Source organism: Zootoca vivipara, chromosome 3, assembly GCF_965207765.1.
Source record: "Zootoca vivipara chromosome 3, rZooViv2.hap1.1, whole genome shotgun sequence".
Lineage (NCBI taxonomy): Eukaryota > Metazoa > Chordata > Lepidosauria > Squamata > Lacertidae > Zootoca > Zootoca vivipara.
In genome coordinates, this window is record NC_142586.1 from 58968904 (window position 1) to 59112379 (window position 143476).

Below are 143476 nucleotides of genomic sequence, written 5' to 3' on the forward strand. Positions count from 1 at the left end.
TGATAGCCATGCCAACTTACCCTCCAAGCTGGGTGGGTGAGCTGGGTGGACCAGATCGGACCCTGCTCCACTCACCTGGGTACTCTGCAATACCAGCACAGGTTGGAGAGGTGGAGGTGGGGGACAGGGGTGCAATCGTCCATAGGGATTCCATGTCTCACACCATAAAATCAATTCATCTGGAAGCTAGGTGTGAAGGTATGAACCTGATGTTGGACCAGAGAGACGGAATGGGGATTTTTGGGTGTTCGGTATTTCCTATAGCCAGTCTAGCAATTTTGTGGGAAATTCTTCATTGCAGAACCAGGAGTGGCAGCTTTGAGAACATGAACTTTCTTCTTGAAATAATAAGCAGCATTTGGTGTGGTATTTCAATAGCTGACTAGCTGCTGACACAGAACCTGTTTCTCAAAGAATCTTTTGTCTTCTACAGTATATATATATATATATATATATGAAGTCTCTGCCCTGCCCTCCTTCCCTGGCAATTTTTCAACAGAACACCCTTTCAATATCCTCTATTCTTCTGCAGCCACAGGCACCATCCAAACACAAGAGGGAGCAATCAGCCAGCTTGGGAGAACTGTGAAGTGTACAAAGTGCAAAACAAAACTTTGGGCGAGGGGACCAATATGCCCAGTGAGGATAGAGAATGCCCAGTGACCATGGAATATGTAGCAATTATTGCTGAGAGAGAAAGAAACAGACACCCAGGGTAGAGGGTTAATGGAACGCAGTGTTCTAGAACAGGGCAAGGTTCCAGCCAGCCTTGAATAGTGCAAGCACGCCACATGGCAATATTTTGATGTAGTCCCCACCTGTTCATATAGTTTCCAATTAAAAAATAATAGAATAGAATAGAGAAAGATTATCAGTGTGGCATCACAAAAAGAGAGGAAATATGAAGAACATTTTAAAATACTGGAGTTTCATTATTGCACGTGTTATATTCTTCCATGAGGGTGTGGACGAGTGCACAACTGTATGTCATTCTGGTCTGGTGCAAAAGTAGTGAGACATAGTTGCTGAAATAAATGATGTTATTTCTGCAAGGCAATTTATGTTTGGTTGTCATCCACTGTTATTTTATTTTATTTTTTAAACTTAGGTAAAGGTAAAGGGGCCCCTGACCATCAGGTCCAGTCGTGTCTGACTCTGGGGTTGCGGCGCTCATCTCGCTCTATAGGCCGAGGGAGCCGGCGTTTGTCCGCAGACAGCTTCCGGGTGATGTGGCCAGCATGACAAAGCTGCTTCTGGCGAACCAGAGCAGCACACAGAAACGGCGTTTACCTTCCTGCTGGAGCGCTCCCTATTTATCTACTTGCATTTTGACGTGCTTTCGAACTGCTAGGTGGGCAGGAGCTGGGACCGAGCAACGGGAGCTCACCCCGTTGCAGGGATTCGAACCGCCGACCTTCTGATCAGCAAGCCCTAGACTCTGTGATTTAACCCACAGCGCCACCTGGGTCCCTTTTTAAACTTATCTAGCTGTAAAAACTTACAAAATTCTCTCAGATGCAGAACATTCCTGTTTTGGGTGTGAGAGAGACGAGGAGTTTGTGTCACAGGAACCATCACTGCCTTGATCCTGCCAGGTTTGTACCCCCAGAGCAGAAGTGGGCTTGTGTTGTTCCCCTTTTATTCCCCTTCATTTTGCTTTAAAAACAAAACAAAACCCTCCTGTTGTTTCGGGGGGAGGGGGGCGGGAATTACTACACCAGCTCCAGGGCTGGCATAGTTTTTCTCCCTTGTCTGGGATAAGTTGAGGGAACAGGAGGGCTTTGGATCTTATAGACTATTTTGATGGGGAAGCAGAGGAAGAGTAAAACACCCTCTTCCCCTATCTGCATTCCAAAGAAATGGGCAGTCATCCACAGATATTTTTTTGGGGGGGGGGGAGAAATACTTCACAGATCTTCTGTCTATAGTTCATCTCTCAATGTCCCAGTGGATGCCCATGGAAGACATTCAATTAAAGGCAATATGATTTTCCCTCTGCTATGTTTGATGTGTGTTCATGAGCATGCAAACCCTCACTTGTTCTAACAGTCATTTAATGATGAGCTTGTATGTATGAGTGAACTTATCTTCCAAATGGATATGTGCAAAACTTCCCTCTGTGCAAGAGAATGGGGGACATGCTGCAGCTCCCCGTGGTGTATGCAAGCCCATGCGGAGCTTTTTCTGAGGCTCATGGCAGGGGTATTGTTCTTGGCACGACAGTGTTAAATCTGGCAGGTCCCTGGCAGCCCCCTGCCCCGGTCAGCTTAGCCCTCCAAGGTCCAGGGCAAGTGTACCTGGCTCCCTGCCCTGGGCCTGGGTGTACATGAGAGAGAGAGAAAGGAGAGGGTGTGTGTGCACATCTATGTATATGTGCTTATTGTTTATTCTATAAGGTAAGGTAAAGGTAAAGGACCCCTGGACAGTTAAGTCCAGTCAAAGGCGACTATGGCGTGTGGCACTCATCTCAGTTTCAAGCCAAGGGAGCCAGCGTTTGTCCACAGACAGCTTTCTGGGACATGTGGCCAGCAGGACTAAACCGCTTCTGGAACAACGGAACACCGCGACAGAAGCCAGAGCGCATGGAAACGCCATTTACCTTCCCGACGCAGTGGTACCTATTTATCTACTTGCACTGGCATGCTTTTGAACTGCTAGGTTGGAAGGAGCTGGGACAGAGCAACGGGAGCTCACCCCGTCGCGGGGATTCAAACCACCAACCTTCTGATCGGCAAGTCCAAGAGGCTCAGTGGTTTAGACCACAGCGCCACCTGTGTCCCTATTTATTCTATATCTGATTCATTTTCAGATAATCAACTCTTTAGCTCCTGTGTTTAGTATAGCACAAAAAGGCACCTTAAAGATAGGAGTCAAAGAGATGATTATCTGAAAAGAACTGCCGCCTGACCTATGTTTTGCTGTGATAACAACAATGGTGTGGGACCTCAAAAGCACCCTATATCATCCAAGGACTGTGCAGATATTCATTAGCAAATTACCTGTGAGCATTCCCAGTTTTCTTCTTCTTTTTCTTGGGTGGCTTTCGCTTTCCTTTCTCCCACACCTTGCATTTCAATTGAAAAATATAATATAGGATAATTGTGCCTTTTGTTCAGCTATGTGAAGCCAAAAAGGGGGGAAGGGGTATAATTCAAAAGCTGTCTTCCCCTAAAGATTTGGATTGCTGCAGCTGCATATCCAATCTGCCCTGGGTATCTATGAAATATTCACATGGAATGGAAGGTAAGAATCTCCACGCCTTGCCTTTGAATCTCTAAGTGAATTAGACAGATAGCAAACAGAGAGAATAAGGGAAGGGCCAGACAAATTACAGAACATAATTTGCAAGTTGAAACAGAAATGGTCCTTTAGCAGCCAGCAGAAAGTGTTTGATGAACAGAAGCTAAGCCGAGAAACTCTACTTAGCAGCAGAACTATGTGCAGAACTGCAGCTACAGCAGTTCAACCATAATAAAAAATAGTGAGCCATATTGTTAACTCTACACAAACTAGCCGGACCTGATATACATGTCCCCTGACTATCCCCGTATGTGTAGTGCATTCAAAGGATTTCACAGCTAGATGTGTGGGGAAAGGAATCAAATGACTGCTTCTTTATCTTGTGGCCACATCCATTTTCAACACCATTTTTTTTTAAAAAAGCATGGGTGTGTTTTAAATACCACAGCCATTGTTGTCGCATTCTGAAAAGCAGGCTGACTTTCAGATAGGCCAATCAGATGTTTTCTTTGCTTTGCAGGCAGCTGTAATTAACATGTTCTGAATTTGCTCCAAGTTCAGGAGGAAAGCATGCAAATCAGCCCTGCTGGGTCAGACCAAAAGCTTGTCTACTCCAGAATTCACTGGCCAGAATTCACTAGGAATCCCACAAGCAGGACATAAGCACAGCAGCACTTTCCTGCTTATGATCCACCTCAGAGGTATACAGTTTCTTCAATAATAAAAATAATAAATAAATAAATAATAAATAAATAAATTTATACCATGCCCATCTGGCTGAGTTTCCCCAGCCACTCCGGGCGGCTCCCAATCGAGTGTTAAAAAAATACAGCATTAAATATTAAAAACTTCCCTAAGATTTCCCTAAAAACTTCTAAAGGGAGTATAACATTCAAGAGTAGTTGCCACTGGTAGCCTTATTTATTTGTTGCGTTTAAATCCTACCCCTTTCTCCACGTAACTGAATGTGATGTACGTAGTTCTCCCATTCCGCATTTAATCCCCAAAACAACCCTATGACGTAGGCTGAGAAGCAGTTACTGGCCCAAAGTGACCCAGTGAGTTTCATGGCTAAGTGGGGTTTTGAACAAGGATCTCATTCCTAAGCATTGTAAAAAGCGTGTGGAAATATGTCCCCCCCCCTTTTTTTTTTTTAGATTCACATTCACAAATGCTGTGTGCCTTACATTCCTCCAGATGACAGAACTTCTGGGAATGTCCCCATTCTGTAACCCAGAAGAGCCACTGCCAATTAGTGTAGACAGTACTGGGCCAGACAGACCAATGGTCTGACTCGGTATAAGGCAATTTCTGTGCTCAGATGTTCTCTGCATTCACAGTGTACTCCGAGACCTTTGTTTATGTAACGCAGTCTTTCTTGTTGTATGACTTTCCTTTTTGGTTCCGCCTGTCTTGCAGGTCCTAAGGCAACACCCAGCGCCTTGCCCTGCGTGACTGTGGTGCTCATTCATCAAAGCAAAAGCATCTCTCCTTCTCAGCTCTAGATCTGTTTCATATCACAGGAGCTGCCAGTCAACAGCCAACCACAGTCTGTGCTGTGCGACTTGAGGAAAGATGCTGTTTCTTTGCCACTGTATATAAATTGCTGAACTTTCCACCCCATCCTCCATTAAGTGAAGTGGGATGACTCTATGCAGCCAAAAGCTCGATTTCTCCCCACCCCGTTTTCTTACTGTTACTACAAACTAGCACAGTTTCTCTTCTTCCTCTTTTGCAATTTCCTGTTCGGTGCCATTGTGGGCATCATCTTTACCATGCTAGCATTTCTTTGGACTCTTGTTGGCAGTTGCCAAGAGGGAGGTGGGTGGTTCTTAATAAGGCGATCTGATGGCATCTGGGAAACCATCTGCCTCCATCCTCTTTGGTGACCAGCTACAATTTAATGCTACCCTGTTTGCATCTTCAAAGCACTTTAAAGGTATTATGATTCACAGTTTTTCTAGGTTACAGTATGCAAAGTCATCCTTGGCAAATGGCTGTCTCAGTTTTGTGCACACAGAGCATATGAGGTTTCCCAGCAGCTAAGCAATGTATCCCTGAAGTCTTGGCTTCTTGGGTCCTTAGTTGACATTCTGAGCTCAGCAGCCTTACACCTGCCTTCTGCCTTCTCTGTGCTCCGAAAGAGCACGTCTCAGTGCATGTGGGGGCATGCCTGCAATACTAATAGTCCCTGTATCATCTGCACTGGCTTCAAGATTGAGAGCTGAAGCAGGTGGACCTGTACTGCCATATGCAATGTGGTTTGGGCCAGTGTCTACTTGAGGTCCTATTCCTCTGCACCACACCTCTCCTAGTCATTGCACTTCTAACCAAGAGAAGACAGGTCTTTTAAATTTCAGTTGGGCTATTGTATATTAACCGAATGCATAATTTCATAATTATTTTATATTATCAAGGGAATTGCTGTAAGGTTAGAATATAATCACACCCAACCCTCAGGAAGTCGTCCACCTAAGCATCTACAAGTGGCATCTGACTGTCAGGGTCAAGTTGGGGCTGTAGGAAGCCATATGCCACCTAGATGTTGAGACAATGTTGTCCCTAAGGGTCAGTTGCTGGACAAGGAACACGGCGATGGAGATGGTGGCTGGAACTGGGCTTTAGAGCAGAGGTAGTCAATGCTGTACCCTCAAGATGTTGTTAGGCTCTAAGGTGCAACAACCCCAGCCTGCATGACTCATGGTCAAAGATGATGGGAGTTGTATTCCACAACATCTAGAGAGTGTCACATTGGCTACCCCTGCTCTAGAGCAAGTACATCAACTGTAGCAGTACTCTCGAATGAGAGCTTCTTCACAACCAATGTGCATAATGTGTTTTACTCTAGCCACAGTAGTGTAATGCATGGCATTGGAAATGGGCATTGAAATGTGCCAAGCAGCCATGGTGGACTCTGCAGCTGAGGTCCCTGAGTGCTTGGGGATGCCTGTCAAGTCGATCCCTCCATGTCCCCCCACATCATATCTTGATTAAATTTAAAGTAAAATTAGGTAGATACATTGAAAAGGACACCAAGTCTCTTTATAATGCATTTCAGCCTATTGAGTTCCACAAAATGGAAGTCTTTGACTCTCTTGAAATGTTTGCGACACGGGTTTGTCAAAACCAGTTGGGAAAGTCTGCCTGGCAAATGAAAACCAGGGCAAGAAGGTGGAGTTCCTAAATGCAATTATGAGGCTTCAAAACGCCACTGCAGCTCTGCCATGGGAAATAGCCACGTAACTTTGATTTCCAAGCTGGAATGGCTTCCCTAGCATTTGTCTAAATGCCCTCCAGCGATTTCAGGAGAACAGCTTCTTGGTGTACAATACAAAGGCATGGTTTATTGGGAGTCTCATCCAGTGAGGTGTGGCTTCATCCAGCCCCCGCTCAAGGCAAAGGCGCTAAACAAGTTTCAACGGAGATCTGAAATTGTCATGGGGAAGATTTCTGCTGATTCAGGTTCTCAGTGTTCAGCCCTCATCTTGCAGTATTTGTCAAAGCCTTTTTAAAAGAAGGAACAGAACACCCTGGCTTCCTCAAAGTCTGGAACCTTTCCTAAGAAAACACTAAATTCTAAAATATGTGTGCATGAATACAAGTCAGTTGGATAGTGACACTATTTCTAATATTTGACAACATGCTACAATACAAATGGTAGACAACTTGGGCTAAATATTATCCATGGTGAGCTGCTCCCTTATCCTCTAAACACCAGTCCACCAACCTTATGTTTCTTTCTCTTTTCATAACATTCCACCACCCCAACTCTTTCTATCTCTATCTCTTTCTATTTTCTTTTCTCATTATTTTGTTGCTGATGCTACAAAGTCCAGCTTTTTAGCCATAGCCAACCAGGTCTGTTTCTGATATAGGGTTGAGATGACAGAAAGCTCAGGACACATGAACCTGCCATATTTGTCTCCAGTGCCATCTCCCCCACCAGTGCTATCTGTCTCCTGCCAAATACACTGAATCTGTCACAAAACAGTTAACCTGTGGTATGAGTACAGAATGTTTGTGTTTCATTTGGCTCAGGTTTTGGATGAGTAAGAGACACACCTGGGGAGTGTCTGTGGGAGAGAAGAAACACAAGTCTAGGCATATTATCACATCATTTCCATTTTCATCTGCTCACATTAAAAACCCTATCCAAGATAGCAGCCTGGTCCCTTTTTAATTTATATTATCATCATCATCATCACCACCACCACCACCACATAATCAAAAGGTCTACTCTTTCAACAACAACAAAAACTTCAGCTGCAGAACAGATGTATTCTGCCTCATGGGGCCTTTTCAGCTTCTGCCATCTTTCTTGGTTATGAAACATTTTAATTTTGCAGAGGTCCCATAAGCAAAGAACTGCCCCCTCAGGCCCAGTGTGAATTTGGACAAAGTCACTCTGTCACACCCAAATCGGTTTCAGATACTGTTGTGAAGATAAATGAAATAAACACAAAAAGCTGCCATAAAACTTGTGTGTGTGTGTGTGTGTGTGTGTGTGTGTGTATGTGTGTGTTTGGGTATGTAATGCAAGAAACGGGAACTGTATTTTATAGACAGGTAGGTAGCCATGTTGGTCTGCCATTTTCGAAACAAAATTTAAAAAATCCTTCTAGTAGCACCTTAGAGACCAACTAAGTTTGTCATTGGTATGATGGTATCTGAAGAAGTGTGCATGCACACGAAAGCTCATATCAATAACAAACTTAGTTGGTCTCTAACGTGCTTGTTGTTGTTTAGTCGTTTAGTCGTGTACAACTCTTCGTGACCCCATGAACCAGAGCACGCCAGGCACTCCTGTCTTCCACTGCCTCCCGCAGCTTGGTCAAACTCATGTTTGTAGCTTTGAGAACACTGTCCAAGGAGTTACTGGAAGGAATTTTTGTATTTTATATCTGTCTCCAAGCCCAGGAATATTTAATGTAGGCTGCGGTGCAGAGTGAGCTGCTCATCAGAACTACTAATGGCTCTGGGACAGTCTTTCATGACAGGTAGAGGTTACCATACCATAGGGAGACAGTCACCACAGGTGATATAGAGTTGGCACAGTTGGGCTGGTCAGAGCTGGGAGGAAACTCCCAGCCCAGCCCAGACGCTTGTGAGTCAGAGGGGAGGTGCTTTGGACAGGGAGAGAACAAAGCACTGTGGAATCCTTTTACAGGCCATTTCTCCTACCACCAATATGCTTGCAAGTACCGTAATGGGCCACACAGGTATGGAGACCCAGAATAGCCACACCTTTACCTCACACCATGGAAGTGGAGGGAAATGACCATTAGGGTGAAAAATTGAGAGATTGTAATTATTGTTATTTGTTACATTTATCTATCATCCTCCATCCAAAGATCACAGGATTGTTTACATCATAAATATTCCCCACTCATTGTATCACCCTGGCATAGCTGCCAAGTTATCCTCTTTTTTTAAGGGATTTTCCCTTATGCTGAATAGGCTTCCTTGCGAGAAAAGGGAAAACTTGGCAGCTATGCACCCTGGAGACATTTTCTTCATAGCTACAGCCACCACACCACCATAACACAGCAAGAGGGATTGACTTTGAGAGCTGGGATTGGCCCTACCTCTTGCAAGTCAAGTGGCTGTGGAATTTGAAGGCAGGAGGAGAGAGACGCTGAGATAGGAGATAAACCATTAAATTACTTGGCAGACTGAAATAAGACGCCACATCCCCAGTCAGCCAGTTTTGGAAGGCAATATTTTAGTAATTAGTAATAGACAGAATGCTACATTTTAAAATGGGTATCTCTGCTTTCTATGATTGTTTTTCTTTGCAGGTCTAAAGGTTTTCCCAAACAATCAAACTCCAGATTCATTTTAGCCTTTGCTGGATACTCCAGAAAGCTCCACGACTGACTATGATGTCCTACCAGTGCATGTTGACGAGTGAAAATTGTCGTGCCTCTGAAGTTTCTGGCCAAATACCCTTTTGAATTTCACTTCATCTTAGCCTACAGGGAAACAGGGATTGAGGAACTAGTTATGAATACTGCTTCTAGTCTTTACTCACTAGCGGACAAGACAAAGATTACTACTCCATGAATGGGACTAAATCCAGCCAAGAGACAAATCAAATCCATTCCCAGCCACATACAGAGAGGTGTAAGACACTGTGATGGGGATCTACTGAGCAAAAGAGCAAGTCCAAAAATTCAGCCTCCTTGGGGCCCTCCTTGAAATAAGGTTTCCAATCCCATGCTTCTAAAACCATGGCAGACATCATCATCTTTTTGTGTTTTGTGTCCTTGTTGTGTTTAAGCACAGTGAATTAACTGTGTGCTGTTCCCTTGACTACAGCCAGCTGAAAGTCCCCTCACCACTTCCTGACTTCCCTCCCATGATAGTCAACATGGTACCCTCCAGATGTTGTTGAATTACAGCTCCCATCAGCCCCACCCCCCCACCCGCATGAACAAGGTCAAGAATGAATGGGAGTTGTATTCCAGAAACATCTGGAGGGCATCACACTCTGCTTCCTTAGGAGAAACTTTGTGGAGCTCTGTTAGAAAGGTGTATAGAATCCTAAGATATAAAGCTCTCACCTTACCAGAACTTGTGTGCAGTCCAAATCCATTCTGCATGCCAAAACATCCCCTGAATTTTCAGCATCACTTTATCCGTTCTGTGGCAAGGATGCACAGACTTTGAAAGCTGAAGGTAATTTGTCACCTCATTACAACTAGTTGTGCTCAAATTATGGTTTTGAACCATTATGTATTTGGACTAAAATCATGAGGGAATGAACATTCCAGTGCTGTCACTAAAAGCATGCTGAAGGGCAAAGAAAACTGTGAATGTGTCCTTGCATTTAAGCACAAACAAACAAACAAAACCTTCTGTACTCATAGAAAAGAGCCAAGTATTAATTTGCAAAGCCCTGAACAATTTGGATCAGAGATAACTTGGGGACCATCTGAACCCTGATATCCCAGTTTGATCACTGAAACATCTTTGGTTTTCCTCCGATTTAGTGAAGCTTTCTGGTGCTGACATGAAACTGGGGCCTTCAGTCCAGGGGCATACTTTGGTTATATGGTGCCCTGTGTGAGGCCAAAATGGATCTTTTCAGTTATGGATCTTCTCAATTTTGTGCCCCATCAGCTCAACACCCTGTAAAGGGGAACTGTCCACAAAGCCCTATATCTGGAGCTGCTTCAGTGCTATTAGTGCAGACTTGTGGACTGCCCTTCCAATAGAGATTCAGCAGAAATATTCAGTATTAATTTTTAAATGTTTGCTGATAACATTTCTATGCTGCCAGGCTAACTTAGATAATTAAATACATTTATTTCCTTTATAGTTAGTGGGTGATCTGCAGGTCTTGGGGTGGGGGAGGGACTCCTGCTGCGCAAGCAGAAATCCTAATACAGTGGTACCTCGGTTTAAGTACACAATTGGTTCTGGAAGTCTGTACTTAACCTGAAGCGAACTTTCCCATTGAAAGTAATGGAAAGTGGATTAATCCGTTCCAGATGGGTCCACGGTGTACTTCAACTGAAAGTACTCAAACCGAAGCGTACTTAAACCGAGGTATGACTGTAATGAGTTACTTAGCACTACATTGGATGCAGCCTTAAGTATATATATATATATATATATATATATATATATATATATATATAAATAAGAAGCATAGTATTGAAGGACATCTTGACATACAAGTTCATACTATTATCTGTTGTTTCCATGTGTTTCCGGTTTTAAATTGTGAACCCTTGGGATAAGGACCTCCTATATCTCTTCTTTGTAAAGTGCCATGCATATTGATGAAACTATACACACCTTTCTGCATGTAGGGCAGGAGCTTCTTAGGTGGGGAATCAGCCCAATGTCAAGACCCCACCTGCCTTTTGAAGTGAGAGAAGTTGTGTTGTGTAATGCTTTTCATAGTGTGCTTGGCGATCCAGATACGAAATCCATGTGGGTGCCAATGGGCCGCTAATTTTTTCATGGACCTGCTGCTTCATGTTAATGGAACTGGGAGGGATAGATTCCAAACCTGCATTTCTGATCTAGCAGAACTCCAAAGCAAATATTTAAATGAATGTGCCATTTCATGCGCTTGAAAGGCAACATTTCCACATGCCTAAGCTGTTGTGGGTCTCTGGGCCCTTAAGCATTTCCATATCAATCCAACACATTTTTTAACCATACAGTGGCAGACAGCAACATTTTATTAATTGACTTTAAATATACAATATAATCTTTAACATGTAGTTAAATTATGTCAGAACAGTGTGTGCTTGGGTTGGAATTCAACTATTCAAACCACAATTACAGTTGGTTTAACACTTAACTAACACATTATACTGTATAATATACAAAACACAGCAGTGACATAGTTCCTACCAGTGAGGCTTACAATATCTAAGGCTACAATTCTATACATGCTTAATAAGCATAGCATTGGCCTGTAAGATGGTCAGGATAAATGATGGGGGAAAGGAAAAACAGCAGTAACAATGCATCAACAGGTGGGTGGCTTTTATTTTTTACACACACACACACACACCCTCCCCCCCAAAAAAAGAATTCCTGCAGGCATCCATGATATAAAGGAACTAGCTATCAAACGGTCTGTTCCTTGTGAGGCAGTTTCCAGTTCAATACCTACTAGTCTTTTCCTCCCTGCAGCATCGGTTATATAATAAAGAGGGATTGTGCTGCTTCTCACCAATCGTTGTGCAGAATTACAAATATATTACAAAATAATTACCTCAGTGAAAATATCATAATAAGGACTTTTGCCACTTTCTCCCCACCCCAAAGCACTGACCACTGAGGATAGCTATGTGATTATAAAGCAAATGTATAAAGAAAAAGAGATTAATACAAAAGCACAGTAGGAATATTAGCAAATGGTTACCTTGCATAGCTTTGCTTCTGTCTTATGAGAGAGCATGAGTTGACTCCTGCCATTTTGTCTGCAGCCATTTCTCCCATTGTGGCTTAAACAACGTATTCTCAACACACAAGTAGGCAGGTAAAATTCCAGAAATGGAGCTCAATGAATTTAAATATATTTTCATGTGCTAAAAATTTCATTTCTGGTGGTATGAGTAGCAAACACCAGCAGAATTTGGATACCTCATGAGGGAATGTTCTTTTTCTGCAATATAGGAACACCTGAAAGATGTAAGGACTGTAGATGCCAGAGAATCAACTGATAAAACATTATAGTAAAGTAACTCATCCAGTTTCAATTAACGTATTAAGCAACTAAAAAAACATTTCAGTATTTCAGTGCTAAGTACTATTCTTAGGATTTTCATTAAGTTGCCAGGTTACCTTGACTAAATAATGCTACCACTGACAATTTCTTCTCCCACAAATTATTAAAAATCCACTGGCTAAAACAAAAGGATGTATGTGGACTGTTCTCAACCACAATGGGAACCAAATTCCCTTTCAATAGGAACAGATCAGATTCATTTAAGTATGCACAATTTAATATGTAAGTCTTCGATCACACCAATTGATTAGTGAATGGTTGATTGGTCTACTCTGCCACAGAAAGGCAATTACATTGTAACCTGCCCATTAAACAGGAAAGGTAAAAATTTCCGGTTCTTCCTAGGAACCAAAAAGGTTTATTTAAAAAAATCTAACTATTCTACATCAAACCAAAAAGGGAAATGGGAATAACGTATTGTTTTTAACACCTTAGCTTATATTTCAATGTGTTTTTAAAAGCTGTTAAGCCGCTCTACTGCTTCAATGTTTGGCTGAGGTGGTGGTGGAGACTGAGGGATATTTTAGTCTGCACATAACCGGCATGCAAATGTTTAGGAAATCAATAACATGACTCTGTTGCTCTTCCTAGAAGTTATGCGTAATAAGGTTTGACATTTCCCAAAATATGATCTTCATACAGGGGGAGGCAGCAAAAGAAGAATCCGAGACCTATACCCATAAGGCACATGGTCCACCCAAAGCCATAGGACCAGCCGAGCTGATTCCTTATAACTCCTGGGTAAGTTTCACGTAAATATTTTGAGACCATTACAGCGTAGATGACAAGGCCCATTAGAGAGAATACAGCTGCGAGAAAGAAAGAAAAAACACTTTAAGTAAAAATGAGTGGTGGTGAAAACAGAAACAATATAATTCCTTCTCGTCATGGATTAAGATTAGGTTAGTGCAATGCACTCTACACAAGGTTGCCCTTAAAGAGTGTTCAAAACTGCAGCTGGTACAAGAGACAGCATCCAAGAAATTTCCGCATTCGTTCTGCATTCAGACCGTATTATGCTGTTCTTATATCAACTGCACTTGCTTTCAATCCGTTTCCAGGTTCAGTCCAAGATGCTGGTTCTTTTCTATAAAGCCCTCAAAGTTTTGCAACCAGTATCCTCCCATGGGAACCTCCCATAAGAACCTCCGCCTTTTCTAAGATTTGGTTGGTGGCAATGCAAGAAAGGGGCTTCCCTAAATGGCTTCAGCCCAATATACCTGAAGGAGCGTCTCCACCCCCATCATTCAGTCTGGACACTGAGGTCCAGCGCCAAGGGCCTTCTGGCGGTTCCCTCACTGCGAGAAGTGAAGTTACAGGGAGGGCCTTCTCGGTAGTGGCACCCGCCCTGTGGAACACCCTCTCATCAAGGAAATAAACAACCACCTGACTTTCAGAAGACATCTGAAGGCAGCCCTGTTTAGGGAAGCTTTTTAATATTTGATGAATTATTGTCTTTTAATATTTTGCTGAAAGTCGCCCAGAGTGGCTGGGGAAACTCAGCCAGATGGGTGAGGTATAAATAAGTTGTTGTTGTTGTTGTTGTTGTTGTTACTTGTGGCAGCATCCCACGTTTGGAATTCCCATCCAAAAGAATGGCTAGTTACGGCTCATAGGAACTGGAGTTTAAATGGATAGTTCCAGGTTCCCCATCCTTACTCTTATATGGCGGTTAAATATTTTGTCATGTGATGGTAACATTCTGTAATTATTACTGAGCAGGCTTCTGAATCTTTGAGAATTCATGCTACTCTGCACCACCACACCCACTGCAACTATGCAAAAGGACATTCCTGATTCATGGTGCACTTTAAGAAGGTCTGTTGATCTTCCCTACAGCTAAAGAAGCAACTACTCTCTCCAAACCAAAGCCAGGCACCCACCCTTTGCACTGAAAACGCAGCCTTACCCGCAACAAAACACAAGCCTCCGATGCCTCTGATGAAGTTGAAGCGAAGTGTCGGGATGGCAAACGCAATGATGGCCAGGGCAAAACAGATCACTATGATTACAAATCCAACAAAGAAAGTGGCCGCTGCAGCCTTACCCCAGGCTGAAAATAAAAATAAAAGTTAGCTGCATTTTACTCTCTGTTATTCTAAGACAGCCGTACAAGTATATGCAGTGCTTTTTTTTCTTAAAATGTTGTTAAAGGGTATTCTCATTTTCCTACTCATATTGAAATACTGCCCCACAATGAGGCTAAATTCACAAAATGTTTAGGGGTATGCGTACCCCTGCGTTTCCCCCCCCCCCCCCCGAAAAAAGCACTGAGTATATGTAACAGTTAAAGAGGATGAACTGGGCTTTTAACATAAGTCTGGTGGTAGATATTAGGGGTTTTTTTATTCCAGAAGGAGACATCTCTGCTCTTAGCATATCCACTCATTCTACTTTTCCCTCTGTTAAGCTGGATTGCCAGGTTATGGTATTGTTTCAAAAACTTATTTGTCCAGAGGTGACTGTCGAACAAAAGACATATGCGTACACACAATGGCGAGCTTGGCACAAATGACTCTTGGTTGTCTTACGAACTGTTGTTGTATGTCTTTAGCCATAAGACTATACAGTACTGTCACATTAACACACATTAACACACTGTGTGTAGAAGCTGAAGTGGGGAGGCAGGAATAACCCGAAAGTGTCAGGGAGACAGCAATCCCAGAGTACACATCTGCCTCTGGTCTTCGGGTGTCAATCAGGAATGAATAAATAGATGAATGAATGAATAAATAAATAAATAAATAAATAAATAAATGATTTTAAAGAGTTGGCCTTGGGATTTTCATATACAGTACCTTCATGTAGGCGAAATCAATACTAAATCAGTCAGGATCTTAAAAACCTGAAACTCAATGTGTAATGTTGCAGAGCATCTGCTACTGAAATGAGTATTTAAAACTCTCTCTCTCTCTCTCTCTCTCTCTCTCTCACACACACACACAGAGAGAGATTTTAATTCAGGTATTTAAAGTTTTTGAGGCATTATGTGCCTGAGCATATAGAATAGGTGGGTAAATTACTGCTGTTTAATGATCCCACTGGCTTTTTAAATTGAACACAGTCAACTGGAATTGACTCTCTCTGTCTCTCTCTATGGAAATTGTTGCTGTCCCAACAAGCATAATCTTACAAGAGGCATTCCCCATTCTCTAGCACATGAGAGGGAATGTCTTTTTTAAAAATGGGTGTTGCAATTTGCAGTTTTGCTAAGACACACAAACAAAATAGAAATATGTAAAATATACCAGCCAATTGATCAGGGGCACCTTTTTAGTTTGTCAAAATGGTTTTAGTCTATTAATCTAACCAATTTAATTGACTAAATACTATTGAAGTCTTACTATGTCATACATGTGCATTTGCATAGCTTGATTAAAATGCTGGTGTTATTTTGGAACAAAATAATGAAAAAATAAACAATATAGAAATTATTTCTAACATATTTGAAAACTTTAGGGCTGCAAACCATCTCTAGTTCTGCAAGGTTTTTCCCATATTGTCACCCAGCCAATGCTCTACTGCTGGTTAATTGTTCTAAGAAGAATGGGGGAAAGGCAGTCTTTTGGGGGAGAAAAGCCTAAGGAGACAAGATGCAGCCCAGAGTTCTTTATCTAACTCTCCATTCATTTTTATGGCATGGTGGGGAACATAGCTGCCAAGTTTTCCCTTTTCTCGCAAGGAAGCCTATTCAGCATAAGGGAAAATCCCTTTTAAAAAGGGATAACTTGGCAGCTATGGTGGGGAACCTGTGGTACTGCATTGCTGGACTACCTTGCTCATCATGCTTGACCATTGGCCATGTTGGCTGGGGATGATGCAAGTCCAACAACATCTAACACGGCCACAGGCTCCCCACCGATGTATTATGGCATTTGGCTCAAAGCCAAAGAAAAACATAGAAGAATCTGTATCAGACTAATGTACACACTATGCCTTTAAAGCACATTCAAAGCCCATTCTTTCCCTCAAAGAATTCTGGGCACTGTAGTTTACCAATCACAGGTTTGCAATGCACTGTCGTTTACCAACAACAAAATGCAGTGCTCAGAATTCCTCAGGGAAAAGAATGCATTTTAAAACATAAAACATAATTCTAAATTTTACTTTCAGGTAAGTATGTATAGGGATTACGGCCTTAAAGTAACGTAGCCATATACTATCTATACAGAGATACACATGAGTCAAAATGCATCTTTTATTGTAGCGCAGATGGCCACTATCTATAGCCTGTTCTCCACACAGTCAACTGAAATTGTTTTGTTCTGCAATCTCCCCATCTTTTACCACCTAGCATAGAGAGTTTCACATTTATTTAATGCTTAAGAACGGCTGGAACATTACATACAAACCTCAAAAGAAGACTTATAAAGCCAAATTAACATTTCTTATTTAAAGGGTGAGAAAGAAACAGAAGTATTTTGATCATTGACTCCTAAAATCAGTTCCCAAACTTGATAGGAGAGCACTAAGAATTAACATATCCACCAGGGAGGGAAGGTGCTGTTTATCAATTGACCAAAACGGTGAGCGCTTACTTTTTACTAGTGGGTTTGCATTTTTTACATATTATGACCAGCTCATAAATTGACCCAGCCCACAACCCAGATTTTCTCCTGCTGTTAATCCTATTTTAACATTTTTTTCATCCTGACAATTATTGCAATTGCTAATTAACCAACATAATCTCTTGTGAATCACAAGAGGAAGCAGAAGGAAGTCATATGGATTTCAAAACTGATGTTATATGGGAAACAGGGAGTCCGCATTAAGAAGATGCTTCATTCCTGGGCATATCTTAAGAAAGAAGTCAGATATGAGGAATGACATCTTAAAGTAGACCAAAGTTATTCTACTGCAGATATAGATTTGCTAAACAGAAAATTACCCAAAGTGACAGTTTGGATATACATTACACCATTTGTCCAAATAAATTTCCATCCTATTCATTAATATTATGCTTTTCCCACATAGTTCAACACAGGCTCTATCACATGATTCATCTGAATATGCAAAGCTCAGTTCCACACAACAGTTCTTTACAGTATGCTTTCGTTTAAAGATTCTCTGCCTGATGTCATCTCCATGTCTACCCCAAACTATTTCTTGTCATGGTGGAAAATGCAGGGGAGATAAAAAGGAAGCTGTTAACCAAACTCTGCTTATACTTTCAGCACGTGTTCTACTGTCATGGATATAAAACTGCTCCTTGAAAACTTGAGGGAAGATTACTCCTTTATGTAACTGGATTTTGCCTCATTCTAGCATTTCAAGATCACTCCTTGTCATAATTACTAAAATTCATTCTTAAAAATAATTTCTGAACATTTCTATTTTGAAGAAATTTTAGGAGATATTGGTCAAAGTGAGCAGATGCACTCAAGTCCAGAATAAGAAAAAAACATTACACATATTTACCAATGAAAGGTAGTTTCTTTCTTCTTTAAGCTCTCCTTTCAAATAGGAGATGATAGACAGATGAGATAGATAGATACCATAGATAGGTGATGATAGATAGATAGATAGATAGATAGATGATAGATAGATAGATAGATAGATAGATAGATGATAGATAGATAGATATAGATGATAGATAGATGATATAAAGCTTGAGTAGACTAATCACTATCATTGGATCATAGTCTTTACCACTGTGATTCTTACCAAAATCCATGAGCGATATGCATTCCCATTCTTCTTGTTCAGTACATAATCTCCATAACGAGCCTTGTTGCATAAACGGTCGGGTTTCTGAGTATACCCAGCCCCAACCAACCAGTGCAATGATACCAAAGATCATTGCTAAGCCCAGAAGAAGAGGCAAGATCCATCTGCAGCGTGTATAGTCCAGACCATACTGAACCATCTTGTTTGGGTCTTCTCTAGTGGTTTGACCGATAAGCAAAAAAGTCTTCCTACTATTTGCTTCAGCAGCCTGGGGAAAACAGTAGTTTAATAAAGGTTTATGAAGTGTGTGTGTGTGTGTGTGTGTGTGTGTGTAAAAGAGAAAGGAAGAAAGACAAAGACAGCGAGCAGCTTTGTGATCCAGACAGGCGCTGAAGGAAAAAGCTCCACCTACATTTCACTGAACAAGTAGCTGCAACAACCTGTTGAGCTGGAAAGAAAATTCAGGCTGTGCACACCTTGAAACCCGCCCTCCCTTTTCTTTTTCTTTTTGCTACTAATTAAATGATTATTATGACCCATTGCCATTAGCATTTTACCCTTTCCTGGCTTTAAGATTTCGCAGTGTGATGTATTGGCGGGAAGAGAGAAAAGAAAGATAGTGAACAGCAAAAGTAGCCCCTGGTTTACCTCTATGAAGGATGAACAGAAGGTCGTGCCAATGCAACTTGAGGGTGATACTGATAGGCTATATTATCCATACTTTCAAACAAACATCGTTTAATTTTATCTTACTGTAACAGTGACGGCTTCCACTAAAGATACTTAGGAGTTGTTCCTTTGGCAAAAAGGCTTAAAATTCTCTTCGAGAAATTGTGGATTCACAAAAATCTGCCAATGGAAAGGAGGCAGTGCCAGCTATGCTGTCAGCCATGTTTGGAGGCTATTTGAGGGGAGTGTGTTTGCTTGAGAGCTTTATGAAATGAATTTTGATTTGCTGAATCCAAATCTGACTTTATCTCAGTCTCCAGTTTAGCATTGACCAGACTCTCCAACATTTCTCCAATGAAAATAGGGACATCCTAAGGAAAAGTGGGACATTTGGGGATCAAATCAGAAACTGGGACAGCTTCTCTAAATCAGGGACATCCCTGGAAAAGGGGGGCACTTGGAGGGTCTGCGTTGACCCTAAAACCACAGCTAGCAGCCAAGTCAGCTAATGCCAGCTCCTCACCAGCACAAACATGTTCTTGCATATTCACCATTCAACCAATTTAGATGGGGTTTTGAGGTCAACCTAGACCTAACTCTTATCTCAAACCATTTCAGAAGCCTGAGCGAAAATTTTAAAAAATGGCGGCCGACTGGAATTTATTTTGGGCAACAACACAAGATCTGCACAAAATATGTCATGAAACCAATCTTGTTAGTTGTGTAGCAGATTGAATGAGAAATAAGAGACTGCGAGGGACCCTCAGGCAAGATGCCCTTAGTCAGTCCTTTTAAAATGGAAAGGGTGGGATCATAGACTCCATGCCTCAGCAGCTGTTGCTGTGGGAGTTACTTCTCCTCATGATCCAAAGACAGACAGCAGTTGGCTGGGGGGCAAGGAGGAGCTTCTCATGGTATCAACAACTGACTCATGTCCAAAACCGCAGCAGTTTTGCTGAGCTGCTCTTTGAGTAAGGCTGCATTTGTAAGCAGACCACAATAATAATTTCCGTTCTGTTGTTTATTTATTTGAATGGATACCTCCCATTCTTTCCCCCTAGTGCTTAAGACTTTTGAAATGTAAGAACATGAATCTTATAATGCAATCTGCACAAACCTAGTGCCCTTCAAATGTTTTGGACTACAACCGCAGAACATTTGAAGGGCACAAGATTGGTCAAGGCTGCCATAATGGATCTGCTTGTTGGATTTCTAGAACAACAGCAGAGATTTCACTTGCTATCTGTATGGGTAGTTAGGGGGGAATTTAAGGCACTCTTAATGTACGTTTGCATACTAAATATGTTTTTAAAAGCTGCCCTAATGGCAAAATAGGGGGGGGAATAAGGATGGTGATTTAGGGGCTGTTCTTCCGCTTCACCGTTTAGTGATCTACAGTATCACTTGTCCTTTTCTCCAAGCTGTTAAGTTTAATCAGGGAATTGAATAAACTGGTACTTTAAGATAGGATGCGTACAATACTTTCCACATCCTGAATATGAGGAGATTGAAGGCCTGCTACTGATATGTTCATGATCATTTCCCCCGTTGGTCATTCATGTGGCCAGAGATGCACAGTGCAAGGGGTGCAAGGGGTGTGTGTGGAATGATGGCTGGCATGTATATCGGTGGTGGTGGTGGTGGTGGTAGGGTCCCACCCTGCCCCTTGTGCATTGGGTGAAACACGTTAAGGATATCCCCAACATCAGACTCTCAAGATGTTGCTGAACTACAACTCCCATCAATCCCAGCAAGCATGTCCAATGACCAGGGTGATGGTAGCTGTAGTACAGCAAGTTCTTGAGGGCCAAGGGGTCCCCCACACCTGCCCTATATGAATGTCAGTGGTGGGACTAGGGCAAGACATGTAACTTCTGTGGCAAATATAAAGCCGTTCTGTGGGAATGAAAGGCTAGATATATCCAGTGGCAGCAGTTTGTAAAATGTGATGAACAAGTGGTCTGAAAATTGAATGGAGGGTAGGTTTATCATCAACTGTTAATGTGGACTGCTACTATTTAATTACACCAGCCAGCCAGGAGGCACCATTCCATTCCCCCCTCCCCCCCTATTTCCCATTTCTCCCACCAATCAGCATTCCTGGCTACTGAGCACACTCAGTTCTCATTGGGTTGCTGGGGGTGAACTAAGAGGACCAAAAAGAGTCCTTAAGGTCAGAACTAGTCACATGATTATCATCATTTTGATTTGGCTCTTCTGTTGCCAATCTAGAAGTGTGTAGCTGCTTTGGAAAAGGCACATCATCATCATCATCAAACTTTTTATTGGCATCACATACAAACATCCATAAGAAATCAATACAGAATTACCACCTCCCCAGCGGCACAAAACATTTGCTAAAAGAAAAGAGGCAAAGCAGTCTATCGTCACATCTCTAGGTCTCCAGGGAGATCAGACGTCTACAATGTGTTTCGATGACAAAAAACCAAATAAAGATATTTAGCCACTAACTTGGTGGGCTCCTGATCATTCCCCAGTAATAGAAAATGTATGACCTCCAACTCTGGTTTCCATTTGGGGGTGCAGAGTTGATCTAGGAATTGCTGGCGGAGATCAGCATATAGTTTACATTTAAGAACCATATGTGTAAGAGTTTCCACCAGGTGGTCTTCACATGGGCAAATTCTTTCTCCTTCCACCCTGCCCAAGAACCTTCCCCAAAGGAGGTTTGGTGGATTTGAATTAAACCTGGCCAGTGAAAATGCCCTTCTTTCTTGAGGGTTAAGCAAAAATTCAAGATAATTGTGGTTAATTTCATGTGCCCAAGAAAGTTGAAAGAGGGGAACATGTTTTCTCTGCTGCTACTGTTAGTTCCTGGCGTTCAATATCCCACAACCTAGTTTTTATTATAGCCTTGGCAGTTGGTAGGGACATCGATCACAAAAGTTCCACTGACAGCCCGAGTTGCTTTGATCTGTTGTAAGGCAGATGTTTAACTAGCTCATAGAAGAAATCTCGCCCAGGCGACAGTCACTACCTTGTGTTGACCTCCCTCTAGACCAGGGGTCCCCAGACTTACCGTGCGGCGGGCCAGAGGGCAGGGGAGTGCGCGCGCAGCGGGCCGGAGGGCGGGGGAGTGCGCGCCCGTGCGCATGCGCACACGCACACGGGCGGGGGGAAATCGCCGAAAATTGCTTGTGCGCATGCATATGGGCCTCCCCCAACCCGGAAGTGCACCAGAAATGACCTCTTCCGGGTCGGGAGAGGCCCATACGCATGCGCACAAAGGATTTTCGGCGATTTATTGCCGATTATTTAGATCGTCGCTGCGCCGCGCGCCGTGAGAGCGGGCGGTGGCAGCGGGCGGCGGGGGTCGTCGCGGGCCGGATTGGAAGGCCGATTGGGCCGCATCCGGCCCGGGGGCCGTAGTTTGGGGACCCCTGCTCTAGACTCAAGGCTGCATAACGTACACAGTGTGGAACAGCAAAAATCTTTAAAAGGAAAGCTGCCTGCACTCGTTCTACCAGCTGGGTAAACCCTAGCAGCCAGAATGGAATTCCATAGACCTTAAGGGCAGAGGGGATATGCGAATTACCTCTTGTTATGAAGAAACGCATTATGGCCTGCATAGACATCTTACTGTCATTCACCGCCATTGCATGGTGCGAGGACCAAAAAGCCTATGATGGAATGTAATTCCCAGATAGACTAATTTGAATACCTGCTGGATAGGTTTTCTACCAAATTTCCAGCTATAGCTCTTGTGTGAATTCCCAAAAACCATTATTTTGCTTTTATCAAAGTTCATGCACAATTTCATTCTGGGCAGATAGTCAATACAGGAATTTAGCAAACGTGTTTAGCCAATTCTTGTCTGTGAAAGCAAAATCTTATCAACTGTGTATAGGAGGGTGGGAATGCTTGATGCATTGAGTTTTGGGCTATGGGCGTCCACCAGTTTTAGTGAAGAAGTGAAGTTGTTAAGAAAAAGGTTAAAAAGAGAGGGAGAGAGTACACAGCCTTGCTTTACTCCTCGGTTTATAATGACAGGATCTGTCATTTCATTCCCTGGAGTTGTTCTTATACAACAGGTGTTCTTTGTATAAAGCTTTTTGATCAAGTAAAGTACCGAAATCTAGGTTCGGAACGCATTAAATTCGTAAGTAGAGGTAACACTGTAACACCATGCAGTTGCATAAAGTGGATTCCCCTGGCCTGCTCTGGATCTATGATGTTATTCTCATCAATCCAAGTACTGTAGTTAGTTTATTTAACAGATTTAGTTTAGCGTACAATTTACCGATGTTTGACAATAGACTTATTGGCCGATAGTTGGATGGCAGCTTTTTGTCACCCTTTTTAAAGACTGGGATAATTATAGATTGCTGCCATGATTTAGGCATAATTCCAGATCTATCACAGTGAAGAGTTCCGCTAGTATCGGAGCCCACCACTCTGACTTGGCTTTGATCACTTCAGATGGAATAGCATCAGGGCCAGCAGCCTGAAAAGGCACTTGCTGGCAGTGCCTTTTGTAAGATTCGGGGTGCTGTGACTCACCTCAAAGCACATGCCTCTGTAAAAGTAGTATATGCCATTGTGGCTTGGAATAAAGCCAACCTCTGCTGGTTCCAGCATGCCACTGGGTGATTTGCAATGGCATGTAAAAAATAATGTCTCCACAATTGCATCAGGCTTTACTCAGTTGTCCTGGGTGCAAACTGACTTTTGCTTGAAGTCACCACACCCTCTGTGATGGTGAGAACAGGCCATCTGTAATCCACAGCCACTGCCTGTGTTCTAATTATCTTGTCAATAACACCAACCCTCTGTTTTGTTTTTTTTAAAAAAATTAAAAACATTTCCCAGTTTTATTAGCGTAATATAACTTTAATAATTTTTAAACGCTTCATTTATTTACAAATGCATACTGAAATTATTCTTTAAGAAGTCAAAAGCTATTTTATTTATTTTAAATTATGTTAACCTTTCCCTGCATAACCAATCCAAGGCATGCATGTCATTTTCTAATGAAACACTCCCATTTTAATGTATCAAAACTGTTTATTTAACTGACGTCCGTATGATACAAAAACCTGATCATTTAGTACAAGCAATTAGTAAAAACAGACTTTCTACTCTATAACATCTGAACATAAGCCATTAAGCAAAATAGCAAATTATGTGTCCCAAAAAATATCCCTAGTCTATACAAACCAAAAGCATCCCTCCCCCTCCACATTTAAGACACATTTTGTTGAATTTAAAACATTTGTTCCTACTGGGGGTAGGTTGTGGGGCATGAAGACTGGGCTCCACAAAACAGAGGACAATAACTGCTGTAGGAACTGAGGGGTACAAAAAGGAGCTATTTAAATCTTGCTATCCCATGGCAAATGGAAGGCTGACTCTACTTAATAAAATAAGTCTTATAATGAAAAACAATAAAAGAGTTTGCAAGTGTAAGGCATGCACTAATACTAAACTCCCTCTTCATTTCATTGATCATGTTAGGAGGTGCTCCAGATACAATTTTATCAAACAACTTCAGCACAGCTTCCAAGGCAGGTGAATGTATTGGACTCAAAACATCAATTTAAGAATGTGTCTGAGAAGGGGGAAAGCCCATGGCATGCTTAAGCGCCATTTCAACTGGTGACATAATGGCACTGCTATGTACATAAACACCCATCGGCTGATTATCAGCCTGGATTTATCTTTGGAGATGCCTTCGCTAACCAATACTCAAGGAAATGTCATGTTCTAGACCAATCCTCCAGATGCTCTTGGACTGTAACCCCCCCTCAGCAGCCACCAGCATGGCCAAGGGACAAGAATTTTGGGAATTGGGAGTCCAAAACATCCAGAAGGCACCAGGATGAGAAAGACTGTACCAAAAGATGGGTTTGGTCTTTGGAAGTGTATTCAGTGCTTTGACTTACCATGGGCGGAAGCAGGTGAAAATTCAAAGGAGCCAGTCTTTGTCATCACCTATCAAATTCCAAAATGACTGTGCAAGTTCTTAAAAGTGACGAGCAGTATCCAGTGCTGCAGTTCCACTGCTGCAATGTACTTCTGTAATGCAATGGAATTTCCTCCTCTGTCCCCTCCAGAAGAGGACACTCCAGAAAAGATTTTGGGAACACACAGGGGAAGGAGCCAGCAGAACTATGCATGCAGAGCACTGAATACAACTTATTGTTGACAGACTTCTGCATGAGTTACTCAAAAAAAATATTACGTGAACAGTCAAATGGTAACAGTCATGCTGAGTCTTACCTTCCTTAAGCTCTCTCCCTTCAAAAATAAAATACAAACCCACTCATTTTGTCTATTTTGATGTTTTGCAATGTTTGACAATAAGTACAACCATTTATTTAAAAAACAGCAAATATTTCAAACTTTAAACTTTTGTATATTTTGGTTGTGTGTTGCTATGTTTTGCGATTTACTGGTAACATACGTATGGTGAGGCAGCAATCACATTTCAGAGTGCATTAGTTTTTTCTTGAGAACTTATTTTTCTTTTTTATTAAGCAAATTATTCAACAGTGGATGGATTCGTTTGGACAATGAGAATTACAAAATACATCAAACAGCCATGTCTGAAGTTATAAATTGCAATATACATCTCTGCAAATACAAAAACCCCTGTAAAAAGGTATAAAACTGATATTCCAAACTCTTCTTAGTAATATACTTTAAAGCATGATGGCTGTCATGGTAAACATAGGTTTTATACATTTACAAAACATTTTAAGTATATGAAAGTGTACACATATTCCAATCAAGGTTTCCAGTCATAATAATCTTTTTTTAATAAAAAAAATATATATTGTGTTCAAAATAGTACCACTTTAATCCTGTCCTGCATACAGCATTTAAAATCTGGACACTTTGAAAACCTAAAAATATTTGTCATCATCCAAGTTACAGAACCCAAATTGAAACACTTTTAAGTCGCACTAATTTTAGTTTGGGAACCCCAGGTTGCAATTCTATTGTCAGTAACTCAATGGGCTTACTTCAGAGTAAAGAGTTATAGGATTGTACTGCTAAGAGCATGCTTAACTCTCCTAGATGTGATCGAATATGGAGGAGCATCACCATAGATTTAAAAACCTGCAATATACTATCTCACTGCTTGATAATTGCCCATCTTATCTCTTATCATGCGATTATGGCTAGCTTTGTAAATCCAGCTTTTAGACATCTCTGGGAAAGCTACAGTTCTCATTTCATGGATATGGTATCCCTGTTGTGATTTTTCTGCCATAGGGCCTTTGGAGGGTAAGACTGGAAGCTGGCACACATTTTTTATTACTACTACCATTACTTCTGCTAGAGCACGTTAGTTTATGCAATTTATTTGTATCAAAATGGTATTTCAAAACTCTTATATAAATATTTACGGGGAGGTCCCATTTAGCATGGATAAAATTATATTAGATATTGGGGGTAGGGATAGAAATGCAGCTCTAAAGCTTTCTTTCACCCTTAATTCACAACTGAGAAATGTAAAACATACAAAATATTTTACAGTGTTTGGAGATTGATTGACATGGGGTGGGAGGAGATTGATGCAATTAATTTGAAAACCTACAGAATGCCAGCATGCATTATACTTGTGCATACAAAATGTTGCAATCCTTGCACTTGAATTTACTGTGGAGTAAGTAGTAACTATGTGAGCTCAGTAGTCATACTGGCTGAAACTCTTAAGCACTCCTTCTGGTGCAAGACTCACTGAAACTTTGCTTAGCTTAAAAGATTGTGTGCTAAATGTATAAATACTTATTCTGCACTTTTCCAAAGCATTCTCATAAGACACTATCTTGCTGTTAGTTTTTTTCTTCTAAAATCCACATCAGCCTGACATTACTGGATAAGGATCCTGCAAACCTCGATTCTAAGGGCTATGCTGGTCTTAAAGTGTAAAAAGAATTTACTCAGTGAAATATCAAAACATAGAAACAAACCACACAGAGACACATCTTACTTTCTTATGAGGTTATTAAAAGGAAACTTGTATTAACCATCAAAATGCAATTTATTCTTTATTCCTTGTAAAAACAGCAGCTGCCAGATCTCAAAATGGATACAAGACTAAAAACGAACTGTGAAATTTGGCTTAATTATTAGACAAAGCTAGGAATTCTATGTCAAATGAAAACAGGGTGATATAAGCATGCTCCTTCCCACAAGCCAGAAACGATATACTGTAGTTTTCTTTACTGAAAGCAATCTTTCCTACTAACTCTGTATCAAACGCGTTCGCCACTGCTGTAGATGGGGTAGGGTTTGATGTTGCCCAGGACTTCATCTTCCCAGTTGGGGAGGCAGCAGAAAAAGAAGGCACAGCCTATCACAATCACCGTGCTTGCCCAACCAAAGCCATAAGCCCAGCTGAACATGTTGCTTCCCGTCAATTGAATGTCCTCCACAAACATCACTGGATAGATGACCAGACCTATAATTTGGAAAGCAGCTGAATGGAAATAAAGTGAAGAAAAACGAATTAGGAGTTGAATTAATAACCTTTTGTACTAAGGAACTTATTTGGAGCTAACTGTATTCCTGTTAAATGTTTCATCAGTTACTCCTACAATTACAGACTGGTTGCAGCACCCTCACGCTGGGCATTCCAGAATCATTAACTATGTGTTATTTCTGAGCAGATGAAATAAAGAATGTTCAACTCAGTAATTGTCTTGCAAACTGGACACAATTAGCTTATCAACACCACAGACTCAAAATGGTTTTAACAGTCATTCCCCCTTCCAAGAGAACCTGGGGAAATGTTTGGGTTCTGTAATAGAGCATTCTTAGCACCTCAATACTACAGTTGCCAGGATTCTTTCTAGGATACTAGGAACTGGTATGGGTTTGCAGCGTCAATAAGTTTCCACAGTAGTGCCTGAAGTTCCTAGCAGTCGTGGAAATTCTTCACATAACTGTGAATTTATCCACACACAAACCCCCTATATGTTGCAATATAAAAAGGAAGAAGGAATAATGGGGGTGTACAAAAACAGGAAAATATGTCAGCTGCCTCCACTTGAGGGTGCTGCATCTCAAGCAATGTCATGTAATGTACATGCATTTCCTGCTTTAGGAACACAATTCATTCCCTGAAAATTGTTTGTTAAGCGAGCATTCATATAATGTGTCCATGATTTCCATTCGCATAGCGAGTCAGCAATGTGCATTGATTACTATGGGGACATTTCTAATGCATTTCTGACCCCAGGAATCTGTGGTGCACATAGCAAGGTTTGGGTACTAATTCCTTGTGTTCAGATAAGTGAATTTTGCATAGCAAGCATTCCTAAAGCAGGACCTGTGTTTAAGGGTGCTAGCAGCGGCTTCAGCCTGGCATGCAAGTCATCCTGTGAACACGCATGTCTTGAGTCACCTCAACGCTAATACCTTAAAACACATATAAGACGTATCTGCCACTGAAAATCAAGATAATTTAGTTCCTAGAAACAACGACATTTGACTGCTAAAGTACATAATGATCCAGTTTGGCTGTAACAGTAAGCAATGGTTTATTAAGGCATGCATGAGCCTGGGGTTTATCTATTCACCCTCCTTGCTTGCTCCTCCAGGCCAAAGACCAAAAACTTTTACTTTCAGTTTCAAGTACATTTGCATCCAAGGCATTTAGTTAAAGCAGCCACTATGTTTTGCAGGCAGGTGCCTTTTCTGTAACTAGACCTAGGCAGCGTGTGAATCTGCAGTGAAAACAAGTTACAAAAATTATCTCTGCTGCTACTTCTGCAATTGCAACAATCACAGAAACTGTAGCATTATGTACTTGTGTAGCAGTTGTTCACAGTCTTTATTGGCGGCTGGTCAAGATGGATTTGGTGCGGGGGAAAGTAGTCCCTATTTCACCCAACATGGAAAATGGTTCTCCTACAGAGGAGCTCTATAGGTCAGAATCTGAGACTAACAGAGGTTGTAATCAAAATTAACCTAAATGCTGATGGGAGTTTGGTGCCTTAAAACGTGTGTGTGTGTGTGTGTGTGTGTGTGTGTGATGTTACAAATCTCAAATATGCATCCCTATATATTACAACCTTGATTACTTCTAGACTAACACAAACATAGTCACTACTGATTAGTTTTTGAAATGAGAACAAATTTTTCTCCAGGACCAAGGAGATTCTGGAAAATAAATCTAAGGAAAGTCACAATGTATTGAGTGTAAGCTCAGCATTTAAAATTGGTTTCTCTTAGATGCAGTCTTACCAACGACGAAGAGCAAACCTCCAATGCCTCGAACAAAGTTGAACCGTAGTATATCAATGGAAAAGGCTATGACTGCTAGGCAGAAACAGATGCAGAGGATGACAAAGCCAACAAGATATGTAGCAGCAGAAGCTCTTCCCCAACCTATGATTTAAAATAAAGAGGGGGAGAAAAAGAGAGGCTATTATACACACACACATATATATGAATTTAGAGCTTAGTGATGCATGCAGAGCACATATTTCACATTTTCTTCTGGTCTTTCCCCCTTTCCTGTTTACTAAGACCCTGTCCTTAAAGCTGACTTGAATTTTGCAAAATTTGAATGCAGCTCCAAGGTAACACAACTGTGAATAGAATGCACAACATCATTATTATTATTTTTTAGAGAAGGAAGGAGGACACGAATCCTGTTGGATTTATATACAAGCAGCAACCATTTTGTGTGGGGGTTTCATTCTTGACCCCCATGTGCATCGGCAGAGCATGCAAAAGCCTGCCCCAGCCCGTGGATCAGCAGCAATGAGTGTGTGTGTGACCATACATCAATCAGACACCTGTAAAATGGTTGCTGCCTGTCTATACTGATATATAGCCCAGAATCCTGTTTCTTCACATCGACCAACCTATGGAAAGGCCGCAAGCAGGACATAATGGCAACAGCCCTCTTGCACCAACGCCCTCCTGCAGCAACTGGTATTCAGATTCACTTTGATCACACTGCCTCCGATCAAAGAGATAACATGCAGTCATCATTACTCATAGCCTTATCCTCCATCAGCATCATATCATTATTGTACATTATGTTGCTTCTCTGGGCCCTGCTTAACTATCTAGGTCCATCCAGTGTTGCATATACCCTGTCTAAGACAGCCAGAAATTGAGAAAAAAGGATGACTTAGCTGTGCTTTAAGCTGGTAACGTGAACACAGCCTAAGCATGTGAGACAATGGATTTACATGACACTGGAGGCCAGTGGTAATAACATTCTATCATTTTATCAAAAGGTATTAAGAGAAGGAATGTATGGATTCAGTAATAATGTAGCAGCCAAAAAAACCTTAATTGCATTGAAAGTCCCAGATTTGAAGCTGTTCAGTTTTAATGAGACAGAAAATGCACATGTCAAGAAATGAGTCTAGATCCAGCCGGCTTCCTTAAATTAGAGCTGCAAGCTTTAATACAGGCCTGCATGTACATTTCTGTGCCCATGGACTTAGAAGCAAGTTCCACAGATAAAGGTACGTTCCCACCATAGGAACTATTCCTCCCCTAACACCACATACACCCTATCTAAATGTAGAGGGCACAAAAAAGGTCGTATAATGCCCAGCTTATACATAAGGCTACACCACAGTTTAGCATTATGTCTGAACCCTAAAGTGTGGTTAATCTGACATGCATTTAATAAGGACAAGCCAACTTCATAAGCAACGGTTTGAAGTTGGCTTGTTTCCACTAATCACAGTTAAAATTAACTGCAGTTTGTCCAGGTTTGGGTATCAGAACAAGCTGCAGTTAGCCCAAACTGGAAGTGACAGCTTCTAAAACCCTCACAAAGGTGTGCCAGAGGAAGAGAAGGTAGTGTTCAAGCCCAAGACTCAATCCTATTATGCTAAACCAAGTATTATTATTACATATGGATTATCATTGTTATCTATATACTGCTTAATGCCAAAATAGGCTTCTAAGCAATTGGATGGCATAGGAGAGCACCTCTTAGCTTGTGTTGCACATTTCTGTTCACACATCTTTAAAGGCATACCGCTTAATTGCATTTGTTCCAAATTGTCTCTAAGGATGATATAACCCTTAACCATTGTTAAATCTGGAAGGGAAAGATATAAACTAAAAAGAGGTGGAGAGAGGAAGTGACTGATCCCACAGCTTGCCTCGAGTTTCAGTGCTTTAACCATGGCCATCAGCTTGAGCAGTCCTTAAATAATCCTGCGTTCTTCCTGCTGTGTCTCAGAATTAAATCAGACGCAAGGGTTAGTAACAGGCAATTATTTAATAAATAAGAGGAGGACAAAGTAGGTTCGGCTATGTAGGTCTATGATGAATCCACTGATTAGAACAGTTTATAGCTATAAAGATGCTTCACACACAATAATTCAGGAAACTCTTAATTATAAAGCTTCTTTGTACCTCAAATGATTGTGAATGCTGTGTCTGTATGTTTGTGGTCCTGGGGAGATTGGAAAAGCTAATATGAAAACACCCAAGTAGTTGGGCTTGTTAAACTTTGATCCTGATCATAATTGTTACAGTGATGGCGCAACAGTAATAATAGACATAATTATTATCATTCCAGCAAGCAAGCCACTCCTAAAATCTCTATGTCTATTCAGGGCTCAGTCATTTATTTTTATATGATCACATGCCTTTGCCTCTGTACATTTTCCCTACCTTTCCTTGGCTTGAATAACCCTCTTCAGGAAGCATCATGCTTCACTGGAAACTCAATATGTCAGACAGGAGTGGGGCTGTGCTGAATTGCCCCATGCCACATCATGTCACCTACAAACTCCCCTGCCTGTGCCTCACATACGCTTGTGGTCTCAAGAGGTCAGCCTTCGAGTATTCAGCTGCATATGAGAAAGCAGTCTCCCAGCAGACATCTCCACAGAAATGATTACCTGGCACAGGTGATGCAGGGTGCAGAGGGCCTTCTCAGCCCTGCTCCTCTTCATGTGCTGAATTTACATAAGAGTATAATGCCTGAATATAGGGACCCAGGTGGCGCTGTGGGTTAAACCACAGAGTCTAGGGCTTGCTGATCAGAAGGACCGGCGGTTCGAATCCCTGCAACGGGGTGAGCTCCTGTTGCTCGGTCCCAGCTCCTGCCCACCTAGCAGTTCGAAAGCACATGAAAGTGCAAGTAGATAAATAGGGACCGCTCCGGCGAGAAGGTAAATGGCATTTCCGTGTGCTGCTCTGGTTCGCCAGAAGCAGCTTTGTCATGCTGGCCACATGACCTGGAAGCTGTCTGCAGACAAACGCCGGCTCCCTCGGCCTATAGAGTGAGATGAGTGCCGCAACCCCAGAGTTGGACACGACTGGACCTGATGGTCAGAGGCCCCTTTACCTTATAATGCCTGAATAGGTCAGCGGTTCAAATCCCTGCAATGGGGTGAGCTCCCGTTGCTCGGTCCCAGCTCCTGCCAACCTAGCAGTTCGAAAGCACGTCAAAGTGCAAGTAGATAAAGAGGTATCGCTCCGGCAGGAAGGTAAACGCCGTTTCCGTGTGCTGCTCTGGTTCGCCAGAAGTGGCTTAGTCATGCTGGCCACATGACTTGGAAGCTGTACGCCAGTTCCCTCGGCCAATAAAGTGAGATGAGTGCTGCAACCCCAGAGTCAGTCATGACTGGACCCAATGGTCAGGGGTCCCTTTACCTTTATAATGCCTGAATAGGCAAGTGCTAACCATGGTTAACATTATGATTCTACTCCTTCCTAATCAGGGTTTGCTAACCAAACTGGTTAAGAGGGGGTACTCTTAAGTATTAACTGTGATTAATATTGTTGACATAATGCTTAACCACAGTTTAGAGTTGCCCTGCCCAGCTGCAAGGGGAACAATAGCTAAATATATATTTTTCTATTGATGGGAGTTAATTCTGAGGGGAAAATATAGCCATACAGTACAGCCAAACTTTTAGAAGACATCTGAAGGCAGCCCAGTTTAGGGAAGCTTTTAATGTTTAACAGACCATTGTATTTTAATATTTTGTTGGAAGCCGCCCAGAGTGGCTGGGGAAACCTAGCCAGATGGACGGGGTATAAATAAATTTATTATTATTATTATTATTAATTATTATTATTATTATTATTATTATTGGAAAGAAACTTGCCCGGTTTCTTCCCCATTTCTGTACCCCATGCAAAAAGCTCCCCTGGGGAAAGAGACTCATGATTCCAAAGTTAAGTCTAATTTGGTTCTCAGACAAACCTGAGTGAAGACGCTGGCAATTTAGAAATCATTACAAGCAGAGGTTTCCCCTCCCCCTTCATATGGAGGGTGTGGCTCTTTTCCACTCACAACCTGCAAGTACAAGCTTGATCATGAAGCTGCAGCCAAGGATGGTTTGTAACAACAAGCATTCTTTCTTGAAGTTAAGCTTCTTTATACAGTACTTGGGAAGGGTGGGGAAGAAGCACTAGCAGAGAAGGAGTTCAACCAGAAATCTCTCACACCACCACCATTCTAATTTCTGTGCTACTGCTTCACACGGCGTTCGTTGCCATATTTTAACAAAGAAAATGTAATGGCAAGCAGCAGGTTTCTACGGCAATCTTACCAACTAACTTGTTTATTCTGACAAGTCAATCTTAGTGAGGAGAGAGATTTGACTGCCATCCAGTTCCAACGAATTTGAAGCACACCACCCTCATTTGGAAAGCAGTATTTCTAAAAAAAAATCCACACATGTTCTAAGTCGGTACATAATAGATATGCTGAGGGAAATGACCTGAGAATACGTACCAGTCTCTCTAACAATCCAATCTACCTGGCTGGCACAACAGCCTAACTTCTTCATTTCATAGCAGCTACCTGTCATGTTTTAAGCATCCTCACTACGCATGGTAGGAACTGCTTCCCACCCCATAGTTTTCCGTACCTAGAAACTGGAAGATACTTCTAGTCTACTCTAGGTTCCAGTAGACTGGAAATATCTTCCAGTTCTCACCATTTACTTCCGCCTTCCCGACCTGTTGAAAGGTGCCAACGCAACATAATATTTCCTATGAAAAATTGACAGCTTCCAAACCCTGTGGGTGAACCTTGCTAGCAAGTTGTGTTTTGGGAGCTATCTACTTTAAAGAGTACAAACTGGATCACATGCAATTCCGCTTTCAATACTGCTTGTGCCTGTAAAGGTTACACTGCTTCATTTCCAGTCAGTGCATATACTGTAACTTCTTGGTAAAATCTGGCAACTTTTTATATCACACATCTTCTGGTTTATTTTTGTTCCACTTTTGCTACATTATAGCCCCTCTGGATAGCAATAATGTGGTAGTTTGTGGGGACACATCACAGAACAAACTAGAGTGGAACACACGCCAAGAACATGTTGCAGGATGCACCCACAATAAAACACCAGTCTGGAGGGCCCAGGGTAAATTGGGAAGTGATGGCAGGAGAAATGGGAAAATCTAGTCTGGTTGCAGCATAACAGCAGCTGGACATCTTCACACATGCCTCTAATAATGTATATGAAAGAGTCTAAAAATGTCTTCCTTTAGAAAAGAAGCAAGTTAAGATGATACTTTATCCAGCATCATCAACATTTTTGTTTTTATTTTAAAAAGAACTTATTTAATATCAGTATCTGAAGAAGTGTGCATGCACACGAAAGCTCATACCTATGACAAACTTAGTTGGTCTCTAAGGTGCTACTGGAAGGATTTTTTTTTAATATTCAAACTGTAAGCTCCCTATAAAAGGTTCCAACCCAGCACAGTTTTTTAAGCATAAGTGGAAAAGTGCCTCAAGATACGTTTAGGTACAGCTTGCAACTTAAAATAAATGAGGCTCTCATACAAATAAGCTGCTGCAATTAAATCTGCAGTAGTCTGCTTGAGCAGATGGGTTATGGCATACTGTAGAGACAAAGTGCAGCTGTGACCATTTTTAACTTAGCAACAAAACAGCACAATAGGAGCGGTCTTATCTATGCTTCTCTAGCATTGATATGGTTGCTTGTCTACAACCGTCAACTGTGTACAGAGAGCCAACAAATGTATAGTTTGCACATCCCTAAGTAGAGTTCTGACCTTCATCTGAACATGTTTAGGGTAGGGCAAGGGCTTGCCACTCCCCATGAGTGTCAGTAAGGAGGCAGTAGGTGTGAAAGATGATCCCAGATTTAATTTTTAAAAAGCCAAGTCTCTACTCCTTCTACAACCCAAGATAAGATGAAAAAAAATGGAGGCGGGATTATGGTTATTATTATTATTATTACCCTGCCCATCTGGCTGGGTTTTCCCAGCCACTCTAGGCAGCTTACAGAATATATACAACATGATAAAGCATCAAACATTAAAAACTTCCTGATACAGGGCTGCCTTCAGATGTCTTCTAAAAGTTGTATAGTTCTTTATCTCCTTGACGTCTGAAGTGAGGGCGGCCATTCAGTGTTTTTAAGCAATGAATGAAGTGATGAAAATGAGTTCTGTTTCCTGATGTTCATTGTTAAAGCTTTTTTTGGTCTTGCCTGGTGAATATGTGATTTGTGCCTCTTAGACAACAATTCAGAAATCTAGGGATTCAGTATAGCTGTGACTTGACAGTAGTCAAAAACAAATTGTGAAGACAACAATTCATGATCTTTCTAACTCAGCTTTATATTTAAGATATTTCTAAAATGGGCTTTCCACCCCACACGCCACTGCTGAATTTGTAAAACATTTAAAAATGTCCACTAAAAGCAATTTAAAATGTATCTGCCAATGCAGGGAAAAGTCCATCATTATTATACCCATATTGCAGGGAGCAATTGTATGGCTCAGAGTATGGGTCATGGCAGCCTGGTAAAACACCCCAACGTCATTATATCCTTTTTACTGCTGGCGTGGGGAGTTGCAACAGTCTACTTTTACCTAGTTTCCTGGCATGCTTCCCCTCCCGCACCCCCCAAAAGAAGTGCAGCAGTAACACAAATACAGAGACCATTTCTTGTTTTCACTCCATTATAAGGATTGACACCTTCCCCTGCACTTCTCCCACAGCAGCCATTTTCAATGGGCGGAAGGTAAAATCGTGTAAGGATCCTGCTTTTAAGGGCCACGCTAAGTAGCAATAAGGTTTTTCTGTTCCTAAAATCCAGGTGTTCACTGTTATATTAGTTCCTGGGCACCATACAACGCCCCCTCCCAATAACGTATTACAAAGACTGTAAAATCTGGATTTATTTCGTTTTAGTTATTTTTGTTCAGTGAGAGTTGAACTTCTTGCATGACTTCCTTCTATGCCCCCAATCTGAAGAATCAGAAACAGCTCTGCAGAGTCTGGTATTCAAAGAAGAAAGTCTCATAAGGCCTCCGTCAGTCACACATATAGTTGGATTGCGGCCTATGTATATGGCTGACATTTACTGCATTATACCCAAAGGAATAACTGTTACCTACTATTTGTGCCTATTCTGCTGACAGAATGCAGCTTGTTTTTCTTGAATGCTAAATTTTACATTTTTCCCAAGACTAATTAGCATGTTCACAGTCAGCATATAAAAATTCTGAACGTTTTTACATGCTTTGAAAGAGTAATACACTACTTTGTGAGAAAGTGTTGATTTTAGAGCAGAAGTAAACCTGTACCGGTATATGGAAAGTCATGTTCCAAAATTATTCCGACAGGTCGAGCCACCAAGCAACTCAGAAGCTGCCATGCGAGGATCCCTGTCACACAACGGACATCTTGTGCACTTCAAACAAGCAGGCAACAATGCTGCGGGACAAGTCTTCTCAAAATTAAACAAAATAGCATTTGATAGGGTGAAAGGTGTGGCCTCATCCAAGGCCCTTTGAAGTGAAGAGAATGATCGTACAAGGCACTGGCGTAATTGAATAATGTCCTCTTCTTTTGTTGAAGTCTAGTTCTCATTACACATCAAAACAGTTAACTGAGCAATCTGAGAGCATGTAAGGCGTTGCTTTTTTTAATTCTTATCCCTGCCTCTCCCGCAGGTCCTAGCAGAGTTTAGGCAACACTCCCTGTTGCCTAATTCAGTGCCAGCCCAGTCCTATTCCATCTGACCCAGGCTCACCAAGTCCCAAACTTTCTTCCACCGGGATCGGATAGTTACAGTTTTAGTTTAACAACCACAAATATGCCAACGCTTCTCACAACTCCAGGCCCAGGGACGAGTAGCATTTCCTTAACAGCAGGCAACATTGGCAAAGGCGACCTTTGTACAATGCATCCTGCGCCTCTTACCGGTGCATTTTCAGACACCAGTTTAGCCGGAACTGATAATTTAGATTCCACCCCCTCCCCTTCCCCAGTTATTTCAATGCCTGGTTGTGCATGGATGGGTCCAGTGACTCCAGTCCCTGTGAGGCCCATAACCAGCCCATGCCCCCGATTTCGGATACTCACTATAATCCATCAGGGATCTGCACTCCCAGTTCAAATCATTTTCGCTCGTTTTCTGGCAGTCCGACCAGAGAGAGGCTTTGCGCACATAAGGCTCTTCGGCAGACTCGAGCCACCCCCTGCCAGACAAGGCGATGATGCCCAAGATGATAGCTAAGCCCAAGAGAAGGGGCAGGAGCCACCGGCACCTCCAGCAGGCCAAGCCGCAGCGAACCATGTTGTGCAAAAGAGGAAAAAAGCGGAGAGGAGAAGGAGGAGGAGAAGCTCCCTTGGACTGGGCCGGTGCGCGCGCGCGAGGCCGCTTTTAGGAGTTGGGCGCCTTTTAATCTCCTGGCAGGGAGGAGAGAGCCGCGCCTAGATTCCAGACACCGAGGAGAGCAGGGGCAGCGGCGGCGGCGGCAACCTGTTGAGCCAGAGAGAAACTTGGCTGGTAAACAAACCTGGCTTCCAACTACACTCCCAGGTTTTTAACCCTTCGCTGGCAAGCACCGCGGGGCGTGTTTGCTAAAGCTCAGCACGGCGAATGTTGTTCGAGGGAAGAAGATTCGAACTCGCTGCCAAAGCGCTGATCTTGGTTTGAGGCGACCCCGCCTGGCGGATACACACGGCAGCAGGCCCATTCCGGAAGTAAGGCCCACGGAAAGGCGCACTCTTTTCCCTGAGAAGCACTCCGTTTGCAATCAATATTGACTTCCAGATAAATGTCACAGAATCATAGAATTGTAGACTTGGAAGGGACCACGAGCATTTTCTAGTCCAGTGGTTCCCATCCTTTTTTTGGCCAAGCCCCACCTAAGTATCTCTAAAATCCTGATGCGCCCCCCCCATGACATGTAATTCTTATTATTCAAAAAGTGATCTCCTATTCACGTGGAGGAAGCCTAAAAGGCCATTCACCGTTAATAACTCATTCTCAAATTGCCCCTCTTAAAAATCAATGCCCCACGTTGGGAACCATGGGTCTTGTCCAGCCCACTGCAATGCAAGAATCTTTCACCCAACCTGAGGCTTGAACTCACAACCCTGAGGTGCTAAGAGTCTCCTGCTGCACTGACTGAACTACCCTTCCTTAAGAGCAAGCTGCATCATAGCTGCCAAGTTTTCGCTTTTCTCGCGAGGAAGCCTATTCAGCATAAGGGAAAATCCCTGTAAAAAAGGGATAACTTGGCAGGTATGCTGCATCCAGTTGTACCTTGGACGTCAAACAGAATCCGTGCATCAGGCAGGCAGAGCAAAGGCAACATCCCCCTTCCTCCACCATTAACAAATCTCTCAGACAGCTTTCCGTAATCTCTCCATCTTTCGTACATTCCTAACCCATGTAGTCACCTTTTCAGCCTGGACTATCCAGCCCATACTCCCTAACCTTTAAAAGGTTTTGGGTTCAGTGAGCCTAAGCCAGGGGTCAGCAAACTTTTTCAGCAGGGGGCCGGTCCACTGTCCCTCAGACCTTGTGGGGGGCCGGACTATATTTTGGGGGGGAAATGAACGAATTCCTATGCCCCACAAATTACCCAGAGATGCATTTTAAATAAAAGCACACATTGTACTCATGTAAAAACACCAGGCAGGCCCCACAAATAACCCAGAGCTGCATTTTAAATAAAAGGACACATTCTACTCATGTAAAAGCATGCTGATTTCCGGACTGTCCGCAGGCCGGATTTAGAAGGCGATTGGGCTGCATCCGGCCCCCGGGCCTTAGTTTGGAAACCCATGGCCTAAGCCTTCCCCCAACCTGGTGCCTTTCATATGTTTTCGGATTACAACTCCAGCCACCTGGGACTGGTGGGAATTGTAGTCCCAAACATCTGGAGCGAACCAGATTTTGGAAGACTTGTCATCTAATTTGAGCTTGTCTGTTTATTGGCCATGTTTTCATGTCAAGCTAAATCCACATTTTACCATGAAGGCAACGAGTCTAATCTCTCCCTCTGCTTCTCGCAACCAGTACTGATGCGCTCCTTATAGAAGAAATTGGGAATTTTCCCTTTCTAATTCCCTTCACTGCAACTTAGCATGTTGTCTGAACTGTAAACTGTGCATGATGTTAACTGGTTTGTTTTAAAAAGCCACCTTTATAACCCACGATTTCAACTTGGATTGTTTCAAACAAACCATAGTTAACATTAACCAGGAGCACTTAGGCAAGATTTTATGTAGCTCACAAATTTAGAATTTATTTTTGATCTCATTGCAATGGACAACTACAAATTATATTTGATAGGGCCTCCACCTTAAAATGATTTCCCTTAACACCTCTTTTGTGCTTTTTAGATACCTACTGATCTGAATTTCAAGAAGAGAGCATTGCCTAGAGCATTGCCAGTACAGAATTTGGAACATTCCAAAATATCAGATGCAAAGTTGGCTTGCAAATGCCTGTACTAAGCATGGCTATATTAAAATTTCACACAATATGTAAGATTTTGCACATGCCTGTCACAGCACCTCACCTATTCTTTCTCAAATGGGGATGAAACTAAACAGACTTAGTTTAAACGGTGACTCTGCACAGAAAAAATGCATTTAGAGAACTCACTCCTGTCTGGTCCCTTGTATGTTTCCCTTCATTCCTTGTTTTAAATACCTCAGTCCTGCATTTTTTTAAAAAAAAACAAAACTTCCCTAATGTGTTTCCATGTGCTGCTCTGGTTTGCCAGAAGCGGCTTTGTTATGCTGGCCACATGACCTGGAAGCTGTATGCTGGCTCCCTCAGCCAATAAAGCGAGATGAGCGTCGCAACCCCAGAGTCGGTCACGACTGGACCTAATGGTCAGGGGTCCCTTTACCTTTACCTTTAATGCGGGGGGGGGGCTTCAATGTAGTACAACTGTTGAGTAGAGGCATGAGGAGAGTCAGGGAGCATCAGGCACCTAGCTTCTCCTGGGAATCAGTGCCAGATCTACAGATATTGCCGTAGGGGACAAAGGTCTGCACTGCTAGAGGCACCTGCCCTTTCTTGCCCCCCAGCCAACAGTCAGTAGCTCTTGACCTTTTTGTGGACTTTTCTGTCTGATGCTCCCTTCTCCTTCCTGTCTGATTACCCTCTCCCTGACATCAGTTCCAGATCACTCTGGACCATCCAACCCAACCTGCAAAGACATGTGGCTGTCTCAACTCAATTTGACCAATGCCCAAATCCGTCTGAAGAGGCCCGATTTGGCCTGGGACTTGGCAGAATCCAGTGCACAGCCCTACTGGCTACGTTCTACAAATTCAATATTTTATTACTCCTGCACCTGTAGGTTAGACCTTGGCACCTTCCAGATGTGGATATAATCCCAAAGGAGCCCAGGGAGGATTGTCTGCTGCTGAATTTTATCAAGTGGAACCTGCAACAAAATGTTGCCTTATATCCTCGCCACCCACTGATGCCATGTGGGACTTCTTTCCAAGGCTCCTCCAGCCACCAGGGAGTGTGTGCAATCTCCATTCTGAACTTGATAAGGAAGTGAAAGAAGAATTGGGCTCCCCTGAGCCTGTCATTAGGTAAGGAAAAACAAGATACACAGCTGCCTGCTATGCATTTCAGTGCACGTCAAATTTGGCCCTCAGGCTCTTTGTGTGTATGAGAAACACTAACCTTCCTGTAACTGGTATCTGACGAAGTGTGCATGCACATGAAAGCTCATACCAAAATAAAAACTTAGTTGGTCTTTAAGGTGCTACTGAAGGGTTTTTTTTATTTTGTTTCGACTCAGACCAACACGGCTACCTACCTGTAACTTCCTGTAACTGGTTTTTGATCAGCATGCTGGAGTAACACTTATTCAATTCATTATTCTGAATCAGATGCTTTTAAATTTGGTTTTGAAGACACACTTGACTTGTGATCTTGGAGCGTTTTATCTTTACCTCTTAACACAAATGATGGCTTTGTGGCTTTAAAAATAAAACTGACCCAACTTGCTTACTGTGCAGTGGGTGGGTGCACAATCTCACTTCTGATCAGATTGCAGTGGGGGAGTGAAGAGATAAGTCTCCTGTCTCTGTCTTCTTATGGACTGGGTTCCCCAGTATTTGTAATTACTGTGTTTAAGGAATACCAAGATACATAACTGCATCTAATTTGTCCCTCTGGAAACCATGAGTAAAGAAATGGACCTGCACATATAGCAATAATAATGACAAGGGGCTCTGGCACATCAAGAGTCTAAATATCTTTGTCTTAAACCCTCTGCCATGCAAGAATCACAGCTAAAGAGTCTTGGAAAGTTGGCCATCCAACCTCTCTTTAAAAATCTCTAATGAAGGAGAGTCCACAACCTCCCCAGTTAGTCTGTTCCACTATTGAACAGCTCTTACCATCAGCAAGTTCTTCCTCATGTTTAGTTGGAATCTTTTGTCTTGTACTTTGAAAGCATTGGTTTGGGTTCTATTCTCTAAACAAGCTTGCTCCATCTTCCATGTGAGAGTCCTTTAAATATTTGAAGATGGTCATCATTGAGCAGTATCAAGCCCAGGACAGAACCCTGCAGTACCCCACTTGTCACTTTTTTCCAGGATGGTGAGGAACCAAGCCTCATGAGGAACAGTTGAGGCAGTTGGGTATGTTTAGCCTGGAAAAGAGGAAACTGAGAGGAGATATGGTAGCCATCTTCAAATATCTCAAGGGAAGATGGAGGAGGCTTGTTTTCTCCTGCTCTGGAGAGTAGGACTAAACATCAGGAAGAACTTTCTGACAGTAAGAGCTGGTTGACAGTGGAACGAACTTCCTCAGGAGATTGTGGGTTCTCCTTCATTGGAGGTTTTTAAGCAGAGGTTGGATGGTCATCTGTCATGCATGATCTAGTTGAGATCCCTGCATTCTAGGGCATTGTACTAGATGGCCCTTGTGGTCCCTCCCGACTCTAAAATTCTATGATTCTAACCACTGGTGAATAATTTCATCTACCGAATTGTTTAAAAGTGGATAATTAACTAAACTATTTTAATCCATTTCCAGCCTTGATTGATTCATATGTGCATGTCATTAGATTTGGTTGCAAGTAGAACAGGGGGGCCGGACTATATTTTTGGGGGGGAAATGAACAAATTCCTATGTCTCACAAATAACCCAGAGATGCATTTTAAATAAAAGGACACATTCTACTCATGTAAAAGCACGCTGATTCCCAAACCGTCCGTGGGCCGGATTTAGAAGGCAATTGAGCCGGATCCGGCCCCTGGGCCTTAGTTTGCCTACCCATGAAGTAGATAGTAGAAGAACCTCTTACTGAATTTTTTTATACTGCCCTCTGCTGGAAAATGCTTTATTAAACACCCTTTTTGTGTTGTCTGTATGTAAGCCCAGCCAACGTATATGTGACACAGCACTAGGCAGGTGTTTCTTCTGATGTGCTCATCCCACTCATACATGGCATGCACAGGTGAGGATTCACTGAGAGTAAAAGTGGATGGAACTCTCCATGCTCATGTTGCCTCTTTGTCAATCAATCTACCGGTCCTATCATTTCACACCCACACATCCAAAGATGCATGACTTAAATTCAGAGCCAGAAACTAAGATACAGTAAGTGCAATCAACTAAAGGCAGGTAAGGCACAGGAAGGCCAGAGGGACTTAATACCCATCTCCCAAGTTTTTCCTTTTACTGTTGAAGTAAGGCACACCCTAGTCTGAATTTTTATATGAAAGGGGCAGATACACAAATGACAGCATTGTTGTCATGTCTGATTTGGCTACATGATACTCCTTTTTCAAGTGAATCACAATGAGACCTTTGGGATGGACTCTGCTTGCAAACTCTCCCATACACCCTTCATGAATCAGTGTTATTAAATGGGTGTAACTTGTTCAGGTGAAGAAATCTGTCAATAATGTCAGTGAGTCAGCCTTTTGGCTGTTGGTTAAATGTTTACGGCCAGATGCAGGCCAGTGTTGAATATGATGCTGTTCTTAACAAGTAGTCCAACCCTTAAGCAAAATCAGATCCACCCTTAGTAAGTGATTTTAAATCTCCCTTTGGTTTAAGACTATGCAAACCTTTTCTGGTAAGAACCAAAGTCATCCAAACTAAACTAAGCTGCTTTCAATTTTAGAAACAGACACCACACTTATTGAACTGAACCACTTCAGACTGCAGTTGGGAGATCACCTGTCTGATTACTCTGTCGTGTAATAAATAAATCAATAACACCCTTGCAGGTGGAAAAGTAGCTAGGCTGGAACTCCTCCCCTTGGCATGCTATATTTCTGTGCGCAGTGAAGTTATTTCTGTTTTAAGTGTTGTTGTTTAAACTGGGGAAAACAATCAAAGAAGCAATTTTCCAGTTTCAGTTTGAAGTGGTACAGTCCTTGGAAGGCTATAACTATGTCATTCCAATGTGTAGATACAGGGCAGTCTCGAGCAGGTCGGGCACCCTGGCGCTGAGGTGCAGAGAACGCTCCGACACCCTCGCAACGCGCAGCGCCCTGCCTGCTGGCCCGGCGCCACCGGAACTATACCTAGAGCTGGCCCTGTGTAGATATCTCTGAGAATAAACCCTGAAATGCCTTTTGAAGAAGACGGTCTTTTTCCTTCCATTGTTGCTTAATCAAAATAAATCTTCTTCTTACATTAAGCTTGAAAATCACCAAAGCAGACCTGTTGAAATTATGGGACCTAACTTAGTCATGTTCATCAATTTCAATGGCTCTACTCTGAATAAAACTTACCGGTAGTTGGACACTACCTTCTCTTTTCACTGCTGCTTCAGTTTTGTTTTATTGTTAGGATTCTTTTTAATCTTGAGTGATTAGGATTTTAATTGCAAACTGTTTTACGTTCAGAAGCTGACCAGCTGCAGTTCTATACGCACTTACCTAGGATTAAGTCTCACTGAACTCAATGGGACTTGCATCTCAGTAGATACATGCATACGATTGAGCTGCGCATGATTCCACTTTTAGCACAGCATACTAATGCAATCCTATCCATGTTCACTCAGACATAAGTCCAGTTCAGTTCAGTAGGAACATAGAAAGCTGCTTCATACTGAACCAGACATTTGGTCCCGTCTAGCTCTGTATTTTTTCACACTCTCTGGCAATGGCTCTCCAGGGTTTCAGGCAGGGAACGTTCTCAGCTGTACCTGGAGATGCTGGGGATTGAAACTGGGACCTTCTGCAAGCAAAGCAGATGCTCTGCCACTGAACTGCAGCCCATCCTCAACTCAGAGCCAGTGTGGTGTAGTGGTTAAGAGCGGTAGACTCGTAATCTGGGGAACTGGGTTCGCGTCTCCGCTCCTCCACATGTAGCTGCTAGGTGACCTTGGACTAGTCACACTTCTTTGAAGTCTCTCAGCCCCACTCATCTCACAGAGTGTTTGTTGTGGGGGGAGGAAGGGAAAAGAGAATGTTAGCCGCTTTGAGACTCCTTTGGGTAGTGATAAAGCGGGGTATCAAATCCAAATTCTTCTTCTTCATACGTGATTTTCAACCAAGAAGGTGTGTACACCACTGCTGCTTAAAACAAATTTTAGCAATTTGCCCTCGAAGGGATCTCGAGGGTCATCTAGTTCAACCCCCTACAATGTGCGAATCTCAACTAAAGCATCCATGACAGATGGCCATCCAACATCAGCTTATAAGGAAGGAGAGCCCATAACCTATGGAGGTAGTCTGTTCCTCTGCTGAACAGCTCTTACTGTCAGAAACTTCTTCCTGATCTCACTACTGTGAGTCCGCATTGCTTAGGAACAAATGCCAAACACATCTTTGCCACTAGAGGGCAGATGATGCCATGTTAAGGGATTCTAGGAACAAAATCCAGCTACAGTACAGTATTCGCAATTCACACCTTGGTGGCTATGGGCACCACAGTCTTTTTTTCTGAAGCCATTGTTTAAATTATTTTTATATAGTAAACAACAACAATAACAATGTTCTGAAGTCACCAGATCAGAAAGTTTACCCTTTCCCAGTATATGCTTACAGCTTCCCATAGAGGCCTTCCTTGTACTTTAAGTACCTGCCTTTAGCATATAAGCACTTCTGCTAACCTAGACAAACTGCTAACCTGCTAACAAACCTAGACAGCATCTTAAAAAGCAGAGACATTACCTTGCCAACAAAGGTCCGTATAGTTAAAGCTATGGTTTTCCCAGTAGTGATGTATGGAAGTGAGAGCTGGACCATAAAGAAGGCTGATCACCAAAGTATTGATGCTTTTGAATTGTGGTGCTGGAGGAGACTCTTGAGAGTCCCATGGACTGCAAGAAGATCAAACCTATCCATTCTGAAGGAAATCAGCCCTGAGTGCTCACTGGAAGGAAGCTGAGGCTCCAATACTTTGGCCACCTCATGAGAAGAGAAGACTCCCTGGAAAAGACCCTGATGTTGGGAAAGATGGAGGGCACAAGGAGAAGGGGATGACAGAGGACGAGATGGTTGGACAGTGTTCTCGAAGCTACGAACATGAGTTTGACCAAACTGCGGAAGGCAGTGCAAGACAGGAGTGCCTGGCGTGTTATGGTCCATGGGATCACGAAGAGTCGGACACGACTAAACAACAACAACAACTTCTGCTAATAAACTCTTTTAAAAGTATCATATGTTTACAAGGATGTCTCTATTTCCCATGATAATCATTTCATGAAACACAGTTCTAACACTGAAAAAAATGCATTATGTATTGAGAGTCACTTATCCAAATGACCTGGGTTGGAACTGTTTAAACTGTTTGGGCAATCAGAAGTTTACCAGGCTGCCCTGGTACACAGATCACTGGACAACAAACAACAGCAGAAGCAGCTCACCAGGTGGGGCAGAGTTGCTGCGTCAGCTTTCTAGCAGGTGGGTCACTGTTACTTACTGGGAAGGGAAGGGTGAGGAGGTGTGAAGCCAATCTAGTCTCTCCCTTCCACCTGCAGCAATCTACCTGCCAGCAAGCTAATGTTGACAACTCCACCCCACCTACTGAGCCAATTCTCTGCAAAAGTGGAACAAAGAAAAAGTCCTGCTGCAACACTAGGGTGGCCATGTATCCCTCTTTACAGACAACTGTCCTCTGTTCAACAGTCCTTTGTTTGAAGGGCTGTTCGGTTCAAATTCAGTTTAAAGGTACAAAGAACTCATAGTCGTAGAGGTGGAAGGGACCACAAGGGTCAGCTAGTCCAACCCCCTGCAATACAGAAATCTTTTGCTCAATGTGGGCTCAAACCTACAACCCAACTCATAAGAAGAGTGAGCAGGGGCCTTGCACTTAGCACTTAGCACTTGGTCGCAGGTCGCTCTCCCTCTGTGGAGAGCTGTGTATTGCATTTCCATTTAAATTGTCGTAACTATTTCTCCATTTGAATCGATGCAGATAAAATTAGCATATGCAAATATAATGAAAATCTCTGTCCTTTTAAAAGTTATTTTAATGCTGCATTTTTATTTTTATTTTTATTGTAATGATGTGGAAGTGGTCACCCTATCCAACACAGTGCTAAATGCCCTTAAAATCTTTTCATTGCTTTCATATATGATGTGAATGGCAGACAAACATATATCTTGAAACCTCTGACTTACTGAAATGACTGTTTTTATGCTGGAGAAAGCTCCTAGAGCTATAAGTGGCCTTTTAAAATAACAAAATGTAAAAGCAAATTTATAATCAATGGCCATATACAATGCTCATATCTGAACATGTGAACCAAAACCATGTTTGACCAAAGGGACCCTTGTTGGGATGTGAGCCTTTGGCAGGCACCCAGGAACTCAATTTCCCATCAGCCTCAGCCAGCATGGCCAATAGATAAGGATTATGGGAGATGTAGTAGTAGTACAACAAATGCATAGAAGGCCACAGCCACCTCATCTCTATATGAAACATGAAAAACATAACCCCCACCTCCCCCCCAAAAGAAAGCCATTCCTTAAAGACACCAGCCAGTCCTTTCGATTGCAGGATATATGGATGCCATGGCCAGCATGTGATTTGAAAAATACCTGGTCGGTGGTAGAGGCAGTGTTGGATTTTTAAGTGTTTGCAGGGTTGTGTCAAGTGGCAAAGGAGGAGGGGGTGGGGAGGAAGGATTTTTCCTTTGTTTTTATTATGCATTTTGTATTTTCAAGTATTTTTAATCAAATGGGTCAAGTGAAAAAGAGAGGTGATCCCTTGCTTTCAAAACACTTTGTTTATTCAACAAAATACGTGACCCCAGACAACAATAACCAGCATTTATTTTTAAAAAAACACCCAGTGGTCAGCATCCCTAGCTGTAAAAGATATTTTTAAAGCCTTTATTCCGATATCTTTGACGACTTCGCTCCAGGCAAGAGCTACGCGTCTCCTTTACGCGGGGCTGAGCTCGCTCACCTGCCCCTACGCAGCTCCGATAGGCGAGGAAAGGGGTTTTGCAGCCCAGCGGATAAAGCTTCCTTTTCCTTTTCCGCAGGCCCGATTTCCCAGGAAAAGGAAAGGAAGCAGAGCCTTTCCCACTCGAAATCCATTCTCGATGCAGCCCCGCCTCTCCAAAATCTGTGTTTCCCCCTCTTGCTCCCGTTTCCATCGCCTAGCAAGGGAGTGGTGGCCTCTGTTGTTGTCACAGCTTCCTCCGGGCGAATCTGATCCTCTCCACCCCGCCTATCAGCCAGCACCGGCGACGGAGCCCCTCCTTCCCTCCCTCCGGTTGGCGAAGCCTCCGCCGCCACCGTCCGCAGGAACCTGCTGCTGCTGCTGGGCTTTGCTGCTGGAGGCGGAGGCAGGAGGCGCGCAGGGTGACGTGTCGCCGCTGTGGAGCTTAGCATGATTCACCGACAGCGGCAGGCGGAGGTGGGATGCTGCGCGCTGCTCGCCCCGCTTAGAGGGCGCTGAGCGAGGAGGATCCGCCGCCCTTTAGCTCTGCCTGCCGCCGCCGGCGCTGCTGCTGCTGCTGATCAAGGATCCCTGGAGGATCCAAGAGGCAAGATGGAAGGAATCCTGAAGAAGCTGCAGAAGGAAGCCTCGGGGAACAAATACAAGGCGATCAAGGAGAGCTGCACCTGCGCCAGCGGTAAGGAAGTGGGCGAGAGAGAGGGACTCTCCTCTTCCCCGGCGCCGGAGGGCAGCCTTCCCTAGTTCCTAGGCGAGCAGGCATTGCTGGGTGGGCGCTTCGGATACCTGATCCGAGAGATATTACTCTGATGCCTAATCCCGTTAGCAGAGAAGGCATCAAAGCACCGCGCCGATTTGGTTGTGCTTGTGTTGTGGGTTGCAGGAGGAGGGGGTGGTGTTTGTGTTTGCTTTCGGATGACCGGGACGGTTCTAATCCCGCATCCATCCCACTGGCCTTCGATCTGTTCTGTTGGGCTTCAGGCGGAGATCCCTACAGGGCAACTGAGCCCAAGTGTTTGCCAGAGCTGCTTCTATGTCTAGGATGTAGTGGGGTTCTTCTTTGGCAGCTCACCCCCACCCCCACCCCAGTAAATCTTTTCTGCTATAGACTATTCTAGTTGTATGATTTCAGCGGATCTTCCCAACCTGCTGCAATAATTCCGCTTTGCTTTAACGGCGCTTGTCAGTCGGCACATCAAAACACCAGCTTTCAATTCCTGGCCGTTTTTTTTTATCCTGCGCCCAATTAAGCAGCGTTTAAAACAAACAAACACGAAAACCAAAAAAAAAAGGGGGGGGCTCTGGAATTGACTTCGGGTTGTGCTCTTTCATTGCAGAATGCTGAACTGAGCCAGGTTAGCTGTTTACAAAATGGGCATAACCCTAGGTAATGGCTTTTTTTAAAGGAAGTATAATGACATAATGAGGGCAGCTAAATGAAGATTCAGATCTGCTGGGTAGAAAGACTTATGGTAATTGCTTCTCTCCCGTGACTGACTGCCTAACCAATTGCCCTTTTTCAAACCAACCAAAGAGATTTATTTCATCCACTTCACCAGGTTCTGTAGAAGGAGCCACATCCATGTTATAACATGAGTTAAAATGAAAATTTAGTTTCTGCTCACCATAGCTTTCAAGTTCTCCCCCCTTTGAAGGGAAATTCCCTTATGCTGAATAGGTTTCCTCACGAGAAAAGGGAAAACTTGACAGCTATGCTGCTCACCTTTTTATTAGCAGCAGGTGCTTTCTTCAAATATGAATTGGCAGTCTGTGCCAATTGCTCTGGGGCTATTTTCTTATGTATTATGGGTTGATCTGGTTAATATTTTCACAGTGAATTTTTGGTAATATTCCTTTTTATATATATTCCTCTCCATCTATGTATTCAGCATGATTTACACATGGGTTATTCTAAAATAGATGTCCTTCCACAAAATTCTACCAAAGATGGTGGTGGTGGTGTTTTTATGTTCTGGAGTTGGCAGAAGAGAAAATAACTTTAATGGTTTGTAAGTTTGTGACTGAAGGGCATGGCCTTTTGGCTGGGGGCAAGGGAAGCTAGGGAAACTTCTTATTTTCACCAGGAATGTATAATGTCTGCTGAAGTCAATGGGAATTTTAAAAATGCATAGCTTTGGCTAGGTCATGCCATAAGCAATTGTGATGTTGCACTGCTTCAGGAGTTGGCTTTCTTAATTTAACATGCTTGCTTAGTGAATGAGTGCACATATTTAAGACGCTAGGCAAAGGTGCACTTCAGCCAGGTGAGCAGGAAACTCTTACCTTTAATGTAAGGGACACATGTACTGGGAAGAAATGGTGCCCTTGCATTGTAATGGTGCTCATAAAATGTGTTGCTTAGGAAACAGTGTTTTCTCACACCTCTCTTACAGAGTGGCAATGAAGCAGCTCACCTGTGGGCAACCCTTTAAGCAAATTTTTAATTATTGTTTAAAATGCATGGTTTATGTTAAACTTGTTGGATATTGTGCGTGATTTGTATGGATAGTTGTTTGCTATTCAAGATGGTTTAAAAAGGAAGAAATACAGTTTTGGAAGAGCGGGATAGATATGATAAGTAATAATGCAATAGGAATGCTTAACTAGAGGAGAAAACTATAATGATGAGCACAGAAGCATCACAAATAAGGAGCAGTAGTTTCCATGTCCTTGTGTGTGGGCCACAAGCTGAGCTGTTTGTTGAAAATTATACTTTTAAATAAGGCCTCATCTGGACTGAAATTTTGTGATCTGAATTGCAACTAATTGCACATATCGACCTACGCCTCCGAAAGCAATATGTACAGTAAGGTAAAGGGTAAAGGGACCCCTGACCATTAGGTCCAGTCGTGACCGACTCTGGAGTTGCGCGCTCATCTCGCATTATTGGTACAGCTTCCAGGTCATGTGGCCAGCATGACAAAGCCGCTTCTGGCAAACCAGAGCAGCACATGGAAACGCCGTTTACCTTCCCGCTGTAGCGGTTCCTATTTATCTACTTGCATTTTGACGTGCTTTCGAACTGCTAGGTTGGCAGGAGCTGGGACCGAGCAACGGGAGCTCACCCCGTCACAGGGATTCGAACCGCCGACTTTCTGATCAGCAAGCCCTAGGCTCAGTGGTTTAACCACAGCACCACCTGGGTCCCATATGTACAGTATGTCTGCATTAAAAAAAAATGCAGTCATGCTTGTGAATATTCACAGGCACTTTGTAGACTAGGAGTTGGAAGCTTCATTGCCAAGACAACTGCCTCAAACTTCCTTTGCACATTACATTGTTAATTTGCACTTGTAACAAAATCTAGTAAAGGAAGCATTTTTTAGATACATTGAACTTAGGTTATATCAGTGACAGCCAGCACCTTGAATAGTGTTTATGAGGGCAGATGCTGGAGCACCGTGCTTGCAGTGAGCCACCACCTCTTTAAAGAGAAAGTTTTGCAAAATGCAACAGTCTGTCAGAGGCTCCTAAACAGTCCTCAAGGGCAGCCCCATGTGTTCAAACTGCCCCCCATCTTGTGCTTGCTAAGTATTGTTTCCTTCCCATGCTGCCACTTGTTTGCATTTTCCCTAGAAAAAGCAAGTTATTATTGTTTAAAAGAAAATTTGTGGATAAAAGACATACATGCTGATCTGCCTTTCACACTCATTCTGCCAGTTTCAGTGGGAAACAAGCAATCAGCTTTGGGCCACGAGAAGTGTACCAAAGCAGTGGAAAGAAAAGCAGAGTAATTCAAAAGGACATGTGAGCTAAGCCTGCACATAGTATAGAATCATAGAGTTGGAAGAGACCACAAGGGCCATCCAGTCCAACCCCCTGCCAAGCAGGAAACACCATCAAAGCATTCTTGACATATGCCTGTCAAGCCTCTGCTTAAAGACCTCCAAAGACGGAGACTCCACCACACTCCTTGGTAGCAAATTCCACTGCCGAACAGCTCTTACTGTCAGGAAGTTCTTCCTAATGTTTAGGTGGAATCTTCTTTCTTGAAGTTTGAATCCATTGCTCCGTGTCCGCTTCTCTGGAGCAGCAGAAAACAATCTTTCTCTGTAACTCTGCGTGATATCGAGTGTGCTGTTCTACTTGCAAAATGGCTTTGATGCCACAGAGGCACCTGCTAATACTGATGTGGGAAATCTCTGTATTGTCTACGCTGACTGGCAGTGGCACTGCAGGGTTTTCAGGCAAGGATCTTTTCCAGCCCTGCCTGGAGATGCCAAAGAACATCTGCCCTGTCATTGAACTACAGCCCCTCACCATTCCAATAGCTTCTGCCTAACACATGAGTTTTGAGATGGTTTGAAAATTCTGTCATTCCGAATAACATGGAGGCAGGAAGGCATTTATCTCCTAGACCAGGGGAGTCCAGTGTGGCATCTAAGAGCACAATGGTGCCCCTTGAGGTCTTTCTCTGGCACCCACAAAGCCTCTGAGCTCCACCACTCACTGCCTGCTTGGTCATAAGGTGGTGGTAGGTGGTTACCTTCTTCTCCCTTGAAAAGTACAGGCAGCCCTCCATTTATGCGGTCATTGCGCGCTTGCGTGAAAGTGCATGAAAAGGGAAAAGCCTGCAAAGGCCTGTTCTACCCCTGTCCCCATTTCGCCCTTTTAGTGATGTTTCAGTGACATCTTTATCAAGTTTCCAGGTCACTTCCAGGTTCAGCGCTGTATGCATGTGAGCAATCACACACCTGTCTTGTGATGAAGAGTGGTACATCAATCTAATAAAATAAAATATAAATAAATATCTGTCACATCTAAAACAGGAGTTGCCTGTACATGGAGCTGAAGGAAGAAGTTAAAAGCACACCATTCTTTCTCACTTCCTCCTTTGGTTCTATGTGCTTCTCAAGGCTCAGATTAATTCTGTCGAATCCTACTTTTACTCAGATCATTTGGAAATAACGAAGTATTTGTGTGCATACTGTCTCTCTCCGTGAGGAGCAGAACTGAGGGAGAAAAATGACCAGAAAGGTGGCAACCACAGCACTCACTCAAAAATATGAATGTGCTCACAAACCTGAAAAGGTTGGCAACCCCTGTCCTAGACCTTGCCAAGCATTAAACATGTTCGTTCCCTTCATGGTCAGAAATGCAAACTGCTTGTCTTTCTCAGCTCCTACCCACTTAAAAAAAAAAGTTGCTTCCTGGGCAGCTCGACCTGGCTGGTTATGTTCCTGCTACAACAATTTAGTGAGCTGCATGTGAATGCTGTTTGGCTGTTACATCTGTAACAATTATGTCTACACATACAGTAGTCACAACTTGATCGGCCAGTTTAAATGAAATTTGTACAAGATGCAGAGAATGTAGGCAATTTATGTTGAAGTATACTGGTAGTACCTGCCCCCCACATACCTCCCAAATGCCCTGGAAAAAAGGAACATGTTTTTTTCATGCAAGATCTTGGTGGCCATTTTGGGTGCTGTACTGTTGCCTTGAAAAAAAGTGCTTTCTTCAGGGCCGCAATCTCAGCCAGCACCCAAAATTGCATGTTTTGGAGCATTGCATGAGATCTTGCCCTGAAAAAGTGCTTCCTGGGAGAAACATGTCCCAGGTGATGGCTTGAAAAAGTTGTACAGTATGCCTTCATTGCCCTCTATAATGATTCTTCTCCCTTCTCTATACAGAACTGTTACAATCCCCAGAGGCTGCTACAAAGATCCCTCCATATCAGCTAAGGTAGGAAATGTATACTGCCTTGGTTATAGATGTCAACAAAGATACATGAAGCGGCTGCAGAGCTTGAGACTTGCGGATTGTTGAAACCAGAGTAAGAACTCTCTGGTAGAAAACCTGCAGCATGCTGCAAGCAAGCCATACTAGGGGTGTCATCTATCATTTTCTATTTATCACTTACAAGTTATTTTTACAGATTTGTAGTGTTCAGAAAATGGTCCGGTCCCAAGAAAGCAATGTTGTACATTTTGTTTGAAAATATGATTGTACAGGCAGTTGTCTACCAGGGTTCAATTTCATCTGACTAAGGATACAGCCCATGCAGCTGAATGGTATGAATGCTGATACACTCAGAGGCACTGCCAGAATTAAGGGCTCCCAGGACCAGGTGCCTTCCAAAAACACTCACCCCAACATCACTTTAAATACAAGGGGGAATGAAAGTTGTTTTAAAAGAAGAGTCTTGAATGCCTTCCTTCCTTTCCCTTTTGCACTGAGACATAGGCTCAGCTACTGTTGGCTATCTCTTCTTGGAGTCAGACATGAACTGTTTTCTCTCTTCTGTCTACTGGTGATGTCCAATTGAAACTGTTCCCTCTCCTGCTAATATTCTACCTGGGTGCTACCAGCAGAGAAAAATGCCCAATTCTAATTGGATGCCAGCAGCAGAGAGAACTGTTCCCCTCTTTTCCAAGTCTGCTGGCCAATCAAAATACCGTGTTTCTCATATTATAAGACATGTCTTATATTTATTTTTTCCTCAAAAAAACACACTATGGCTTATTTTCAAGGGATGTCTTATTTTTTTCCTCCTCCTCCTGCCGCGGCCAGCATTGATGCTGCACCTATCATTATGTCTTATTTTCGGGGTATGGCTTATATTCCTTGAATGCTTAAAAATCCTGCTATGTCTTATTTTATGGGTATGTCTTAAAATGTGAGAAACAGGGTAGTAGGAGGGCCTAAGGAGACATGGAGAAGAGTTAGAGAAGCTTAGACTATGCCACCATTCCAATTTGGCCTGGAGCTTGGCCCCAGCAGGTCTCATAGGCACCATGTTGGAGACTTCAATCACAACGTATCTTTCACTTGGCTTTGCTATCTATAATATTCCACCATCTTTCTATTGAAGGTGAGGTAATTTAGGTTAAGATTGAGTAATGATAGACTCAGATTCTCTTTAGGATTTTGCAAAACTCTTTCATAGGTTTTTGGCTCCTTTTTCCATTCTGATTATTTTCTGCCATGGTTTCAATTCATTTTCTTCAGTCTACAGAGGAGGGAAATTCATATGCAGTTACAACTGCTTTTTACTAGTGAAATCTTGCCAAATAGTGATACAATCAATTTGGATCATTGGTCTGTCTAGATTTTGCTGCCTAAAAAGCTTTCTGTATTCATTTAAAACTTACACCTCTAGACTTGAACTGATTGCTTTCTAATCTTCAGGAAATGTTATTTCATCAAATACATTGCTTGAAAATATCCAGTGATCAAATAAAAATATGAGTAATAGTTTCTGAAAGCATGTTGTTTTGCCCTATGAAAGGAAACTTACAAGACTTCTAGCTGACTGTTTTTCTGGCTTCTCTTTTTCCTTATCACTGATGCTTGTTTTATATTACCAGTATTAGTGTATGTTTTTTTATAATGGTTCATAGTTCAGCAAACTTATGAAATTGTCATTGTCTTTTGGATAATACAATAAACTTATTGATGAAAGTAGAATTGAATGGAAGGAAATTTTATCCTATCCTTTGGGAGAAGTTTCATCACTTCTTGATATTACACAATGGAACTCTGGCAAACCCTATAAAACTAGATTTTCTTATATCAAGAACTAAGAATTGTCTTACTGACAGTTTCCCACAAATGGTGTCATAGTGAGTAGTTCCACTGAACTCTACAACTAAGGCATCTCTGTTCAGGAAGCTTTGAGCCCAGAGTATAGCTTAATAACCTTCAGTACATGAGTAGTGTTTATTTCATCACTTCTTCCTTCTCCCATCTGATTTATTTTCCATCAGCTTTGTCCAGGAGTCTTAAGTAAGCAGGAAAAACTGATTTACTCCGCAGACTACCTCTCATTCACAGAGGGTTAGCTTGATGATTGCTACTGATGCTAGTGGGTTTGCTGGCCATCTGACATTTGTTCCATTGCACATATGAAGCAGATAACATTGTGAGGTCTTGTGTCACTGCATCTGGCTTAAGACCAACGTTTTGTATTACTTTTGTTCCGGATTATTGAGTTTGCTGACATGGTTCATTGTTGCCTCAGGAAAAAAATGAATGTATATTGTATAAACTCTTTCACAATCAAGCACTGCATATGGTCCAGCAGCATTAGCAGATAGTAGAATAGAATAATAGAGTTGGAAGAGACCACAAGGGCCATCCAGTCCAACCCCCTGCCAAGCAGGAAACACTATCAAAGCATTCCTGACATATGGTTTTCAAGCCTCTGCTTAAAGACCTCCAAAGAAGGAGACTCCACCACACTCCTTGGCAGCAAATTCCACTGCCGAACAGCTCTTACTGTCAGGAAGTTCTTCCTAATGTTTAGGTGGAATCTTCTTTCTTGTAGTTTGAATCCATTGCTCCATGTCTGCTTCTCTGGAGCATTAGAAAACAACTTTTCTCCCTCCTCTATATGACATCCTTTTATATATTTGAACATGGCTATCATATCATCCCTTAACCTTCTCTTCTCTAGGCTAAACATACCTAGCTCCCTAAGCCGTTCCTCATAAGGCATCGTTTCCAGGCCTTTGACCATTTTGGTTGCCCTCTTCTGGACACGTTCCAGCTTGTCAGTATCCTTCTTGAACTGTGGTGCCCAGAATTGGACACAGTACTCCAGGTGAGGTCTGACCAGAGCAGAATACAGTGGTAGTATTACTTCCCTTGATCTAGATGTTATACTCCTATTGATGCAGCCCAGAATTGCATTGGCTTTTTTAGCTGCTGCATCACACTGTTGACTCATGTCAAGTTTGTGGTCTACCAAGACTCCTATTTCCTTTTCACATGTACTGCTCTCAAGCCAGGTGTCACCCATCCTGTATTTGTGCCTTTCATTTTTATTTTGCCCAAGTGTAGTACTTTACATTTCTCCCTGTTAAAATTCATCTTGTTTGCTTTGGCCCAGTTGTCTAATCTGTTAAGGTCATTTTGAAGTGTGATCCTGTCCTCTGGGGTATTAGCTACCCCTCCCAATTTGGTGTCATCTGCAAACTTGATCAGGATGCCCTCAAGCCCATCATCCAAGTCATTGATAAAGATGTTGAATAAGACTGGGCCCAAGACAGAACCCTGTGGCAGCCCACTAGTCACTTCTCTCCATGGTGCTGATAACTCCAAGGTCACAGGTTTGATCCCCATATGGGACAGCTGCATTGCAGGGGGTTGGACTAGATGATCCTCAGGGTCCCTTCCAACTCTACAATTCTATGATTCTAAGAGGAGCCATTGATGAGCACCCTTTGGGTACGTTCAGTCAGCCAGTTACAAATCCACTGAATGGTAGCATTGTGTAGCCCGCATTTTACCAGCTTCTTTACAAGAATACCATGGGACACCTTGTCAAAGGCCTTGCTGAAATCAAGATAGGCTACATAAAGGTGTGCCTTGTTTATTCTCCCTGATGTTAACGATTCTTTGCCATCCTGCACTACTCAGTGACACCATCTAGAAGTTGCTGTGTGCTGACAAGCTGTTACTGCATGGTGTTAAAGGGAATGATTATACTGGGGTAGAACAACCGAGCTAAGTGAAGGGCAGAGAATGGCATTGTACTACAGAGTTGGTTATTAGCATGTGTTCATAAACTAACTGTATCCAACCACTGCAAGACTTTGAGCTCTCAAATTTCAGTGATGCTAAAATTTGGCACCTCCTCCCTCTATTCTACAGCATTTTTTTGACACCCCTTGCAGCACAGCGCAAGTAACTAATGTTACTAGAATGTGTAGAAACCAAGAAAGTTTGAGTGCATCTTGTGTAGGAATCAGTAATGGATGGCAGGGCTGGGCAGTGGTGCTCACCTGACCTCTGGCTGACCACATCACTGCTCTACCAGGAGGCAGAGGGGGAGGCAGTGGTACGGTCAGTGTGGTTCAAGTGCACTGGGGGAACCAATTTGGTGCCCTCACCAAGGAATTAACACCTTGCTTCTGCCTTTGTCCTCCCCTTCTACCTCCCAGTAACACAGCCAACTGGAGGTCAGGTGAGCACTGCCACCCCACCCCACCGTCTGCTACTGGTTGGAGCTAGTAAGAATAAAACCATAAAACCCTACTACCGGTAATTTTTTTAAAAAAAATTTCCTTCCAGTAGCACCTTAGAGACCAACTAAGTTTGTCATTGGTATGAGCTTTCGTGTGCATGCACACTTCTTCAGATACACTGAAACAGAAGTAAATAAAGCACTGGAGAGTGGCCTGCTTTTCTGAGCACGTAGATCCACCTGAGGCATGCTCCTTTTTTCATTAGTTTCCTCCATGTGATAGAAGAACATGAAGGATTGATTAGTAAACCACCTGACTTTTACAAATGGCGCTGTGGTTTAAACCACTGTGCCGCTTGGACTTGCCGCTTGGAAGATCCGCGGTTCAAATCCATGTGATGGGGTGAGCTCCCGTTGTTCGGTCCCAGCTCCTGCCAACTTAGCAGTTCAAAAGCACACAGTGCAAGTAGATAAATAGGTACCGCTCCGGCGGGAAGGTAAACGGTGCTTCCGTGCGCTGCTCTGGTTTTGCCAGAAGCGGCTTAGTCATGCTGGCCACGTGACCTGAAAAAACTGTCTGTGGACAAACGCCGGCTCCCTCGGCCTGTAAAGCGAGATGAGTGCTGCAACCCCAGAGTCGTTTGCGACTGGACTTAACTGTCAGGGATCCCTTTACCTTGCATGCATAGCTCTTGATGATGTGGAGTGCTTATATGCATATGCTCCTTTTTCCTGCCCTAAATCACATCCCAGGCTGTTGTAGTACCTTCAGTAGGAAATCATTATTTTGGGGGAGGAGTGAAATGGTAAAACATAATGTGGGAAATGGGGCTATTCTCCTATGTGTCATTGTCCCAGTCCAGATTGACTTTCTCTGCAGCTTTTTATCAAGAATGTAAAATGGCAGGTTCTGCCTAGGTTATTGTTAATGAAATGTGTAGTTTGGCCATGACAATGCCTGTGGATGTCCAAGAAAAGACCCTGAAAGAGCCAAAAGGAACTCCAGTAATTGCTGGATGCCCTGAATTATCAGCAGCACATTTGGCCAAGCAAGTATGGAAGGAAAAATGTGAATAAAGCCGCAGCACTGATTTATAATAATGAAGTGAAATGTATCCATTTTAAAAAAGGGAAAGATTGAAAAGAGGTAAGTCAAGTTTCTTACACACTTAGGACACACCCCTAAAACTATTCTCTATGATGAAGTCCTGTTATACAACTGCATCATCAAAAAGAGACTTGCACCTAAAACAAATTATATCAGGCTGCACCACTGACCCAAAAGAGATTGTTCCTGACTTTGTCAATCTACCAGGGACAAAAGTAGAAGAGAAAATGACAGGCTGACACTGCCAGGCAGTGCCCAACATTAAAAGGGCCCGTCACATGTGCATGACATCACATGTGCAATGCCCCCCCCCCAGCCCAGCTAGGCCTACTTGGCCCATCCATGCACCACCAGCAGCCGTACCTTTGTGAAAAGGATGTGCGGGGTAAAGATGCTTCACCCTGTGTGTCCCTGGCAGAGGTCGGCAGGAGGGTTCTCTGGCGCGCGGTGAAGACTCTTCGCTGTGCCGCATCCCTGGTGATCTTCAAAAGGACATGACAGGGCCAAACATCTTAGTTCTGTGCATCCTTTTGAGGATGGCCAGGCCAGCCTCCTCCTTGAAAATATTGGGGGCCCTGTCTGCTGACAGGTAAAACCAATCAAACCTGTCACGAAGAATCTCCAGCCAATTGTGGGCAAGTATATTTCCTTTTCACAGTGGGGGCTGGCCTGTATTTGCTTACAGACAGCCTCAGCTGCTCACCAAGAACAGCAGGTAATGCAACAGAGGTTCAGATTTGGGGATCAGACCTGTGGGGATCAGACCTGCCACAGGTCTGATCCCCAAATCTGTACCTCTGTTGCATTACTTGTGGCAGACCTGTGGCAGACCCAGGTGCCAACCATGTCTTTGTATCATCCACAACGTGAGGGGTTCATTCACCTCTTCATCTACCGGAGTGACATAACTGTCAAGAATGGCCTTCTGTGTTCTACCGTATGTAGGACAAAGTGACGGGCCTCTATGTAAAGGACCACTTTGCAATTGGCTAAAAAGTAGCTGTATTTTAACAAAGGAACTTCAAAGGGATGTGAAACAACAGAATTTCAATGCTGCAAGTGGTGCAAGTGCACCAATTAATCAGTACAATGGGTTTTTATCACACTGTGTATGTTAATGTCAGGATGCCTGTGCTACTAACTACTGGGTTTTTTTATGAATGACCACTGTTGATAATGCAATTATCACTGTATTTGTCTGCATTTCATTTCCTTCTGACACCACTGTTTATAGTTCCCCCATCATCACCATTAATGTATACTGTATTCCTGAAGTACAGAAAACATTTCACACATCTGACAGTAAATCTTTTTGCCTTTAAAATGCCACAAAAATGTTTGTTGTTTGTACTTCTAAAGACTAATGTAGCTACCCTTTGAGAACGGCTTCAGATTATGTTCCAAGGCCACCTCGTCTTTCTAGCATATCCCACAACATAGCTTTGTTGCTATTTTTATCATTCCCCCCCCCATTGTTCATCTGTTCTTGAGAAAGAACACTGTGTTTTTAACACCCATTCTTCTTGACAATTCTATGTGGATTCTGTGTTTATATCTAAATGATTCCGTTGAAGAATGAAATAAAGATGGATTCAATTAGTTCAACTGTAAGTGAGCAATAGCCCTTCTAAGGGAGATGTTTCCCGAAGCCCATAATATGAATGATTTTACTTCCTTTGGGCTATGCTACTTATAACTGCCTATAGTTTATTCATGTTTGCTATCAACACAAAAGCAGTTATGCCTGTCATAGCAGCCTGTCACCCCACCCTAGGGAAAAAAAGTCATGATTTCCCCCACCACCGTCCTTGAGTTTTTAATCTATCCTAGGTTGCTAGTAGCAACACCTGAGCAACATTTGCTCTTAGGCTATATTTAGACCTATTAAATTCGAGGTGGAAATGATTGCAAGCTAATCACAAATATGTTTTCATGGCAAGCCCCAGGTGGTTAATACGGCATATATAAACTCCCAGGATTTGATACCCCAACAGTTTTTTAAAATAAATAAATAAATAATATACAGTATCGGTAAGCAATTTTGTGAAGGGCCTGCCAGGTGTTGACTGGTACACAATTCTTAACCGGGCCCAAATCTTGACTGCTTGCCTTACACCTCAGTGAGAAAGCAAAGGATGAAATTTGCTGTGTGGCATTTATTTGAACATAATATCTCCCTGACTACCCAAATGTCACATTATTTCTGGAGACAAACGACAGCTGTATCCAGGTAAACACAGCACAGCCTAATTAATTTGCTGGCTTCTCCCTGAAGTAAGAGATAAGGAAGCATGAATTTCCATGACACACATCACACACCAGGTTGTGAATGCTTTCTAGAAAAAGTCATATATATCTTTAGAACTTCCAAAGCAACATCTCTGTTGTTGTTTAGTCGTGTCCAACTCTTCGTGACCCTATGGACCAGAGCACGCCAGGCACTCCTGTCTTCCACTGCCTCCCGCAGTTTGGTCAGACTCATGTTGGTGGCTTCAAGAACACTGTCCAACCATCTCGTCCTCTGTCGTCCCCTTCTCCTTGTGCCCTCAATCTTTCCCAACTTCAGGGTCTTTTCCAGGGAGTCTTCTCTTCTCATGAGGTGGCCAAAGTATTGGAGCCTCAGCTTCATGACCTGTCCTTCCAGTGAGCACTCAGGGCTGATTTCCTTCAGAATGGATAGGTTTGATCTTCTTGCAGTCCATGGGACTCTCAAGAGTCTCCTCCAGCACCATAATTCAAAAGCATCAATTCTTCGGTGATCAGCCTTCTTTATGGTCCAGCTCTCACTTCCATACATCACTACTGGGAAAACCATAGCTTTAACTATACGGACCTTTGTCGGCAAGGTGATGTCTCTGCTTTTTAAGATGCTGTCTAGGTTTGTCATTGCTTTTCTCCCAAGAAGCAGGCATCTTTTAATTTCGTGACTGTTGTCACCATTTGCAGTGATCAAGGAGCCCAAGAAAGTAAAATCTCTCACTGCCTCCATTTCTTCCCCTTCTATTTGCCAGGAGGTGATGGGACCAGTGGCCATGATCTTGGTTTTTTTGATGTTGAGCTTCAGACCATATTTTGCGCTCTCCTCTTTCACCCTCATTAAAAGATTCTTCAATTCCTCTTCACTTTCTGCCTTCAAGGTTGTGTCATCTCTGTTACTTCTGAATAATTCAAAGATGTATGTCGGTCAAAACCTGAATATATCTGACCAGGTTTCAACAAACCTCCTTGCTTTGGCAAAGGTGGTACCTTAACTCTGGCAACTCTGCCGAGGTGGGGGGCAGGGTTGTCTCGGCAATTGCTCTGTGGTTCCTGCAATTTCCCCAGACTTGGGAAGAAGTCTGGGAATTATTTCAAAGATTTGACCAAGCTCTCCAAAGAGTTTCTGCCAAGGCAGATGAAACTGGTTTTTTATTTTTCCTGCTGAGGAGCAGAAAAGGCAGGGGTGGGGTGTACAGTGAACACTTTCCCTCCACCTCTCTGTCGGCAAACGCAAGGTGCAGAGAGGGTTGGAAGTTCCTGCCTCAGGGCGCTCAGTGCACTTTGTGGCAGCATCTCCCAATGGTACAGACTCCCTACTAGTTGCGGGATGAGAAACTTGACAGTTGGGGTGACTACAACTTTTGACTTGGTCAGCAGAAATGTTTTAGAGCCCTGTATTTAACTTTTCTTCAAGGCTACACTTACAGTAGTACTGCATCTTCCCAGCCATATTTTGTTCCTTTGCTTTATATTTTTAGCTCCATGTGGCATGCCCGAATTGAGAATTTTCATCATATGCTTATTGATGGGGGCAATGGAACTGTCCCATGACTGTGACCTTTAATAAGATGATGATACTACTATTATTCAATGTGTAATTCTTTACAGACTGTTACTCCACCACCACTGAACTCTGTCACATAAGTAATCATGTAGACGTTTTTTTTTTTTTAAGAATTGCTGCAAACAAACCGGGAAGACTTCACTTACTCCCTAGCACCAGTGACCCACCTTTTCTATGTAAAGATGACATGCTTGTATTTGTCTGTGCTAGAATACCTGTCTAAAGGTAAAGGTAAAGGGGCCCCTGACCATCAGGTCCAGTCGTGTCCGACTCTGGGGTTGCGGCGCTCATCTCGCTCTATAGGCCGAGGGAGCCGGCGTTTGTCCGCAGACAGCTTCCAGGTCATGTGGCCAGCATGACAAAGCTACTTCTGGTGAACCAGAGCAGCGCACGGAAACGCCATTTACCTTCCCGCCAGAGCGGTTCCTATTTATCTACTTGCACTTTGACATGCTTTTGAACTGCTAGGTAGGCAGGAGCTGGGACCGAGCAACGGGAGCTCACCCTGTTGCAGGGATTTGAACCGCCGACCTTCTGATCAGCAAGCCCTAGACTCTGTGGTTTAACCCACAGTGCCACCTGGGTCCCCTAGAATGCCTGTCTAGTCAGCTATAAAAAACAAGAAAATGTATAAATAGCAGTCTCCCCCCCCCCAATTCCCTATAGAGATAGGAGATGTTGCTATTCATCTTGAAAAGGGATGGACATATTAAAAGCACAATGGGTTAGTATACACTAACTGTCAGTTCCTTGCATCTGATGTGAAGGACCAAAAGTTACAAAGGGCATTTCCAGATCATTGGTGTTTTGTGGTGGAATTCAGTCACAAACCAACAAATGCAGGTTGCAAAATCAAAGTTTATTTGGAGCTCTTGCACAACTTTCCACATCAGACCTTTTGCGATAAGCAAAGTCATGGGGAAATGTGGGATTATGTGTGCTAGATGCCAGAATATCTAACATCCCTGCAAACAAACCAGAATGAATGCTGAATAAACAGGTCATATGGAAAGAGGCAAAGTGTGTTGGGTTGTAAACTTTCTCCATCTCCTCAATCAGCCTTTGAGGACAATTGGGTTTGTTAACGTTCTACAGATGTTGTAAGAAGAAAAGATTCAATTTGTGCCAATTCTCATTTCCATCTCAGTTTTAATTCAGAGCTTGAATTAATGAGCCATTTCCATTCTCTTCACATTTGAAGTCTTTTACTGCCAGAATGAAGTAGTTGAACTTCCATTTTACTATCGGCTTCTCACAGCCAGCGACTGTGTTTCTGTGACCTTGCTAGTGTTCTAGATTTTAGTTGGCCTGTCATGTCACATCTCAGACCTGGAAACAAGAAAAAGGCAGCTCAGCCAATTCCCAAAATGGAACGTGGGAAAGGTCACTGATTTGCATTGATGGCATTTACATTTTAATAACTCCTTCAGTTTCAGGCAGGATCCCCCCCCCCCTACGGAATTATAGCTTCTCTGTTCACACTGTGCAAAAGCTATTTGAGGAAGACACCAAAGGAGGGTTAGACAAGCAGTTTCTTTCCTAATCATAAAGAGCCAGCCAATAGGATCTGCACTATTTCTCTCATTTTAATGATGGAAGAGGGTTTCCTCATCACATTTCTTTCTTTCTAGCTCACCACAATAGGAATGTGAATACAGTACATTGGTCCATAGGTTTCTCTAATTTCACCGCCATCCTGTAGGTTCTTGTCTGCTCTCAGCCCAAACAGTGCACCTTATGAATAATTAGGGCAGCTCCACACATTTTGTTTGCTGCAATTGACTCCCTTGCTGCCTTAGCCCCTTAATTCCAAACATGTTCACAGGGTTACAGGCAGGGCCGTCTTAACCATATCTGGTGCCCTGGTGCCAAGATACCTCCGGCGCCCCCCGTGAGTGAGAGAGCGGCCTGAAGCCGATCAAAAACTGAGAGGCATGGAGGAGTCGGCCCCAGGCTCCCGCTCCCCGCGTGAAGCTCCGGAGGCACGCAGGGAGCGCGAGCCTGGAGCCACTGCGCTGCACCTCTCAGCAATTCAGGTGGCCCCAGGCCAGCGCTCCCCGCGCACCTCTGGAGAACAGCCTGAAGCCGCTCAACAGCTGTGGCAGAGGCGGCCCCAGGCTCGTGCTCCCCGTGCACCTCTGGAGAGCTGCCTGAAGCCGCTCAACAGCAGAGGCGCGCGGAGGCAGACACCAGCGTTCGGCGCCCCTTCCGTGCCCCTGATGGCCAGGCACCCTGGCACCTTGCGCCACCCAGCCCGGGCCTAGGGACGGCCCTGGTTACAGGTTTAGGAAACAAGGCAGCAAGGATCCTATGCACAACAAATAGTCAGAGCAGTCTTATACTTGGATGCATAGGATGCTTTTGCTAAACAAACAAACAAACTCACTAATCATCCTCAATCAGCAATCCCTTTGCTTCTAAGGCAAAGTAGAAGCTTGAAGGAGGGTCATGGTGGAGAAAGGAATGGCCCATTCCGAAATCACAGGCTCTCAACTGCAGCAACATGCAGTCAATTTACTATATATATATATATATATATATATATATATAATCACTTAGAGGGACAGGAAATGACACAATGACAGTTCATTTTGTTAACTGTTGTGATGGGACTATAGATGGTCCATTAGCATTTATTAGAGCTTTAGCTAAATGCTTTTCTCAAGAACAGGGAGGCAACTACCGTAATTGAATCAGTCCCGGTTTTTTAATGCATTTTGTTGCTTCTGAGGTTTGTTTGTTTTTTAAAAGAAATCTGATTTTTATCAGTTAAAAGGATACGGCTGTAGATCAGCCTTTATCAGCCTGGTGCTCTCCAGATCTCTCGGGCTACAGCTCCCTTCCTCCCCTGACCATTGGCCGTGCTCGCTGGGGCTGATAGGAATTGCAATCCAAAATGTCTGGAGGACAATGGGTAGGGAAAGAGATGGTGGGCATTTTGCTGAAATGCACACAGTTGCTATGCAGTGAGCCATAAAAGGTAGCACTGGCTTTCACTTGTAAATAAAGCACTCACTGGCTCAGTTGTAATGGAATACAGTATGTCTGCTTCCTCTTCTACTGAAAAAGTGGAAGTCTGGCTGATTGCCAGCTGACCAGAAAAATGGTAGTGATTGGAAGATGTAGTTCTTAAGATACCATAGGTGCAAATGAACCAAATTGGAGCATGCAGAAATGTTCAGAATGTGCACACAGGCATGCCTTCCCACTTGCTGTTCCTTTTAAACTTGCCAAAGCCCCTGAAAAAATTAGAGTGGTAGCAAGGAGTAAATAACACTACCGTATTTCCTTAAACATCTGGATTCAGCTCCTAGAATCTAAAGCAGGCATCCCCAAACTCTGCCCTCCAGCTGTTTTCGGACTACAACTCCCATCATCTCTAGCTAACAGGACTAGTGGTCAGGGATGATGGGAATTGTAGTCCCAAAACAGCTGGAGGGCTGAGTTTGGGGATGCTTGATCTAAAGTCTCTAGGTAGAGAAGCTTACCAGCTCAGACCAAGCAGTCAATAGAGCATGAGACGCTTAATCTGAGGGTCATGAGTTTGAGTCCCAGGTTGGGTAAAAAGATTCCTGCATTTTAGGGGGTTGGACTAGATGATCCTCGTAGTCCCTTCCAGCTCTACAATTCTATGACTCTAATATGCATTAAGTGTGATTGTAGTGGTGGGGAATCCAGGCTCCAGTCCCTGGTCTTCTGGTTCTTCTCTGTTTCATTAAACAGCTGATCAGTTGTTATGGTAACCAAAGGGCCGTGTGCTTTCTTTGCCCCCATTCCCTCCTTTCTCTCGAGAAAGTTAAGAAATGATTTGTCTCCAATTTTAACCATGGTTCCCTCTTAGCCAGGACTTTCTATTTGCTTCAAATTCTGGTTTCAGATCTTAGCTAGATGCATCCCTCTTCAGGTTAGTGCTGTTGCCTCTCATAACTGCAGTTAAGTGGGATGGGGGTAATTTGCTCCAAAGAGGAGAAGAGCTGTGTGGAAGGAAGATATAATCCTCCAGCCTATTCCTGATCCTGTAGCCACATCTTAGAGGCTTCTAATATTGCTCAGATCCATGCATTTAAACCACTACTTTAACAGTCTTAGCTCCCCCTCAAAGAATCCCAGGCACTTTTGTTTGTTCAGGGGAGTTTTTACTCTGCATGAGGGTAAAGTACAGTTACCAGGACACTTGGGCAGAAACCACGACTGTTAAAGTGCTTTAAATGTGTGGTGTGGATGTAACCATTAGCTACAGGCTCCTCCGGTCTGGTGTTATTTTGCAGATGTTCTTGACACAATAATAGTGCTTTATTAATTGTTCTGCAATGGTTCACCAATGCTACCACATTATTGCTGCCCAGAGAGACTATATCACAACAAAAGGAAGACAAAACAAACCAACTCAAAGCATCTGTGCTTTGAAAAGTTACAAGATTTCAGCAGGACGTTACAGGATATGCACAGAGACTGCAAATGGAGCGGTATGACCACCCCAAAACTTTTGCCGGGACAAACAGCATTGTCAAATGGATCACATATCATGGATGTTGGATGAACAGGACACCTGGAAGGAACCTGCAATTGCTTCTTTTATTACGTGCTATGATGAATGTTTGCATCAAATAAGACTAAATGTAACACATGCTGTGAATTGCCTTTCAAGAGCCAAATACAATAGTTACAATGTAGGCTTTCTGAATGCATATTCCTAAACAGTTTCTTTTTCTTTGGCCATCAGGGAGAAGTGCCTCCTTCCACTCCAGCTTGCTTTGGAAAGCAAAAATGTGAAGCTGGCCCAGCATGCTCTAGCAGGGATGCAGGTATATGGCAATGAGGTTCTGCTGCAGCTGGATGGTGCCCTGCTGACATTTTAGTTGCTAAGGCAGGGGTGGGGAATCTCTTTCAGCTTGAAGGCCACGTTCTCTCATTGGCAATCGTTTGGGGGCCACGTACCAGTAGTGAGTGGGCAACCGATGGACTCAATTCTTGCTACAATTCAACTCTGCAAAAACCAGATATTTTTACACATTGATCTCTAAATATCTCCTCAGGCCCATGGTAGTTATGCGGTGGGGTTCAACAGGGCACTGTTTTGTCCCCAGTGCTATTCATATGAAGCCACTGGGAGTGATCATTAGAAGTTTTACTGCAGGATGTCATCAGTATGCTGATGATACCCATCTCTATTTCTCCATTACATCGGATTCAGAAGAAGTTGTGAAAGAATGGGGCCCGGGCACAGATGCAGTGGTGGACAGGATGAGGGCCAGTCAGCTGAGTCTGAATTCTGGGAAGACAGGGCCCTTATGAGTGGCTGGTTCTTGGATCTGATGGTTCTTGGTCAGTTGTTTCCCCTGGATGGGGTTGTGCTCCCTCTGAAGGAGTTTGGGGGTACTCACTGGACCATCATTGTCACTTGAGGCACAGGTGACCTCTGTGGCAAAGAATGCCTGTTATCAGCTTTAGCTGGTACACATGTCACAGCCATTCCTGGACAGGGATAACCAGACTGCGGCAGTTCATGTACAGTGGTACCTCAGTTTTCAAACGTCTCCATTGACAAACATTTCAAAACTTGAACACCGAAAATCCATAAGTAAATACTTCCGTTTTTGAATGTGCCTCGAAAGTCGCATGGCTTCCGCTGAGGTACCACTGTATTTTTATCAATTTTCTCTGTAAATTTGCAGACACCCCCCGCCCTTTGCGCCTTGGTTTTCGAACATTTTGGAAGTCGAACAGTCTTCCGGAATGGATTATGTTTGGAAACCAAGGTTCCACTGTATTGGTAATTTCGGGACTGGATTATTGCAATGTGCTTAATGTGGGACTGCCCTTGGGTCTGGTCCAGAAGTTTGAGATTGTGCTAGTGCAGAATGCTGTGGCAGGAACAGACTTTTGCCAACACATTACACAAATGTTAAATGTTTTTTTTAAAGGAAGGGAAGCCCTGTTTTGGGGGGTTTAGGTCAAACTTGTTGAGCTTCTTTTAGGAGGGAGGGAGGCCCATTTTTGTTTAGGGCTTCAGGTCATAGTTCAACTTTTTTGAGGGAGGAGGAAAATTTTGGGTGAGCTTTTTTTAGGGGTGCCAGTGACCTACCAGTGATCTACCACAGACATCCAGTGATCTACTGGTAGATCACAATCTACCTGTTGGACGTGCCTGCTGTAAATCAAGCAGAGAGAAAGCTGCTTACAAGGCTCCTGTACATGCAGAGTTCCAGCATCACAGCGTCACCCAGAGGCACCCACAAATATGAGTTATCCCTCTCTCTATTTCTTCCTTCCTTCCCTCCCTCTTCCATCCTTAATAAAATACGGGGGGGCAGATAAGCCCCACATAGAAAGCCCATCAACATGGGGGGATGACTCTTTCAAATACGGTATTTACCAGTAATTGGGGGGGGGCACCTAGGCCTCTAGGAGTTGGATGCTATGCCTAGGAGTAGGACAATTCAAGAAAGCAGAATGATGCATATGCTATGGTAATATATCAATAGAATCATAGAATTGTAGTCGGAAGGGACCACAAGGGTCATCTAGTCCAACCCCCTGCAATGCAGGATTTTTTCCCTAAGGTGGGGCTTGAACCATGGTTGAAATATTATGCTGATATGCAGCAACGCCTCGGAGCCGTCGTGGCTGCGGCCGTGTCTTGCCTCGCCCTCGCCCGCCCTGCCACCCCCTCTCGCCTGCCCGACCCTCCCGTCCTCTCCAGCCAAGCAGGGTAGCCGCCAACGCTACCAGCCCCAGAAGCACAAGGTGGCCGCTGCTGCCGCCGCCACAATTTCATCAGGCCCGCTGGCCCTTTAGCCCCGCCCACTTCATGGCCCCGCCCCTTCCGTGCCTTGGCCCCGCCCCTGAACGACCATGGCTTCCCCCCCCTAGTTTTGATCCTGGCTACGCCCCTGCTAGCTAGGAACGATGGGAGATCATTGAGGGGAGCACTATTAGTGGTTTCCCATAGGCCAGAAGCATGAGTTAAATCAGTTAGGAGTTGTGCCTTGGCTGTCGTGGGCCCAACTCTATGGAACTACCTCACCACAGACACCACCCCTACTGAGTTTCAAATGCCTGGGTCAAAACTCACTTTATTTCAGGAGGCCTTTGGACCTTGAATGCATCTCTGATGCTTTACATTATTTTCTGACATTTTAAAATTCTGAGGATTTTTGAGGTTTACTTTAAGCTTTAAATTTTGTATATTATGTATTTCATTGTTGTAAGCTGCTTTGAGAACTGCATGGTGAACAATGGGGTATACATTTTAAAATATAAAAAACAGAATAAGGTATTTGGGGGGGTTAATATGATTTTTATACCAGCATTATGTATCAAGCAAATCAAGAATCTCTGTGATTAAGCAGTCACATTCTCTCTTTGCAGAAGCTACTGTCTGACGAGAGATTTGTAACCATGGAAACAGACTCTGATGACAAGCAGTTGCTTAATCAAATGCTGAATGCAGTCAGAGTGACTCCTTCCCTCAACGAAGACCTGCAGGTAGAAGTCATGAAGGTTAGTATTTAACAGACGTCAGTACTTACGTGGCTGAAGGGGAGACTTCCTGACTGACTCAACTCTGCAGCTCTCTGGAGCTTCTCTGAATCCTTAGTAACATTTCTTACGTCATGGTACGAAACCAGCTCTCATATTTTTTGTTGCAAGTTGAATTCAGCTTTACCAACTGAAGTCTGGATTCATAGGGCATCATTGTGTCAACATGACATTTATGACAGAAGATTTAAATTGCGACCACACTGTTGAGACGGAAAATCCTAGAAACGACTGCATGCAAAGAGTTTTGCATTTTTATGCCTAATGGAAAAAGCAGGTGTCTTTAACAAACAGCATTGCCAGTAGCAGATGGCATGGTGGGGTGCCACCTTATCGGGGGGAGTGGGGACGTTGACGCAGTGCAAACACACCGTCAGGTCAGGAGCACCAGATTGGCTCTGCAAGTGTGCTTGCACCTCACCCCCTTGCTTTTTTGCTTCCCAGTAAGCAGCAGGAACAAACTGGAGTTTGGGTGAGTGGGCCCCACCCCTACCATGCTGGCTGCTATTAAGCATTGCACTGTGTGATAAAGGAGACTGCATATAATGTTTACCGTATGTAAGGTGGCTCATCATGGGCTGATGGGATGAGAACGTGTGGGGCGGGGGGAAAGGTTAACATTGTGGGTTGTTCTTTTTTTTTCCCTGAGAAGCTTTAAAAAAACACCCTTGCGCTCAAAATACTCCAGTGCCAGAACTGAAGTGTGAGACTTGTAAATCCTTTGTATATTTAATGCACACTGCTGTTCCTAGAACTATACACACTTTAATTGCTGAGAATGAAATCAGGAGGAGTGCTTCCTTGGCATGCAGCCTTGTGCACTGGAGATGAGGGGAGGCCATTAGATCCTTGTTCCAACTGACTTTTGTCATGTCAGTTCCTTCCTGGAAAAGATATGCCTGACTGGTGAGAAGTAGTGTTAAGATAGATGGTTTTTCACCTTTGGGGTATATAAGAGAAGGATGTGTATGAAAGTGAGTGCTGAAAATGAATATTTGTGTTTGTGGAAGCGTGTTATTTTGTAAATGGAAAAGCAAAGGGATATTTAGAACCTAGGACCCCATTGCAAGGACCCCATACACAGTGACTGCAAGGGCCTGCTGAATGCAGAAACAGAAAACAACCTCATGGCATTCTACAGTGATGTTTCGTGACGGGGGTGAGGAGACTTACACCCCAACACCCATAGCAATAATAAGCTTAAGATCAGGGCTGGCAGCCATACCCAAACCTAAATCCTTTAGCATTATTTAGCAAATTCCAGGAGGCAGGTACATAAATTATAAAACATTGCTGCTATTATGTTCTTGCGACATTAAATGTCTAAATGAGCACTAGTATCACCAAAGAGCTGTTGAGAGAGGCTGGGAAAGTGTCCCTTTTCCTTCTTTTTCTATCCCAAAACATTCTCTCCACTATGAGCCTTGAACAAGGCTACTGTTCCAGGCTGCAGCCTTGGACAGACGGATGTTTCCGAGGAAGTGGGGATACATGCAGGTTCTTAAACTGCTATGTTATCTATTTAATATATAAGGAAATACCTAATCCTAAAGGAATTCAAACTGTCTAAAACCTAGATAATTCCTGTGAGACCTCTTATATTTAATTTAGCACCATCAGCCAGTTACAACTTCAGAATTTATCCATTTATTTTTTGAATTTATACTCCACCCTTCATTGCATGAAGGATGAATAAGACATGAAAATGCATAGGGTTCACTCTATGGCTAACTTCCAGAATCCTTTTGGAATTGCACAGATTGAATTTCTTTTCATGATTTCTTTTAAAGTTTTTTTAAAAGGACATATGTTAGAATTAGACTGTAGACTCAAAGTCTTCACTGCTATTTGTACTAAATGCTTTCAAAGTGGGTGGGGTTTGGGGGTTTGTTTTTGCATTTTTCTTTTGGTGCAATGGGATTTTTCTGCTTTGTCCGCAAGAACATGTGCCATCTTGACAAGAACAGCACCAAATTTAGTCAGGTCAGCTATACGGGTGCTATCTGATCTTCTGCTAAGGCCAAGCATCCTTGTTTACTAATCTGAATGATGCAACTACCTATTTGTCACCTCATAGCAGACCAAACTTTGGAAATGTCTCTCTGACTTGGTTTTGTAAGATTCTAAAGCGTCTACAAAGATGTCAGGAAATACCAAACCCTTTCTGCACCCAAGTTGTTCACACTTTGCACTTATAAAAAATACCTATTACATTACCCCCATCACTAATTATTGTCCAACTCCCATATAATCTACTAGTGGCCTTGTACCGGGCATTACTCAGGAATTCTAAGAAACTATACCAAAAATAAAGTAATGCAATTTTGAAATCAGTGGTTAAAATCAGCGCAGTTTTGAAAGGTCCAGTTCACCATCTTGATTCCAAATGGCATCCAGTTGTATCCACACTTAGATCTGCTCCTTGGCCTTTGGAACTATTGTGCAAAATTTAGTTTGATATCCTAAGAGATGTCCCAATGCCAAGTGAACAGACAAATAAACAACTTTACAAAATGTGTGATAGATAAGCTGCTATTTCACTAATGCATAGTCTAGATGCCATATTCCTGATCACAAACTACCGTATTTTTTTCTGTATAAGACACCCCCATGTATAAGATGACCCCTCTATTTTTGAACCCAAAATTAAGAAGTCAGGCCAGAGCCCAAACCAGAACCTGGGCCACCCACACCAGAGTCCAAACCTGAGCCCAGGCCACACGCACCAGAGCCAGAGCCCCTGTGCATCCACCATGCATGAATAAGATGACCCCAATTTTTACTTACATTTTAAAGCAGGCTTCCTCAACATCAGCCCTCCAGATGTTTTTGGCCTACAACTCCCATGATCCCTAGCTAGCAGGACCAATGGTCAGGGATGATGGGAATTGTAGTCTCAAAACATCTGGAGGGCCAAAGCTGAGAAAGCCTGTTTTAAAGCAAAAAACATTGTCTATACACGGAAAAATACAGTACATTTAAGAATGGAATCATGCATGCTTAATAACTCTCCCATCCATCTCAGGGATGAATTTCTCCTGTTCTTCTCTCAATGATCTTTACTGGAATAAGGATTACATCAGCACTGGAACTGGTGAATTTTGTGAATGACCAATAACTCAGAGATATACTAGGGAACATTGACAGTCTCCTAAATGAGGTTGTCAACATTCTCTAGCGAATGTCTGACAAATGAGGGCATAGTAATGCTGACATTAACACAATTCATCGGAGATTCTCACTATTCAGATGTGAATGGGAACATTTACCAAATTCCTAGCATACTTTGTAACAAATATACACCTTTACTTTCATATTTCCCTTTTTGTCAAAGTCTCATTTCCTTTTATTACATCATGTTGCAGTGCAGAGTTAAAGGTCTGTCATGTTGGCTGCTAAGGAAAGGAGATGCTTCAATACCCTGAATAGTAGAAGCATGTTCCGAATGGTGTTTCTGCGAGATTCTTAGTCTCCTGTATCTAATTCAGCCCATTCCAGATACTCTGTGTTCTTCCAAATGCCTGCCACAGGAACCTAGCAACACTTATGTGGGTAGATCTACAAGTCACTATTTGGGGGAAAAACAAACATTAGTTATAATAACATTGCCAATTTATTTAATGGAGCCCCAGATATTGCTTGACACGCGATAGTTTTGCTTTCTCCTTCACTTTTATCTCCATGCCGGTAAAAACCACCAAATTTCTGTGGTTCTAGTTGCAGACATAAGAGTTTTTCCATTAATAAATAAATAAAAGTCATCCCCAAATATGAACCCTTTAGCAGTGCAGGAGAAGATCCCAGCAGGTATAGAGAGATTATCTGCACTTTACAGGTAGATTTGAATGGAATATTGGGTGTCTGCTTTCACCGATATGGCTAACACCTGCATTCCTCAAACCTTAACCTAGTTGCCTCCCAATGTTCTGGACTTCAGCTTCCATCACTGGCGATTTAAGCATTGCCCATGCAGCTGGCGACTGATGGGGGTTGTAGCCCAATACATCTGCAGGGCACCCAGTAGGGGCAGACTGTCCTAGGAAATATGGAACTGCTGAGAGAGCTGCTGTGTGCAAAGAAAAGCGAGAGCTGGAAACAACTAATTAATCCCTGCTCAGCTAGTTCCCTGAACTACTGTCAGTTGTGACCTTTTCTGGTATTTATGAGGCTGTCCCCCCCCCTTTACTGTTAATTAAAGTGATAAAAAACCAGGATTGGTGGTATGAATATTTCTTACAATATTAATAGGCTTTGATCCTTGTTTTTCACCCTGACTCTAGAAAAACTAATTTTCATAAATTTAGCAGGTCTGTGTGGTGTATGCCATGCAGGAAAGGAAACAAACAGAAGCCTTTTGTGTGGCTAAAAGAACACACGTAGGAAGGGATTAAAGAAGGACTCTTGATATCTGTGTAGCCACCTGTTCCGTTGAGTGTTTACCCAACTGAGTGGTGGAATATACTTAAAGCGAGCATTTGTTTCTGTGGTGCTTCCTTTAGGGAACCTGCCACCTCCTTTTAATGAATAGTAAATATGTAACTTACCTAACAGGAAACTGATGCTCTAGTTGTGGTCCCCCTTCCTCAATCTTTCCATAGATTCAATTTTGTGTGTGAAATAGCAAGTGAGACCTGATCCTCCTAGGCTTGCTTACCTGGCTTGTTTAAGTTACATTTTATTCTTGCCTTGAGGTTACACTGACCTGTCATCTTAAACTTTAGTAAAAAGGAGGCTTTTAGGCAATATCAGATCATCCTGTCCATCGGGTATGAGTGGTGGTAAATAGAGCAATCTATTAAAGTTGAACCTTCCTGGATTGTAGCCAATGGTGGTTTTGCAGAAGCTGAATGCTACTTGCAGAAGGTGAGACACTTGTTCCCCCCCCCCCAATTCCTCCACCACCAATGTTTAATGTTAAGAAACAATTATAAAAGGCTCACAGATGGCAATCCTGTATATGCTTACTTGAAAGAAAAAATTCCATTGTTTTTCTTTTTCTGCCTTTGGTTCCTACATTCCTTGTATTGTTGTAACTCTGAATGCCAAATCTACTACCAGAGCCATTAAAGAACCCTGTTAAATGATTCTCCTTGTTTCATTATTACTACTGTTGTTGCATATCAGCTGGTTTTTAGTTGGAGTTCTGCCTTAGCACAGCAAATTAATGAAGGCTTTATTTAGAGAATGTACAACATGTCACATACGTGGTTACTCCACTCCTGATATGAGACTTTGCCCAGACATTTGAAGCATTGATCACTCTGAATAATAGTTCCTAGTGGCAGCAGAGCATTTTTACAGCTCCACTGATTAATGGGAAACCATCTTCTTCATCATCTTCATAATTAAATATGCCATGTTTATACAACACATACAGAATTATGAATGTGTTTGCCCTTGTTTTGTTCATGGGGGGCACAAAAAAAAATCACTTGAACCAGGCTATTGGGTTTTATTTCAACAATTGGAGACAACAATAGCTAACTTTTATTGTATCCCAGACTCTGGTCAATATTATTTAGGTTATTTATTTATCTGCATAAAGCTCAATGGAAGCAGCCTATTGAGGCCTACAGAAAGCATGAAAATTGGCACATAGCTGACATATTCCATGTTGCAGATAGAAGCATATCTTGGCCCTGAATGTAGCTTGGCTCCACCTCTCCTTCAAATCAGAACTAGTGAGGACGATGAAGGTCCTGTGTGAGTGTCTGGAGGCGGTTGGTGGATGGATGGCGGCTAACAAATTAAGGTTGAATTCTGACAAGACAGAAGTACTCTTCTTGGGGGATAGGGAAGGGGCAGGTGGGGGGCTCACTGGTCCCCAATAGGGTAACCGTGTCCCTGAAAGACCAGGTGTGCACCCCAAGAGTCATTTTGGACTCACAACTGTCCAAAGGCATATGTTGTCTACTTTATCCCAATTACTGTGGTAGTCCCCCCCCCCTCTCTCTCTCTCTCGTTCCACAGCATTTTCAGCACTGCTCATCTTCAGAGCCCTGCCCTGATTAGCTCATTCATGCCTCAGTTACTTGTCTCTTGTCTATTGCGCCTTTTCTTCAGTCATCATTTCTGTCAACCTGTCCCTCAGGTTTCTTCTTACTACTTGCTTTTAGTCTCCCTGTCCCTTAGCTCTTTACAGTTTATGACCTCTTCAGAGCCTGCCTATTAATAACTTTGATTTGCATTGGTCATCTTACCTTATTCATAGCTGCCTCGAAGCTCCTATCAGAAAGGGAATCTACTGTGTTTCCTGAGCCGCTGTATTGATCATGAGCCAAAGGGCTGCAACTAATTTTCATTTAAAGCAAATGTACATTACATACCCAGGATGTGATTTTTAATTTGTGAATGCCATATGAAGTCTTCATTGCTTAAAAACAAACAAATAAATCTGAGATTAGTGAAGCACCCATTAAATGTTCTCCCAGCCGTATGTGAGCAGTGTATGTATCTACGAGCAGATCCTATGCAGTTGGGGTTGTATTTAATTGATCCAACTATATGGAGCAAAACAAAGCTCTGCCCATGTGGCTGGGTCATTTAGAGATTCTGCAAGGTATGGGGGAATCTGTTAATACATAAGTGTTTTCCCACCCATGACTGAGAGAATATTTAAAAGAGCACCTGAAATGCCCAGCAAACTGTGGGAATATATATATATATTGAAACAGGACTTACAGACAGACAAGTCCTTGTATAATGGGCAAATTTCACAACAGAATTCTAGAGCTGGCTGAAACCCCAAGGAATGTACCTCGCATTCTTCATAGCCTTAATTCTTACCTAGTTGTAAGACTGTGTTGTAGATATGCTGATTATTCCTTGCTTCTATATGCCTGTATTAATACCACACCATTGTTTCATGTTTGTTATACACAGACCCTTGCCTACAGCTCTACTGGACATGGATTTTTTCCCCTTGTTTTCTCTCCCGTCATTCTCAGCATATTAGATTGGAAGTGTTATTACATTTGCTTTATGAAGCTGCCATTATACTCACCTCTCTCTGAATGTGGGTGGTCTAGAGCACATGATTGGAGAAAAGCTCAAGCAACTTGCGTAGATGTGTGCATCTGATGTAAGGGTCTGTTGCTTGCTAGCTGACTGATTAATTTAGCAACATGGAATGCTTGTCACTTAGTGTATTGGGGGGTAATCATGCAAATAGATATGGAGAAAAGATGATTGGGGAATTGGTGTTATAGCTGTGAAAGCTGCAAAATACCAACACACTTGTAGATTTCCAAGCAGTTATTTCTTCTGTGAGATACTTTTGTGTGTATGTGGTATGTTTCACAATAATATTTAATAGGCTCTTAGATTTATAGGTATATAAAATACTCTGTAAAGACTTAACCAGAAATAGGTTGCCCAACCCAGTTCTAGGGGAAGTTGTTTTCGTTCTGATAAAGACGGCATAATCCATTGTTTCTTTTCCTTGTTGAGCTGAAAAATCTCATCAGCATATCAGTTGTGTGGTCTGGGCAACCAAGGAGCAAAGCAGTAGTTTTTTCAAGACAGAAAGCACTCTGGCCGTAATTAAAATCCACATCCTCATTATGGATCACTCATTAATGGAAACAGCATTCATCAGGGCATTTTCAAGAGGACAATCATCCTGATATTGTTTGCCTATTTAGTCGACATTACTACACATAGCAGGCTTTCTCTTTTTATAGGAGAAATTTCTGTTTCATGCTCTTCTTTCCATTTTGTTGAGTAATTTTGGTGCCCTCCTTAAACTGCTCTGAGTTAGAGACCTTGCTCCGGGTATATTGTCTTTTTGAAAAGCAATATTTGTATTACACACAGTATGGCTTTTTAAAGTTGGCACTAGTAATGTGGAATGGGATCCGTAAGGTGATCTTGCAGACAACTTTCTTACTGTGTTTTAGCTGCACATTTAAAACCTTTATAATTCTGAGTTTATTAATTGGTAATGAGAACATTTAACTTTTTACTGGCTCAGTTTCTATTTTTTTAGGCCTTCTCAAGTTTGTGTTATGAGAGAGCAGAGAAATAATACCAACAGAGGCCACTGAAATCCTGTTTTATAACAGGGAGGATCCTATTCTAGTCCTCTTTTCTCCAGATAATGTTTGGGTAGAATCTTTAAATTTCTGCTTGCCATTTTGCAGATACTTTCTTAAAATTTGCATATTACCAGAGTTGAATAATATTTTAAAGCTTATGAAAAGACATTTACAGTATTTTGTGCACTGTTACAGTTTGTACACATTTGTCCTCCAGGCAAAATTCACAGTTCGATGGATATATTTAATAGTCTATAATAGCTACGGTAGCATTTCCCCCGGTAACCACAAATTTCCTATTTCTCGCAATCCAAGGATTGTTAAAGTGTGTGAAAAGACATGTATTTACTTTCAGGCTAACCTTCTCAGGGGCCACTGCAAATCATCCTTCCACAAATCAGAGGCTAGGTGGAGAAGCACAACCCAACATGCTGCGCCATCTCAGCTGTGATTTGGCTTGCCCTAAGCTTGGACTGCTGGGAACTGTTGTAAAGCAGAATTCACATGATGAGTTTTGACAGAGGGTAAATGCCCCATTTTCAGTTTTTTGGTTCATTGGGTTCGATACCAAAATAGACAGTTTCATGTGACATTGAACCTGTCTTTCTTATAACTCATGAATGAATGGAACCCAAGTCACTACATGTGATGATGGGTGGATATGCCTCAGAATAAAGAGCTGGACTTGATTTTTCCACCATGTCAGACTGAGTAGTGACCCCTAGACAATTTGGAGCAGAGTGGGGGAATGTGAAATAGAGTTTTCCCCTAGTCGCTATAAAAGCTAATCAATGACTAGCCATATGCAGACACTTTTGTATGGCGCTCCTTCTTTATTCCTATACTGTACTGTCTTCTGGGCTACATGAATTAATCTGTGGGATCCTGCCTTAAGGAGAGGTTTGATTTGCCCCTCTGGTCTGTTTCTGCCTTGTGATTCTGTGATTAGCAAAGGTAGGACACGTGGTAGACTTGCTTCTCGGTGAACTTCATAGCCTTCACCAGGTCCTACTAAAGCTCTTGCCCTCTGTTGTTCCTTTGATTGCAGGTCCTGCTCTGTATAACATACACTCCAACATTTGAGCTGAATGGGAGTTCGGTACTTAAGATTGCTGAGGTGAGTGCTCTTTCTCCACTGGAAGCCAAACTTGGGCTATGTTAATAAAATAACCTAGCAGTCTGCCGCTAGAATGTGCCTTTAGCAGCTAGGTCAGAGGTAAATTACTCAAATGACAAGAGGACCAACTTAATTTGGACTCATGCATGAATTGAACCTAGCTATCGATTGAATTTACACATTCTATGATTTTTCACCAATGCTTTTTCAGTTCCGATTCAAATATGTAAAGATGGCATGATTCCAATTCATAAGACCAAATAATAAAAGAGGGTAAGTGGATAATTTTTAAAGCTGCTCTCAACTAGGGGCTAGTTCCTACTGAAGTGGTAAGTCTGTGTTAGGGTTCTACTATTTCTGACTGCAGGTTGAAGATTGCATGGTGGAATACACCTCTATATATAATACAATTACCGGTAAAACATATTTCCTGTCCCCCATCCCCAAGAATCTTGCCAACAGTTGTTTAGTGCTCTTCCCCTAATAAACTACAATTCCCAAGATTCTTGGTGGGGGGTGGGATGGGATTTAAATGTAGGGCGCTTATGCAGAATGAATAAGGCTATGCTAGATCTCATGATGTTCCTGATAGCTAGTGTTTTATGTACAGCCATTTTGGTTTTGGTTTTGGTTTTTTTGTATGGAAGAACACTGAATCATGTCACCTCTTACCTGGAGTCTGAAATAGTACATTCCAAATAGAGGTGTATATATGAATGAAATAAGAAAGCCTCTTCCATCAAAATATGAGGAGCTATATTAAAACTATCAGGTGACCATTCAGACTGGAGCCCTAGTAGTTTTCTTCCTTGGGGAAATATTGTGGTATAAATTTAGACTATTTAGACTTGGGTGATTCAGAATTTAGACTGTTGTCAGAAATAGTTCTATTTCATTGAACTTTCCCTTTTATTTATTAAATTTGTATACCACCCTTCATCTGAAGATCACAGGGTGATTCACAACATAAAACAAAAAACATGAAATACATAATAAAAGGAAAATGAAAACAAAACAAAACAATAACCGCCCTCCTACTTCTACCAATTATAATTATGTAGGTAGTCTTATTTTATTACATCTATAATTAAATTGCTTCTGCTGTTCCTTTCTTCCTTCCCAACCAGGTGTGCATTGAAACCTATGTCTCCAGTTACCATCAGCGGAGCATTAATACAGCTGTGCGAGCAACTCTCAGCCAGATGTTGAGTGATTTGACTTTACAGTTACGGCAAAAACAAGAGAATCCAGTGAGTTCTATAGCAACAACAATGGGTTGTGATTTCCTTGCAGTGCTACTTTCCATGTTTTATATTAGCTTTCATACAGTGTAAAGGCCACTTCTGGAAAACTAGCATCCAGCAGAAGTTTAGTGCTCATTTCCATGTTATGGAAATTGGTTCCATGTTAGCATCCAGAAACAAACTGTTTGCACCCCCATTCACCTGGAAAATCACAGGCGTTTTACGTTGCAATTTTATGTGATGAAATTCAGGGCGATATTCCAGCATATAGTAATTTCCTGCCATTTAAAATTTATCTTGATATGGCACTAAATAAATAAATAAAAGGAATGTTGGGATCCAGGGTAAAAGTGGATCCCATTATAGACAAAAAAACTAATGCTATAGTTTGTCTCATTTAGTGCGGGAATTTTTTTCAGAGTCTGGTCCTAGAAACAAACTTCTGCAGCCCTGAAAGCCCATCTGGAAACTCCATTACTCTCCTCTGGATCGGGTTAGAGCAGGCATCCCCAAACTGCGGCCCTCCAGATGTTTTGGCCTACAACTCCCATGATCCCTAGCTAACAGGACCAGTGGTCAGGGAAGATGGGAATTGTAGTCCAAAACATCTGGGGGGCAAAGTTTGGGGATGCCTGGGTTAGAGTCTTGTCTCAGGAGTGGTTTCTATTATTGCTCATATGTCTAGAAATAGAAAAGTGAAAAGTTGTTCTTCAGTAGACATGGGTACTTTCCCATACCTGCGCTAATGACAATATATTTCTTTCCTGAATAGATAGCTGAAAGCCAAGGAGTCCTTCAGGGGTGCAAGAGCCCAGGTATGAGTTCATAACTACTCAGAAACTGGTTTATTTCTCCCCTTCAACTTCCTTCCCCCCCCTCACCACCATGCCTATGCAAAATTATTGTAAATTTTGTTACAAGCCACTCCAATCACTGCCAAGCGGTAGCAAGATTCCAGGGGTCTTGGCCCTTAACCAGAGTTTGTGTTCCTTTGGAATGAGATGCAGCAGAGGTGGCAGTGCCTTTAAGAAATATGGTTTATTCACACATATTTACACCTTGGTTTTATGGAGAGAGCGTTCATAGCATTTACATCTCAAGAGGGGCTTGTACTTCCCAGCAGCGCTGCATTGGATTCAGAGGCATCCTGAGCACTATCCCCATGTCTCTGTGTCCTTCATGCAGCTGTCCTTCAAGCCCTGCATGGAGTTCTGCTCACTTCCTCCTTCCCAGCAACACTTGCAGGAAACAGCTCCTCCCCTTCCGCTTCCAGCGTTCCCTTCCCCCAACGGTTGGTCGAATCGTTTTCTTCAGTAGATGTTTCATTCCATATTTTGCGCCAGAGCACTGAATTGGGGGCAGAGGAGAGTCCTGTCCACATATGCCCAGAGAAAGCTTCTCTTTCAACGCCATATCCAATGTCGTCTTCATCATGTTCTGTGCAAAGTTTGAAGTCACTGAAGTGGGAGATGTTTCTGCAGGTGTCGAGCTTTGGTGTAGTTAGGTATACACATGGCTGCTGCTAATATGTGTCCTTTGCCCCTTTTGGAGATTCTGCCACAGAGTCCCTTTGTGACGATGTTGTCTCTGTCTTCACGGTTCTCTGTGAAAAACTTCAGGCAGTCATCAGGTGAGTAATTGTTTCTGAATTTAAATGGGGAGCAACATTCTGTTTATTACTCTGTCTCCATTATGGAGTTTCATTTTTTGTCTGTTGTCTACTTGTGTCCACCTGATGATTGACAGTAGGGAACAACAATTGGCTATCTTTAAAAAAAATAAAATTGTTCCATGTAAGCAGTTAACAGCAACTTTATCTTTTCATTTTGTGATAAGACAATGGTAATCCACCTTGAGTATTGCATGCCAGCATGTAATTAGCACACATTTAAGTTAATTAGTCCTTGACGCACTAGGCTGTGATATATGAACAGTATCATAGAAAAATTATTTGAGAAGTGAATTGGGTAACAATAGAGTAGCTCTGATCTACACTGCAAAAGCAGGCATTTCCCAGTAATTATCAGTACTAATGTGTCCTACATTAAGTTTAAGTAATTACTCGTACATCTAAATAACTGTAATTATTTGCATGTAGGATCTGTCTACTTTGTAATTGCAAGCAGTTTATTAGCAGTAGCTTTATTTATATCTATTGCATTTTGTGCTAATGGCACACATTCTTAATTACTGCAACAATCCTGTAAGTGAAGTAGTTGTTAATACTGAACAGCAGTATGCATTATATATTATTATTATACTTGTGAAGTGCCCGTTATTATACTGATCAGTGAACCCTTCTACATTTAATATGTTTGGGAGTTTTTACTACAGTATTTTAATTTATTGCTTCGGTGTTTTTTTACCATGCTCATGTGATTATTATTATTTTAGAATTCTGCTTGAGTTATAAATCATTTTGTGAAGTGGGAAGTGATATATACAATTAATGTTTATAACAACCCTGAACATTTTCATGAGAAATTGATATTTCTACTTAGGAGAAATTTATTCTGGATAATTGCATCCAGCTGTTTTCATGTTTGTTTTCCTTTTGTATTTCTCCATGAAATAGGGAGAAAAAGTATTTGCTTTTAAAAATTTGTATTATTGCACCTGGTTGAAATGAACAATAAACTGTAGCACACTTTGCTTCAATTTGTCAGTGAGAATCAGCAGTTGCAACTTCTCTTCCTGGAATGCATTCTCTCAATGCTGAATAGTTCCTCTCCTAATATGCACCATCATAAAGGATTCACTGACCTCATATGGTAAGTAAATCTGCTCGGAACCTTTCGGAGTGCAATTCTGTTCATGTAATCCTCATTGGGTTCATGGCTTAGTCCCCGTTAAAGGAAGATTATGTTCTTCGAGAAGAACTGGAGTTTCAGTCTTACATAAATGTGCTTAACCACACTGGAGCAAATATGAAATAGTTTTGTGTCCAATCAGGACTGTAAGTCATTCAGGGTTGTAAACCCTGCAGGGAGCCTCCACAAGTAGAAGAGGCTCTTCATGCCAAACTGTTTCCCTCAAACTTATGGATGGCTCTAAACCTGGATAAACATGAAGCACCAGAGAGGACGGGACTTTGTAGCACATAACTGCTTCTCCTCAATTGGTGTTTGCATGCAAGAAGACTAAGCCCCCAAAGAGGGCTTTGGTAAATGAGAAATTGTCATGAGTATGTCATTCTCCATGATAAAAGTAACCTCTGGACGTCTTTGCCAGAGAGGCCCTTTCAAATCTTTCCAATAATAATACTGTCTCCATTCCCAAGGGAATAGGTGCCCTCATTCATTCAACAGATGCTCATAATACTGCCTCTATATTAAAATTGTTTGTGCAGAATATAGACCGGGGTAGCCTTGGGTCATATGACACGGTAAGCTAAATGCGCCTCTCCTTTATACCAGGCATAAGCAATCTTGGCTCTCCAGATGTTTTGGAACTACAACTCCCATGATCCCTGACCACTGGCCCTGTTAGCTAGGGATCATGGGAGTTGTAGTTCCAAAACATCTGGAGAGCCAAGGTTGCCTATGCCTGCTTTATACAGTCCCACAGCGCTGAGCTAAGTCAAGGTTTGTGTGTCATACAAACCAGGATGTGTGGTTAAGCTCTCATCTCACTAGCCATGAGCTGAAGCTTAGCCAAACCTTGGCTTAGCTCATTGCTGAGTCAACATGTTCACCTGGTCCTGCTAAGTTATAGTTTGGTGTACAGTGCCATGCCCAATGTGCTCCCCTCCAGATGTTGTTTGACTCAAACCCCCATGAGCCCCAGCCAGCATTGCCAGTAGTCAAGAATGATAGCCATTCTAGTTCAGCAATATGTGGAGGGCACCATCTTGGCTACTCCTGATATTGTCAAGTTTGACTTCAAAAAGGTGTGCCAGTAAAGATATAGTAGCTACATTTATATCTGTATACATATTATTGGGACGCGGGTGGCGCTGTGGTTTAAACCACAGAGCCTAGGGCTTGCCGATCAGAAGGTCGGCGGTTTGAATCCCAGCAACGGGGTGAGCTCCTGTTGCTCGGTCCCAGCTCCTGCCAACCTAGCAGTTCGAAAGCATGTCAAAGTGCAAGTAGATAAATAGGTACCGCTTTGGCAGGAAAGTAAACGGCGTTTCCGTGCACTGCTCTGGTTCGCCAGAAGCGGCTTAGTCATGCTGGCCACATGACCTGGAAGCTGTACGCCGGCTCCCTCGGCCAATAGAGTGAGATGAGCGCCGGCTGCAACCTCAGAGTCAGTCACGACTGGACCTAATAGGGGTCCCTTTACCTTTACCTTTACATATTATAATTCTATTTACATATGCCTCTTCCGTGGTGGTTGTTCAATTTCTGTAGGCATTTTATGGGTGCTGCCTGCTTTACAATGATCTCATTTATAAATATAACTGAAGTTTGTTGTCCAATGTGTTGATTCCTCCCCTTTTGCCACCTATTTGTTTGTCTGTTTCGCTCCCACGCTGCTTTTCTTTTTCAGGAAGCAGCTGTGCCCGGCTCTTGTAGTCATCTTGGGAAATCCAGTCCATGACAAAACCATCACCTCTGCTCACAGCAACATCTGCCACGAAGCGGATTCTCCTTCCTCCGGGGTCTCTGATCACGGCAGAGGGTCAGGCTGCTCTTCCAATGCACCTGCCCTTAGCAGTCCTGCTGCCCGGACGATCTATTACATTGCGGCAGAACTTGTCCGATTGATGGGATCGGTGGAGTCCATGAAGCCAGTCCTTCAGTCTCTTTATCACCGAATGCTTCTGTACCCTCCACCTCAGCATAGAGTGGAGGCTATCAAGATCATGAAAGAGGTGAGCTAACGGCAAATACCATTTTGTTTGTTTCTTTGTACCCATCCCCACCCATCCACCCCATGGATTTCCTTTATTGATCCATCCACCCCCAGTTTCCTTTTTTTGACTGCAAAGCGTTCATATTCAAAAGCAATTTTATATAGATTGCTTTCGTATGAAACAATAAATGCAATGATAAAAGAAGCAGGGGAGGGACACAAACCCAACAGTAATATTTCAAAGTAAAACACAAGTGATTGAAAAGTCTTCATTCTATGGACTCAAAAACTGACAGACTATGTGGAGTTAGAAAGCTTATCAGAAAAATAAATAAAGAATAAACCAAAACAGGAATTTGTCTCAAAATGGGAAGTCTTTAAAATATATTTGAAAGAGAACTACAGCAGTTTAAACTCTGTCACAGCATTTGAATAATTTCAGTAGTAGCTTCAAGAAAGATATGAGACCTAAGATAAATTAAGAATTAGTTAGATCATGATGACAAAAGTGTGTATCGGCAACAAGTAATATACAATTGAAGTAAGGAATAGATGGGAGGTCGGGTCTACAGCAAAAAGACCAATTTTCGCTTTATTGTTTTGTAAATAATATTTTGTTCATTATTATTTTTGCTTGTATTTCTGTTTTTCTTTTCTTTCTTGGTGTATCAACAAAAAAATCAAATAAAAACTATATATTAAAAAGTCTTCATTCTAGAGCTGAATTCAGACAGTGAAGTAATCTGGGGGGGGGGCTCCCCGAGCAATTAGCTCCAAAATTCCGGCACCAGAACTCTCTGGCCATCTGACCCTCCTCTCTCCAGTTTTGCAACATGTGAAGAAGAGATGCCAAGCAGGGGTACCCCAAACTGATCTCAAGAAATGGAGGTGTAGGGATCCTTTAGAGAGGTAGGCCAGGGCTGCTCTGTAACATTTAGGCCGTCAGTGCGGGCAAGCTAACACAGGTTTTATCTGCTTTCTGAAACCAACTTTGTTAATAAATTGATGGGTACATCCTGCATCCTTGAATTAATAAGCTCAGTGCACCCTGGGGCAGATCAGCTTACCGAAGAGATGAGGTTTGTTCCAGCATCGTGCATTTATTTGATCTGCGAGGAGTTTTTGATATCTCATACAAATCCTGAATTGCACCCCATTTAGATACTTGGCAGCCCTCGGCGGCTCTGCGATTTGGCAGGCCCCTGCTCTACTGAACCAGAATGCAGGAAAAGGTCGATTTCAAAAAGGAAGTCCCACCTGGATCTTCTCAAACTGTATGTTCTACTAGGTTTCCTTAAGCCAATAATCCTTTTTTAAAAAAATGCATGATTTTCCAATTAATGAAACAAATAAAAAGAATACAAGTGTCTCTTGTTTTTATTTATTGTAGTATCTTGGACGGGATGAGTGAAGCTTGCGCGAAAGGTGGGATTGAAGCTTGCTATGCTTCAGTGTCCTGTGTCTGTGCCTTCCTTGGCACCCTGGATGATCTCAGTCAAGGGAAAGGCCTCGATGAGGAGCAGGTCCATCTGCTTCTGCGACGTTTGGAAGAGTTAAAGGACGGGGGCGAGACAAGCAGAGATTCAATGGAGATAAACGATGCTGATTTTAGGTGGCAAAGGCGCATCCTGTCATCAGAGCATACCCATACCCCCTGGGAAACTGGCAATGAAAAGAGTCCTGACATTAGTATTAGTGTCACCACAGATACTGGTCAGACAACCTTGGAAGGTGAAATGGGACAGACCACTCCGGAAGGTCATTCTGAAATTCGTAAAAATTCTCTCCAGTCTCCGGCTGGACAAATGGGTAAAGAAATTCATTATAAAGACCCAGAATCAGAAACCATTGACCAGCCAGATGTTGTTCAACGGAGCCATACGGTTGTTTATCCAGATATAACTAATTTTCTTTCAGTTGACTGCAGGGCACGTTCTTGTGGATCCAGGTACAGTGAGAGCAATTTCAGTGTTGATGACCAAGATCTTTCTAGGACTGAATTTGATTCATGTGACCAATATTCCATGGCAGCAGAGAAAGATTCCGGAAGGTCAGATGTTTCAGACATAGGCTCAGACAATTGCTCGTTGGCTGATGAAGAGCAGACCCCAAGAGACTGTCCAGGTCACAGATCCTTACGAACTGCTGCCCTTTCCTTGAAACTGCTGAAGAACCAGGAAGCAGATCAGCACAGTGCCAGATTATTCATCCAGTCCCTTGAAGCTCTTCTCCCTCGACTTATCGCTCTTTCTAAAGTGGAAGATGTTGATTTGGCCCTCCAGAACTTCGCTTCAACTTTTTGTTCAGGTTGGTGATCATTTTCTTCACAGCCAGTATTGAATGAACAACGCAGAACATTGCTGATCAATGATATTTGTTATGTCAAAGACTCTTTTCAGATATGTTTGAGAGAATCTGCATTCTAATCCATTTGCAGCCCTGTGAATTAATTCTGGAGTTGATGCAAGGCATGCCTGTGTGGCCTGGCTCCAACGTAACTATTTTTTTTTCACAAAAAAATGAAAAAGTATTTAATTTAATTTATTCATTTCATAAGATTTTTGTACCACTTGATTGTAGAAACTCTGTGGTTTACCAAAAGATAAGGCAATTAAAGCAGAAAAAATTTACAACCGTACTTTGAAATATACATAAGTTAAAATACTAAAACAGGTTAAAATCACCTCAACTTTCTAAACATTTGGGTAGGCTTGTCAAGAATTTTTTCAGCAAACTTTGAAAAGAGTTCATTAAAGGTGCCTACTTGATCTCAATAGGCAGCATGAAAAAGTTATATATCAGAATCTGAACCCTTGTGGACGTCTTAGGAAAGATCTACAAACCAGGTACAAAATTCCAGTCTGCTCCTCATGGATTTTTCCAGCAAAATCTGTGTGGAATTTTCATTCTGACATAGCTGTTTCCATTTGTATTCCTGCATTTTTTGACAAATCAGCCTATTATAACCTGTTATATTATATAAAACTGTTCAGCAAGCACAGTTTTAACATAACATTTCAGTCACACCACATTATCTTGGTGTCAAGTTTATAAGCTGTGTATACAATGTACATAACAATAGGGTTACAGTAGTATATGGGGAATCATTAATGCTAATCAATTTCCTGAGCAAATTATCCCATAACTCAGAGGTTTATTTATACCCCGCCCTTCCCGGTTTAAAAACCGGGCTCAGGGCGGCTAACAGCAAATATAAAACATTGATTAAAATGTGACTTAAAAACAGCATAAAACAGCATAGAATACAGCATAAAATACAGCATCAATATCAATAAAATTCAAAAATTCAGGTGTCATTTTTTTTGGGGGGGGACCCAGTCAGTACACATTGAATGATCACCAGGGCTAACTGGCCAAATTGGTCCTACTAGGGCCAGCAAGGAGACCAGGGAAGAGTTTAAATGTGGGGTCCCAGAAGGGTTTCTTCATAGAAAAAGGAAAGGGAAAAGGGAATGGAGGATCAGGCTAATTCAAATTGAAGGCCAGGTGGAATATCTCTGTCTTACAGGCCCTGTGGAAGGAGATCAAGTCCTGCAGGGCCCTAGTCTCGTGGGACAGAGCATTCCACCAGGTCGCAGCCATCACTGAAAAAGCCCTGGCCCTGGTGGAGCCCTGGCCCTGGCTTCCATAGGGCCCGGGACCCTTAAGCTATTATTATTCATGGACCTTAGGGTCCTCTGCGGTGCATACCAGAAGAGGCGGTCCCGTAAGTACGAGGGTGCTAGGCCTAGACTACTTAGACAAAAGCTGAATGTTCATGTTTAGTTTTATTTAAGAAGCAAGCTGTTCTCCACATTACTAATAAGTTGCGTGCGCCCACTAATATGTTAAACTGCTTTTGTGTGCAAAAGTGTGCCTTTATGATGTTTTGAAAACCTTCCTCCATTATATTCTGTAAAGGTTCTGTGCAAAGCAAGGTTCTATGTGCTTGAACCCAAACAAAATCCAATGCTTTATTTACTACACCAGGCTGTTTTAATGCATTGCTGACAGTGGCATCTCCTTTCTTCATGGGAGTGGGTGGTGCTGTGGTCTAAACCACTGAGCCTCTTGGGCTTGCCGATTGGAAGGTTGGCAGTTTGAATCCATGTGTTGGGATGAACTCCTGTTGCTCTGTCCCTGCTTCTGCCAAACCTGGCAGTTCGAAAGCATATCAGTGCAAGTAGATAAATGGGTACCGCTGCGGTGGGAAGGTAAACGGCGTTTCCGTGCACTCTGGCTTCCGTCATGGTGTTCCATTGCACCAGAAGCGGTTTAGTCCTGCTGACCACATGACCCAGAAAGCTGTTTGTGGACAAACACCAGCTCCCTCGGCCTGAAGTGAGATGGGCGCCGCAACCCCATAGTCGCCTTTGACTGGACTTAACCGTCCAGGGGTCCTTTACCTTTACCTTCTTCAGAATAGGGCAGTCTTCACTGGGGCTGTGGAAGGCACTTTGGCTAGTGCAATAAAAGTTTCTGATCATGTAGTTACAGAAATGTGAGTTATAGTGCCGTAACTGGTAAATCGCCATATAAAATGAAAGCGGCCTTGAATCTCTCAACCAAGATTTCTCTTACAAGGCACTTGCTATAGCTCTCTGTTTTTTGGTAGGTATGATGCACTCTCCAGGATTTGAAGGGAATGTCGCCTATAGCTTCCAGACACTGATGAATGCAGATAGTCTCTATATGGTCTCTCATTATACTCTCCTGCTCAACCTGAAGCTGTCCAATGCAGATTACTACCGAAAGAAGCCTGGCCAGTCCCCCGTGATCATGGTGAGTGGAATGCAGTTCTGGGTATGGTGAAGAACAAGGCACATTTGCAACTACCCTGACTTCTTATAGCTTGTTGGTCTGCAGCTCAGTGAATAAATATGAAGAGCTCAGATTTTATGCAGGTTGGTACCCAGGGGAGCATTAAATTGGAGCAAGTGGGTCCAAAATCAGTTTTTGTCTGTTTCATGGGTTTAAAGGGTAGGAGACTTCAGAATGTAGAGAGGAAAATATTTTACAAAAGCCATTCTGAAAAAATACTGTGGGAAGGAAAAATGAAAATGTATAGAAACATTTGCCACCAGACTCAAGGGGAGTTTTGTTCCCTGGTTCCTTCACCATAGGGAGAAAAGTGCTTCCTGAACCTCATCATTCTCCACTTTGCACAAACCATAGTTTGTTGTGTTTGGACAAGGCCTATGGTTTGCAAGGGACCAAAAGGAAGTTAGGGAAACATGGCAGGGGCGGGGGGAGGAGAGAAGCCACCCCGAGGGTCATTTTTGCACAAGTATATGACATCATGGTTTGGTGTCACATCTGAACTGCATCAGAGAGAAAGACGGGTGGTTAATATGTGTACCGACAGATGCATAACTTTATCTATGCTTTTCACCTTGGTTTTATGCTCCTGATCATATCTGTATGTTTCTAGAAGTCTCTGAGGAAAAGCAACATGCCCAGTAATGCAGTGGTAGCTGAATTGTGCTGTTCCATTCTGCAGAAGGAGTTTATGAAGCAAGTCCAGTCCAGTGGAGTTTTGATGGTATTTTCTCAGGCTTGGGTCGAAGAGCTTTACCATCAAGTGCTAGAGAGAAATCTTCTTGGAGAGGCAGGATATTGGGGGAGCCCTGAAGAGCACAGCCTCCCACTCATCACCATGCTGACTGGTCAGTACGATTTGAATACCAGGGCGATATAGAATTAAATACACATCTTTGGCTAAATCCATTGAGTGTCCAGAATATCCCAGTCCCAGTCAGCATGGCCAGTGGTCAGGGTCTTGTATTATTATGATGGGTTTTCTGACTGACTGTTGAATAAAGAATGATGATGATGATGATGATCGGAATTATCATAATGATGCCAGGTGACTAACCATTGGGTTGTCCTGCCCACCTGTCTGTTAACCAACTGGTAGGGGTGGGGACTTAGAAAGATCTGACCCACCAGGCCAAAAAGGATACCCACACCTCATTTTTATAATGCCATTTATGGCTGCAATAACTTACATTTTGCAGTTGCTTTGTTTTAGTGGCTCAGTCTGATTTTACGGAGGCACCTCCATCCCTTGCAACATGAAATAACAACTAGCATGTGTGAACAATCATTATACATATCAAATACCACAGCCAGAGCTTTCTTATATCACTTGTAAAATGGCCTGTATCCAGTGGCGACAGCAAAGCTTCTGTCAGTGGAACAGGCTTGAAGGTAATTTTCCTTCTCACCTGTACCCCCACTGCCCCATGTCCTCCCTAAATCTGCTGTGGAGAGTCCCCACAACTCTCTGGAGCAGATTTAGAGTGGGGGAGGGGACCTCAGGAGGAAAGAAGAACCATTGAAAATGACTTCCCTTCCACAGTTAAAGGCTTTACTGTCAGCTGAGCAACACTGTTGGATCAATCTCATACTAGTGGAGACGTTTCACACATTCTGCTGCAACTTCACTTGAGGGAATTCATGAGGCAATTGTACCTTTATCCCATATTAACCTCTTGCTGTTTTTCTTTACAGACATTGATGGTTTGGGGAGCAGTACAATAGGTGGGCAGCTGATGGCGTCTGCATCCTCGCAGTCTCCTCTCACCCACACCCGGAAGCCAGATGATGCTGTTCTTGCAGGTAAAGGATCTGCATCATGGGAACCATGAGCCACATTTGTATATATTTGTAGTATTTCAGATATTCTCTCAGCCCCCCCACACACATAATAATAATAATAATAATAATAATAATAATAATAATAATAATAATAATTTATTATTTATACCCCGCCCATCTGGCCGGGTTCCCCCAGCCACTCTGGGCGGCTTCCAACAAAACAGAAATTCTAAAACACAGAAATCCATCAAACATTAAAATACAGAGATCCATCAAACATTAAAAGCTTCCCTAAACAGGGCTGCCTTGAGATGCCTTCTAAAGGTCTGGTAGTTGTTGTTCTCTTTGACCTCTAGTGGCAGGGCATTCCACAAGGTGGGAGCCACTACCGAGAAGGCCCTCTGCCTGGTTCCCTGTAACTTGGCTTCTCGTAGTGAGGGAACCGCCAGAAGGCCCCCGGAGCTGGACCTCAGTGTCCGGGCAGAACGATGGGGGTGGAGACGCTCCTTCAGGTATACCGGACCGAGGCCGTTTAGGGCTTTAAAGGTCAACACCAACACTTTGAATTGTGCTCGGAAACGTACTGGGAGCCAATGTAGGTCTTTCAGGACCGGTGTTATGTGGTCTCGGCGGCCGCTCCCAGTCACCAGTCTAGCTGCCGTATTCTGGATTAGTTGTAGTTTCCGGGTCACCTTCAAAGGTAGCCCCACGTAGAGCGCATTGCAGTAGTCCAAGCGGGAGATAACTAGAGCATGCACCACTCTGGAGAGACAGTCAGTGGGCAGGTAGGGACTCAGCCTGCGTACCAGATGGAGCTGATAAACAGCTGCCTTGGACACCGAGTTGACCTGTGCCTCCATGGACAGCTGTGAGTCTAAAATGACTCCCAGGCTGCGCACCTGGTCTTTCAGGGGCACAGTTACCCCATTCAGGACCAGGGAGTCCTCCACACCCGTCCGCCTCCTGTCCCCCACAAACAGTACTTCTGTCTTGTCAGGATTCAATCTCAATCTGTTAGCCGCCATCCATCCTCCAACCGCCTCCAAGCACTCACACAGGACCTTCACCGCCTTCACTGGTTCTGATTTAAAAGAGAGGTAGAGCTGGGTATCATCAGCATACTGATGGACACCCAGCCCAAACCTCCTGATGATCTCTCCCAGCGGCTGCATATAGATGTTAAAAAGCATGGGGGAGAGGACAGAACCCTGAGGCACCCCACAAGTGAGAGCCCAGGGGTCTGAACACTCATCCCCCACCACCACTTTCTGAACACGGCCCAGGAGGAAGGCGCGGAACCACTGCATGACAGTGCCCCCAGCTCCCAAGCCCTCTAGACGGTCCAGAAGGATGTTATGGTCGATGGTGTCAAAAGCCGCTGAGAGATCCAGCAGAACAAGGAAACAGCTCTTACCTTTGTCCCTAGCCCGCCGGAGTTCATCGACCAGTGCGACCAAGGCAGTTTCAGTCCCATGATGAGGCCTGAATCCTGACTGGAAGGGATCCAAATGGTCCGCTTCTTCCAGGCGTGCCTGGAGTTGTTCAGCAACCACTCGCTCAATCACCTTGCCCAAGAATGGAAGATTTGAGACTGGGCGATAGTTGGCCATATTGGCCGGATCTAAAGATGGTTTTTTTAGAAGCGGTTTAATAACCGCCTCTTTCAGCGGGTCTGGGAAGGCTCCCTCATGGAGAGAAGCATTTACCAACCCGCGAAGCCCATCGCCCAGCCCTTCCCGGCTAGCTTTTATAAGCCAGGATGGGCAAGGATCAAGGAGACAGGTGGTTGGTTTCACTCGTCCAAGCAGCCTGTCCACATCCTCGGAGGTAACAGATTGAAATTGATCCCACAAAACTTGACTAGACAGGACTCTAGCACTCCCCCGCCCCGGCCCTGCTCCCACGGTGGAGTCTACCTCTTCCCGAATCTGAGCGACTTTATCTGCAAAAGACTTTGCAAAATCATTGCAGGAGATCATGTGGCCCATACTGGGCCCGGATGGAGCAGGTGGTTCCGCTAAATTGCGAACCACCTGGAAGAGTCTCCTGCTGCTGTTTTCTGCAGATGCGATGGAGACGGTGAAGAAGGTCCTCTTCGCCGTCGCCATTGCCACTTGGTAGGCTCGAAGTTGAGCTCTAGCCCGTGTCCGGTCTGATTCAAAATGAGTTTTCCGCCACCGGCGCTCTAGCCGTCTCAATGACTGTTTCATCACCCTCAGCGCCGGGGAAAACCACGGGGCTGTCCGGGCTCCATGCAATCTGAGAGGGCGCTTCGGAGCCAGACAGTCAATAGCGCTGGTTAACTCCGCATTCCAGCGGGCCACCAGGGAATCAGCTGAAAGGCCATCGACATGGGATAAAACATCCCCTACCACTCTCTGGAAGCCAATTGGATCCATTAAGTAGCGGGGGCGGACCATCCGAATCGGTCCCACCTCCCTGCAGAGGGGAAGGGTTGCGGAGAAGTCCAGTTGCACCAGAAAGTGATCTGACCATGGCACTTCTTTTGTTTCGCTTTTACTTAATGTCAGATCACCACCATCCATAGAGGTAAACACCAAGTCCAAGGCATGTCCGCGGCTATGAGTTGGGCCAGACTTATTCAGGGAGAGCCCCATGGTGGCCATGCTTTCCACAAAGTCCCGAGCGGCTCCTTGTAAGGTCGTGTCGGCATGGATGTTAAAATCCCCTAAGACAACCAAGCTAGGTGTCTCCAGGAGCACATCCGACACGACCTGAAGCAGCTCGGGCAGGGAATCATTGGTGCAGCGGGGAGGTCGGTACACCAAAAGGAATCCTGTACTGCCCCTATTGCCCAACTTCCAGAACATGCACTCAGAAAACTCAGTCTTACCAATAGGACGCCTGGTGCAAACTAATGACTTCCTAAAAATCACTGCAACCCCCCCTCCCCGCCCAGATGGCCTGGGTTGCTGTGCATAAGAGAAACCTGGTGGGCAAGCAGCGCCAAGAACGGGCCCATCGGCTTCATCCAACCAGGTCTCTGTCACACATGCCAGGTCAAATCCTCCATCCACAATCAGGTCGTGAATGGCAGTGGTCTTATTCATCATCGACCTGGCATTGCACAGCAGCACCTTCAGGTCATGTGGGTATCCCTTGCTGATTCCAATATCCGTCCGGTCAGGACCAGACCCGGAGGCAGGGATAGTCCTCAGACAACGACTAAGTCTGCCTCCTCGGTAATGACATGGTCTGGTCTTAGCGTAACTCCTCCTCCTACCCGTGACCACTGAGATCGGTTGTCCCAGTGCATCCCCCCCTGTGGAATCTGCCCCAGCCATTTTGCTTGCTGGGACCCCCTCCCGGGCAGCCCTGACCCCTCCCCTTAAAAACAAAATAAAACCTCTGTAAAAAACAGCAAGAACGGAACAAAAGGAAAACACAAAAAAACACAATAAAACAATAAAACCAAAAACAATAAAAATTACAATACACCAAAATTTAACAGATTCCCACACCCAACTAAAAATCCCTCCCACCTACCACCCCCAAAGAAAATACCCTCCCACCTACCACCCCAAGAAAATAAAAACATAAAATTCTTTAAAAAGCATTTTAAAAAGAACTCTGTGCTGTTTTAAGTTCCCCTGGGCAGCACCAGCAGCAGAGCAGCGGCGGCAGTCCTTATGAGGCCCTCCAGGCCCCGCCCTAGACCAGGTGGAAGGAGGCAGGGACAGGGCCTGTGGGCACTCACAGCAGGAGAGAGTCCTGGGCAGCACCCACCACACAAAAAACACAATAAGACAATACTAACCAAGAAACAAAAATCACAGAAGTAACAAAATTTAAAAAATTCCCAAACCCAAGTAAATAACCAACCCCCCAACATAATGTGTTTAAAATGATAAAAGAGAATTTAAAACATTTTTAAAAGAACTCTGCACAGTTCAGAGTCCTCCTGGACAGCAACAGCGCTGGGGGCAACAGTCCCCAGCAGGGCCGCCAGGCCCCGCCCTAGGCCAGGTGGTGAGAGGCAGGGACAGGACCTGCAGGCACTCGCGACAGGGGAGTCCTCCTGGGCAGCAGCAGCAGTGGAAGCAGCAGACCTATTTGAGGCTTGCCAGGCCCCGCCCTAGGCCAGGTGGTGAGAGGCAGGGACAGGACCTGCAGGCACTCGCGACAGGGGAGTCCTCCTGGGCAGCAGCAGCAGTGGAAGCAGCAGACCTATTTGAGGCTTGCCAAAGAATTAAGTAATTCACATCACTTAACCTGGATGTGAATTAGGTAAAGCTTCCTTCTCGTTTTCTTTATCTCTCACATCTACGCGCATGATCCTATGCTGACCCAGGAACTGTGGTTTAAATAAATAATTATTTCATTTTATGCTTTTTACAAAAATAGCTGAAAGTGACTTGCAAAAAGTTAAAATGCCAAGATTCTAACACACACACACACACACACACACACACACACACACACATTTTGGTGGTTTTTAAGCAGAAGTTGGATGGCCATCTGTAATGGATGTTTTAGTTGAGGTTCCTGCATTGCAGGGGCCGGGACTAGATTACGCTCAGGATCCCTTCCAGCTCTACAATTCACCGATTCTATGATCCAAAACCACCAAGAGATTCCTTTTCATATATATCATACTGGGAAGCAGGGCTAATTTGGGAGTGGAGCTAGCAACATGGCCCCACTCCTGTTTCGGCTTAGGAGTGAATGATGGATTTTAAACTTTCGTCCCAGCTCTCTCCAGTCATGATGAAAAGCATGTGTCTCCATACCGCCTGTTAATTAAGCTTTGGGGGGGGGGGAGGATCTGACATGTTTCGTATTCTTACTATTTTAATTGATTACCCACCCTTCACTCCAGGTCCCGGTGCAGGTCACATCAATTTAAAAACCATGTAAAACCTTACAGCTGTAACAAAAATTGCAAGCACAAAATTGCAGTTTTGTCCCGAAAAGTGTCAAAGGCTGGGATAAAGAGGTGCATAATGATGCTGTTTGCGTCATGTCCGTCTTGGCTCTGACTGATGCTTGTATTTCCCAAGACTCCCAATAAACCATCTGTTTCTCCTTTCTGCTGCTTCAGGTGCTGCTTTTGCCCGATACCTGCTAATTGGTTGCTGGAAGAATTTAATTGACACTTTATCCACGCCTCTGACCGGCCGCATGGCAGGCAGCTCCAAAGGATTAGCCTTCATTCTAGGAGCCGAAGGAGTCAAGGAGCAGAACCAGAAGGAGAAGGATGCCATCTGCATGAGTCTGGATGGACTGAGAAAGGCAGCTCGCCTTAGCTGTGCTTTAGGTATAATGCACTCATCAGCGTAGGCTCCATTTTTAGGTGAATTTGGGCAGGTAGGTGTCATCCTTGCAACACCCAAATGTGGCAGCTTGAAAAACAGAAGCAAGCAGTAAGCTGGGTTCACTTCCCCCTATATATTTCTCCTTATATTGCCAGTGTTTCAGCTGGTATATAATAATAATAATAATAATAATAATAATAATAATAATAATAATAATAATAATTTATTATATATACCCCGCCCATCTAGCTGGATTTTCCCAGCCACTCTGGGCAGCTCCCAACAGAATATTAAAAACACTATAAAGCATCAAACATTAAAAACTTCCCTAAACAGGGCTGCCTTCAAATGTCTTAAAGTCAGATAGTTGTTTATTTCTTTGACATCTGATGGGAGGGTGTTCTGCAGGGCAGGTGTGACTACCGAGAAGGCCCTCTGCCTGGTTCCCTGTAACCTCACTTCTCACAGTGAGGGAACCGCCAGAAGACCCTCGGCGCTGGACCTCAGTGTCTGGGCAAAACGATGGGGGTGGAGACGCTCCTTCAGGTATACTGGGCCAAGGCCGTTTAGGGCTTTAAAGGTCAGCACCAGCACTTTGACTTGTGCTCAGAAATGTACTGGGAGCCAATGTAGGTCTTTCAGGACCGGTGTTATGCGGTCTCAGTGGCTGCTCACAGTCACCAGTCTAGCTGCCGCATCCATCACTAGTCTAGCTGCCACATATATGGCTAGTGGGAGGCAGAGAAATTCAATAGTGCTGTTTCTTGCTGCAGGGGTTGCAGCTAATTGCGCATCTGCCCTTGCTCAGATGGCCGCAGCTTCATGTGTTCAAGAGGAGAAGGAGGAAAAAGAGGTGCAAGAACCCAGTGACACCATTGCTCAAGGTACGACTCATCAAGGGGATCCCCTGGTTATCATTAGTGATGATATATGGGCCAAGTGCTGGCCATTCTACCTTGTTGTATTAAGATTATAAGTAGTTGGAAGCCTTGTCAAATGTAATTTTCCTGGGCCTGCCTATAATAGGGATGTCTCCCTTTGGGTCTACTGTAAAAGATCAGTAGTGGCTGCATGCCTGCAGAGAGGCAGAACCCACCTAGATCTGAAAGTGGTGGGTGGGGTGAAGAATCTTGTTGCAGTTCTTGTTTATTGCTCAGTATTACCTGGTTTTCCTAAGCATACCGGTAAGTAGCACAGATATCAATGGGGCTTATTCCCAGATAAATTTGTTTTGTATGGCAGCAAAGAACATCCTCAGGGTCCCTTCCAATTCTATTATTCAACATGGTTCTATGATTTAAATAAAGTAAGGCACTAGTAGCTGCATAGGATGTGCAGAAATCGGTTATTTTAACTATAGTGAACTCTCAAGCCCTTTCTACACTTTTGTCAAACACTGCCTGAACAGAGGAGGAGTCAGGATCGGACCCACTCATCCTGCCCAGCCTCTTGAGCATTCAGTAAGAGGTGTGAAACAGGCTCTCTGCACACAGTTCCCTCTGTGTAGACCAGGGGTTGGCAAGGTTTATCTTGCCTGGGCCGGATCAGTCCTGTGTAGATTCCTCTGTGGGCCGGATTGTGCGTGTGCATGAGTGTGCGTGCCCGTGATTTTTGGCATCTGCGAAGACGCAATTTCTGATGCTGCGGAAGCGAGTCCCCGCGCAGCGTTGTGACAGTTCAGGGGCAGCTCATGGGCCGGTCAAGCCACCTCTGCGGGCCGCTTCCAGCCCATGGACCTTAGGTTGCTGACCCCTGGTGTAGACTCTTCCATGCAATCTGGAAACTTACCCAATATGGGTTTCCAGTCATATGTAAGACTCTCCTTTATATAGCTCCTTTCACACTTCCCACTGAACACATGCAAGTTTATTCTAGGGAGCACGATCCATTTTCTTACTCCCATGTATTTTGTGAAGGTAAGAAAAAAGACTAGGGCCTGCATACAAACCTTGAAAGAAGCTGAAAATAAGTTTGTTTGGTTTTTTAAAAGAAAATACTCTGCAGTGGTACCTCGGTTTACAAACACAATTGGTTCCGGAAGTCTGTACTTAACCTGAAGCGTACTTAACCTGAAGTGAACTTTCCCATTGAAAATAATGGAAAGTGGATTAATCCGTTCCAGACAGGTCCGCAGAGTACTTAAACTGAAAATACTCAAACCGAGGCATACTTAAACCGAGGTATGACAGTACAATAACAGTTCTCTCCTATACAGAAGCCTCTCTTGCTTTAGACGTAACAAGTTATTCTTTATTTCTAACATTTACATTTGTACACAGTGAAACAGAAGGTGGAGCAAAAACTGGAGCAGATGGGGAAAGTGCAAGGGGTCTGCCTCCACACAGCCCACGTTTTGTGCATGGATGCCATTCTTAATGTGGGGCTGGAGATGGGAAGCCACAATCAAGACTGCTGGCCGCACGTATTTAGGTATGGAATTGGAAACTGTATTCCATCTTCAGTTTGAGGCAGTTTAGGCTAGACGGCAACACAACATTTATTTGAAACTGACAACACATGTTGATTGGCAGGTGCCTAGTTTGCTGTTCAGTGCACCTGGTGTACTTTTTTCGATTCCATAAAAGTAAACAGGCAGTGTGCTTGTACTGCAAAAAGAAAATGAAACATGAGTACTTTTTTAAAAAAACAGATTATCCCCTGATTGATGGATTATTTAGGCAAGAGCTCAATACACATTTGATAGTTCACTGCATACAGGCCCAATTTGCAAGTCACACTAAACTCAAAGTATGGCTTAGTACGCATGCACAGGCGTGTAATTTTCCAGAGCAAAGATCATAGTCATTTTGCTCCCTCCTGGTCTCTAGTTTATCCTCTGGTCTCTAGTCACCAGTTATGGTGACTCTAGATAATCCAGACAATTACGCTTGTATTACTATGAATCTTATTTGTATATATTAGAGCATTGAAATTTCACTATTATGCAACAGCTGCATCTAAAATGTAAATGTAATTTAAAATGTTTTTAAAAGTCAGTAATATTGTAAGGAAAGTTTAAGTTTATGAATAGCTAGCCCAGTGACACCTTGCTTACAAAAGAGCTTTTCATTTCAGGAGGCTTAAAACTACTGTGAATCATCCTCAAAGAGTAAATGTTGTACGCAGTGGAAAAAAACCAATAAGGTCCTCTGTCCTTTTGCTTTGTTTTGTTCAGAGTTTGTGAGTACATCAGCACTCTGGAACATGCTCATTTCAGTGATGGGACATCTCAGCCACCGGTAACTATTACCCAGGGCCAACAGGCCCCAGATGGGCTTCAGGGAGATGTTCAATCTACAGACAGCACCCAGGAACTGACTCTAGACCAAGAGACGGCGCTGAGGAATCATCCTGTAATCCAGCCAGTTTCCATTCAGGAGCTCATCAAAGAAAGCAGCAAGGGAAGAGCGTTTGATTTCCGTGGGGGCAGCTTGATGACTGGAAGCAACGCTGCCAAAGCTATCCTTACCCTCTCCACCCAGGCAGACAGGTATTGTTGACATCACATTTGACAGTTGCTACATGTTCTGAGTTTCTTCAAGAAACCATCATGGATGTGTTACTGTGAATATTCAAAATTGGCAAATGCTGCCATTCTAGTGCAATGCTGGCAACACCAGAAAAACAATCAATGAATGTTGTAAAATATATACAACCCCACTAATGGCATGCAGCTTTTACTTCTTCCAGGTACTTGTGTTGGTTAACTTCCTTTCCCCCTACTTCCACCCCAGAAGGGTTTGTGTATTTTAAAAGTCAGACTTCATGCCCCCTAGTGATGCAGCAATAAAACTGCTAGTAAAGCTAAGCAGGTTCCCATATGGCTTCAAATTGGATGGGAGACCATGTGTTGAGATTCCTGCATGGCAGCGATAGATGACTCTTGGGGTCCCTTCCAACTCTATGATTTGGTCAGATCAAGTGATATATTCTGTCTTTTTGCCTGAAGGCTATTTGAAGATGCTGTTGACAAGTTGAATCTGATGGCATTGGGGGGTTTCCTGTACCAGCTGAAGAAAGCCTCTCAGTCCCAGCTCTTCCACTCAGTTACAGACACTGTTGATTACTCCTTGGCAATGCCAGGTAAGCCTCTTAAGACACAAAGCATCCTATATTTATATATATATATATATGTTATACCATGTTTGAAATTTATATTATTATCAATTACTCTGCACTGTCTTTTTTGCCCTGGTAGGTGAAGTAAAATCTACCCAAGACAGGAGAAGTGCGCTCCATTTGTTCCGTCTTGGAGGGGCCATGCTCCGAATTGTAAGGAGTAAATGCCGTCCTCTTCTCCACGTTATGCGCTGCTGGAACTTGGTGGCCCCTCACCTAGTGGAGGTGAGAAAATTACAAAGGCAATTTCTCTGTGTATTGTAAAAATTGTAAAGGGCAATCACAATGTTAATTAATATACAGTGGTACCTCGGGTTACAAACGCTTCAGGTTACAGACTCCGCTAACCCAGAAATAGTACCTTGGGTTAAGAACTTTGCTTCAGGATGAGAACAGAAATCGTGCTCTGGCGGCGCGGCAGCAGCAGGAGGCCCCATTAGCTAAAGTGGTGCCTCAGGTTAAGAATGGTTTCAGGTTAAGAATGGACCTCCAGAATGAATTAAGTTCTTAACCAGAGGTACCATTTCTTCATGATAGGTTGGCTGTTTGTATGTTTGTTTGGTTGATTTATGTCTCCCCCTCTATCTCATGGGCTCAGAACAACATACAGCCATTTTTCTAAGGGGATTGCAGTCTAAGGAAATCAAATAGCTCAGGGAGATAAAATAGGCAAAATAAAATTAAAATGGGGTTGTAACATGAAATCTACCATATATTCTGGCGTAAAAGACAACTGGGCGTAAAAGACGACCCCCAACTTTTCCAGTTAAAATATAGAGTTTGGGATATACTCGCCATATAAGAAATACGACCCGGCGTATAAGACGACCCCCAACTTTTGAGAAGATTTTCCTGGCTTTAAAAAGTAGTCTTATACGCAGGAATATACATAGCTCAAACAGATTTCCTCGTTGTACTTACTGTGGACATTTTTAATGCTATGCCTCACCAGATTTTCTTTGAATTCTCTCCCACCCTCCTCCTTGCCAGTTCTTGTCGAAAATGCATTTTTTGCTTGACTGAAATCTTGCTTTTTACTCCTCTTGTTGCTGCAGGCTGCCTGCCATAAAGAAAGGCATGTTTCTCGGAAGGCTGTCTCTTTCATCCACGACATCCTAACTGAGGTTCTGACAGACTGGAATGAGCCCCCTCATTTTCACTTGAATGAGGCCCTCTTCCGCCCCTTTGAGCGTATCATGCAGCTGGAACTCTGTGACGAGGATGTCCAGGACCAGGCAAGCTAAACCTCGTTTACAATGGCAACAGCCTACCCTCAACTGCAAGACCCCTTTGATTCCTATTATATGCCTAGCAATCGCAATCCTTTCAGTTGCTTCCTGGGAATGGGAAATGGCAAGAGAAGATTCTGTGCAGGGCTTGTTTGTATTTTATATTGGAAAGGGTTTAGCATTGGGAGAATTTCATTTGAAGTGTCTATCTTTCAAGTTTCTGAAGTAGGTGCTGCTGGATTCCAATTCCCATCAGCCCCAGCCAGCATGTCCAATGGTCAGGGACATGCTGGCTTTAAAAGAGTGTGAGCAATAGCTAGCAACATCACCAAAGTCAGGAAGGGTTTTTAGTTGGATTCCCAGAGCTGGAACGACAAATTATCCATGAGCATCTGAAAAAGAAACAAAATGGCAATATACGTGCTTTGCTTAATATGCATAGGATGTAGGCCTCACAATTCAGTGCTTATTTGTGTTGCCATAGTGCGGGTTAATTTTTTATATTATAATTAGAAAAATGTTATCAACAATTGTATTGCTTTCTACTCAAGTCATGTAGGTCTCCTATAAAAATATAAATAACCTGGTAGCTATTCGGTTGTATATATAAAATCAAAAGTGGCACCCCGGGGGTGGCAGAGGTAGATTTCCAGCAGGTGGGCCACTGTTGCTTAGGGGAAGGGCAGTGGAGAGGTTGACACACTGCAAACAACACCCATAGGAGCACTGGAATGGCCCCGCCAGTGCATTTACCCCACTGCAACCTTCCCCAGCTCCTGATAAGCCACAGAGACCCCGTTCCTGGGAAGCACCTGTAATAGCTCCACCCCGCCTGCTGATCTGCTTCTGTATTTCTCATGCAGTATATTCTCTGTGCTGGATTGTTTACTTCTGCAATGCTTTGTGTGCTCCGATTGTGCCAGGTGATCACATCCATAGGCGAGCTGGTGGAGGTGTGCTCGACCCGGATCCAGTCAGGGTGGAGGCCATTGTTCAGCGCACTAGAAACCGTGCGCAGTAGCAGCAAGTCGGAGGTTAAGGAATACCTTGTTGGAGAGTATTCAATGGGTAAGACCTTTCTACAGTTTTCTAGATACCAGTATTTAGGTACTGGGTTTTTTAAGGGTCAATGTTTGAAAGGCAGCACAATCCATATAGCAGACTATCCAAAACATACTGAATAAAAGAGTACACGTGAGCTACTGTGAAGTTTTTGCATCACAACAGAATTCTGGAAGGTCTTTACAGTGAATGTAACATTTCCCCCCACATGCTGAAAAATGAGTGTCCATATAATTTTATTTCTGTTCAGCAAAAAGTTATTGAAAATGGATGAGCCCTTTTGAACTCACTGGGAATTCCTTCTATGCATATAGGATTGTGCTGTCAGTCACTAACCAGCGCAATTTGACTCTATGCTTGTCTCTAGCAGCTGCATTTAGTAACATGAATGTTTTTATGTTGTAAATCACTTTTAAGATATTAATAGTAAGCAGTATAAAAGCATTTTCAAGAAATTTTCAAAGATACATATACTAGGTTTGTCTGTATCAACTGTGAGTGAGCACTGAATGCAATATTTGGTTCAGTGGCTCAAACTGTTCTGGAGGCTGCTCACTTCATTTCTGGTCTGAATCAGGATCTCACTTTAGGAAACCCCAAGTTTGGTTCTCAATGATTTAATAGGGATATGTACACAGACCCAATTGCTACAACTGCGCAGTTAGATGTAGGCCAATGTCTCCAGTTGTATAGAAGACTTGTAAGGTGCCTGTGCACCATGGCATCTGAAACCCCAAAATCTGGAAGAGCCATTTTGACTCTGAAAATTTATTCCCATTTTCCTTGTAGTAAAGCCACTGAACACTGTGGGGCTTACTTCCAAGTAAATATAGAATTGCATTGCACATTACATTTGAAGCAAGTTAGAAAATCACAGGCTTTTCCAGTTAATATGTATCTATATCAGCTAAACAATTCTTCTTGCTCCCTTAGGAAAATGCCAGGCACCTGTGTTTGATGTCTTTGAAGCATTTTTAAATACAGACAACATTCAGGTCTTTGCAAATGCAGCCACCAGTTATATCATGTGCCTTATGAAGTTTGTCAAAGGATTGGGTAAGGAACCTTTCAAATATATCCATCTATATGTTTACAATAGGGTTTGATGTTTGTGGAGACAGATGCAGTTTACTGGATGAGAGTGAATGTCAACAAAGGCTATGAATGCATTTTAGAGGTATGAAGTCACAGCACTGTGATTTGAGAAAGTGTGCCCAGATGGAGCTATTATGGTGTTCTGTTGTAATTCCACCCTGCCAAATGTTCACTTGTTCCAAGAATGCTAGTGGGCTTTTTTGTTTCCTTTTTGAAAATGAGTCCTTTGCCATTCCCTGATCTGCAAGCTTTTTTTAAATAAAAAAAACTGCACCCACATTTGCCAGGCACCCTCACAGTTGTGAAAGATGCTGCCTACAAAGAGTTAACTGCTCTTTCCTGGTGATGAGGCACAAAAGGGTGAACTTTGAAGTGATCATTCTGGCCATCTGTATAGAGCATGGAAATACATGATATGAGGAGTGGGATGGCCCTACAGTAGAATCCCTCTGGGCAGGCAGGTTTAAACATACAGGTGAAATTCGGAAAATTAGAATATCATTGAAAAGTGCATTTATTTCAGTAATGCAACTTAAGGTGAAACCAATATATGAGATAGATGCATGACATGCAAAGCAAGATATGTCAAGCCTTTATTTGTTGTAATTGTGATTATTTGTCGTTAGGCGGGTCAATTATAAATGGAATGTAATTAATGAAATGTAATAGTGATGTTTATTTTTGTTTATTTTTGTATTATTGTAACTATTTGTTTTATTACTGTGGAATTTCCAAAAGAAAGCATTTGTAAAAATTAAAAGTTGCGTTACTGAAATAAATGCACTTTTCAACGATATTCTAATTTTCAGTTTCACCTGTACTAAGACATTTATTCATCCTGCTCTGAGAGTTATTCCTCATAACTGCTGTGTGCATTTTGTGAATTAGTGAATCCCTCTGGATTCCACAATCACCATACAGGGTCGTAGTAATTAAGAGCATTCAGAGCAGCATTGTGTTCTGCTTATATGTTTTCTTTCTTCCCTCCCAGGGGAGGCAGATTGCAAGGAGGTTGGGGATTGTGTGCCAGGATCAGGATCCATGTCTACAGACTTGTGCCTTCCTGCTCTTGATTACCTCAGGCGGTGTTCTCAGGTGAGCGCAAGGATGCTAAAAGCAGCTTGAAATGGCATCCACAAGGGGGTAGAGGCTCCCTGCAGCAGCTCTTTCTTGTGTAAACAGGTTAGTCACTGCAGCATGCAGAAAAGCCCTGAGCCTCATGGTGAGCCTCTTACAAATGGCTCACTATATAGAGCAGCAGCACACACATGCAATTTCAAGTGGAGCATTCTAGGCTAAGAATACTAATACTACTACTACTACTAACAACAACAACAACAAACAACAACAACAACAACAACATGCCATCCATCTGATTGGGTTGCCTCAGCCACTCTGGGCGGCTCCCAACAAAAAATGGAATGACTGCTGAGGCTCCTGTGTCTCTTTCCTTCTCTCTCATATATATGTATTTCTCCTTCTCTTTCATGAGTGGGATCACAATTTCCCTGGCTGACACACACAGCAAATCTTTGAGGTTTCTGGCATTCTGGCAGTGTAGTCTATTTTTCTCTCTCTTGCCACAGGGAGCACAGATGAAGCAGTTACCAATTTCTGTGCTCTTTCTTCTGCCAGATCAGAAGCCGTGCAAATGTTTAAACACAGTGGCAACAGCTTTTCCCATCGCTCCTCTTACTGAGAAAACATAGCAAAGTGATTGGGCTACTAACGGCTGCTGGGCTTTGTCTCTGTTTTGCTGGAAGAGAGAGAGAGATGACATGATGGAGCAAAACCTGGCTGCCTAGAGGCAACTGTTACTCACCAAAAGTGTTAAGGAAAGTGCTTGCTTACAGAGTTGCCAAGACAGTACAGTATATGTAAATACGTAAAAGGCCAGGAAACTTAGCATACTTCCATGCTCAGGTTTTGATCAGGTCCTGTGTGCATTAAATCAGCATGACCAGCAAATGACAGGCACAAACCACCCAACTCCCTGCATGATAGATATGTGGTTTCTCATGCCTTGAGGAGGGTGTCAGAGCCCATATGGGAGTGGTGTGATGCTATTATCTTTAGTGACCACACACCAGGTTATCCTTCAGTTTTGTTGGGTTACTCCCACATTTCTGAGTGTAGCATTGAAGCATGAAACAAGAGCCCAGACAAATCCCTGGGCATGTGCACCCTTTCCTTTGAATATAACACTTACTTTAGCCAAATCATTTTCTGTGTGACTGTTCTACAACATGTAGCTCTGGAACTATCATGACAGCACATACTGCAGAGTAGTCTTATCAGAGTGGCTGGGGAAACCCAGGCAGATGGGCGGGGTGTAAATAAGAAATTATTATTATATCATTTCTCTCCCTTTTTTAGTTGCTTGCCAAAATCTACAAAATGCCCCTGAAGCCTATTTTTCTCAGTGGGAAACTTGCTAACTTACCCCAAAGAATACAAGAACGGTCTGCAAGCAGTGAAGATGGCATTGAGTGTGTCCTTTCGGATTTTGATGATGACACAGGTAAGCAAAATTACTGTGTGATCCTAAAGAGGAACGTTCTTAAATAGCACTTACCAAATGGAGCTTGTCCACTCACCTGGGGCTCTGGGGGAGCAGCTTCTGCTACACCACACAACTGCAGCCCAGTACCTTGCCTTCTGGCCAGTCAGGACCCGGAGCAGGGGGCTGAACTAGGCCCACCCCTGCTGTATTTAAGAGAACAAACTCAGGTACCGGTAGTCACCCTCTTGGGAGATTGCCACATGATTCACCACCCACCCACCTGTAAGTGACCTGCCAGAAGATGAGCGGGCAGGCGAGAGTGAGGACCTTGCTATGGTTTATCCAGTTGCCGTATTTGAGGCCAGGGAGGAATTTTTCCTGCTACAAATTGACTGGTCTTTAGGTTTCTGCCCACCTCATAGCAGCCATCACAACTTTGGCAGATAAGGCATTGGGTTGGATCCTTAGCTGATCAGGTCCCCGTTAATGGGGTCCAGGGGAGTCTACACAGGGCTGATGGACCATAACACCCCTCCCAATGGCAACCTGAGCGGGATCATACCTCCTGATCCATGTCAGAAGCGACCCCCCCCCCAAGCTCTGGGCCAGCCCTATCCTGTTCAATAATAATAATAATAATAATAATAATAATAATAATAATAATAATAACTTTATTCATACCCCGCCCAAACAGTTGGCAGGTTGCTTAATACTAGATGCATACCCAATGCCTTGGGCCAAAACCTACTTGCATCTGTAATGAATGAAAATTGTGGCCTATTTCAACCCAATACAAATCTCCTGTGTTTATTTCTATGGTTTGCCCGTTCCCCACGGGCATAATGCACCTGTGACAGCTATGACGTGTGATTTTACATCTTCACCATTCTGTATGCTTATATATGCTATGATTGTAACCTGCTCTGGGTTCCACTATTTATGGATAGTTTTACCTCAAGAATGCAGTCTTCAACAAGACACACACACACCCCAAAAAGGGTGCAGCCCTCTCACCTACATTCTGTACATTTATGCATTTATATATCTAAATAATTTATAATCCTCCCACCATTCAAAAATATTGTGGCCATGTACAAAGAGAGAAATAAAATGGAATGCAAGGCTAGAACAATAAGTATACATTAAAAACCATCTGGAAAAGAGAAATGGGGCAGGAACTGGGAACCTAGCAAACTAAATGCCACAACAGAAAACCTATGCTACACATAGCTTCTCACATGAGGTTTTGTTTTGTTTTCCTAGGCCTTATTAATGTCTGGATCATTCTGCTTGAAGAGTTGACAACTGCCATATCCAACTGCCCCCGTCAGCATCAACCTCCCACCCTGGATTTGCTCTTTGAACTATTGAGAGATGTTACCAAAACACCTGGTAATTGGTTTGAATTTACTGACTACTACTAAAGTGTAGGATTCCTACCCCTGGGTCGGAACAGGGATGGGTGGGCTCATTAAAGTCCACCCCAACCCATCTCCAGGCAGATTTTTAATAGAGAATCTATTTGAACTGCCTGGAAACACACAGTTAAAAGTACTACCTGCAAAGTGCTCTGCTCCCCTGGAATACAAGTTTTTATTGAAACCTTTTGAAATAGCACCCACCTGCCTACAGCATGCCCACCTATTGCATGGGGTTCCTTCTCACCACACACCTTGGACGAACTTGGTGCAAGCCCCCCTGGGTGCAGCAGAGCTTGGTAGCATTCTGTCATTCCCGGGGGGAATTATACAGGGGGAAACATGGCTGCAACATCAGCTGAGCAAACAGACACAGCTCTGATGGCACTTTTGTATCACCCCCCAAACACATCGTTGATTTATTGCTGTTAACATTTTAGAATTGTTATATTTTGTTGTATTTTGTAACAAGGACACAGGGAGCTAGGCAATTTGATTTTTAAGGGGGACAATTCGCGTATGAGTTATTAAAAGTTAATGGCCTTTTAGGCTTCCTCCATATGAATGGGAGTTCACTTTTCGAATAATAAGAATTATATGTCACGGGGGGGGGCATGCCTGCTATTTATAAATCTGTTATTAAAGCAGCAAACCCACCAGTAGGAAAATACACAAGTGTATCATAGAGATGCTACCTGAGTGTTGACTTCCATGTTAAATGTGCAGGCATTATACATGGGGCTTTTTTAAAGGGGAAATTGTAATATGAGAAGCTGCCAGTAAATTACTGGCATGCCAGTTATGAAAGAAGCTATGCAAATGGCAGGTGAAGTTCCATATACTACTGCACAGTTGTAAGGGAAACCCTCCTTGCAGTGCATCTTGGTTCTCTGGTCAGTCTCAAGGAAGGGAATCCATCATGAGTATATAGGATGTATTGTCCTGAGTTAGCCCTAAGCATCTCTTTGAAGGCTCAAAATATTTATCTGCCTTGTGTTTTTCTTCTCTAGGCCCTGGATTTGGTATTTATGCAGTTGTTCACCTTCTGCTCCCTACAATGTCCCTTTGGCTTCATCGCAGCCACAGCGACCATTCTTACTGGGATGTGGCATCTGCTAATTTCAAGCATGCAATTGGCCTTTCTTGTGAACTAGTAGTGGAGCACATTCAGAGTTTCATACATTCAGGTAATTTTATGTAGTCTTATATGTTGCAACCCATTCTAACCGTACTCCTGTAGACAAACTTTAGTTTTGGCATTAACTATTACAGTGTGGTCAAGACCTTTTAAACATGGATAAACTGCTATTGGAGGAGAGAAAAGATTATGGTAGAGGGTTTTTTTAAAAAAAAAAGGTGTGAGCTTTGCATATATATACTGGAATGCTTATTTATTTCTCCAGTGAAAAATGAAACGACTCAGCTGTCCTTGCTCTGTTTATATCAGGCTTCCTCAACCTCGGCTCTCCAGATGTTTTGAGACTACAATTCCCATCATCCCTGACCACTGGTCCTGCTAGCTAGGGATCATGGGAGTTGTAGGCCAAAAACATCTGGAGGGCCGAGGTTGAGGAAGCCTGGTTTATATGAAGATTTCACAGTGATTTAGGAACGGGATTTGATTCCCAAATTAGGTTTTGAGCCTCCAGTACCAACCAAACATTTTCTCTAACCCCAAACCATCTGTGACTATAAGGTACACAGCACCATGGGTATCTGCATGGCAAGGAAAACATTGACTAAAGCACAGACAGATGAGTCAAGGCAGTGGTCCAAACACTAATCTGAAGAGGAAACATGTAACTAAGCATCCTAGCTGAACTGGGGCAAAGGTTTCCCCCCCAGTACTAAACGTCACAGCATTATAGTAAACTGCTTTGAGGTGTGCTTTTTTTTCTTACAACCTACCGATATATGAATTTGATTAAACAAGATAAATAAGCAAAAATAGTACTGTAAAACTGTAACGGATCAGAACATCATCTGGTATTCTCCCCCTGCAATAAAGCTAGATCCAGGCCAAGCAAGTAGCTCTAATTATCCTGACTAGAGTATTAGCAATATCCCAGTTTATAGCCAGGTCAGAGGGGAGCGAGACTATGCATGAATGAAGATGCCATGTGCATTTATTTCTAAAAATGCAGTAGTTCCTCTGTGTTGTTATTCTATTAAATTATGGTTCATGTCAAAGCCAACAGCCTAATTTCCTCTTTAGATATTGGCTATGAGAATATGATCAACACAATGCTCAGAGACCTCTTCAAATTACTGGTAGCTTGTGTGGCAGAACCCACAGAATCCATCTCTAGAGTTGGGTGCTCGTGTATCAGGTAATGTGGCTTTCATTTCTATATTCATTTTACACATGGGGGGGAGGGCACACAATTAGACATGAAATACTAATGTGAAAGTTAAAATTACCACTAGTTAAAGAAGGTATGGGTTCTAAAGCCTTCTGCAGAAAACGACAGAAAATTATTCTTTGCCAACTCAAAGTTCAGACTTTGAAAGCACCTGTCTACCCAATAACTCTGCAGCTTTGAAAGCAGTTTTCATCACTTCCCTTCATACTTGAAGTATGGGGAGAAATACATTGGTTACTCCTTCAAACCTTACACAGGAAGTGCAAATAGAGCATGTTCAAGTGATGTTCCAAGGTGCCTCGATCTAAGCTTATATTATTGGGCTTCACTTGACTCTTCATAGATCTACATCAATAAGGAAAGCCATTTTGGCTTTTGAGCTAATCCCAGTTTTGCAATCATGTTGTGAAATGGTTATTTGCTGGTTATCTGCTTCATGGTCTTTTCCCTTATCTATAGATATGTTCTAGTGACAGCTGGCCCTGTTTTTACAGAAGAAATGTGGAGGCTGGCATGCTGTGCGCTGCAGGATGCCTTCTCAGCAACCCTTGAACCAGTGAAGGTATCACTTGCATTTAACTAGGTGCCGCAAGCATCCCTGCTAATATGCGGCTACTATTTTCTTAGACTGTTGCTCTCATCTATGATTACTTAGATAGCAAACACCTTGGAAGGGGGGGGGAGCATTTGTTGTTTGAACTAGCATCTCTGTGTGGGTGGTGTATAAGCAGACAGCACTTTGGGAAAGCGGCTCAACCATCACAGAAATTTTGATGGCTTATGGTCTCTACTCATATGGAGAGAAAAAACCATCTCTGCATAAGCTCAGGCAGGAGCTTGAAGTTAGCTCCACACACACTTAAGTTGATCCAATAAACGGGGTACAACCTGTGCATTGCCCATTCTAGTGGGCACTTCCAGACTGTCACTAGTGAGCACTTTAGAAAAATAACACACAAGTGAGCTTTTTTTTTAAAAAAAAAGTTGAAACTACATGATGATGAAAGTACACCAGGTTCATCAATTAGGTATGTGTGCGAGAGAGAAAGAAACTGATGTCAGCCCAGGGGTCAGCAAACTTTTTCAGCAGGGGGCCAGTCCACTGTCCCTCAGACTTTGTGGGGGGCTGGACTATATTTTTTGGGGGGGATGAACAAATTCCAATGCCCCACAAATAACCCAGAGATGCATTTTAAATAAAAGGACACATTCTACTCATGTAAAAACACACTGATTCCCAGACCGTCCGTGGGCCAGATTTAGAAGGCGATTGGGCCGGATCCGGCCCCCGGGCCTTAGTTTGCCTACCCATTTATTTAATTCAACCCTATTGGCTGCTTAGCATTCAGAATACACACTGAACATCTGATGCTGTTTCTCTGCAGAATCTGTTGGGCTATTTCCACAGCGGCTCTGAAAACTTCAGTGGGGATGCTTGTGAGGTGAAAGTAGCAGCCCCTTCCCTCTCTCCTAGTGCTGAAGCTGAATATTGGAGAATACGGGCCATGGCTCAACAGGTAAAGACTTTGAGAGATATAATGAGCAAAATGGATATTAAGTTAAACCTAGGCACTGGTGCAGGCTTAACACTTCTACAGTAATCAGTTGGATTCGCATGCTTAACTATGACTGGATTGTTTCCTGTGGGCTTTGCTTTTACAAACAGTTCATGGTGAGGTTTCTTAATTGCTTTAAGCTGTCTTTTTTATACAATTTCAATTAAGGAACAGTCAGGTATTCATGTCAACATTAATTAAGCATTTTAAGATGGCTAGGCCTGATGCACCTTCGTTTAGTGAATGCTTCTTCTCTTGCCAAGTTGACAATCTTTGGATGGGCTAGACCATGAAACGTTTTTCTAATGAAACCTAGTCTTCCTTTTTTTTCCTCTCACATGAAACTAACTATTTCACTCAGTAGTGGGTTTAGCTGAGCAGAGAGCATCACTTGCTGTGCTGGGTGTTGCCACTTTTAGAATTCCATTTACATTCCTGGGTTAAGGATATATAAAGAACTGCCTTGTACCAAATGAGGCCTTCAACCCATCTAACCCCCTTGCTGCCTGCTCCGTGTTGTGAATGGTTGCAGTTTACAAGCTCCTACCCCTTTTACACAGTTCTGCTGTGGAAATTCCAGAGCCTGGGCTTGGGACATCTACATGTGCAAATTGTGTGCTCTGCTGCTGTGTTATGTCTCCTTCCTGAATTGGCCCAGGGCTTTAGCAAGTTGGTATACTTTGTTTTTATAGGTGTTCATGTTAGACACACAGTGCTCCCCCAAAACGCCAAACAACAAAGAAGGGTTTGAGCATGCTCAGTCCTGTGTGCTTATCATTGAGTTGCCTCCTGACAAGAAACCCAATGGCCATACGCAGAAAAGGTAAGGTGACTTGTTTATTACAAGACCCAGAGGGCAAAGCAAGACATGAGACCAGGTGCAGGGAATAAAGTGAAAGTCTGCACATCTACTTAAATCTGGGCAGATTTGTTTCTCGTGGCAAAGCATGAAAGGCAATCCATGCTGACCCTCAAGGGGCAATTTTTCTCATCCTGTCATCCCTGTCTTGACTCAAGCTAAACGCTTGACATGATTGGCCATGTTGAACACTCACATTGGTCCCAGTAGCTTGCATTAGATACAGGCCATCATTGCAGATCTTAGACTCCCATCTGTAATGCAGAATACAAACCAGTGACAGTATTTGGGGAAAGGGAAGGATACGTAGGAAAACACAGTTTCACGAGCAGTTATTGCAGAAAGCCACCAGCTCTTAAATCTGAATTGCTATACAGTGGTACCTCGGTTTATGAACACAATTGGTTCCGGAAGTCTGTTCATAAACTGAAGCGTTCATAAACTGAAGCGAACTTTCCCATTGAAAGTAATGGAAAGTGGATTAATCTGTTCCAGACGGGTCCGCGGAGTACTTAAACTGAAGCGTTCATAAACTGAAGCATGGGTGTAATTGGTTCCAGAAGTCTGTTCATAAACTGAAGCGTTCATAAACTGAAGCGAACTTTCCCATTGAAAGTAATGGAAAATGAATTAATCCGTTCCAGATGGGTCCACGGTGTTCATAAACCGAAAATTCATAAACCGAGGTGTTCATAAACCGAGGTTCCACTGTAATTATTATTAAAGGCATTTTGTAACAACAGTGAGCAACATTTTAGGAATATATATAAGCATTCTCTTTCTGGGTCAGATCTAGCCCCAGCACTCTGTTTTGTAGCCAGATGCCTTACCAAATGATGTTGAATTGATGTTTGCCTCTGTTGCATGTCTGGCCATCAGTTGCACTGCCTCTGTTCATTCAGCTGGCATGGTTAATAGTTGTTGTTAGGTCTCTCTTTCACGGCTGGGAGATGGTCAAGAATAGGGGTGGAAGGAAGATGCACCGCCTCTTCTACAGCTGTGCAAACTGTCTCCCTCCCTGCCCCCCCCCAATGCTTCCAGAGGGCTTGTCGTGACTGATTTTGGAAGTTCTTTAGAGTTGCTTCAGCCTCCTCTTCTCCCCCTGAACTGCAGTAGCAAAGCAAGTGTCAGCTACAAGGTTTGCAGCATATAGTGTGGAAGATGAGGGACACAGGAAGAAGGTGCCTTATATTGAGTCAGAGCATTGTTCCATCTACACTGAATGGCCTTGGCTCTCCACATTCTCAGGGGCTTCTCCCATCCTAACCTGGGATTGAACAGGGGATTAAACCGAGCACCTTCTGCATGTGAAGCATGTGCTGTAGCATTGAGCTACAACTGTTCCCCTGGGGTTTTTCTGCTATAACGATTTTATAGCCTAGTCACTCTTGAGCCAGAGAAAATAATGTTCATGCTGCCCATGTTGTGCCTCCACAGAAAACACCATGATAAAAAATAGGTGTTGTATGAAGGGGACCTTACTGCCTAATTTGTTTTAGCAGCTTGATCCATAGTAAAGTATGGCTGCTCCCTGTTGATAAGGCTTGCTGCAACAGTGAGTTGTTTGTTTGTTTGCTTGCTTGCTTGCTTGCTTGCTTGCTTGCTTGTGCCTGTCTTGCATGCACAGCTCTGTAACCATGCTGGCCTTTTGTAGAGTTCCTCTTTTCCTATCTGATTTTCTTTCCTTTCTTTTTTTTAAATGCCGCCCATCAATCCACAGGAAGCTTGGGTAAGGGAGCATTTCAGCCTAATGCAAAATACAAACTAAAGTCCTTGATTTAATATCTATTCTCTTCCACAGAAAATACCGTTTTAGCTAGGCTGTCCTAGGAATAAAAGAAACTGCTGTTTGCCAACTGCTTAGGTTAAAAGGTTGCATGTTCCACCCCCTCCCAATTCTCAGGCTGGTTTTTGCAAAGAATTGGGCCAGTGCAGCTGCAACTGCTTGATGTGCTGGAACCTCTGTCTGAAATGTTCTTGGAATGGGAGGTTTCACTCCCACAAGAAAGTTCATGTGTATAGTCCCCTCACCAGTGTTGTGTGAGTGCATGAAATATGGGGGAATTCTCCCACCCCCATGCACAATGCTGGCACTTTTCAATATGTCACTGTATGATTTGCATGCACTTTAAACGGGAAACACAATCCCAGAGCCACTTGCACCACTGAGCTGAAGTACGCATGCAGCTGTGGCACAACACTTTGGACAGACATCAGCTTCTGCCTTGAGAATTTCTATAGTGGGTCACTTTTGATGAGGCCCATAATATGAATGCCAGAGTGCAGCCACTAGGGAGTGTCACAGGACAAGAGAAGGGATATATTTTTCAAGGATGTGGGCAGAAATGGAAAGGCCTGGGGCTGGGGGAAGAGATTCAAGCTCAGAAAACAAATGGCAATCTATTTCAAGGTAGCTACGGTACATTTCCATGAGGTTGACTGAATGCAGAACAAACCAATTTGTTTGTCTTCATTCATGCTCAAACAATATATTCTCCACATGAAAATGCTAGCTTTGTGTTCCTAATTACTGCTGCAATCCTATGCATTGTTATTCCGAAGTAACTCATTGGTACTTATTCCCAGGTAATTGAGTTTATGACTGCAGCCAAAGACTTAACCTTTTATTTTCTTTATGCACACAAAATAGAGAATAGCACACTGTCCAGGCCATCATCTGACCCATATCTATAAACTTACTCATGGTGGTAAATAGGCCAAATATCCACTATGGCTTGAATGTTTGGCCTTTCAGTCATATTCTTTGGTGCAATACCAAGGTACATCCAGTTTTTCCCTGATAAATTCCCTTAATAGAAACCCTGGGATGTTGTTCACTTTCCTCCATTTTCAAATAATGTTTTGTTTAATGTTACATTGCTATAATAATGAATTATCCATGTTACAAAACACATTATATTAATGTATAAATGGAAGACTAACATAAATGTTGAGGATTTTGCATGATAATTCTTTAAAGCAAATATGGGGAACCTATCGCCCTTCAGGCGTTGCTGGACTGCAACTCCCATCATCCCTGAGTGTCAGCTATCTCGGCTAGGACTGTTGGGACTTGAGAGTCCAGTGGCGTGTGGAGGGGCACAGGTTTCCCAAACCCTAATGTCAAGGAATATGTCTTCTTGGAGGAAAGGTGGCATATTAATATAATAAATAAAAACATTTTAATTTGCTGGGAGTGTTAAATTCGGTTTGGGTCAAAACTGTAGGAGAACGCAGAGAAAAAATGGATTGTGCATGTTGCCTGGACAAATATTGATCCATAGCAGCCTTTCCCAACTTGGTGCCCTCCAGGTGTTCTGGACTACAGTCCACATCAGCCCCAAACAACATTGCCAATAGCAATTATAGGAATTATAGTCCAGAATATCTGGAACAGTACCTGGTTAAGGAAGGTTGGCACAGAGATGGTGTTTTGGGGGATTTTTTTGTAAGTAGCTATCATAATGATTATGATATAGTTATAAATTCACCACCTGGAGTTCCTTGGAGGAGCAGTAGGATATAAATTTAAGTGATGTAAAAAATATTATTGAGATACTCAGTCTGTTTGTCATTCCTTCCCCAACCCCTTCCACCTTTTGGCTGCATGAAGTATCCCTTTCCGAACAATTGTAGTGAGCCTGCTGTCCCACCAAGTGCTGCTGCAGAATTTGTACGATATTTTGTTGGAAGAGTTTGTGAAAGGGCCCTCGCACTCTGAAGAGAAGGCTGCGCACCAACCACCGGAAACTAAACTGGCAGGCTTCCTCAGGTACATTTCTATGCAGAACTTGGCTGTCATCTTTGACTTGCTGCTGGATTCCTACCGGACAGCCAGAGAGTTTGATACGAGGACTGGCCTGAAGTGCCTGCTCAAAAAGGTCTCTGGCATTGGCGGAGCTGCCAACTTGTACCGCCAGTCGGCGATGAGCTTCAACATTTACTTCCATGCCTTGATCTGTGCTATTATGACCAACCAGGAAAACATGACTGCAGAGCAGGTGAAGAAAATCCTCTTTGAAGATGACGAAAGAAGCACCGATTCATCCCAGCAGTGCTCTTCGGAAGACGAAGACATTTTTGAAGAGACAGCCCAAGTAAGCCCTCCAAGGGGGAAGGAGAAGAGGCAGTGGAGAGCCAGGCTGCCGTCTCTGAGTGTCCAGCCTGTCAGCAATGCAGACTGGGCTTGGTTAATCAAAAGGCTTCATAAGCTCTGCATGGAGTTATGCAACAACTATATTCAAATGCATCTGGATTTGGAAAGCAGCGCCGATGAGCTCCCGGTCTTCCGAGGGGACCCCTTCTTCATCCTTCCGTCCTTCCAATCTGAAACATCCACCCCATCTACCGGAGGGCTCTCTGGGAAGGACACCCCTTCGGAAGATGACAAAAGCCAAATTAGGGATTCCCTAATGGAGAATGTCACTCCCAAAGGAGGAAGTGGAGATCTACTGCTGCTTCCGCCCTTGAGCCCCAAAACAGAGAAGAAAGACCAAGGCAGGAGAAAAGAGTGGTGGGAGAGCGCTGGCAACAAAATCTACACCATCGCCACAGACAAAACTATATCGAAGCTCATGACAGAATATAAGAAAAGGAAACAGCAGCATAACCTGGCCACTTTTGCCAAAGAGATGAAAGTCGACAAGAAAGGGGACCCGCTAAGCATGAGAGGGCCAGATTCCCCCCTCCCACAAAGGCCTCAAAATCTGGTTGATCAGGGCCAAATGAGGCACTCCTTCAGTGCAGGGCCAGAGATTTTGAGACAGGAGAAGAGGTCACGCTCTGGGTCAACGGTCAGTTCACTCAACATATCTGTCCGGGATGGTGAGGCGCAAATACAGGTAAGAAAACAGGCCGATGGAGAAACTTAAAATGGAAGAAAAAATGCCTTTTCAATTGCGGTAGTTGTTTTCCTTGTTTGGGATTAAGTAGAAAGCAGGTCTTCCGGAAATACGCATTCATTATTGTAGAATATCACACAGTTGTGCTTGCAGGGGCAGCCTTAAACATTGGGCACTTGGGGTAAAATATTAAGGTGTCCCATACAGCCACACCCACCTGCCCACTGATCCTTGCAACCTGTGGGCCAGAGCAGCCCATTATACCCCATGTTCTATCAAGCCTCAGGTTCTTTGTGAGTTTCTTATGGTAACTTCCAGCCTCAACAGAGAGTTTGTGACAATAGCTTGGCTTATCCAGTACTTTCCATTGCCACCCCTTGCCTTTCTTTTAGTTTTTCATCTTAGCGTGTTTGCCACACCAGCTACTCCTTCATGCATCTCGGCCTTACCAAAATGAATCATATGCATGGTGAACCAAGATGGCTTGGGGTGGAAAAGTTAATTATAGGACCAGCCCTCGGTGTCAGGCTGTGTTTTGAACTTTAAAGACTTTTTCATTGGGCAACTTAAGTTTGATGCTGAGGTTTTTCAGAAATTACTTCATATTTACATTATGAGCTATATTCTTCGTGATGTTTTTACACAGCTATAGTTACAGATTTCCTCTCTCCCTGTATCGTTTTAGGCATGGACCAACATGGTATTGACAGTTCTTAACCAGATTCAGGCCCTTCCAGACCAGATCTTCACAGCTCTCCAGCCAGCTGTGTTCCCTTGCATCAGTCAGCTGACTTGCCATGTGACTGACATTCGAGTTCGCCAGGCTGTGAGAGAATGGTTGGGCAGAGTGGGCAGAGTGTACGACATTATTGTGTAGTAGACACTGGATGCAGTACCCACTAGAGAATGAATTGAAGGCATACAAATATAAAGTGCAGTTACTGAAGCGATGAGGTAACTGTCTATTTGCTGGTAATTAGAAACTGGCAACATCTGTCCCATGCCGTTAACTGCTTAAGAGCACCGTTCACTCTTGCTCATGCCTACAAGAGCATGTGGTAACCACAGTGTGCTTATACATCAAGTATCCCAAAATAATACAGTATATTAAATCTGAAAATGCTGTTTTAAGTCAGGCTGATATATGAAAACTCAGTATATTGATGTTGCATATTTTTCAAAGAGTAAAGTATTTCTCCGTAGGGAAATGGCAGTGAAATGAAGGTAGCACAAAATGGAAACCTTCACAAAAGTAGGCTAGACAAGAAACAACCAAACTGAGTACCTATTTTCACAAACCTTCAGTGTGGCATCAACATCTTCCCACTCCAGTGCAATTTGGACTTCAGAAAATCAAAGAGCTTGCATTCAGAATGAGTACAAGAGATGCATAGATATATTTAGTATAGAACCTTTTTGTGCCCCCAAAACTGGCAGACTGACATTTGAAAGTATCTTAATTAAAAAAAAATACAGTGAGCTGTTTCAATAAATTGTTCATGTAAAACATGACACGAAAAACAGATGATCCAAATTCCAGAACTGATACATTTTCAAAATTCACAGTGCACATTTCATTTTCTATCGCACACCAGGGTTGTGGTGAGAATCAGCCGTGCAATGGCTTCTGAGCCATTTTTCATGTGATTTTGTGACATCCTAGATGTCGATGCAGTATGGTGTGATATGGCAAGAGCAGCTTGCCTGGTGGAGCATCGATGTTGCTGACCAAGAGGAGGGACGAGCAACTGTGTAGTTGGGGCTGTGCTGCCACACAGCCCTTATCACACCTTTCCTCTTCCTCCCAGAAGTGATAGCAACACCCCTACTGGAAGGCTGTTCCTGCAGTTCTGCCCCACTGGGGGAAGGACTGTTATGCTATGGTGCTGGAAGCTGTCTAGGGACAAAATAGTTAATCCTGTATAGGAAAACACTTGCCAAAAGCCATAGACTTCTAAGAGGTTTCGCCTCCTTTGATGTCAACCCAAAGGTCTTCAAGTAAGGGAAAAGATCATAAATATGACTACAGAAAACAAAACATAAAGCTGCAACTTGCCTGTTTTCTACAGCAGCTGCCTTGTCCCATTCCTACATTGTAGGTGAACATGTCGTAAGCTTGACTACTGCCCCAGAATTCCCTCTGTGGCCGCCTCAATTTGTTTTACCTTTCTTCTCCATGAAAAGAAATAAAACAATAATGTAGGTTTGGAAGGTGGCACCCATTTTATGCTCTTATCTATCCTGTGAGGCTGCTTAGTTTGAGAAAAGGGTAAAGCAGCCTTCATATCGGAATAGGGATTTGAACGGGGACCTTTCGAGTCTAGCATCGTTCACTCTCCAACCTGGTCCTCTTAAATCCACTTCCTTTATCCAAGCTGTCTAGCATACACCGCTAAATATATAGTCTATTAATTAGAAAAGAACCCATAAAATATGGGCGTGGCCTCCTTTATTTATACGCCACAGTTATATGTTGCCTATCTCCCACTGCATTCAAGGTGGTTCGTAGTTTTGAAAAATTGCTTGCATTTTAATCGGTATGATGCAAAAGCGAAAGGGGACACAGAAAGCAGAGAAAAATAAATGCATTCAAGTACTCTGTGGGACAGTTCTATGCAAGGACAAACCAAGTGGTAGATGTTCCTAGGCTAGCTGAAAGAGTAGAACTTGCTGTCCCAGCTCTGCTTCTGGTGCAGAATGGTGAATGATGAGAGCAGCTCCTGTAGGGGAGGAGTCAACTGGGTTTGGTCCTAGACAAGCATATGGAGAGAGGACTTGTTGCCAACCCACCCAAGTGATAGCTGGCCTCATCCAACATAGGAGGCCTCACATCTTAATTATTTCTAAAACACAACAGCTAACTCTCAAATCGATTTGGCACATGGGCCCATACACATGTCCATCACATATCCAGGGGATCAGACAGTCTTGTCAATGGTGACCTCAAAAACAGGGTGCACAGATTGCAAGGCTGATGCAACTATACAGGTAACCCTTGCAAGAGCAGGTATTTTTTTTAAGGACCCCCACAAAATAATGCGTGATCTTAGGGTCACTTGTAATGTCAAAGAAGACGATGCTGAGGACAACTTTTGGATGGCACATCACAGCCTCTCATGTCAGCCCTGAATATTGGTCTCATTAATTGAACTGAAAAGGTGTGAGTCTTCATCAGCCTGATTTATGATGCATTGCAGTTTGCCTTGGACAAAAATTCCCTTACTCCTCCCTCTTTGTTTGTATGTTAAATGAATGGGAGACTATGAATGTACACAATCTAACAGCTGCTGAATCCTTGTAACTATGTTATGGAATTCTTTGTCAAAGAAGCTGCTACTGTGCCCGAATTTGATTGTTTTGTTCTTTTTTCCATTTTCCATTTAAATATGCAGTGTTTCTATGGCTCTTTGTGAAGTTGGAATTTTTTAGGGGAATGTTTTCAAGTGATGCACGCCTACATTGTTTGTTAGTTGGATTTTATATGCAATTCTAGCTTGTCCCTGTAAGCATCTATTTAACAGAGTCATTAAATAGAGAGAGAGATATACAACACTCAGGATTTCTGCATCTGTTCTACTGAATGCCAAAAATAGTAATTCCTGGATTGCTAACAGAGAGGTCCCCCACCCCCTGTACAATGAAGTATATGTTACATGTGAACCAATATTGTGAATTGCACATGTTAAGAAGATAAGTATGGCATGACAAGATTTTTACGGTCATTATTACAGGAAAGACAAAAGTGGACTATTGTTACGGTACTTTTCTTAAGGAGCTGAGGCAGTACAGCCACCAACTGCAGAAGCATAGCTGCCAAGACTCCCGCTGAAAAATGCGGGATCAGCAGTGGCGCAGCACTGGAAGTTGCTTCTATGCATGTCCGGACATGCGCAGAAGCGACTTCCGGTGCCACGCTACCCATGTCTGGGCACCGGAAATCGGGCGGCGCCAGGACCCAAAATGGAGCCTCCCTGGCAGGTAGGAAATCAAGGGGATTTTTACCAATCCGGGCTGCCAGCGGGAAACGGTTTAAAATATGGGGGTTTCCCACAAAAAACGGGAGACTTGGCAGCTATGTGCAGAAACCACCTTAAACCATTCCTGATTGTAGCTGCCCAGCAGATAAGGATGTTTACCCCACATTGCAACCATCCTCTCTCTTTGGATGCCAGAAGCAAAGCAAACCATATAAGCTGGCCTTCAACATAAAGGTATGGGAAGTTTTGGCTGGTGAGCAGGGTAGAACAGGATAGAAGCACCACATGGTGGGGATTGTCAAGGGGTTAAGCACTAGGCAGAACAAACGGAAACTCACTTTGGTGACTTAAGATAACACAGTAGCATTGTTAGGAGTGGAAGTGGTCTGGACTTTTCGGCTGACCTTGAAAACCTGCTATAGCCTTAGGTGATAATGAAATAAACTGCACAGACTCAGAAGGCAAATGTCAAATCAGCCATGAACCACAAAGGCAAGTCTTATGTCCCTTTTGAGCTTCCTTCTCTGCCAGCAAAAGGCTTCCCAGTCACGTTCAGTGGAAGGAGACACTTGATAAGCTCACTGGCCAAGTTGCACCTTCTGCTGCTATGAACTAGAAAGTTCTTATGAGGAAAGAGTTACATATGCATGGTTGACCTTGCAAGGCACCCATGCATCTGGGGACTGACTCCTCTAGTGCACATGGCAAGGCATAGGAACTCATTGAACCTTTGCTTTCTCCCACCCAACCTCAAAACAGGGAATCTTGGGCAATCAAGTGCCAATAAGCCTGCACCGTTTCACAATGAAAAGCTCCTGTGATTGTATAAAGTGGCACACATTATTATTATTATTATTATTATTATTATTATTATTATTATTATTATTAAAAAATGTATTAGTTGCCCTCCACCAGTAAGTCCCAGAGCATGTTACAACAATTTAAAATTCAGAATTAAAAACCGTTAAAACAAATTAAGAGCCAGAGGAATAGGGTGAGTCCTGAAAACAAATATCTCAGGTGTCAAAGGCCAGGGGGCAGAGGATGGAACTTGTACATTACAAAAATCAGAGTGGCAGCCCTGTGTCAGGCTTGCTCCTCCACCTCTATTCCGTGTAGTGCAACTTTTCTCATGTCCAGTGATCTCTGTTGTACAAGTATTTTTCTGCTAAGACCTGGGAGCAAAACTGAGAAAATGCTGTGAGTAGCAAGATATGGGCAGGGTGTGATACAAGTCAGAAGGAGAAGACTTAGAACAGGGCTATCGTATTGGATCTTGTTTGTTCGTCTAAATATAGTTCTGCCCACACAGAACACTCCATCTTAACTAAAATGGAAAAGATGCTGTACTACAGAACTGCAACGTCATTCCTAGAGCAACGAAGCTGCTTATTTATATGGCAAGAGTCTCTTCCAACAATGGTTACTGTCTACCATTTGAGATACAGTGCCAAGCTAAATGGATAGAAACCACTTTTCTATTTATTGCTATGAAGTGAAAGCCCCAAAGGACTGTTTGTTCTCTTATGCCAAAGATACGACTCACTCAAAAGTGAATATTACAACAAAATTGACTTGGCTTTCATTATGGAGCCTTGCTCCATTTCACAAATAGGTAGAAAATCACAGGAATCCAAAATGTATTGAAGGCTACCCAGCCTTTTTTGCTCTTTAAGATGGTTGTAGCTGTTTGCAAGCATAGTTCACAAAGCACTGAAGGCCTGCAATTTGGGAGGAGGTTGGTAGGTAAAAATGACCAGGAAAGATGCAGTGGAGCAATGGATGTTCCCCTTGGTTCAATGTCAGTGCGCTCTGTATAAACAGAGTGGCCATATAGAGTCAGCATATGCCTACACAACTATGAATATATGTTATTAAACTTTCCTTGAATCCTGCCCCATCTTTCCTTGTGATGTTAAATTAAAATGACTTCCCTAGTCCCCTTTCCTCTTTTCCTTGTGAAACAGATTTGTTCCGTTTCCCTCCTCCCTCTGTCTATGTTGAACAGTCCGTTGTAAACCACTTTACAAAATGTATTTTGTGTATATTTTGTTCAAAGGGAATTCTTAAAGGAAGATATTTTAAAACAAATAAACTATTTATGTTGCTCGTGTTGTAGAATAAAGTAAATCCAAAATTCAACTACTTGGAGGTGTGTGTTGTTTTTGCCTTATCAGCAACGGGGAGCATATTATGCGGCAGATGTATATATATATATATAGCTGATGCAAGGAACTTATTCTCCGTCTCTGGCACACGCTGAGACAGACGAACACTCAGAAAGATGACCACCACAGAAAAAAAACCACGGTTCTCATTGTTTGTGAACACCCACAGGAAGAATGCATTGGCTTTGGATGGGCTGATTGACAAGGAGCACTGCCAATATCCCACCTCCACCTCATTTCATTATAATCTTTAGTGTGCTTTTTTTCTCTCTGTGGCTTCTTACAGAGGAAAAGCGAGATGACAATCCATCCAACTGAAGCCATTTCTATGGCAGAGAGTTACTAGAGACCTGCTGGGAGGGATTATTTTGATAAACAGGAAGATGGGCAAAAGCATTTTGGAAGCTTCTCAGTGGAAACATATTAATAACTGCATGAGATTATGGCTCTGGAAGTTTTGGGGGCTCAATCTTGGGAAGGCTGCACCCCACGCTTCCTAAGCAAACTTTGCCCTCTAGCTGTTTTTTTTTCGGACCACAACTCCCATCATCCCTAGCTAACAGGACCAGTGGTCAGGGATGATGGGAATTGTAGTCCCAAAACAGCTGGAGGGCCAAGTTTGGCCATGCCTGACCTAAAGCTTGTGCTATATATCACCATCATCTTTATCTATAGATTTCTCATCTGAGTGAGTTTGATTTTCTTTCTCTCCACCTAAGGACAACTTGACTTATGCAACTGCACTGTTCACACTCTGTTCAGAAGAGCAGTGCCCACTTTTCTTTACCGAAGGGAGGACCATACTGAATGAAGTCGTGCAAGAATATTATTCAGACAGGAAACCGAATTTGTAAACATATAAATGGAGGTCAGCGGAAGACGATGGGGTTGGCTGCTGACATTAAAGGGGTGCATCACTTAACTTGCTTCCCCTTTCCCACTTATATACAGTAGTTCCCTTTTTAAATTAAAAGGCATGTCAAGGTTAAAGTGCTTTCTAATGTGGCCCTTATGAGGTACTATTCTGTAGAGGGGGCCTCTGAAAACAATTGCAGATGTCAAGGACTCCCATAACAGAAGCAAAAAAAAAAGTTTCATCTCTGAGAAATCATTTGCATGGCTGAATACCCAGAGTAGCCAACAAGACTACACAGCATTTGATTTTCTTCTGGCTCATTCCCCGAGTGATTACTAATCTTCCTGACATTTCATTTTACAGCTTCTTCATATATTTTTCAAAGGCCCAGTGTAATTACGATAATCTAGTCTGCTGCCTTATGTTACAAAATCAATACAGTTTTACCCACTTGTCCCCTCTAAAAGTCCATGGCACCTCATTGTGGCTGCTCTCAGGCCTCGCGGGTGTGTCAGCAACTGCAGTGGACTGTCGAGAGCCGTGGTCTGTGAAGTGGATCACTCCCACGAAATGGAAGGTATTTGTATCAGGTTTCCTTTCTAGTTACACAAAGAACATTTGCGCTTCCTGCATCTGTTGGCTTGAGGTCAGAAAGTTTGTCATGGAAATAGCACTGATTAAAAATTTAGTAGTTCCAATTCCTTTTTTTAAAGAAAGAAAAAATCTCAAGGTTTAGGTCTCCTTCAGCAGGAACAGTGAGCTCATTAAAGAAGAAGAAAGGGGCTTGGAATAAAAAAATAATAATTCCCTGCTGTAACTTTCATTAATTAAGAAAGGAACAAAACTTCCCATTATCTAAAATTAATGAGACCACTTTGCCAAACCTTTTCGATCAATCCATATGTTTTGTTTTATTTATAACTTCCTTGTTATTGTCATTGCTAGAGTTGTCATATAAGGACCTACCCAAGCATCTGCAGAGCACCCCAGTGCACAAAATTTGTACCCAAAAACCTTATCATTTCAGCAACCAGATCAAAATAGAACAAACAACTTCTCAAGATGCGCTAGAGAAACCCCTGGTATTGAGTGACTTGCAAGTTCTACAGCTTTTATAAATGGAAGGGAATTTTAACTGTTTTAAGACTTACGTTTTCACCGAAACTCCTATTAACCACAGAAGCACCCATGCTTCGATATCAGCAAACCAACCAGGCAGTATCCCAGCAATATAAGGAAGTGAATTTGTTCAAGCTCCACTTTGGGTTCTCACAAAGGTTTTAGACTAAAAGACTTGATCTTTATAAAATCAAAATATAAAACAATACTTACAAGATAACAAGTCATGGTATGAGAGCCTTGAACATACACAGAAAAAGCACAATAGTGGCAGCTGCAATAAAGGATCTGTGGGAGCCATGGATTTCAGCTAGGGTGTTTTGCTCCTGCCTTCAGATTTGCCCTCTGATCCCGATCCTGGTTGCTCTTTAGTCAAGCTTGTTCTTGAACCCTTTCTCTTGGTTGCCCTCATATCTGATTATCCTTTGGTCCTGGCTCTGAGGCAGACTTTTGCCCATACCCCAACCCTGACAAAGATTGTGTCAAGACATGACACAAAAGGGAAAATGTGGCAGGGAGGGAAGAAGAAAACTTGAAAACAATTGTTGGATCACTCTAGATCAGGGGTCAGCAAACGTTTTCAGCAGGGGGTGAATCCACTGTCCCTCAGACCTTGTGGGGGGGCTGGACTATATTTGGGGGAGGATGAACAAATTCCTATGCCCCACAAATAACTCAGAGATGCATTTTAAAGAAAAGCACACATTCTACTCATGTAAAAACACCAGGAGGCCCCACAAATAACCCAGACATGCATTTTAAATAAAAGGACATATTCTACTCATGTAAAAACACGCTGATTCCCAGACCATCCACGAGCCGGATTGAGAAGGCGATTGGGCCACATCCGGCCCCCGGGTCTTAGTTTGCCTACCCATGCTGATCTTGTGCATATCAATTCCACCAGAAATGATGGCACTCAAGTTCCACCTGCTCAAGCCGCGCCGCTCCGCTCCAACACCAATCTTATTCACCATCCCTATATGTAAGAAGCACTACTTAAAAACATAAATAAAAGTAGTAGAAATACTTCTCTAACTGTTCAAACCAATCATCAGGAAAGGATGCATAATTATAGCAGAATATAAAAAAAAAACCATCTCCAGACTTGCTCAAGTCAGAATTTAGTCTTTGACAAATGAGAATATCTGAGCAGTAAACCTTTCCCTAATACACTAAGGCTGAAGGAACATTCTGTTATATGGAGAAGCAGAGTATCTGGACTTAATTCATAATTGCTTTCACACCATCTGCTTCTAGCTGTCATTTCCAGTTACCTACTCAGAGGGGTGCATTTTGAATAGCCTGGCAAGGATGCTCAGTTCTTGCAAGTTCCCACCAGCAATGGAGAGAGCAGAACCACTTCAAAAGCAAGATGTTCTTGCTATCTAGTGTTTGGGAGTCTAGTGCTAAATGCAACAATCATTTTGAAATATAACAGAAAGTAAGAAAGCATACTCCATGTAGCTAACCACGACATCTAGCTTGCTCCTCAGTACATCATGGTGCAGAGTATTTTTTTTGTTTCCCATCCCCAAGGTAAGAAACAAACGCAATGCAACTTGTTCCATAATACCCCCCCCCCAGGTTCCCTGACCAAAGCAGCTGAACAGAGCATTGTGTTAGAATGAGCTGAGTTTCAATAGCTTTTATTTCTATAGTAGAAACACCACAGGCAGAATCTAGTAGAATAACAGGTTTGTTAAACTGCATGAAGGCAACAGAATACCTAAAAATGCTCTAATTTAAACAGTAGCTAATACTAAGCAGAATTAATTCCATTCTTAGAAAAGCACAACTGGAATGTACTCTTGTCACCTCATGAATCGTTTCACAAGCACCATATATTGGAAAGCAGAAAATCTGTGGATAAGTTTCTCTCTGCACAATTATTTTGGAACTACCCAGAAACAAGCTGTATATACAGAAACTGCTGCTCAAGTATATTCAGGAATATTTGTTCAAAAGGTATCAGTTGCTGGTAATGCATTATTTTTTCTCTTCATCACCATCATTGTCTGTATTTTGTCTATGCTCAGGTTTAGTAATAGTCCAATGTTATTAAAATAAGTGTCCCTTGGAGGAGAAAAATAAGCTCGAGCTGCCTCAGCTAAGGTTGCAGTCCTATACATACTTACTTGGAAATGAACCCCATTGAACTCAGAGGCTAGGATACTAAGAATTCATAATACATGAATATACAAGTTTGGCCAACAGATTTCAATCCAAGAAGAGTGCCCCAGCAGCTCTACTGACAAAGTATTGGGCTGGCAACCGCCCCCCTGAAGTGGTAACATACATTCCTGTGCTCTTGGACCAATTTTTTCCACCTCTGATTTTGCTAAATTAAATCAGCAGCTAGAATCCCCAAGAGTCTTCCAGCGAAGGCTCTCTTTAATAATGCACATTTCAATTCAAAAACTTTCACTTGGATGCAGGGACCATTTGTTTACTGTTTGTCTCTGGTCTTAGAAAGGAAAATGATGTTCCAGTAGTTTGAGCACTGGCTGGCAGCCAGAATCCTTGAATCGCAAGGCAAGATTTGGCACAGCAGCCTTGGGCATCATGCTCATAAGGCTCTTCTGCCCTCATTGTGCCTCTCTATCCTCTTTTCAGGCGGGGCTTTCCCCAACCTTTGGGTCAGAAACTCTGTTTAAACTCAAATAATGAACCACAATGAATCCACGCGATATTTTAAAAAAACACCCAATAATTTTCCAAGAATGTTATCTCCTGTTATTGGATTCTCTCCGTTTTACTATTGTATTCTCTCTTCAAAAACAATAATAAAAGTTGTTTACATAAAAATTAACAAAATAAAAAAACAGCAGAATATACAATTACCAAAACAAACAAAAACAAAAGCAAATGATGGGGAATACCATATAGCTATAAACAGGTCTTTACTGTGGACACCCTTTCCAGAAAGGTAAAAGTAAAGGGACCCCTGACTGTTAGGTCCAGTCGTGACCAACTCTGGGGTTGTGGCACTCATCTCGCTTTATTGGCTGAGGGAGCTGGTGTACATGACCATGTGGCCAGCATGACTAAGCCGCTTCTGGCGAACCAGAGCACCGCATGGAAACACCGTTTACCTTCCCGCCAGTGGGACCTTGGTTTGTCCTTGTCATACCACTTGTGGTTTAGAAAAAAACAAACCAGGAGCTTGGTTTTAGATAACATGGCAATTGAGATGGTGCCTTGATTTGTCCTTGGCATGACAGCAGCAGGAGCACAGGAAGAGCACCACAGGAACTCATTCACATTAAGCCATAGTTTGTTTTAAATTCTGGCAGCTGACTGCTTTATATCCATTTCCTAATGAAGCAACTGAATACGTCTTCTCCTAAGAAACATGGCCTGCAGATAAGCAATAAGCCAGGTGCAGCTACCTCACTAGTTCTGAAAAATGCAAGTTGTGTTCTGCTTCAAAACCATTCAAGTTTGATGCACTTCAGCAGCAGAGCACCAGCTCAGAGGATTACACTTTGGGTTTTTTAAAGTGCATTATTGTTATCAGCTGCCCTTCACCAGCTGGTCCTAGGATGTGTTGCAAGAATCTAAAATTCAGAATTAAAAAGTTAAAGCAGATCTGTGTCCACAGGAACAGGGTGGGACCTGAAAACACACGCCCTAGGTGTCAAATAACAAGGTAAAGAGGTGAAAGCTCTAGCAGTCTGGGATTTTCCCACACAATGACGGGAAATTCTATAACAAAAAAATAAAGAAAATCTGCCTATTCAGTAAGTTTGGATCTAGTGATACATTCTAGGACAGTGGTGGCCAAACTTGGACCTCCTGCTGTTTTGGGACTACAACTCCCATCATCCCTAGCTAACAGGACCAGTGGTCAGGGATGATGGGAATTGTAGTCCCAAAACAGATGGAGGGCCAATTTGGCCACTACTGCTCTAGGAGGACTTTGCAGCAGATGTTCAAGGCCCTCCTCAGTAAAATGAGCAATGGGGAAAGTATGAACAGGACTTATTTTGAAATAAGTGAAGTAACACAAGTTACCATGTAAAGGAAGTCTCCTCCCCCCAGACCATTTGGAGTGAGTGATGTAATGTATGTTACAAACTAAAGACCCTCTGCCATGGGCGTAGACATGATTTTTGTTGGGGGGGGCCTTTTGTTTTGTGGGGGGGCAGAACCTCAGTTAGCTATGTATTTTTATTGATTTTTATTGATTTGGGGGGCAGCTGCCCCCGCCCCCTTAGCTACACCCATGCTCCCTGCCTGCCTTGCACACATACCTCTGGTTTAAGAGGTTTGTTATGTTTTGGAGGGAAACTCTTTGGGTGGTTTATGCAGGAATGTGAAGCCTCTGCCAGAAGCAGACTGCAGGTGGGAGTTGCGTATGCGGCAGCCAGCACAGAACAGGGCCATGATAAAAATCAACTGCCCTCCAATTATACAATAAACAAAACATTCTATTGAAGAAATCCGATCTCTGTCTTTATTTGTGTGCCTGAGAGGACATCACAAAGACCACTTGAAGTGAAGCCATTAATCTGCTTTCAGAGAAAGGATAAAAACATTTTAATTTTAGATGGCTTTGAGGGGAAGGTACGGGACATTTGCTGTTATATTAGCTACATGGCTTTTTGTTCGTTATGGTTCATTGAGGGGTTTTATTTTTGCTTTTGGCTGTTGTTACGTGATATAGCATAAACCAGCCCAAGAATTCTAATAAAGCCAATCTGGTGGTATTTTAAAAAATAGTCGCAAAATAAATACGTAAAAAGATCATGTTTTTCAGACGGATGTTACATTGAGAAAGCGCCTTGCAGGATTCTGTCCGGGGCTCGTGCAAACAGTCTTTGGGCAGGGCAGAGAATTCTCACTACAAGCAAAGCAGAAATCATAGTTTGGCTAAAGGGTATTCATGCCGAGGTCATGCAATGGTCAGGTCGCATCCTGTTTTGTGAACTATTGCCGCTAATGATGTTTAAAAGCACATTAAGTAAATCCATGTATAATAACAAACCCAGAGGGAGACTGGGCTCCATAACACATAAAGTATAGAAAAACAAATGGAAGCAGACTTAAAGGGATTGGACAAATAGCAGGAATTAACCAAATGAGATTCAACCTGGAAAAATTCAAGCTAATACATTTAGGAGGAAATAGCACATCTAGGCAACTGGACACTAATGCTTCGAGGGGCAGCATTTTCTCCACTGATAAAAGGATCTCGTTAAGCTACAGACTTGTTCCAACTCATAATGGACATTTTAAAAAGAAAAAGAAATTACCAGTTCTGTCTAGAATTTGCCTACAAGGTTCAGTGGGGAAGACTGGATGTGTGTCTGAATTTTATACTATAAAGCCTTGGCCCACTTCACATGGCTTTGTTGACTTACGAGGGGTTTTTTTGGGGGGGGGGAACACACACACCAATTGGCACTGGTGCTCATAGTTCTTGATAGTGTGGAGCAGGAGCATTACCATGTTCTTCAGGTTCCTGGGGAGGCAGGTGAGTTTAAGGACCAGGACCAGGGAAGATATAAAGGGTTTTTTCTCTCCCCTCCTCCATCCCACTCCAGTCATATATAGCATTAGAGGTTTTACAGGCGCAAACCTTAATATTTTACAGTGCATCTGGAACTGCTCTCAGTTGTAGACAGGATTGGAAGAGTCATTTAAAAACAAAAAAAGGTAAAGGACCCCTGACAGTTAAGTCCATTTGCAGACGACTCTGGGGTTGTGGCACTCATCTCGCTTGACAGGCCGAGGGAGCTGGCTTTTGTCCGCAGAAAGTTTTTCTGGGTCATGTGGCCAGCATGACTAAGCAGCTTCTGGCAAACCAGAGCAGCGCACGGAAACGCCGTTTACCTTCCCGCCGGAGCGGGTACCTATTTATCTACTTGCACTTTGATGTGCTTTCAAACTGCTAGGTTGGCAGGAGCTGGGACAGAGCAACAGGAGCTCACCCCATCATGGGGATTTGAACCGCCAACCCTCCGCTCATCAAGCCCAAGAGGCTCAGTGGTTTAGACCACAGAACCACCCAAGTCCCTGGAATACAAAGCTGTTCGTTCTTTCCACAGGTGAATTGAGCACCACAGTACGAGAGACTGCTGCTGCTGTTGCTGCTGCTAGCGTTTCCCCTATTGAGCTTGGGATGCTTACCTGGATAGGCTTTCCGAGAATGAGGAACTGCAATCACACAGGGTTCCCGATCCCATGGAAGCCTACGCATGCAGTTTTTCCACAGGGCCCCACTCAGCAGGATCAGGACAGCTCCACAAACAGCAAGGCTGACTAACACATTTAATGCAAGTGGGGGGGGAAATGCATACTGCATTACTATCTAAAGAGAGGGTTCCTGTGAGACCATTAAGTCCAAAACCTATATGACTCTCTTTTGCAGACATCCAGACATGGACAGCTTAATGCCAGAGGCAAGGCAAATAGTGCAGCCCTCACACCTTGTGAGTTACGATGCTTCCCTTCCCTTCTGTTTTCAAAGTGGTAGCCTCGGTTTAGGGTGTATGTACACATTAAAGTCCATTCCAGGCAGCACAACACTAGCAGAGAGACAAAGGGAACACTTCCCCTTCCTTTGTTTAATAATCTTGATGTTTACTTAAGGCAAAAACGTGTGCCATATATCGTTTGCAGAGTTCAATGAAAGCAGATGTATAGAATTATATAGTATTGTTTCTTCTGCCCAAGCAGCTTGTATTCTCAGGCAAGCTTTCCTTTCAAATTCTTCTAATTTCAGCTCTCGAGACTCCATAAAATGCAATTATGGAATTATGTCTGCTGATAATATGCTTGTGTCCGGATCTACTCTAATGCAAAATAAATTACTTTTAAAAGATAATTGCTAGGCACAGTAAAATGGTTGTACTTAACCCTAGTTTGTACAGAAGCTACATAAGAGAAGTAGAAATGCTATATAATATAATATAATATAATTAATATAATATAATATATATTTATATTATATTAGAATTGTCTTCCACTGCTGTACAAGCTGTCCAATTTCTTATAAACTGGTTTATCCAAGTACTCTCATGGGGGAATGGAAAATTCAGAATGAGTTATAGTTCTCACCAATCCTTATCCCATAGGACAGGCATGCAAGTCTAACTGAGCAAGTGTTTATTATTATTATTATTATTATTCACTTAATAAGAGGATGCTACCTCCTGTTTCTTGCAAAGTGTTGCCTACCTTGCCTTTGCATCCACCAGAAGTGCTATTGATTTTCAAAATGTCCTTTATTTTCTTTTTTAACTATTCAAATATTTATAACCCACCTTACATCAAGTGATCTCCTGGCATACAACAGTGAAACACAAAATAAAACAATGTAGGGGTCCTTCTTTGGATCCAAGGCTTGCACCTTGTTTCCATCTCCCACATAGCCGTCCTAGGAGTGAGTGCTCCTTCTGCTGCAATAATGGGAAAGGGCAGACAAGAGATGGCGCCATGGCAGAAACCCAGCTGGCTAGCAGCAAGCACGGCAAATAGAGAAGCATCAGCGATGGTAAGGAAAACAAATAAATAAGGCAATGCCTTGGCTTCTTACTATAATACTACTCAGCAGCAAATTAATTATTCATTATGACATATTTACTTATGGCTTTTATATTAAACTTCAAATTACACATTGAAGGTCATTGGGAAAAAGCAGAGGGCCCACCTCTGGGGCCAAAAGGTGAAGAAAAACGAGCCCTAGGCAAAAAGTCATGGAGCTGCCCAAATAAATATTGCTTCTTCTCAAGATTGAGAATGCACAGACAGTGGCCATATAGAGAGCCGACAATGAGATGAAAAAGTAAAACTCTAATAGCTTTTCCAGCATGGAGATTAGAATGACCATGCTTCTTAATTTGCATAAATATACCTGGGGGAGAAGGTTGACTGCTACTGGAAACCTAGGTGTGTGGAGGGGAGGCAAAATAGTGTTACAGATATCGTGTCTCAGAGAGGGTGCAGAATATGGGTCAGCCTAGACAAAGCTCCTATGCTCTTTAATACAGTACTAAAATGGTACAAGTGTATTTAATTTGGACATGAAAACAATCAGACAGGGTCTTAGAAGCCTCTCAGTATGCAGCATGCAGTATGGAAAAAGTAGTTTGAGAATTAATCTAGGGAAATTCAAGGAAGGACAGTAAAGCAAACCATAAACAATAAGGCAACAATTTTATTTGTTGAAACAGGACATTACATTGCTTGACTTTAAAACAAAGATTGCTTCATAGCTTTATGTAATTATCTTGTTAAAAGATACTTTTCCTTAACAATATTGTGGAACAGCTGAGATTCTTCCATGGTGGCTGGAAATAGTTTGATTTCTCCACTTACCACTTTTCATTTAGTTTTTTTTACTATTATGAAATAACACATTATTTTGCAGCAACTTAGGCACAAAAGCAACTTAAGCATATACACCTTTATATACACCTTTAAAATGCTACTTAGGCTGCAGTCCTTTGCCCAGGACTTAGGCCCCACTGAACTCAATGGGATCCGTTTCTAATTAAGCCTGATAAATTGCACAACTAATGTTCTAAAATAGTCACAGCTTATTCATATTCAGACAAGAATATACATGCACGAGAGAAGACTGTGATGGCCAATAGGGAAACAGAGTCTTAACATGGCAGAATAGACTGTATGATGTTCCAATTGCAAGTGGAGCACCACATTTTTAATGCTTCTGTCCAAAAAAACAAACCACAGTTCTCTGCAGTCTGAAGGTGGTATAGTCCACAAGATTCTACCACCTCTCTCACCTTCATGTGCATAACCAGACTGCATACCAACATTTCAACATAGCTGAGAGTTACAACATACATGTTATTCTCACTACCAACATCCAACTACTTCTGCAATCCTCCTCTTTGTGGACATCAAATTGGTCCTGCCATGAGGCAGAGTGAGAAAGCAGGTGCTGGTAAGTAGGGAGCAGGTCACCAGTGGCAGCCTCTGGGACATGTCCATTGGCTTCTCGGGTCGAAAGGCCACTGGCTAGCCCCCAGCTGGATCGTCTCCTTCCAGCCGTGCTGCTGCAAAGATCCATAGACCTCTGGCCCCGACATTAATCAGTGACCCAAGCCTCCCAGACTTGGGCACACTATACTTAGCAGTGTTAACTGCACAACAGATGAGGCTGAGGTTTGGGAATACATACTATTAACTACGGATTTATTAAACATAAATCAAGACGAAGAAACATGTTGTCTCTCCTTGCAGTCTCCTCGGAGAGAGAGTCAAAAGTAAAAGCAATACAGTGGAAGTTCCGCTCACGCCAGCAAACTGTGCTGGAATGTAAACAGACATGTGACACACAATAATCCCATGTCTGCAACTAAAGGTGGAATGGAAAATCCCAACAATGTCTCCCAAGTCCCTTGACCAGCCCCTTCAGTTGGAGGACAAAACTATGTGGGCCACACAGCTTGCCCTGCACCCCTTAAACAGCTCTTCTCAAAAGCTAAGTAGTAGTCCACTGTTTAATCATTCAAACCAGGAGTGCTTACATACTTTTTTTTAAAAAAAAAGTTATCCCAGGTGAGCGTTGTCAAGATTGCTTTACGGCATCAAACAGAACCAACTTTTAGTCCTCTTCAGACATCCTCACATAACTAGGAACAGAACACCCGCAAAACAAGGAATAAAAAATAGCAGTTCTAATGCCTTTCACTGATATTTTTGTACAAAGAAAGCATTCTAAGAAGGAAGATTATTCCTACTACCTTTAAAGTAATTACTAGCATCATAGTAACGGGATGACAACATGAACCATAAGCCGATAACACTTTTAAAGAAAAAGCACGGGGGGGGGGCTCTGCTGATCTCTAAATACATACTTCTGTGAACAGAGCTGTTCTTGTTTTGTTTTGTTTTTTGTTTTTTAATAATTACACTAACCGATTTAGGCCTAATGATGTTTATCCTAAAATGCAAGGGCAGAATTAAGCACAGCTGATGTGTTGTTAACCATGATTGAAAGTAATCGTATATTCTCTGTGGCCAAAGCCTTTTCTGGCAGCAGCCTCTCTGCGGATTTATCATTAACATCTACATCTAATACTCCTAAATAATTCAGAACACCTTTCAGCCTTATGCCCTTGCCTGCCTACCCAGAAACCTCTTTCGCTATTTACATTGCATCCAAGTGAAAATACAAAATGTGACTGTTTGTTTGTTTTTACTTCTGCTACTATTACTTTGTAGAGGTGCAAGCACTTCTCTCTCTTTTAGACATGGATTACTCCCTGCCCCCACCCCAAAAGGTATTTATTAAATCTCTAAATTTAGAAAATTACCCAGAGTTAGAAGCATGTGGTCTCAGATTCTTATGCAAATTCCCCTTTAATAATCCTAATGCAAGCAACCCTCCAATCAGAAGAATGCTGTCCCATCCCTGATACCTGATGCCAGCTTTCTGGTAATGTAGGCCACTGAAGCAAATCCAGAGAGATTGAGTTGGAAGACAGGAGGAGCATCTGAGATTCATTTGGTTACTGTGCTACCTCTCTCTCTCTCTCTCTCTCTCTCTCTCTCTCTCTCTCTCTCTCTCTCTCTCTCTCTCTCTCTCTCTCTCTCTCTCGTTGTTGCTTCCACCCATGAAGAATTTCAAAATGGGTTTCAGCTGAGACATTCCCAGCTGTGTCAAGAGTAAAGAGAAGGGGCAGCGTTTAAGAGAGACCAAATAGCAAGGACCTAAACTGAAGCGGAACATCGAGGAACATTCATGAAAGCATGAGGTGGCTCTTAGACAGCAGCTGGAAGAAATTTGGACACGCGGACAGAGGAAACTATGACTGGTTAACTAGTGAGCCAGGTGTCCCCTTGCTGGAAACACAGCTACAGGTCTGTACACACCTCTTTCTGCTCCCTTCAAGAATTTAAAATTTCTTCTTTTAAGAAAGATGACTAAAAGACAGTTTTGATAATAATTTGGACTGTGTAATATCAGATAAGCTGACTTGGGGAGATGCACTCTTCGTTTTATTCTCTGTTCTAGGGCCTCGTTTTTCTGTCCAACAACTTGAGAGAAAAGGACATTCTGTAGACAGAGATGCTAAAAGTTTAGTCCAAAACTGAAAATGGGTTACAAAATTAGATAATTGTTGTTTCATCTGTCGTTTTCTTTCAAAATGCATCCCTCCTTGTCTCTCCTCCCACCCCACATCTCTCTTGATCGGGTCTCTGCAAACCCTTCCACAGATGTTAGACTGAAGTGCTGAACTCTTATTCTCTAAGCTGTGCAAATTACTTCACAGAGTGTAGGGAACTGGCAAGGGGAGGGAGCAGGAGAAGCCTGTCAGAAATGAAAACACTGCCCTGGATGTAATGAGGGAGAGTTCATAGATAATGAAAGAGACTTAAAAGATCACGTTTAGCCCTGGGGTAAATTAATATCCAAGGACAAACATTTAATACAGAAGAAATAACTTTGTCCACACTCCCTTAAAGAAGGTACTAACCATGCTGAATAAAAATAAATAAATCTGTCTTAGACCAGCATGTCTGCAATTAAGTTAGTTAGCAGTGCAATCCTATGCATGCCTACTCAGAAGTAAGTCCCCTGTGACAGGACCAAAACAATAGATTGTATATGACAATAAACTGATTTCTGCTGCTATCGCCTCATCCAAAACACCCCTCGGTTAAAGGCAAAAATTCAATATGTGGGATTTTCTAGGCTCACTCACATATCCATTTGTTTTTCGTTCACCAACACTTGATTCCATTCACTTGGTGGAACTCTTGAAATATACTGTGTACTTAATACTTTTGAAATATATTGTGTCTGAGTTGCCACTGAATGATACAGAACCTCTGCCTGTGATGATAAATCTGGGACAATTCATGAGCATATTCACATCATTTACCTGATGTGAAAGTCAATGGGATTTATGAATGTGTATTTGTGGACTGGACCTCTGTTAAAAGTCACATCACATTAAATCTTGCACTTTGCATACACAAATCATCCCTGCTTTTGAATGAAACAATTGCCGCTTTACGCACAATTCTGCTTTAATTATTACCCACAGTGGTCACACAAGCAGATTTTTTCAGAGGAAAAACTAGTTACCAAAGAAATAAAACTGTTTTTCTTACCTCCATAACAGGACTAATACATTCATAAATGTGTAGAACAACTTGCAAGAGCAGAGAGTCTCATGCAGACTTGGGGATAAGTACACTATGTAATATGGTATCTGAATTCTTACCCTCTCCCCCCACTGAAAGTGCACCCTACCCACTCATTAGCTTTGGAGTTCCAGTTAGAGAAAAGTTTGAATTGCATGTGTTTTTAGTTTGTCACTTCTGAGTATTACATAACACGTAGAAGTATAATTCTGTGCCCTGCTAATAGCTCCTAGTCTCTATAATTTTCGTACCTAGGGATAGGAGAGAAATTCCGTTGCAAATTTGCACTTCCCAAAAAAATACATGTACCAAAATAAATTGTCCTTTGAAATTTGCACTTCTCAGAATTTTGCAATACTGTTCTCCAGTCAAAAATGTGTACGAAACAGTGTACCTTAAGGAAACATGTGCATAAAAACACGTGTTCATAAAAATAACACACAGTATGTGTTATCTTAGGGAAAATTCCTTGCAAAAATGTGCTTATTAGAAAAAAAATGCACAAAAATGCTGATGAATTTTCTTGAATGTTTTCTTTTTTATAAAATGCAATGCAGAAAAGAGGTAAACTGAACTTGAGGCCGGAAAAAGGGAAAACTGAGAGAAACAAGAATTGATAGCTAGCCTGTTCCTAACTGTAATTAAGCCCAAGTATGCACTATTGAAATAATAAAATATTATTCCCTTGCCTACCCCTGCCTCCATTTCCCCCCCTCTTCCTCTGTTGTTTTGCTTTTCTTAGTGTACATGCACATTTCTTTTTCCACAGCGCCATATATGATTTTGTAGATTTGTGAAAAATACAAAAGCCTGTAAATGTTCACTAAAATCTGTTCACCGGAGTTCTTAAGTGGAATGAGTGTACTTATCACAGTCCACACAGTGATTTTCCCCTCCCCACCTCGTCTGGGGGGGGGGAATGATCTGTCTCCAGCCTCCATTATATCAGCCTCCCAAAAGCAACGTTTTCAGTCATCAGCTCGCTGACTATGATAAAGTTTTCTGCATCTATAAAGCATACAATATTCAAACACATCTGACGACTCCTATTGAAAATCTATGCAACAAATGCTTTCACTGCTCCCGCATTTGGAAATATTGATTCTGCTTTCCCTAGCGAGGTATAAAAAACAGAGGGTAGAAGGTGCACTTAAGAGTCATTTGGAATGCATCCTGTTTGTGATTCAGCCATTAGGCTGCAAATTGTTCTAAAATGGAAGAGAAAAGTCACAGCTTTCCTTTATCCTATCCACCTCTCCCCACTACCACCAACTATATTATAAAGCCTTTATTTTAAGGAAAAAAGTACTTAATTGTGAGATCATGTGCTATAAATGTTGAACATGTATCAGGTGGGGATGCCCATCTCATACTTTTAATTGAAGCCTTTTAAAACTCCCACTTCCCTCACCCAATGGCCAAAGGTTTCTTCACCACAGCTTTGCTATCTCTGGAGTGCTCCACTCTTCATGCACAAGAAACTTTTGGCGGGCACCAAACCTTAAATCAATATTAATTTCATTATTCTGCTATTTCTATAAATTTCCCAAAAATGATAATTACAATGAGTGTGATTTTACTTCATCATATGTGGCACTGTGGGTTAAACCACAGAGCCTAGGGCTTGCCGATCAGAAGGTCGGCGGTTCGAATCCCCGCGACGGGGTGAGCTCCCATTGCTCGGTCGCAGCTCCTGCCAACCTAGCACTGCAGAAGCACGTCAAAGTGCAAGTAGATAAATAGGTACCGCTACAGTGGGAAGGTAAACGGCGTTTCCATGTGCTGCTCTGGTTCGCCAGAAGTGGCTTTGTCATGCTGGCCACATGACCTGGAAGCTGTACGCAGGCTCCCTCGGCCAATAACACAAGATGAGCGCTGCAACCCCAGAGTCGGTCACGACTGGACCTAATGGTCAGGGGTCCCTTTAACTTTATATTTTTAATGAGCCTATAGCAAATGAGTCTATAGCACTTTACTCAAAAACAAATAACCACGAGCACTACAGTAGTTTTTCCCTCTCTATATTGAGTTCCTAGTGCAATGTGGGAATGTTCATGCTCAGTGCTATTTTTCTAGAAAAAGAGGTGCTAGAACTGTTCTTGAACACCTCCTTTGTTCTCTTACAATGGCAATGGCACCCACCTGAGATGTGCCAGAACTGAGTTCTGCCTGGGAAAAAAGCCCTGTTCATGCTGACTTGATTTCATGATGCATAAGGCACTCCGATATCAAGGAGAAGACTTTCCTTCTTAGTGCACATTGTGCATATTTGATACAATATTGCAATAGAACTCCAAAAGAAATTACACACAATAAAGGATGGTGCTGTGGTGTAGATCACTGAGCCTTGGGGCTTGCCGATCAGAAGGTCGGCGGTTTGAACCCCATGACAGGGTGAGCTCCCGTTGCTCTGTCCCAGCTCCTGCCAACCTAGGAGTTCGAAAGCACGTCAAAGTGCAAATAGATAAATAGGTAACCTGCATTTTTGTGTGCTGCTCTGGTTTCGCCAGAAGCGGCTTAGTCATGGTGGCCACATGACCTGGAAAAACTGTCTGTGGATAAATGCCGGCTCCCTCGGCCAGTAAAGCGAGATGAGCGCCACAACCCCAGAGTCTTTCGTGACGGGACTTAACTGTCAGGGGTCCTTTAACTTTACCTTTTTAAAGATATCTATGTGCTGCTTTGATCTAGGAATCAATGTCCTGAACATATGCTTTGAAAAGGAATGAGCACTCATGTGTTTACCATGTTCACACACAACAGAAAGCTGCAACTGGCTTCCTTTCACATGCACTGCAGACACTGCTGCATTCATCATAGGTAATATTGTGTATATTTTCTCATATGGAATTGACAATCAGGCACTGGGCATACTGAATGCTATCAATTGGTTTTTGAAGGCATGACATTTGTTCAAATGGAATGTGCACTTAGACACAACCAATGTATTCTAGAGTGCTAGCACAGACTTGTGTATATATATGGGAGGGAAAGCAATGCAAAAGCAGCTGAACTTATTTACATGTCATGGGGTTTAGGGGTTGTGGTTTAAGATTATTGTGCAGCAACAAATGTGAGGAGAAAAATCAATAGCATCCTTCAGCCTGACTATATATCTTCCCTGGTCTTTCCTTAATCCACCCTCATTCTGTTTATTTCATACAAGACCATCAACAGTTATCCCTCCTATTTTTTAAGCCATATTGCTAGCCTTCAAAATTATTTCCAAATGCCTCTTCCTCTGCGACTTTCCTCTAAGTTTATGTCACTTACTGTCAGTCTCTGATGTGTCATTCCCGCTACGCCTTATTTCATTGGTCACTAAGTTTTCTCAGCAACCACTGCATCACCTCTATGTTCTGCATTCTGGTAGTACTAAATACCAGGAGGTATTGCCTACAGGAGGACTGCCTATTGCTGAGCATTAATGAAAAACCAAAGCAGTTTGGGACCATTTGTACTGGCAAACATCCTCAATGTGACCCCTCTCAGCCAGATTGTTTAGGCAAGTATGAGCTGGCATTCTGAGGACAGACAGAATTCTATTCTATTCTGTGGACAGGCACTCTGGAAGACCCTCCCAACAATAGGTGGGCATTCACAGAGCACTGGCTTCCTTGTCAGACATCAACACATGTCCTGTGCCAGGAGTGGCTGAGAGGAATGCCGGCGTAGATGACTTGTCATGGTCAGATCACTTCCTGTTGAGATTTAGGCTTTCAGCACCCTTTCCCCCCCAGCAGAGGTGCAGAGCTGTAGCTAGGTGATCCTGCGCCCCTGGCAGAACTGTCCAAATTGCGCCCCCTAGCCACAGACAAATTAGCTCTTCTTTCCACCTCTCCTCCAACCCCCTCCTTCCACCCATTCAGTTCACCCTCTATTTAAAACCATTTCTTATGAGGCAATAATTGATAAATTTATGGACATATTTTAAGCCAATTTTGCACACACACCCATCGCCTGCATCCCTGGCGGAGGCCCGCCTCACCCCCCCCCCTAGCTACGGCCCTGCAAAGGTGGGAGACCTATTAGGATGGTTTGCCCTCAGAGGCTGGTGGATCCAATGGGTTTCTGGATGCCTCTGGGAATTCCAGAGGTGCATCATTTGGCCTTTAGCATACATCCAGAAGATAGCAGTGTGGGACATTTTCTGGGTTTGTGGGCAGAAAGATCTTCACAGAAGCAGTTATTTAAAAATAATTAAAAAAGTAAATTTCAAGAGAGAAATCTGACATGTGCTCAATAGCACTCTCATTTCTCATTGAAAACAAGACCTGGGGCTGCAATTCTATACACATATATGTAACTAAGCCCCATTGAACTCAATGGGACTATGTCTGATTAAATATGCATAGAATTGCCTTGCAGAACTTGGGTCTCAACTATACAGCTGCAAAGAAAACATTGAAGTGTGCTGTAAAGTGCATTATACAAATGTGACACCAGGTGGCGATGGTGAGCTATGCCAAATTCAATACATTTTTCAAAACAGTTTGTTTTTTAAAGCATTTTCACAGCATTTTTTATATGTGTCGAGATTCCACTTTGGTATGGATTGTGCCTTGCTATTTTTCTTGACCTGCTTTATTTCATTGGTTGTGGTGCAAGATTAAAACTCCCTTTTTTGTAGAATAACCAGTAGCTATTTCTTCATGTCCTGCAGCGCAACCTGGTTTTGTTTCTGTGCTGTAACCTGAGCTGGTGGTAAAGTGAGGTGTTGGCATTCCCAAATGCCTGATACACTTTTCTCCTCTTGGTTGCTCTTTCAGAGTCAGCACAAAACAAGCTCAACCAAAGAAGATATTGAACCGTTCTTATGCATCATCCTGCCGGCTACCATGATGCTCTTTCTGGCATTCCTGTTGCTCTTCCTTTACAGACGCTGCCGACGTCGCAACCCTCAGGCTCAGATCTTCAGCATTGACCTCCCAGAGTCCCTTCCAGAGCATGAAGTGACTGACTTCCTCTCAGTGCTGCCCTGGAGCAGTGAGCAGAGTTTTCATTACTCCACTCTCCTCCCTGAAACTGCCTTTCTCACTGTATGCTTGCCTCCGTCATATGAGGAGGCCACCATGAAATCCTCAATGGAAGAGGACCACATCCAGCTCTTTCAAGATCCAGTGCCTCCTTACGAAGAGACAAAGCAGCAGTAAAACCTATTGAAATACCTGTGGCTGCAGTTCTCGTGGTTTAAAAGAAGGGGAGGGAAACTCCAAACAAGGGAACAGCTACAATCACAAAGGAACTTTGACTGGTTAATATGCTTAATTATTCCATCTTTAAACGGCACAGA

At 42.9% G+C, this 143476-nt stretch overlaps 4 protein-coding genes across 5 annotated transcripts in view; 2 read left to right on the forward strand and 2 right to left on the reverse strand.

The window, feature by feature from the left end:
• Positions 1-11760: 11760 nt before the first annotated feature.
• On the reverse strand, positions 11761-18596 carry LOC118082065 (p53 apoptosis effector related to PMP-22). Its single transcript, XM_035108886.3, has 3 exons — positions 18158-18596; positions 14403-14546; positions 11761-13302 (listed from the first exon to the last, which is right to left on the reverse strand). The coding sequence occupies exons 1-3, from the start codon at positions 18357-18359 to the stop codon at positions 13088-13090; spliced, it is 561 nt and encodes a 186-aa protein (XP_034964777.1). The 5' UTR covers positions 18360-18596; the 3' UTR covers positions 11761-13087.
• Positions 18597-25287: 6691 nt separating this feature from the next.
• Positions 25288-37429, reverse strand: LOC118082064 (p53 apoptosis effector related to PMP-22). The gene is made up of 3 exons (XM_035108885.3): positions 37152-37429; positions 29048-29191; positions 25288-27278 (listed from the first exon to the last, which is right to left on the reverse strand). The coding sequence occupies exons 1-3, from the start codon at positions 37363-37365 to the stop codon at positions 27055-27057; spliced, it is 582 nt and encodes a 193-aa protein (XP_034964776.1). The 5' UTR covers positions 37366-37429; the 3' UTR covers positions 25288-27054.
• A 10203-nt stretch (positions 37430-47632) lies between these two features.
• On the forward strand, positions 47633-120504 carry ARFGEF3 (ARFGEF family member 3). Of its 2 annotated transcripts, none has more exons than XM_035108881.3 (34): positions 47633-48112; positions 53067-53118; positions 66998-67079; positions 69646-69777; positions 78901-78969; positions 80097-80219; positions 80986-81028; positions 81765-81843; positions 82880-82984; positions 84708-85032; positions 86175-86287; positions 86404-87320; positions 89629-89795; positions 90445-90679; positions 91527-91634; positions 96676-96891; positions 97663-97773; positions 99169-99319; positions 100065-100379; positions 100839-100972; positions 101088-101233; positions 102064-102243; positions 103161-103305; positions 104233-104355; positions 105386-105489; positions 106771-106915; positions 108161-108289; positions 109326-109502; positions 110531-110645; positions 111138-111240; positions 112064-112195; positions 112927-113057; positions 116707-117934; positions 118620-120504. In XM_035108881.3, exons 1-34 carry the CDS (start codon positions 48028-48030, stop codon positions 118809-118811), a joined length of 6612 nt encoding a protein of 2203 aa, XP_034964772.3. In that variant the 5' UTR covers positions 47633-48027; the 3' UTR covers positions 118812-120504. The 2 variants fall into 2 exon arrangements, with proteins under 2 accessions (XP_034964772.3, XP_034964774.3); XM_035108883.3 differs by having other exon boundaries at positions 90514-90679.
• Positions 120505-136480: 15976 nt separating this feature from the next.
• Positions 136481-143476, forward strand: part of SMIM28 (small integral membrane protein 28) — a 9340-nt gene continuing 2344 nt past the window's right edge. The window contains exons 1-2 of the mRNA XM_035108879.3: positions 136481-136893; positions 142953-143476. The exon at positions 142953-143476 is cut by the window's right edge and continues 2344 nt beyond it. Of these exons, the coding sequence (XP_034964770.1) occupies positions 136783-136893; positions 142953-143336 (495 nt within the window). The 5' untranslated portion in view covers positions 136481-136782 and the 3' untranslated portion in view covers positions 143337-143476. The remainder of the gene's footprint in view (positions 136894-142952) is intronic.

Excerpts from the sequence above, each read along its gene's own strand:
- LOC118082064 (XM_035108885.3), bottom strand. The coding sequence starts at position 37,365 with ATGGTTCGCTGCGGCTTGGCCTGCTGGAGGTGCCGGTGGCTCCTGCCC. Across the intron at positions 29,192-37,151 it reads CAGATCCCTGATGGATTATA|GTTGGGGAAGAGCTTCTGCT; the intron begins GTGAGTATCCGA and ends TTTAAATCATAG. Across the intron at positions 27,279-29,047 it reads AGGTTTGCTCTTCGTCGTTG|CTGCTTTCCAAATTATAGGT; the intron begins GTAAGACTGCAT and ends ATTTCCATTCAG.
- ARFGEF3 (XM_035108881.3), top strand. The coding sequence starts at position 48,028 with ATGGAAGGAATCCTGAAGAAGCTGCAGAAGGAAGCCTCGGGGAACAAA. Across the intron at positions 87,321-89,628 it reads CGCTTCAACTTTTTGTTCAG|GTATGATGCACTCTCCAGGA; the intron begins GTTGGTGATCAT and ends GTTTTTTGGTAG. Across the intron at positions 108,290-109,325 it reads AGATGTTACCAAAACACCTG|GCCCTGGATTTGGTATTTAT; the intron begins GTAATTGGTTTG and ends TTTCTTCTCTAG.
- LOC118082065 (XM_035108886.3), bottom strand. The coding sequence starts at position 18,359 with ATGGTTCAGTATGGTCTGGACTATACACGCTGCAGATGGATCTTGCCT. Across the intron at positions 14,547-18,157 it reads CATATCGCTCATGGATTTTG|CCTGGGGTAAGGCTGCAGCG; the intron begins GTAAGAATCACA and ends TTTTATTTTCAG. Across the intron at positions 13,303-14,402 it reads AGGCTTGTGTTTTGTTGCGG|CTGTATTCTCTCTAATGGGC; the intron begins GTAAGGCTGCGT and ends TCTTTCTCGCAG.